Source organism: Elephas maximus, chromosome 26 (assembly GCF_024166365.1).
Source record: "Elephas maximus indicus isolate mEleMax1 chromosome 26, mEleMax1 primary haplotype, whole genome shotgun sequence".
In the NCBI taxonomy this organism is placed as follows: domain Eukaryota; kingdom Metazoa; phylum Chordata; class Mammalia; order Proboscidea; family Elephantidae; genus Elephas; species Elephas maximus.
In genome coordinates this window covers 25,576,508-25,720,686 of record NC_064844.1, presented here as the reverse complement: position 1 = coordinate 25,720,686, position 144,179 = coordinate 25,576,508, and the positions used below count along the sequence as shown (strand labels likewise).

Genomic DNA, 144,179 nt, shown 5'->3' with positions numbered 1-144,179 from the left:
TTGTGTGTTGTCCTTCCCTCCACCTAAAATAATTCTTGTCTACTATCTTGTTAGTGAATAACCCTCGCCCTCCCTCTCCACCCTTGTAACCATCAAAGAATGTTTTCTTCTGTGTTTAAACCTTTTCTTGAGTTCTTACAATAATGGTCTCATACGATATTTGCCCTTTTGCAACTGACTAATTTCACTCAGCATAATGTCTTCCAAATTCGTCTATGTTTTGAGATGTTTCGAGAATTCATCATTGTTCTTTATACTTTCTTAGTATTCCGTTGTGTGAATATATCATAATTTGTTTATCCATCATCTGTTGATGGGTGCCTAGGTTGTTTCCATCTTTTTGCTATCGTGAACAGTGCTGCAATGAACATGGGTGTGCATATATCTATTTGTGTGAAGGCTCTTATTTCTCTAGGATATATTCCAAGGGATGACTGCTAGATTGTATAGCACTTCTATTTCTAGGTTTTTAAGGCAGTGCCAAATTGATTTCCAAAGTGGTTGTACCATTTTATATTCCCACCAGCAGTGTATGTGTCCCAGTTTCTCCACAACATCTCCAACATTTATTTTTGTGTATTTATTTTGTATTAAAGGTAGCCTCATTGGGATGAGATGGCATCTCATTGTAGTTTTGATTTGCATTTCTGTAATGGCTAATGATGGTGAGCATTTCCTCATGAATCTGTTAGCTGCCTGAATGTCTTTTTTGGTGAAGTGCCTGTTCATACCCTTTGCCTATTTTTAATTGGGTTATTTGTCTTTTCGTTGTTGAGGTTTTGCAGTATCTTGTCGATTTTAGAGATTAGCCACTGATAGGATTTGTCATAGCCAAAAATTTTTTCCCAGTCTGTAGATTGTCTTTTCACTCTTTTGGTGAAGTCTTTGGATGCACATAAAGTGTTTGATTTTTAAGAGCTCCCAGTTATCTAGTTTCTCTTGTGTTTGTGCAACCAATGGTTAGCAATGTTTTTTATTCTGTTTTTCCCATGTATTAGGGCTCCTAGCATTGTCCCTATTTTTCTTCCATGACCTTTATTGTTTTGGATTTTATATTTAGGCCTTTGATCCATTCCCAGTTAGTTTTTGTGCATGGTGTGAGGTATGGATCTTCTTTCGTTTTTTTTGCAGATGGATATCCAGTTATGCCAGCACCATTTGTTAAAGAGACTGTCTTTTTTCTATTTAACTGACTTTGGGCCTTTGTAAAATATCAGCTGCTCTTAGGTGGATGAATTTATGTCTGGATTCTCCATTCTGTTCCATTGGTCTATGTATCTGTTGTCGGACCAGTACCAGGCTGTTTTGACTACTGTGTCAGTAAAATAGGTTCTAAAGTCAGGTAGTGTGAGGCCTCCACTTTGTTATTCTTCTTCAGTAATGCTTTACTCATCCAGGGCCTCTTCCCTTTGTATACGAAGTTGGTGATTTATTTTTCCATCTCATTAAAAAATGCCATTGGAATTTGGATTGAGATTGCATTTTATCTATAGACTGCTTTAAGTAGAATAGACATTTTCACAATGTTGAGTCTTCCTATTCATGACCAAGGCATATTTTTCTACTTATGTAGGTCTCTTTCTGGCAGTAATGTCTTGTACTTTCTTTGTATAGGTCTTTTACATCTCTGATTAGATTTATTCCTAAGTATTTTACCTTCTTGTAAATGGTATTGATTTGGTGATTTCTCCTACAATGTTCTGTTTGTTGGTGTAGAGGAATCCAACTGATTTTTATATGTTTACCTGTATCCTAATACTTTGCTGAAATCTTCTATTAGTTTCAGTAGTTTTGTTGTGGATTCTTTAGGGTTTTTTGTGTATAAGATCATATCATCTGCAAGATATTTTTACTTCTTCTTTAGCAATTTGGATGCCCATTATTTCTTTTTCTAGCCTAATTGCTCTAGCTAGGACCTCCAGCACAATGTTGAATAAGAGTGATGATAAAGGACATCCTTGTCTGATTCTCTTTCTCAAGGAGAATGCTTTCAGACTCCATTTAGGATGATGTTGGCTGTTGGCTATGTATAAGTACCCTTTATATGTTGAGAAATTTCCTTTCTATTTTTTTTTTTAATTCCTATTCTGCTGACAGTTTTTATCATGAACGGTTGTTGGACTTTGTCAAATGTCTTTTCAGCATCAGTTGATAAGATCGTGTGGTTCTTATCTTTTGTTTTATTTATATGATGGATTACATTGATTGTTTTTCTAATGTTAAACCATCCCCGCATACCTGGTATGAATCCCACTTGGTCATGGTGAATTTTTTTTTTTTTTTTATTGTTGAATTCTATTGGCTAGGATTTTGTTGAGGATTTCTGAGTCTAAGTTCATGAGGGATACAGGTCTGTAATTTTCTTTTTTTGTGGTGTCTTTACCTGGTTTTGGTATCAGGGTTATGCTGGCTTCATAAAATGAGTTTGGGAGTATTCCATCCTTTTCTATGCTCTGAAATACCTTTAGTAGTAGTGGCGTTTACTCTTCTCTGAAAGTTTGGTAGAACTCTCTAGTGAAGCTGTCAGGGCCAGGGCTTTTTTTTGTTGGGAGTTTTTAAATTACCTTTTCAATCTCTTCTTTTGTTATAGGTTTATTTATTTTGTTAGTTTAGGTAGGTGGTGTGTCTCTAGAAATTTCTCCATTTCCTCTAGGTTTTCAAATTTGTTACAGTACAGTTTTTCACAGTATTCTTTCATGGGTCTTTTAATTTCAGTTGTGTCTATTATGATATTGCCCATCTCATTTCTTATTTGGGTTATTTGCTTTCTCTCCTGTTTTTCTTTTGACAGTTTGGCCAAAGGTTTATCAGTTTTGTCGACCTTTTCAAAGAACCAGCTTTTGGTCTTGTTAACTCTTTCAATTGTTTTTCTGTTCTCTATTTCATTTAATTCTGCTCTAATTTTTATTATTGGCTTTCTTCTGGTGCCTGAGGGTTTCTTTTGCTGCTCTCTTTTTATTTGTTTGAGTTGTAGAGTCAGTGCTTTGATTTTGGCCCTTTCTTCTTTTTGGATGTGTGCTGTCATGGATTGGATTATGTCCCCCAAAAAATGTGTGTATCAACTTGTTTAGGTCATGACTCCCAGTATTCTGTGGTTTTCCTCCATTTTGTGATTGTAATTTTATAATAAAGAGGATTAGGGTGGGATTGTAACACCACCCTTACCTAGGTTACATCCCTTATCCAATGTAAAGGGAGTTTCCCTGGGGTGTGGCCTGCAGCACCTTTATCTCTCAAGAGGTAAAAAGGAAAGGGAAGCAAGCAGAGAGGGGAACCTCATACCACTAAGAAAGCAGCTTAGGGAGGAAAGCTCGTCCTTTGGACCTAGGTTCCTGTGCTGAGATGCTTCCAGGCCAAGGGAAGACTGATAACAGAGACCTTCCTCCAGAGTTGACAGAGAGAGAAAGCCTTCCCTCCTTGAGCCGATGCCCTGAATTTGGACTTGTAGCCTACTAGACAGTGAGAGAATAAATTTCTCTTTGTTAAATCCATCCACTTGTGATATTTCTGTTATAGCAGCACTAGATGACTAAGGCATGTACATTTACTGCTATAAACTGATCCCTGAGCACTGCTTTTGCTACGTCCCACAGGTTCTGATAGGATGTGTTTTCATTCTCATTTGATTCTGTGAATTTCTTTATTCTGTCCTTAATTTCTTCTATAACCCAGTAGTTTTTTGAGCAAGGTGTTCAGTTTTCATGTAAATATAACACCATTTATAGTCACTCAAAAATCAAATACTCAAGTGTTAATCTAACAAAACATATACAAGATTTATATGCTGAAAACTGTGCAAAACTGATGAAAGAAAAAAAAGAGATCTAAGTAAATGAAGAGACACACTGTTTTCATTGATTGGAAGACCACATAGTAAAAATGCCAATTCTCCACAAATTGATATGGAGGTTTACTACAATTCTTATCAAAATTCCAGCAAGACCTTTTTTAGATATAGCCAAGATTAATCTAAGAAGCCCTGGTGGTGGGACGTTTAAGTGTTCAGGGGCTGACTAAAAGGAGAAAGACCCGGTGATCTGCTCCCATAAAGATTACTGCCTAGAAAACCCTATGGAGTAGTTCTACTCTGTCATATGCGTCTCTATGAGTCGAAATTGATTCCAGGGCACCTAACAACAAGATTGATCTAAAATTTATATAGAAAGGCAAATGATCAAGAATAGATAAAAACAATTTTGAAAAAGTAAAATAAAGTGGGAGGAATCAGTCCACCCAATTTTAAAGCTTATTATGTAGCTACAGTATTAAGAAGGTGTGGTATTGGCAGAGAGAGAGGCACATAGATTGATGGACTAGAACAGCAATCTCAGAAATAGACCTATAAAATATACCCAAGTGATTTTTGAAAAAGTACAAAAGCAATTCAATGGAGGAATAACAGCCTTTTCAATAAATAGTGTGAGAGCAATTGTACATCCACAGGCAAAAAAAAAAAAGTGAACCTTGGCATAAGTCTCACACTTGGTACAAAAGTTAAGTCGCATGACTTATGAACTTAAACGTGAACTATGAAACTCCTAGAAAAAAGAAAAAAAAAAATCTTTAGAGTCTAGAGGTAGGGAGAGCATTCGTAGACTTGACACCAAAAGTGCAACCCATAAAAGGAAAATCTGATTAATTAGACATCATAAAATTTTTGAACTTTTGCTTGTAAAAGACCCTAAAAACATGAAAAGGCAAGCCACAAAGTGGGAGGAAGTATTTACAAAACACATATTCAGCAAAGGACTTGTATCTAGAATACCAAAAGAACTCTCTAAACTCAACAGTAAAAAAAAAAAAAAAAAAAAACCCAATTCAATTTAAAAATGGGCAAAAGACAGGAAGAAACATTTCATTGAAGAGGATATATAAATGGTGAATAGACACATGAAAAAATGTTCAACATCATCAGCCATTATGATATCAAATTAACACCACGAAGAGATACATATATATCAGAATAGCTAAAATAAATTTTAAAAAAGTGACAACATTAAATGCTGCACAGATGTGGAGAAGCTGAATCGTTCATGCATTGCTGGTGGGAATGTAAAATGCTACAGCTACTCTGGAAAAGTTTAACAGTTTCTTTAAAAACTAAACTTGTAGCAACCATATGGCCCAGCAATTTTGTACTTTTGGGCATTTATTCCAGAGAAATGAAGACTTCTGCTCACACAAAAGCTTATACATGAAGGTAATAGCCCCAAACTGGAAAGAACCTTGAGGTTTAACAAATTATGGTTCATCTATACCATGGAATACTCATCAGGAATAAAAAGGAACAAACTATTAATTCATGCAACAACCTGGATGAAAATCCGGAGTATTACGCTGAGTAAAAAATCCAAACCCAAAAGCTTACATACTGTACGATTCCTCTTATCTAGCATTCTTGAAATGACAAAATTATAGAATAGAAACTAGGTTAGTGGTTGCCAGGAGTTAAGGAAGGGATGGGGGTGAGGGAAGGCTGGGTGTGCTTATACGAGTGCAATGTGAGGAATTCTGGTGATGATGAAAATGTTGTATACCTTGACAGCATCGATAGCAATGTTCAGGTTGTGACATAGTATTGTAGTTCTGCAAAATGTTACCACCGGGAAAACTGGGTAAAGGGCACGTAGGATTTCTCTCAATTACTCATTGCACATGCGTGTGAATCTACGATTATCTCAAAATAAGAAGTTTTTAATTTTTTTTTTAATATGGCACATTCTTGTTAATAGAAGGCATTTGTCATTTGAGAACAATACCTCCAAACCTTCCGGAATCCTCGAATACCAGAGAAAGCACACACTTGTTCAGGCCTGGGGCTTTTCCCCATATCACACTTCCTCTGGAATCACACATTGCCAGGACACATCTCACTCGGCCTCACCACATTTTCCTTGTTTACCGGAGTTTTATTCTTGTTAAGTGCCCTGGAATCAGCCCCCAACTCATAATGACTCCCGGCTTATGAGGGCTCCATGCATAATGGGATCAGACCTTTGTGATCTGTAGGGTTTTCATTGGCTGATTTTCTGAAATTGATGCCCAGGCCTTTCTTCCTAGTCTGTCTTAGTCTGAAAGTTCTGAAACCTGTTCAGCCTCCACTGACAGATGGGTAGTGGCTGTTACATGAGGTGCATTGACCAGGAATCAAACCTGGGTCTCCCCCATGAAAGGTGAGAATTCTACCACTGAACCACCATTGCCCTAGACTGGAGGGCCTGGAGGTTCAGCCTCCCTTTATGTCCATTTTCCACAATGCCATCCTCATTTTACCAGTCACTGCACCCAAGGACCAGCCTCTCACCACAGCTGCTTTAGGAGGCAGATGTCAAGCACTGGGCTAGACCCCTCACTAGCCAGTGTGGAATTACCCAGGCTGCCCAAGCTCATGCCCCAGAAAAATGCCCATGACTGCAAAGCATGAGCTTTCCAGGAGGTTCCTGATTAGTGGGAGCCATGGTGCTTAAAAAAAAAAAAAAAAAAAACTTTTTTTTTTTTTTTATGGTGCTAAAAATCCAGAGCTGAGAAGGGCACCCATAGGACTTTTTTGATGATTATTTTTATAAAAGGAAATCCAGAAATGGTGCTTGCCTCCATCAGAACCTCACCACAGCATCAGGAGAAGTGAGACGTGCTGGTGGTGATAGGAGTAGTTGGGGGCAGATTGACCAGTAAGCATGGTGCACACAAGCTTTCATTAAAGAGGATAGGCACAGGCTTACTAGTGTGTGCTTACTAATCTGTAGTGCACAATTTCACCTGTTTTTCACCACATCTAAGTCCATGTGTACCTTGCTTATTGGATAATCCAGCCCTGTGGCTAAAAGTGAATGAATCTTCTGCAGACTCAGCTGCCTTGGAGCGGGGGTAGCAGCAGGCTCAGAACAACAGCGTAGCAGGGGCCTGGGGCAGCTGTGCCTGTGCCCAGGTGGCTGTCACTGAAAACCCTCTGAGCGCCTCTCCAGATGGAGTCCCAGCTGGATGCCAGAGCTGTTTTTTTAACCCTAACAAGATCTGTCATTAAACGTTACTGGAGCCTGACTTTGCCTGTCTCCCTGCAGGCCTGGTTGGTGGAGGTCAAAGGTCATGTCATCCTCCACCCAGGCTCCTGGGCCTCCGCTTTTGTTCCCCGTACCTCATAGCGATGATGGAAGAAACACAAGGAATCAGCGAACCATGCTCCTTAACGAGCAGGTCCCTCCGAGGCCGGGCAGCAACAGCCACTTAGGATATTTACAAGTTCTGTCCACACAGATTAAACAAAGAGAACAAAAAATGAAACTCCTTCATCTGGTAAACTTACGTCATTCCTTGTTAAGACAAATTGAGAACAAACCTAGATTTTGTAAGGAAACAACTTCTTCTAAAGAGAGTCTTGGATGACAATGGGAGCATTTCTGGGGACAAGGACATCTTGTGCAATATTAGTATTGACAGTGCTTTCTGATAATTTCATAAACACTTTAGCTGTATTGTTCTCTAGCAACAGAATATATTTTGGCCGACAGTAAATTTTCTCACTTGTTCATTGGCAGTTAGTGTTGTAAACAGATACCTTGTGAATGCATTCCTCAGCAAAGAATCAACACCAATGCAATGAGATCTTGGCAGCCTAAGTTACCAATTTTTTGTTTGGAATGTGGGCATTTTTCTAAAGATACAGCCGTACTGAAGCCAAGGGAAGTGTTCTATTCATTATCTTTGCAATCTGAGAAACTGAGTGTAAGGGCAGTGAATTTTGGCAGGGAAACTTTTTTTAAAAAAAGAAGGTGCACGCATGAGCCCAACGTGTTGATTTAAATCCAGAACTGCCTTTACCTAAGCTAAATAGGAGCCCAGAGCTCAGCCTGATCAGCAACTCCACTTCTCCATGCCCACCTCAGCCCCACTGCCCCTTCCTGTGGGTGTCTCCTGAAGAGGCTCTGTAGAAGATGACGAAAACCCCAGGTCTGTCAGAATCCCTAGTGCCTAGCGGCCTTCTGGAAACCCTGGTACCATAGTGGTTAAGAGCTACGTCTGCTAACCAAAAGGTCGGCAGTTCGAATCTACCAGTTGCTCCTTGGAAACTCCATGGAGCAGTTCTACTCTGTCCTATAGGGTTGCTATGAGTCGGAATCAACTCAGTAGCAATGGGCTTTTAGTGACCTTCTGCTAGTTCTGTGAGCTTAGAGAAGCCCACATAGTCTCATGTGCCTCGTCTAGTAAACATGACTCCCTTATTCTGCCTGCCCCATGGGGTTATGGTGAGGAGCAATGTAAGTAAAGAAGGAAGTATGCTGACAAGCCCAATGCACTCCACAACAGATGTATGGGGTTACTAATCATAATGGGTCTTTTAAAAAAAAAAAAACTTTATTAAGATATTCACATTCCATAAAATTTGTCCATTTAAAGTGTACAGTTCAATATTCATAAGGAGTCCTGGTGGCGCAACAGTTAAGCACGTGGCAATTCAAACCCACCTGGTAGTTCTGTGGAAAAAAGACCTGGCGATCTGCTCCTGTAAAGACTACAACTCTACTCTGTCACATGGGGTCTAATGAGTCAAAAAGCAACTCAACAGCACCTAACAACACCAATAGTATATTCATACAGTTATGCAACCATCACCCCAATCAATTTTAGAACATTTTAATCACCCCAAAAAGAAATCCCATATTCATTAGAAGTCATTCCCCATTTTTTCACATCCCCATCTCTAACCAATCCCAGGCAACCACTAATCTAATGTCTGTCTCCTTAGATTTTCCTATTCTAGACATTTCATATAAATAGAACCATATAATATGCTATCCTTTGTGACTGGGTTCTTCCACTTAACATAACGTTTTCAAGTGTGATCCATGTTGTGGCATATATCAGAACTTCATTTATTTTTAATGCCAAATAATGTTCCATTATATGGATAAATAACCCAAGAAGCTGGACTATATGAAGATTGGAAGAAGACCCATTAATATCCTGCAATATGCAGATGACACAACCTTGCTTGTGGAAAGTGAAGAGGACTTGAAGCACTTACTGATGAAAATCAAAGACTACAGCCTCCAGCATGGATTACACCTCAACATAAAGAAAACAAAAATCCTCACACCTAGACCAAAAAGCAACATCATGATAAAGAGATAAATACAGAAGTTGTCAAGGACTCCATTTTACTCGATCCATAACCAACACTCATGGAAGTAGCAGTGAAGAAGTCAAATGACACATCACAATGAGCAAATCTGCTGCAAAAGACCTCTTTAAAGTGTTAAAAAGCAAAGGTGTCACTTTGAGGACTAAGATGTGCCTGACCCAAGCCATGGTGTTTTCACTTGCATCATATGCCTGCGAAAGCTGTACAATAAATAAGGAAGACTGAAGAATTGACGCCTTTGAATTATGGTGTTGGTGAAGAATATTGAATATACAAAGATGAACAAACCTGTCTTGGAAGAAGTACAGCCAGAATGCTCCTCAGAAGTGAGGATGGTGAGACTTACTGTCTTAGTTATCTAGTGCTGCTATAACAAAAATAACCACAAGTGGATGGCTTTAACAAAGAGAAATTTATTCTCTCACAGTTTAGGAGGCTAGAAGTCCGAATTCAGGGCGCCAGCTCTAGGGGAAGGCTTTCTTTCTCTGTTGGCTCTGGAGGAAGGTCCTTGTCATCGATCTTCCCCTAGTTTAGGAGCTTCTCAGTGCAAGTATCTGGGGTTCAAAGGACATGCTCTGCTCCTGGCTCTTCTTGCTTAGTGATAAAGAGGTCCCTCTCTCTATTCAATTCTCTCTTATATGTCAAAGACTGACTCAAAACGCAACCTAATGCTGTAGATTCAGTCCTGCCTCATTAACATAACTGCCTCTAATCTTGCCTTATTACCATCAGAGGTTAGGATTTACAATACATAGAATAATCACATCAGCTCACAAGATGGTGGACAACCACACAATACTGGGAATCGTGGCCTAACCAAGTTGATACACATTTTGGGAGGACACAATTCAATCCATAATACTTCATCTCACGTACTTTGGACCTGTTATCAGGAGGAACCAGTCCCTGAAGAAAGACATTGTCTTTGTCATCTAATGCTGCCATAATAGAAATACCACAAGTGGATGGCTTTAACAAAGAAATTTATTTTCTCACAGTAAAGTAGGCTAAAAGTCCAAATTCAGGGTGTCAGCTCCAGGGGAAGACTTTCTCTCCCTGTTGGCTTTCTCATCAATCTTCCCCCAGACTAGGAGCTTCTCTGCACAGAGACCCTGGGTCCAAATGACGTGCTATGCTCCCAGCACTGTTTTCTTGGTGGTATGAGATCCCCCTCTCTGCTCACTTCCCTTTCCCTTCTATCTCTTGAGAGATAAAAGGTGGTGCAGGCTATGCCCCAGGGGAACTCCCTTTATATTGGATCAGGGGTATAACCTGGGTAAGAGTGTTACAATCCCATCCTAATCTTCTTTAATGTAAAATTACAATCACAAAATGGAGGACAACCACACAATACTGGGAATCACGGCCTAAACAAGTTGACACATATTTTGAGGGAACACAATTCAATCCATGACAGACATCATGCTTGGTAAAGTAGAGGGTCAATGAAAGAAAGGAAGACTCTCAACGAGATGCATTGACATAATGGCTGCAACAATGGGCTCAAGCATAGCAATGATTGTGAGGATGGTGCAGGACTGGGCAATGTTTCATTCTGTCACACATTGGGTCACTGAGTTGGAACCAACTCGATGGCACCTAACAACATAAGGATATACCACATTTTTTAATCCATTCATCAATTGATAGACATGTGGGCTGTTTCTACCTTTTGGCTCTTATAAGTAATGCTGCTGTAAACATCAGCTTACAAGTTTTTCTGTGGACATGTATGTCATTTCTCTTAGGTATATACGTAGGAGTGGAATTGATGGGTCACGTAGCAACTGTATGTTTAACCTTTTGAGGTACTGACAGGCTGTTTTCCAAAGTAGCTGCACCATTTTACATTTCCACCGTCAATGTACGAGGGTTCCAACTTCCACACATCCTTCCAGTACTTGTTATAATCTGTCTTTTTCATTATAGCCATCTAACTGGTGATGAAGTGGTATCTCGTTGTGTGTTTGTATTTGTATTTCCTTAATGGCTAATGCTGTTGAGCATCTTTTCTTGTTTTCATAATGGGTCTTTTTTTTTTTTTAAGATAATGGCAGGGAGTTTAACAGAGAAAGGTGACGAGATAGATGAAATTCTGCAAGCATCATATTGTTTTCCATATCTATATCAAGTATTACTCTCGTTTGATGACCTGAAAATATTTTTACTTAACGTATCTCTCCTTTCCCAGAATCCCCCAAATTCATTTAAATCCATTATTATGCTGCACGTTGAGCCCAAATTGTTGCAAGAAATATATTTTCTACAAAAATCTCTGAAAAGCAGATGAGCTGCAAGACCCAGCCAATGACACTTTTCTCGATATTCTCAGCACACTAGGTCATCTGAATCTCACCAGGCTTCTGCTGTTCAGAGTCCTGGAGAGCACCATTCATATGATAATCTCCTTGCTTGGCACCCCTGGAGCTGTGTGGTGCTTACCCAATAAGGCAGACCTCTCTTAGCATACCATTATTGGAAAATGTCCTTGTGTGTTGCTGTTTAGTCAGTCGTGGAAGTGGATTTGTACTGACTCAAGGGGCATCTTCAAGGTGGGCAAGTAAGGTAAAGGTCAGGTTAAAGTGTGGGCATAGATCTGTTCACCTGTACCAGGGTTTCCAATGGGTTTGTTCCAGTTCCGGCCCTTGCCGAGAATTTGCATTTCTAACAAGTTCCCAGGGAGTTATACATAAGAATCATCTGGGGATCTTGTTAAAAGGTAGATTCTGGTTCAGTATATCTGGGGTGGAAATGCAAATTTTCAGCACTTGTTAGAAATGCAAATGCTCAGCAGAGGTTGGAACTGGAAGGAACCAGTTCAAAGCCCTGATCTAAATTTTGACTTAACAGGCTTACCTAGAGCAATGACCACACCAGCAGCTACAGAAAACTTGTCCAATCACAGTCAATTACTAAAGGTAGCTCCATCCTGTCGTTAGGAGCCAGCTCTGGCTCTGGTACCTGATGTGAAATCCATCCCCACCACCTGTCAACTCTCTACTCTTACAAAAATGTTCCTTTATCTTTCTGAGTCTGGGTGTCCTCATCTGCAGAAAAGGGTGAATAATAATACATTGCTAGAAGAGTTGGTGTGAAAATTAATGAAACAGTGTGTATAAAGCATTTAGCATAGTGCTAATAGTAGGTTCACAGCCAATGTTGCTATTACTGTTATTTTTATTATCAACAGTCCATTAATGTACAAGGATTTCTTGCTTTATATCTACTGTTCTATCTGTTGAAAAAAAAAAAAAAATCTGTTGAAAATGCTGCCCCCTACCCTTTTCCCAGGTAATTCCTATTAACCTTTCTGGCCTAGGTTTATTAGAAACTCCCTCCAGGAACCTTCCCTGCCCCCACCTCCGCCCCCAAGAGTAGGTGGCCCACCACGAGTTCCCAAGACCTTCATCAACTCATGACGATCTCATGTGTGTCCGAGTAGAACTGTGCTCCGCAGGGTTTTCAGTGGTTGATTTTTCAGAAGTAGATCACCAGGCATTTCTCCCAAGGCACCTCTGGATAAACTTGAACCTCCAACCCTTCAGCTGCTCCAACCAGCGCATTAACTGCCCGTACCACCCAGGGACATGGTACCTATTACCCAGTCCATAATTGTCAGTGTGCTTATCTGTATCCTCCACCAGACCCTGGGCTTCTGCATTGGGTGACAAAACCATAATATTTGTCTTCATTTCTGCCTGTCGCTAAATCTGAGTTACGGTCTCTTTGCCATCTTTAATATCTTCATGAAAGGAAAAGAAACTAACTTTCTGAGTGTTTACCATGTGCCAGTGTTTTACATGTTAGTTCACATAATCCTAATACGAGGTTGGGTGAGTATAGCCCAGTGGCTCAGGAGGTTAATTGACTTGATCGGTCAACCTTAACTTGTCTAAGGTCACACAGGCATGGGCTAGGGTTGGTGCCCAGGGTCTGTGCTTTTTGCCCCACCCCACAGGGCTTCCCTGTGCCTTTCTTAGGATCTGCCTTCCAGTAATCCACCACCAAGACCCACATGAGCTCACCTCAGCTACTTTTTGTTTGGTAGGTGAGGAAGACAGGAGCCAGGAAGCATGTTCTCAGTTGGCTCAGAGGAAGAATACACATTTTTCCCTCATTCTTTATTAGAAAAACACTCCATCATTTATTAAAATCTGTTCCATTTGTTTAATCAGTTTTGAATATATGGAAAAATCCAGACAGGTGAGCTCAGGTAGAGTCACAATGGGCCTCTGGGCCCTGAGGTCTGGTAGTTGGGGACAGGTGCCCAGGGAACCAGAGAGAGGGAATGAACTGGCCAGAGGAAAAGGCAGGATCTGGCAGGAGACCGAAGGTAAAGGCCATGGTTGTGCCTCTGGCTAACCCTGCAAAATCCCACACGCATTTCTGGGGAGGCTTCGAGGTTTGAGCTGACTGCATGCACATCTGGAGTGTTTCTGCCGTGCCACAGCGTCCTCTGACATTCTCTGTGCTGTCCCTGCCCAGGGCCAAGGCACGGCTGCTGCAGCTCCCCTACTAGCTGGCTCCTGCAGCCACTCAGCAGCCTGCTTACACAGCCTCGCACGAGATTGTAAATCACTGGGGTTCGGTGGCACCCTTCCCTCTGGGTCTGGAGACTCTTAGAAAGATTGCGGATGTGAATGAAGGCTCATTCTTCTGTCAACACGAAGAACTCCAGAAGCCACTCATGCATAGGAAGTACATTTGCCATTTGCCAGCATCTACTCTAAGCAGCATGGTTGTCAATGGACTAAAAAGGATCCTGAGGACACAGGAAGCAAAGTGACGAATTCATTTGCTCCTTGTTGTTTTCTGTTTGTTTTGTTTTCATTTGACAAATCTGTAGTGAGCATCTCCTCTGTGCAAAGAAGAGAAGAGGGAAAAAATGGAATAAAATTATACTGTGTGCATTTTAGACAAATGTGGGGAGGACCGTGCATATGAAGAAGTATAACATTAATGTATCTTGTGCACGTGGACAGTTCAGCAGGGCAAGGAACTCAGAGACCATCAAATAAGTCTTCATGGAGTAGGTGGCACTTGCAGGAAGGGTAGAATGACCACAGGCTAATAAGAACCACGAAGGCATTTCAGAATAGAATCTCTATCTAATAAGAGAATGGAGTCTAGAATATATAAAGAAATCTTACTACTCAATAATAAAAAGAGAAAGAACCCAATTTTAAGAAGCGTTTGCAAAGGTTTTGAATAAACGTTTCTCCGAGGAATGTACACAAATGACCAATAAGTACATGACGAGCTTGCTTAACATCATCATGCAACTGCAAACCAACACCACTTCACGTCCACTGGGGTGAATGTAATCAAACAGTCAAATAATAGGAAGTATTGACGAAGATTTAGAGAAACTGGAAACTTCCTACACTGCTCGTGGAAGCATGAAATGGTACAGGCACTTCAAAAAGCAGTCTGGCAGTTACTCAAAAAGTTGCACGTAGACTCACCATTTACCCAGCAATTCCACTCCTAGGTATTTACTCAAGAAAATTGAGAAACCAAAACCTGTACATGAGGGTTCATAATAGCACATTCATAGTAGCCAAAATGTGGAAACAGCCCAAATGTCCATCAACTGATTAATGGACTAACAAAATATGGAGCATTACATTATTCGTCAATAAATAGGACACATATTCCCCAATAAATGAAACATTATTCGATAAGTAACAAAGAATGAAGTGCTGATGTGTACTGTAACATAGCCCAAGACCAAGCTCACTGCCCTCGAGTCGATTCTGACTCATAGCGACCCTATAGGACAGAGTAGAACTGCCCCATAGAGTTTCCAAGGAGCACATGGCAGATTCAAACTGCCGACCTCTTGGTTAGCAGCCATAGCACTTAACCACTACACAACCAGGGTTTCCCTGTAACATAGATGTACATTTAAATCATTATGCTAAGTCAGAGACAACACTTACGAAAGACTACATATCTCATGATTCTATTTACATGATATGCCAGAATAAAAAAAAAAAAAATCCGTTGTCGTCGAGTAGATTCCAACTAATAGTGACCCTATAGGACAGAGTAGGACTGTTCCATGCAGTTTCCAAGGAGTGCCTGTTGGATTTGAATTGCCAACCTTTTGGTTAGCAGCTATAGCTTTTAACCACTATACCGCCAGAGCTTCCAATATCAGAACAGGCAAATATGTATAGACAGAAAGTAGATTAATGGTTGCCTAGGAGTGATGGTCAGGGTGTGGGGAGGTTGAGGGGTGAGAGCTGAAGTATAAAACCAAACCAAACCCGTTGCTGTCGAGTCGATTCAACTAACAGCAACCCTCTATGACAGAGTAGAGCTGCCCCATAGGCTTCTTTACAGAAGCAGATCACCACATCTTTCTCCCACAGAGTGGCTGGTGGCTTGACAGCAAAACATACCAAACCTCTGATCATCCTGTAGAACAATGTGTGTCTGCAAGGCGGAATATGCAGTGTTTCCCAAATTTGTTTAAGAAAAAAAAAATCCTACTTTCTTCTCTTTTTCTTCCTTCCTTCTTTGTTTCCTCCCTTCCTCACCTTATTTATTTTTGGTGGGGAGGGGAGATAATTTCATGGAATTGGCGTCACCATTTGCCGCACACTGTGAGAAATGCTGCTCTGCCATATGTAGGATCAATGGGACATGTGCAGTTACGTACCTTGTTTGCCAATACATCCCCATATCCCCCACACCACACACAGCAGCTGGCACATAGAAGGCTCTCAGTAAATATTTTCAAGTAAGTGAGAAAAGAAAAATAGATTTATCACAAAACTCTATACTTCCTATATCTCTCCTTAGTTTTACTTTTACTTTCCAATGGAAAAAATAATTCACTCAGGGTAGTGGTGAACAGCCCAGTTTGGGCAGTCCACCCAAGCATGAAAGAATTCAGAATCTACTTGTTCTTACCAGTGCTTCTCTCCCGGAAGTTCTACTACTTGAGATGAAACTCTCTTCCCAGCCAAGAGTTAGGGACAACCCGAAGACAATACATCTGTCGTTCATCTTGTAACTCCCCTTTCAATAAATTTGATTTGGTTCACAAGAGTCAAGCATCAATTAGGAATGGCCTCCAAAGAAAACAACCACTTGGACTATATTAAGTGAATTCCTTGACATTCACAGCAATAAAGCCTTGCCCTCGCCCCTTCTCCAGCAAAAGTGTAGCCAGGACATCCTTTCCCCAAGGGAAAAAATAGGAACACATCCTAATAACAGCTGTGCCTTGAGGATGGATTACAACATACTGGAGGCAGCAAGAGATTGTCTACAGTCTTGTAAAGGAGGGTGCATCTTGGGCTGAGAGAGGGCGTGTTCCCTCAGGTATTTTCTTTCCGTCACCCAGAAGCAGAGAAGCTATTCACTTCATTTCTTCCAGAAGCTGAGGGAGTCCTTTAAAAAAACAAACAAACAAACAAACAAACCTGCTGCCATCGCATCTGTTCCGACTCACGGTGACCGCATGTGTTACAAAATAAAACTGCTCCAAAAGGTTTTCTTGGCTGTAAACTTTACAGAAGCAGATCATTAGGGCTCCCCGCTGGGTGGGTTGGAATCGCCAACCTTTGATCGCAAACTACTTTTACCACCCAGGTTCCTTAAGCCCTTCAACAAACAATAAGGGGAAATATGTCCAGACAAAATTCAAGCCTAAATCTGAAATCCAGTTATTTGAATTGGTCATGACATCCATGTGCTACAAAAATATAACTTTCTTTAAAATAAAAACGATGTGTGAATATTTATAAAAATTGTATTTTATTCAGAACGATTTTAAGTCTAGAGGCATTTTAAACTCTCAAACCTCTATACACCCAAGGAAAGCAAACTGAAAGTGAAAGCCACCAAGTTCACTCCTATTTCTAAGATGAACTTCAATCCTCACATTTTTCGCTGTTCCTGCCATTGTCCAGACTGCTAGATGCATTCTGCAGCCACAGTGAGGGATTCCGTAAGTCACACAGGAAACCTGGACTGAATTACTCTGGAGGGATATGTGTCATTTCTCAAATTGTGGTTTGCTTCACTACATTTAAAGCCAAGGTTATTAGACACCCACACAATGGCACAGATGTTCTATATTCAGTGTCATTGATGGCAGAGCCAGATGTGGACCACATCAGGAAAGACATGTTTGGCAGCATTGTTCTAAATGCCAGCGGTGAATTATTTGCGAAGGGGAAAATTGCTGTTATATGGAGCCAGAATAATTTCCTCCAAAAACCACTCCCATTGAGTCATTTTCTCCTCAGGGGGAGTCATGGCTCCCTTTTGTGTGAAATCTAAATTCTTATATTAAAGGCCTCGGTTGCCTGCCCCACCTCAAGCCTATTCAACAGGATCCCTGCACCCCAGGACAACTTCTTTGCTCTCCTCCTGCATATTTTGCCTGGGTGGCTCCCTGGGTCTCAAATAGCTCTTACATCCTTCCAAACCTCATTGTTCTCCAGGAGCTGTCCCTAACCAGCCCCTCTCCGAGCTGGTCACCCTCCCTTATTTGGCATTCCTTTATAGTGGGACATTGATGATGCAGTGGTACAATTCTCCTCTTCAATGTGGGAGACCTGGGTTCGATTCCTGGGCAGTGTGCCACAGGTGCAGCCACCACCCATCTGTCAGTGGAAGTGCTAATCAGGTTTCAGAGGAGCTTCCAAACCAAGTCAGACTAGAAAGAAAGGCCTGGTGAAGTACTTCCAAAAATCAACCAATAAAACCCGTCTAATCCGAAATCAGTTATGGAGATAGTGCAGGACTGGGCAGAGTTTCAGTCCATTGTGATGGGGTGGCCATGAGTTGAGGGCCCACGTGACAGCAGCAACAAGAGTTACCTGGAGCTGTCATTATGACTATTGGCAGTGACTGCTAGAAAGCTTGGAATCCAAACTGTGGCTCCTTGAAGCAAATGTGTGGCTGGACTCTGGGGCTGGACTGCAGGACCTCCTTCCCACTTCACTCTGTGGTCCTCCCTTGCTCTTCCTTTTGCTTTCTCACCCACTTCTAATGGGTTACCTTGTTCTAATTTGTTTTTACACAATATCTTAAGTCCTCTCTGGACCAAAATGGACTGTAAACGTGATTCTTTGTATTATATAACATGCATTTTTCTCTCAGCACGTGTCCTCTGTGTGTCTTAGCTCCCCCTACTTCTTATGCTCCTCAAAGGGAAAGCACACCTCAGAAGCAAGGTATCTTCTGTTCAAATTTTTGATACTAGCATTTATTTAGTTCCTCCTTTGAGTTCCTCCTGTGAGTATAATATATATAAAGACTCTTGCACCATTGTGTGCAAGCCCTTTATATATATTATCCATAGCCCGGATCATCTTCCCCATTTTATAAATGAAAACCCTTGTGATCAGAGAGATTAAATGGCTGGGTTGATGTCACCCAGTTAATAAGACAGAGCTGAGGCTTGGGCTCAGAGCTACCTGACTCCAAATCCCTTCACTCGGTATCCCCTAAAAGTGCCTGGCGCCATAACTGGCACTCAGTGATGTTTATTAATTGATTGTTGAAGTATGGCCAAGAAATAGCTAGCACAGAATTACTAAAACCCTGGAGGCAATGCTATTGAAAATTGAACTTGTAAAATTGATGCAAACTAGCTTCATAAAATAGGTTCAACAATAGACCCCATGAATAAAGTGATCAGAAAAGCCACGAACCAGGAGAAAATATTTGCAAAATATATAACTGATGAAACACAGTAAAGGGAATAAATTTTCAAACATCCCTTCAAAGTCCAAAAATAAAGTAATAAATACAAAGCTAAATAGCCCAGTAGAAAAAGAAAGAGCAGGCATTTCACAGAGCAGGAAACATGAATGGCCCATAAACACTTGAAAGGATACTCAATCACATCAGTAATCAGAGAAACACTAAGATAGCAATGAAATACCAATTTTTACCCACTGAATTGGTAAATACTAACAAGTCTGACGTTGTCACAGGGTTGGTGAAGGTGTGAGTCAATTTTTATACACTGATGATAGAAGTGTAAATTGATAAAAACCACTTCAGGGAAAAAAATAAGTTAAACATTTATAACCTAGTAACTCTGCCCTAAGGAGCCCTGGTGACCCAGTGCTAACTGAAAGGTCAACAGTTCAAATTCATGAGCCACTGGGCAGCAGAAAGATGTGGCAGTCTGCTTCCGTAGAGATTACAGCCTTGGAAACCCTATGGAATGGTTATACTCTGTCCTATAGGGTCACTATGAGTCGAAATTGACTTGACAGCAATGGGTTTTGTTTTGTTTTGTTTTAATTCTCCCCTAAAGAAATCCTTGGACACATGCACCAAGATTTATGCAATTCTACTTCTAAGTCCCGGGGGGCACAAATGGTTAAGAACTCAGCTACTAACCAAAAAATTGGCAGTTCTAACCCACCCAGGGGTGCCTCAGAAGAAAGGCCTGGAGATCTATTTCCAAAAGAGTACACCAATTGAAAATCTTATGGAGCACATTTCTACTCTGAAACACATGGGGTCTCCATGAGTCAGAATCAACTCCATGGGAACTAGTACTGATACCCGTTAAGTATAAACCCTAGAGAAACTCTTGCATAGGATTTATGTATAATAACATCCACAGCCACATTGTAATAGCAACCAGAAACAACCCAAGCATCCAAAGTGACCAAAGAATTCATCAACAATATTCGTATTCACACAATAAAATGTTACACAACAGAGAAAATAATGAACTACGCGCAGCATGGGTGAATCTTAGAAACATAACATGGAGTGAAACAAGCAAGTGGTAGAAGACTGCATATAGTGTAATACCATTTTTATAAAGCAAGAAAAATGAAATAGTATAATATTTGACGTTGTTCAGATATGTGCTAAATTATTTTTAAAAACCAGGAGGTTATAAAAACAAAATTCAGAATGCTGGTTACCTCAAGGGAAATGCAGGGGATGGTATAGGAAAGAAGCCAGCCAGTGAGAGCAATGTTACTGGTGACGTTCTTCTTCTTTAAGTCAGGCTCATGGGTGGTCCTCTCATTATTATGCGTCATCACGTAACCGCATATTACATTCTCTTGCATATATCAACTATTGCATAATTATAATAAAAGGAAAAACCAGGTGGCCAGACTTTTCTGAGAACACGGAAACAAGATTCTTGCAGTTACTCATGATTCTGCCTGAGCTCACAGACTTCCTAACACAGAATATTAGAGGTGGTACTGCCAGGAACCAAACCCAGGTCTTCTGACCTCTCTTTGCCCCCAGGCCACACCCTCTGTCTGGTGAATAATGAAAAGAAAAAGCCAACCTTTTCTTCTTCTCTTTGCTCTTCCAATAACTGGCATCAAAAAAAAAAAAAAAAAGGAGTTGCAGTCAAGTTCATTCCAACTCATGGCGACCCCTTTTGTGCAGAACAGAACTGCTCCATAGGGTTTTTGAGGCTCTGACTTTTTAGAAGCAGATTCCCAGGCCTTTCTTCCAAGGCACCTCTAGGTGCTTCAAACCACCAACCTTTCAGTTAGTAGTCAAACACTTAACGGTTTGTGCCACAGGGCCTGACAATTACAGGCCCTCAAAATGTGTCTATTAACTGAATATTATGGAATTCTTGTTGGACAGGCATCAAGGCATCTCTGAAGTAGTAAAAAGCACTCCTTGTCCTGGTTCAGTGGCTTGAAACCAAAAAATGGTTCCCAGAAGCAGGATGAGAAGACGACCAGCTGTATCATTCACGGGCATTCCCAGAACTCATGTGTGGACATGTGTGAGGAGATATCTGTGGGAAGGGGTACAGGGACCCCTGCATGGGTACAGTTCTCAGCCGTCCCAGCAGGCCAGCCTCGCGTGACTGACTTCTTTAGCTTTAAGGTGTAGAATTCAAGGGAGAGGAGCCAAACCCTGTGAATATATCTGTTGTCTCTGAGGTGAATAGTTGCCAGGATCTGTGGTTTGGCTGTGGACTAAGCAGTGGAAGCACTTTCTCTTCCATTATATCTGCATAAAAGGCTGGCTGCTCCCAAATCATGTTTATAAGTTCCTGGCCAGGGAAGCGGTTTCCATCTCACTTCATTGGCCGTGATACAAGATGCTTCCCTGAACCTCAGATTTCCTCAGGCCCTAGTCCTATGAGGTAAAAGGCCCCTCAGGGATGATTATTCTTGCACTATGCCACCAGAGTTTCCTTGCTTTTTCCAGACCTTCAGTATCACCAAGAGGCTGAGCAGGGGTCCTCGCTTGTGGGGAATTTACAGCCTTTCTCCTTCGTCAGCTCCTGTGTAGAAGAACACTCAGCAAAGGCTCATAAAGCCTAGCTGTGGAATTGCTGGGGCCGAGGTGTTAGCACCTTGCCCTGGCTTTCCTGGCTACAATTAGCAGTGGCCAAGATCTCTGATTTCACCTCAGCATTTTCTAGAGTCACAGCCTCTTAGAGCATTGTGACAGACCAAGAATTTTGAGTCTTCCCATCCAGGAACATGACCTATCTCACCCTTTACTCATGTCTTCTTTTATATCCCTCAATAAAATGTCTTTTCTTCTTCATCAGGTCCTACACATTTCTCAATAATGATATTTCCACTTATGTTCTATTTTGGGTGACTCGGGACAACAATCTGATGAGGCAAGATAACCAACTACAACTGCACTGAGGTGACTGATGGCTGGTGTTCTACTGAGGGAACAAGCCAAGACAGCTGCCATTTGTTTACTAAAGACAAATCACTTCTTTACCACTCCCTTCCTGCAGGTTATGCTAAGATTTGGCTGCTTATTTATAATGTCTGGTTGTACAGGTCTTCCGCAGGTATCAGTAGAGAGGGTGCTGCTCCCTACAGGGGAAGCTTCAGCGTGATTCCCAACACCATGTGTCATGGATTGAACTGTGTCCCCAAAAAATATCTGTTAACTTAGCTAGGTCATGATTCCCTTGTATGATTGTCCACTATTTTATCATCTGATGTAATTTCCCTATATGTTGTAAATCCTATCACTATGATGCAATGAGATGGATAAGCGGCAGTTATACTGATGAGGTCTACAAGATTTGTGTCTTAAGCCAATCTCTTTTGAGATATAAAAGAGAGAAGCAAGCAGAGAAACATGAGAACCTCATACCAAGAAAGCAGTGCCAGGAGCAGAGCACATCCTTTGGACCTGAGGTCCCTGCACTGAGATGCTCCCAGACCAAGGGAAGACTGATGACAAGGACCTTCCTCCAGAGCCAACAGAGAGAGATAACCTTCCTCTGGAGCTGGCGCCCTGAATTCAGACTTCTAGGCTGCTGGACTGTGAGAGAATAAACTTCTTGTTAAAGCCATCCACTTGTGGTATTTCTGTTATAGCAGCACCAGATTATTAAGACAGAATTTGGTACCGAGAGTGGGGTGCTGCTCTAACAGATACCTAAAATATGGAAGCAGTTTTGAAACTGTGAATTGATAGAGGACTGGCAGCAGCAGAGAAGCAGCAGCAGCAGAGAAGTGGCAGCAGAAGCAGCAGAATGAGGAGATAAACACCAGATGACTAAGACACTGTGGTAACATCAAGAAAAGGTGTCGGCCACCTCAGCTGGCCACCATACTGTGGCGCAGGCTGCCTTACCTAATACATGCACAAGGGACAGTGGGTAGATGAACAAAAATACTTTTTTCTAAGCTGAGGCTCCCTGGGTGCCTGCTCTGAGGAGCTTCAGCTTCAGACGCAGTTCTTAGCTTGGCTGATACTTTCTCCCCTTCGCAGACTAGCACGCCTTTATAACTAATGTACACTCTCTTTCACTGGACGTTTGGGATGTATGGGCCCATTAGCACTGAAGCTAGTTTTACTTGAGTGTGTAAGACCTGATTTATAAGCTTTGCAGATGTTTGTGTCTTTTATTTAACTTAGCTTTAATTCCTAGCAAGTTTGGACTCCAACTTCTGCACTGGTTTTTTCAAGTCACCGACTTGGAAGATCCACCTTGAAGACTGGTTTCACAGGAAATGTAATCCAAACATCTACAGAACACCTGTTCTGTGGAAGAGGAAGTTGTGCTTTGGTAGACCCAACAGCATAACTGGCAAGCCAAAACAGGACAGAGTTCCTGAGGCCTGGGTGACTTCAGAAGCTTGTCCAGTGTCTCACCCCACTCCCATCCAGGTTGGGCTCTATCCATCATGTCTCTTTTAAAGAACACAAAGCAGTGGACTCCCCTGAAGCTGCTTCAATCTCTTTCCTTTGTAATTATGTAGAAAAGTTCCCTTACATTTTCCATTTACATTTCATAAAACCTTCACAAATGTAACTTTTGTAGTGTTTTATTTTTTTCAAAAGTACCAGACACCAGGGTATAAAGTAGAAAGAGCACTGGACATGGATCTCAAGGAGCTGAGCATGAGGCTGACCTTACTGAGATCACCTACATCACCTTGGCCAAGTCACTTGACCTCCCTATGCTTCACCCCATCTGAAAATGGGAAATACCTAGTTCAAAAGATTGTGATGAGGCAAAAATGACCTTGTAGGAGCTGTGCAAGTGTTAGGCATTATTATAATTTTTCCCTAAGATCAATAACAGATGAATTTGAATGATTTCAAGACAACAGTTATTTAGTGGACAGAATATAAGAGATTCTTGTAATAATAATATGATAGCTATAATATAATTACAGTTCATTTGTATGGAGCACTTATGTGCCAGGTACTGTGCTAAGACCTTCATATGAAGTATCTCATTTTTTTCTTGTTGTTAGGTGCCGTCCAGTCAGTTCTGACTCATAGCAGCCCTATGTACAACAAAACAAAACACTGCCCAGTCCTGCACCATCCTCACAATCATTGCTATGTTTAAGACCATTGTAGCAGTCACTGTATCAATACATCTCTTTGAGGGCCTTCCTCTTTTTCACTGACCCTCTACTTTACCAAGCATGATCCCTTTCTCCAGGGACTGATCCCTCCTGATAACATGTCCAAATTACATGAGACAAAGTCTCCCCATCCTTGCTTCTAAGGAGCATTCTGGCTGTATTTCCTCCAAGACAGACTTGTTTGTTCTTCTGGCAGTCCATGGTATATTCCATATTCTTTGCCAACACCACAATTCAAAGGCATCAATTCTTTGGTCTTCCTTATTCATTGTCCAGCTTTCACATGCATATGAGGCCATTGAAAATACCATGGCTTGGGTTGGGCGGTGCTTAAAGTGAAGTCTTGCTTTTTAACATTTTAAAGAGGTCTTTAGCAACAGATTAAATTTTTTTTTTTTAGCAGCAGATTTGCTCAATGCAATGTGTCATTTGAATTCTTGACTGCTGCTTCCATGGGCATTGACTGTGGATCCAAGTAAAATGAAATCCTTGACAACTTCAATATTTTGATAGTGCTTACTGGTTGTGAGGATTTTTTTTTTTTTTTTTTTTTTATGTTGAGGTGTAATCCGTACTGAAGGCTGTAGTCTTTGGTCTTCAACAGTAAGTACTTCAAGTCCTCTTCACTTTTAACAAGCAAGGTTGTGTCATCCGCATATTGCTGGTTGTTAATAAGTTTTCTTCCAATTCTGATGCCCTGCTCTTCTCCATATAACCTAGCTTCTCAGATTATTAGCTCGGCATACAGACTGAATAAGTATGGTGAAAGGATACAACCCTGACACATACCTTCCCTGACTTTAAACCATGCAGTATTCCCTTGTTCTATTCGAACGACTGTATTTTGACCTATGCCCAGGTTCCTCGTGAGCACAACTAAGTGTCCTGGAATTCCCATTCTTCACAATGGTATCCATAATTTGTTATTATCCACACAGTCAAATGCCTTTGCATAGTCATAAAACACAAGTGAACATCTATCTGGTGTTCTCTGCTTTCAGCCAAGATCCATCTGAGATCAGCAATGATATCCCTCATTTTACCTCCTCTTCTGAATCTAGCTTGAACTGGCAGTTTCCTGTTGATGTACAGCTACACCTGCTTTTGAATGATCTTCAGCAAAATTTTACTTGCGTGTGATATTAATGATATTGTTCAATAATTTTCACGCTCTGTTGGATCACCTTTCTTTGGAATGGGCACAAATACGGATCTCTTCCAGTCAGTTGGTCAGGAATCTGTCTTCCAAATTTCTTGACATAGATGAGTAAGTACCTCCAGCACTATATCCTTTTGTTAAAATATCTCAATTGGTATTCCATCAATTCCTGGAGCCTTGTTTTTTGCTAATGCCTTCAGTGCAGCTTGGACTTCTTCCTTCAGTACTATCAGTTCTTGATCATATGCTACCTTCTGAAATGGTTGAAAATCAAACAATTCTTTTTGATATAGTGACTCTATGTATTCATTCCATCTTCTTTTGATGCTTCTTACGTAGTTCAATATTTTCCCCATAGAGTTCTTCAATATTGCAACTCGAGGCTTGAATATTTTCTTCAGTTCTTTCAGCTTGAGATATGCTGAGCAAGTTCTTCCCTTTTGGTTTTCTGTATCATCAGTCAGAACAAGGTCAGGGGCTGATTGCAGAACAGACCATCAATTGCTCATACATATTCAAGTTCAGCTGAAGCTGAAGAAAATTAGAGCAAGTCCACAAGAGCCAAAATACAACTTTCAGGATTTCCCACCTGAATTTAGAGACCATCTGAAGAATTGATTTGACTCACTGAACACTAATGACAAAGGCCAGAGGAGTTGTGGAATGATATCAAGGACATCATACATGGAGAAAGCAAAAGGTCACTAAAAAGGAAAGAAAGAAAAAGACCAAAATGGATGTCAGAAGAGACTCTGAAACTCGCTCTTGAACATAGAGTTCCTAAAGTAAATGGAAGAAATGATGAAGTAAAAGAGCTGAACAGAAGATTTCAAAGGATAGCTCAAGAAGACAAAGTATTATAATAAAATTTATTCCCTATGCACTTACATTATTTGCCCATTTTTTACCCAAGAAAAAAAACTAAGCTTAGCAAGTTTTAGTAACTTGGCCAAGGTCACATAGCTCCTAAGTAGCAGAGCTGGGACTTAAACTCAAAATATCAAATCCTGGAACCTTTCTCCAGAAGCTTCCAAACTATCATGAAAAATAAGACATTCACAAATAAATGTAATATAAGGTATACCATGGATAATGCTATTGATTGTTTTTATTGTCATTAGGTGCCATCGAGTCGGTTCCAACTCATAGGAACCGTATGTATAAATAGAATGTAACATTGCCTGGTCCTGAGCCATTCACACAACTGTCGCTAGGTTTGAGCCCATTATTGCAGCCTTACTGTGTCAGTCCAACTCATTGAGGGTCTCCTTCTTTTTCACTGACCCTCTACTTTTCCAAGCATTGATTAGTCCAGTGTAAACAAAGAGCCAGAGGGAAAGAGGAGAAGAAAGATGAAGGGATAATTTGGGAAGACTTCATGGAAGAGGTGGCATGTCATCTGTGTTTTGAAGGATGAAGAGATTTTTGAAAAATAGAGGGAAAAAGTGTCCCAGACAAAGGAAGGTGTGAACACAAGGAGCCAAAACCAAGTAACAAAGCACATATTTGGGTAACATACTTGCCGTGGCTGGAATGCAGGAAAAGTAAAGGGAGACATGGGAAAAGTAGGGACTGTTTTTTGTCCCCTGGTATTCATTTGTCCTTTCTTCCTTTTAGTAAGAAAAGCTCTTATTTTATTGTAGCACGTTACAAGCCAGCCAGAGATTTCATTTCTCAGCCTCTCCTGCAGCTATGTGTCGTTATATAACTCCGTTCGAGCCAATAGTGCATGAGATGAAGTGGTGTGCTATTTCTAGGCCATCTCCTAAAGACTAAGCCTTATTATGCTCGAGGCTTCTCTTTTTCCCTTTCTCCTGGGTGGAAATGGTGACTGCTAGAGCAGAAGCCTTAGACCTAGATATGAAATTCACATGTGGAAGATGGCAAATCTGCCACCAAACCTGGCTGCCCACCTCTAGATACATGACAAAGGAAAACATTTTTTATCTTTTTTAAGTCATGGTACTTTGGGTTCCTGGGCAAATCCCAGAAGCACAAATTTTTGTGGTCTATACCCTAACTTATACAGGGCTCATTCATATAGAGCCTTGAATTTGATGGTAAAAAAAAAAAAAAAAAAAAAAGGGCTCCCATTGGCAGACTTTGTTTAGTTTGAAGCATCTTGAGTTCAAACTGTGATCTAGTGGTACAGTTTCTCTTTCTTAAAAAGCATTAATGCATTAATGGTATGCCAATCTAGCAGGTGAGTTTCAAATTATGTTAGGTAGAGCTTGAGGTCAGCAAAGCATGTTTGCTTGGGTCTCAGAGCAGAGGGGTGTATTGCTGAGAAAAAGCTTTGTTGAGAGAGCTTTGTTTTCAAATCAACAGAAAGGGAAGAGGAAATATACACAGAGGTGAAGGACATGTGTCTGAGCACAATTCCACTAAGGAACTGCTTGTCCTTGGGCTTCAGAAAGTACTGTTGCCAGTTATTCTGGAATAGGGTTACTCTAAGATGAACAGAGTCCCTGGGTGGTGCAAATGGTTAACACACTTAGCTGCCAACTGAAAGGTCCATGGTTCAAGTCCACCCAGAGGCACCTTGGATAAAAGGCCTTGTGATCTACCTCCAAACAATCGGCCATTGGAAACCCGATAAAGCCCAGGTCTGCCCTGACACACATGGGGTCACCGTGCTTCAGAACCAACTCATAGCAACTGGTTTAAGGTGGGCAAAGTCTAAACTGATGGTCCCGAACTAACATCTACCATCTGACTTCTTCCCTGTTAGAAAACATCAGGCGATTAAGGAGACCTAGAGTAACTTCTCATTAATTGTTCTGGTTGGTTCCAAAATGATGATAAAACTGCAAACACAGGCACGAAATTGTGTGTAGCAGCAGGCATCAGAAGGTGTTTGCCTAATTTTTTTCTTAGATTGCCATCATAATAAAAAAAAAAATCATAATAGAAACATAAAATTAAAGCATTTTCCTAGAGATTTTGGGATCAATCTGTAGTTCTCCTGTTTGGAAGATTCAGGTGTGAGCAGCCAACATTTTCACACATGCAGTCTGTTAACTAATCATTGGTCTTTTATAAATCTTGCCTTATAAACATATATTCAAGGTATTAGTGTGTGTCATAATGAAAACCCATTGCGGTCCAGTCAATTCCGACTCATAGCGACCCTGTAGGACAAAGTAGACCTGCCCCACAGGGTATCCAAGGAGCACTTGGTGGTTCAAACTACCAACCTTTTGGTTAGCAGCCATAGCTTTTAAACACTATGCCACCGGGCTTCCACGTGTGTTGTATGTTAAATATTTCTATTACACAGATTTATTCCTCAAGGATTTGTTGCTGAGAAAGAAAAAATTTAAAAATGAAAAGCAACAACTTGTAGCTCTCAAATAAGCAGAAAATCAGGATACTATTACTTGAAGATAAAACAGTCCACTGATTTATAACGTACTTACATTCCTGGAAAATTCAATGTATTTTAACGCCATGCAAAAAAAAATTATATTTGTATGTAAAGTGAAGTTTGAATTTAGGTTCAAACTATTATAAAGAGGTTTTCTACCTAGATGGATTTGTGGTGGGGCCTTAGAAAGCTCTGTGGGATGTGTGGCAGTTTTTTGATGTGAGGACCATGCTGGGCACAGGAGGATGACTGGCATCCTTGACCCCCCCCACAAAATGCAAATGGCACCCCCAATCTTTGTGAAAGTAAAAAAAAAAAAAAACTCCTGTAATCCCTTTACAGGCAAATTGATTCTGGGCCCTAAGGGGCAGTCTCACTCCCACTGAATATCGCTGTCAGAGTACCCACCAAGTTGTTTTCTTAATTGGCTTCCTTGGACACGTCCCCAATGCACCTGCAACGCCTCAGCATGGGCGTGTGCGTCAGAAAGCTGGCACCTAGGATGTGTTTAGACAAATCGTTGGGCTTGCTGCTGGCTTCAGATCAAAGAAGGCTCTGAGCCTGAGCATTTCACCCTCCCAAGGAAAGGATTCTTGGCATCACTGAACTGAGACAGAAAAAGGGGTGGGGAGGTGTTCTCACTGTTTGGGCCTCGTGGTAAACCTTACCTCCTCAGGGCCCACAGCACTGGGTGGAGGAGGCAACTCCCAAGTAGATCTTAGCACTGTTGATAGTGAGCACATGCTAAGAGAGTAGAGAACCGAGGGAAGACAGACAATGAGGACACAAGTTGCTGAATCATTAGTGTGAGGGCACCAGCTATTTGCCTTGCCCTCCCGTTTTAGGGACAGGTAAGCGTGGCCTGGGGACAGGGAATTTTTGTGAACAGGAAATCAAAAGAAGAAGGAGAATCCTGCAATCCTGCATTCTCACAAAGAATTAACTCTCCAGTTAACTAAAACCAAAAAAACCAAACCCAGTGTGGTCAAGTCAATTCCGACTCTTAGGGACACTATAGGACAGAGTAGAACTGCCCCATGGAGTTCCCAGGGAGCGCCTGGCAGATTCGAACTGCTGACCATTTGGTTAGCAGCAGTAGCACTTAATCACTACACCACCAGGGTTTCCCCAGTTAACTAGGAACTCTAAAAATAGTCTAGTTGAACTGGTTAACATGTCAAAGACTCAAACAGGGCCTTCAGAGCTAAACTTACAGGTGTCCACGTCCTCAGAAAGGAGGGGACACAGACCTGGACTCTTAATAATAAAAACAAGAGTAACAGTGGCAAGGTGCCTCTGATGTCTACATTTTGCTTCCTGGAGTCAACCTAGCAGTTCTTTCACCACCAGGAGCAGAACATCAGTGAAACAGTACTCCCAGCCTGGGTATGGCTTTCCCCTTGCTTCTTAACATTCGCTCACTCTTTCTGTCTCTGCCTCTGTCTCTCTGTCTGTCTCGCTGTCTCTCCTTTTTTAAATTCATGAAACCAGGAGCCAAAATTTGTTGAATGAATTTGTTTCTAAAGCGATAGAAACTGCGTGCTTTGCTGTGCATTGTGTTTGTTTTTTCATTCATTTTTGGGGATCTGTGCTCAAATTGGAAATTCCATAAATTGGTGCCTTTAAATTCTGTCCGCTAATGCTGTGAGGCACTGCCCAGATCCCCCCTTTAGGAACAAAGTACTCACCTACTACCTCCCAAGAGTGTTGCCTACTGATGGCTAACTGCTGAATCTCCCTGCACCACCCCAGGAATTGCCCTCAGCCAAAGGGAACAGCCAAACACAAAGTTACAGGGCCTCCATGGAGGCAGCCTGCACGCAATGAGCAGCTGACGCAGGAGCACAAAGGCCCCAGCCCTGTCTTAATTCAAAACATCTCTGAAGGGCCATTCCAACCTCAAGGCACCATGTGACCGGTTGAAAATCCTGTTGCAATTCTATCGCAGTTCAACTCCTCTTTATGCCATTCTGTTTTGCTCATGCCCTCACAGGTATTGTTCCTGAGAACACTCCCCAGTAAAAATTACTTGCACACAAATCTTTCCCAGAGCCTATTCCCTAGGGAACCCAACCTACAACTGCAGGTGCCAGGAGTTGTCCTAGATAGCAGATTTGGGGGCTAGATCAGCCTCTGGCTGGCTGGCAATGAGGATGTCATTACTAGTGTTGGGTGGAGTGTTGTAGCCCCTGGCATGAAGTAGCAATGCAATTTTTAAAAACGTTACCGATTGTGATCTGGAATGAGATACAGATGCAAGGGAATACGCTGGTGGGTGCAATATTTCAGGCATCTGAGAAGCTCAGAGGAAGTGGTAGTTGCAAGAATTATGAAACTCGATGATTGTTTCTGGGGGGATATTGATTAATCATCAATTTAAGGTGAAGTAAGAAAGCCAGAGGACTTCCTTGACAACGTATAAAAAGACTCTTCCCTCCTGTACCCAGAGGGCAGAAAAAGCTGAGGATCCTTCCCAGAACCCAATTATAAGAGTTGAGGATCTCCAATGAAGGTTGAATTCTCAACCCTGACACTTCAGCTGCAGCAGCGAAGGATGTAGTTTAAGGATGTAGTTTTTCCCATTTACCTTCTTATCCTAAGTTTTCTCAGGGAAAGAAACCAAACAGAGTCCTGGAAGAACTATTGCCAAATGGAGTCGAATTGACTCGACCGCAGTGGTTTTTTTTTTTTTATCAAGCAATTGAATCCAAGGTACCAAAAGATGGACTGTGGTGGATCATTTCCTTGTCAAGACCGAAACACACATTCTACCTCAACCTCCAGGAATGCTGCCTACTGATGGTTTACCCTTGGCCAGTGATATCCACCCCAGGATTTGTCCTTGGTTACGTCTGGTACCTTGTCCAGGATTATGCCTGTTCCCCAGGGAAGCTCACATACAGTGACTGAGCCAGGGGTATGAATTCTTGTTCAGGATGTGTTTAAGAGGTATGCCAGCTTCAGAGCTCTTGTGAACTGGCTGAAGTCTCTGTCACTACTGTGTTGTAGTTCATTTTCTCATTCTGCCCAACTTTGTATTCCTCACCACTCACAGGTGGTTTTTTTGAGAACTTTTTGTTGTTCTTGTGCTCCATCGAGTTGATTCTGACTCATAGCCACCCTACAGGACAGAGTGAAGCTGCCCCATAGAGTTCCCAAGGCTATAATCTTTATGGAAGACCGGTTTTTACACCAAAAATATTCAAAACTGATATATCTTCATTGTGAATTTCACCCTTTAACATCATAAAGTATTTCTTTGTCTCATTTAGTTCTTTTTTGGCCTGAATTCAACCTTGTCTGAAGTTAATAATTATAACCTCTAATTTCTTTCTGTCTGGTATCTCGTCATCTTTCTGTTCTTTATTTTAGTTATGTTCTCGTATATGATATAGAATTGAGATTTGCTTCATGAGAAATGTATATTATATTGTATGCTATGTTTTTGTTTTTATTGCTTTTGTAAGTATTTTACTATATAGACTCTGCTATGTTTGTATGTGTGTGCTGCTTTTGATAATTAAGAACATTCGTATTTTTTTAGTGGCTACTTTTTTGTAAATTTAACTTTTTATAATGCCTTAGTACTCTGTATCTGTAGATTCTACCTATCAATACCCTACAGAGATCAATGATAAAATTATTCTATTTCCTCCTTCTCTTCCACCCCTCCCTTTCTTTCAGTCTTGATCATTTTTTTGTTTACCTTAGAATTGTTAAATACGCTTTTATCTTTATTACTTGATTTGCCAGCTATGAATGGTATCTTTTAACCCAGGAGTCAGCAAAATTTCTTTGTAAAGAGCTAGATTGTAAATACTTTAGGCTTTGCAGTTCGGATGGTTTTCACTGCAACTACTCAACTCTGCCATCATAGCATGAAGCAGTTATAGACAATTTGTAAACAAATGGGTGTGGCTGGGTGCCAATAAAATTTTAATTAAAAAGAAGGCCGTAATCAATTGGTCTCAACCCACCTGGATCAAAGGAGAATGAAGAACACCAGGGTCACACTATAACTATGAGCCCAAGAGACAGAAAGGGCCACATGAACCAGAGACTTACATCATCCTGAGACCAGAAGAACTAGATGGTGCCCGGCCACAACCGATGACTGCCCTGACAGGGAGCACAACAGAGAACCCCTGAGGGAGCAGGAGATCAGTGGGATGCAGACACCAAAATCTCATAAAAAGACCAGACTTAATGGTCTGACTGAGACTAGAGGAATCCCAACGGTCATGGTCCCCAAACCTTCTGTTGGCCCAGGACAGGAACCATTCCCGAAGACAACTCATCAGACATGGAAGGGACTGGACAATGGGTATGAAAGAGATGCAGATGAAGAGTGAGCTACTTGTATCATGTGGACACTTGAGACTGTGTTGTCATCTCCTGTCTGGAGGGGAGATAGGAAGGTAGAGAGGGTTAGAAACTGGCAAAATTGTCACGAAAGGAGAGACTGGAAGGAGGGAGCGGGCTGACTCATTAGGGGGAGAGTAAGTGGGAGTATGGAGTAAGGTGTATATAAGCTTATATGTGACAGACTGACTTGATTTGTAAACGTTCACTTAAAGCTCAATAAAAATTATTAAAAAAAAAAAAAAAGAAGGCCGTGGTTTTCTGATCTCTCTTTTAATTCACTAATTAAGAAGAAATAAACATTTATATAACTTCTTGCCTCCTTTATTTCTGCACCTTCCCACTTTTGCTAGTTATATCAAGTTCAGGTCGTCAGTGCAAATAGTATTTATATTCTATCACTCCAATCTCCACATTTGCTTAGGTCTAGATTTTACAGTTTAATAGATTCAGTGCTCACCATTAATGTTTTTATCATCATTTTTCCATTAATGTTACAGCTGGATATAGTTTTTCCTCTAATAAATTCCTCAAGAAGGGTTTATGGAATTCCAAAACCAAAACTCAGTGCCGTCAAGTAGATTCTGACTCATAGCGACCCTATAGAAGAGAGTAGAACTGTCCCATAGAGTTTCCAAGGAGCGCCTGGTGGATTCGAACTGCCGACCTCTTGGTTAGCAGCCATAGTACTTAACCACTAAGCCACCAGGGTTTCCCTAAATTCTTGCCTTTATGACTAAATAAAAGACTGTGGAGTATAAAATCCTTAGTCCACACTTTCTTTCTAGGAAGACTGGGATTCATGGGCCCCACAGGGTGGTTTTGGAATGCAGGGACAGCTCGTCATCCTCCAGGACTCAGAAATCTGATCACCCAAAGTCAAGGATCAGAACAAGATACAGACTCAGAGAAGCCGAGCTGGCTGGCTTCACACGTGTGCAGCCCGTGTAGTCGCACGGAGTCCCATACTCAGAAGGGTCCTCACTTGGTTTAATGCTCTGCTGTTGCTGTCTTGAAATTCTTAATAATTTTCTTTGAACTTGTGTTTTGTAAGAAAGCTTAATGGGACAATGGTGCACGTGTGTGAGCAGAGGAAACGTGCATACAATGCATGTTCTCCACCACCCCTTGCTGCCCCATTTGTACACCCCGTTTGTACACCTGAGTAAACAGGGGCGCTGACAGCCCCAGGAGGCCATGCTTTCCATTCCAACTAGAGCTTGCTTTGAACACAAAAAGAAAGCGATGGTATTTGAAGAAACACAATCATATCCTTTCTTACTCATCTGTTACTTCCTATTATTAGCCATCCACTTATGCTGAAAATGATGACACAGAAGGAAAGGGAAAGATAAAACCACCCATAGTCTCCTTCTCTCTCAGCCCTTCCTTACTCATCAGTGAGCCAAAAGTATCTCTATCTCGGGTAGAATGTGCACATATGGAGAAGTGAAATAAAAACAGCTGAGTTAGTTTTGTGCAACTTTCTATTGTTCTGGTAACAACAAACCTTTAGAAAATGAATGGTTAGAGGTTCAGGGGAGAATCGGAGTCCTGGCGCAACGTCTAAACCTTCCTCCCTTAGATACAGATGCTAAGAATATGTTACGAAGACAATATGGAAGGGAAAGAAGAGAACACTACGACTGAACTGAGGAAGATTTCGTGTCTTTTCCTGTTGCTCTGGTAAAATTCTTGTTGTGAGGGTTGGGAATGTTGATTTTGAAAGATTCTAACAATTTTCTTCCAAGGCAGCTGATTAAATAACATGCACAAGTGTCTTTATCAGATTTCATGTCATCTGATGTTCCAACATATACACACACACATTTTATTTTTGCTTCTACAGGGAGATGAGAAGAAACCGGACACTTTTCCTCAAGTTACAGTGGGGAAATTTTAACCTCCCCAACATCCCAAAGCAGTCCCCAAACACAGTACTGCAGTGTTTGCAGCTGTAAAAGGACACCATGCACCATTTAATTTCTTCAAGTGGAAACAATTTTTACTTCCATCCTGCCTTCCCTCCACCTACATTAAAGCTGTTAGAGGACATTTTCATCATGTGAAATGTCTTCTGGAACTTCTTTGTGTTGCCTGAAAAGTATTTCTTTTCTAACCAAAATGTTTGGCACAGGTTATGGCTAACCGTGGAGCGGTAATTCAGCTGGGACTGTGGTTTGGGGGGTGAGAGGTAGTGGAGAAGGACCTCCCACCCTGGGACCACCACGCCCCCTCCCTGCTTTCAGCTTGTTAGGCTTCTCAGGAACTTCCTTCCAGGCCACCACCAGCCACAGGCTCAATAAAAATGACCCCCCTCTCTGGCTTTAATGCTGAGGGCTGGGGGGAGACGTACCTAAATTAAAATGAGCTCTGGAGTTGAGAGCCAAATGGAGTGAACTCCATTTGGGGTGGGAGCATGGGGGGTGGGGTGCAGCTTCAGACTCCATTTCCTGACCCTCGAGCCCTTACAGGCTTCACTACCTCACACACAGCCCTCCCAACAGATGCTTTGCTTTGATCGGGTTCTTCTTTTCCACCCACTCCTACGTGCTGGATTTTTGGATTCGCCTTTGCTCCCTGAACTCTCTTGCCCAGGGCTCAGCACTCAGTCCTGCTTCTCCTGCTCCTCTTGCAAGAACCAGCTGAAGTGTGATTGCCCCTCCTTGCTCTGAAGCCATCCTAGAGCATTTGGCACTGCCTGCATTCTAGCACATTGCGTTGCTGTCGTGTTTGCTTCCCCCACTAAACTGTAATGCAGGAATAATGCCTTATTTATCTCTGCCTCCCCTCCCACCCAAATGCCTAGGGTAGGACGGGATTATTAAAAAAACAAAACAAAAACCAAACCCATTGCCATCGAGTCGATTCCGACTCATAGCGACCCTACAGGACAGAGTAGAACTGCCCTATAGGGCTTCCAAGGACTGCCTGGTAGATTCGAACTGCCGACATTTTGGTAAGCAGCCATAGCTCTTAACCACCACGTCACCAGGGTTGCCAGACTGGCCTATAGGCACATATTTTAAAAAAGAAAACCGGTTACCTTCAAGTCAATTCCAACTCGTGGCGACCCCATGTGTGTCAGAGCAGAACTGTGTTAGTAGGGTTTTCAGCGGCTGATTTTTCGGAAGTATATCGCCAGAGCTCTCTTCCAACGGGAGCCCTGGTGGCACAGTGGTTAAGAGCTATGGCTGCTAACTAAAAGGTTGGCAGTTTGAATTCACCAGCTGCTCCTTGGAAACCCTACGGGGCAGTTCTACTCTGTCCTATAGGGTCACTATGAGTCAGATTCAATTTGACGGCAATGGGTTTCTTCGAAGGTGCCTCTGGGTGGACTTGAACCCTCAACCTTTCAGTTAGCAGTCAAGCACATTAATTTTTATTTCTGTTTGATAATTGTCTTTCCGTCGTGTTTTTGGGATTCCTCCCCCACCACTGCAAAGCCTATAACAGAGGTGGTCACACTTGTGAGATCTAAAAAGTCACATGGGCTGCTCTGCTCAGCTGTAGGGTACTAGGGGCTATTGCTCAGCTTTGAACAAATCTGGGGATTACTTATAATTGAAAATCAGGCTCCAAGAGCCTGGAGAGCCATGAGGGAGTTTATTATCCTCCACCCCCACGTGCTTCCCCTTTGTCCCTCTCGCCAGGGCAGTCCCAGCAGGATCTCAGGCCTCACAAGCACCTGCGCTTGGCAAACAGCCGCTTTCCTGCTGGGGTTGTTCTGGGACTCAAGAATCATAGCCCACCCTGCACGCCCACACACGCACTCCTGACTGGGGTGGAACATCACAGACTGAGACGTAGGGCTGGGTAGCCAGCTGAGGCGGAAACTCCAAAAGGACTCACTTATTCTCAGGGTCATCTCAGCAGAGGCCTGCAGATGTGGGGGCCCAGGACCTGAGGTCACTGCGAGTTCCCTGGTGTGAACTTAGCCCCATTTCCCACCCCCATGGCCACCTCCCTCCCCCTTCATGGCCTGAGCCTGCCCCTCCCACGAAAACAGTAGGATCTCAGGCTGCTAATGGGGTACATGCCCCGGCCAGGTGATAAAGAAAATGGAATAACACAATAAAGATTGCCAGAACTGGAGAGGCAGTTAAAGATCTTCTAATCCAAAGAACGTAAAACTCTTTTAGCTGCAGAGCCCTTTCTTCAAAAGAACCGTACTGGAAAGCCCAATAAGTAAAGCCAATAAAAACTCAAAAAAAAAAAAAAAAAACTGGCCATGCTTCTCTTTGAATTCTATTCTCCTGGGCCAAGGGGTTTTTATTTTACTCTCCTTTCTTAGCTCCTTTCCCTTTCTGACATGCAGAGGCACCCGACATCTCTGTCCCCAAAGATGGGGTGCAGTTAGGGCCTCTACACCCAGCAAAGGCAGGGTACCTGTCCAGGAGTGGTGCTCATAGAATGCCTTAGGCGAAAAGCACATTGATCGGTGCGCTAGTCAAAATGCTGTTTCTTTCGAGTAGTGGTGGAAGCCCAGCACAAACGAGCCTAGTTAAAATTGGGCTTTTTGGAAAGATACTGGAGCATCCATGTATCTGGGGTTCCCAGGGCCTAGAGTAGAGCCTCCATACCATGAGGAGCACTCTCTCCCGTATCTTAGCTCTCCTTATCTCTGCTTGGTTTTATCTCTTCAATAGAGGGTTTTCTTCTGTGACTGCAAACACAGCCTCCAACAGCTCGAGTCTCATCCCTCCAGCCACCCTAAGTTAAGATGACTTTACCACTAGCTCTTAGAACCATCCTAGAAAGGCCTCTGATTGGTCCAGATTCTGTCACATGCCCACCCCTGAGACAATCACTATAGTCGGAGGGATGGGGTACCAAGTGGCACACCCATCTAAACAGGACATAGTCTACCCCATGGCCAAGAGCACAGAGTTCTGGAACTGGCAGGCTCCCCAAGGACTGCGTCTTGCCCCAAGGAAGAGGGACTGGGGAGAAAGCCCAAAGAAAGAGGGGTTCCTGTTAGGTTGTTGCTGGTGAATGGCAGAGGTTCTTAACATTTTGACAGACCCCTCTTGGAAACAGAGCCCTAACCAAAAGGAATGGTCTTAGTGAGCCCAGTGTTAAGTATTGTTGTTGTGTGCCATCAAACCAATACTAACTCACAGCAACACCATGGGACAGAGTAGTACGGCTCCATATGGTTTTCTGGACTGTAATCCTTATGGGAGCAACTGGCCAGGTCTTTTCACCCACAGAGTTGCTGGTGGGTTTAAACCACCAGCCTAGTGCTTAGCCATTGTGCTATCAGGGCTACACCAAGCTTTAGAGACTAAAATTAGAGACTAGAGGTTGGGGGCGAGGGAGAGCCAGCCCAGCCCCTCAGACCACCTGCAGAGGGAGCCTTCTCCACTGGCCCCCTACACAATCATCCTGCCATCAGGAGTACTTCAGAGAACGGAAAGACTTTGCTTTACCACCTAAAGCTATAAACCAAGCATTGGCTGGGAACATGTTTGTTGCTTTTCCTCTTAAACCTAATTCAACTTGAAAAGACTCTGTATCTTATCTTGTGCAAATGAGCAAAGGAAAGTGTGTTGGTTCAGTGGTGCAATAAATAACCCCTCATTATGAGAAATATGATTCCGCAGCCTACTAAGCTGTTTGGTAACCGTAACCTGGCATTGCAGGAGCCTTTCTTCGGAGACCGGAGCTATCGGAACCACTTCCCTTTTCAAACAACTTCAGCTAATGGCTCTCCATGCTATTAGTGGAAAGAGTCCAAGCTATCTTTGATTTGTGGTAACTTGATTGAGTCCTGAAAGGAGAGGCCAGCTTTTCGGGGAGGAATAATTGCAGAGTGATATGATTCCTGCGGAGTCTGAGGGACCACAAATTTGGAGAAACTTAACTCCTCCGAAGAGATGAAAAGATATGTCAAGTTTTCTCACTCCCATGCTGGCCCCTTTCTTTCCTCTGTCAGCTGATTGCAGCTTTTTTTTTTTTTTTTTGTGTGTGCCTCTCTGATTTTCTGACACTGGGAATGTTTGCCGAGGAGAGGGGCCTTCCCGGGTCCTTGAGAGCCTGCAAGCCAGAAACCCTTTAGAAAATGATGTAGCAGAACAGCGTGGCAACAGGTCAAACCGCCATTTATCTCCTTGGGCAAAATTCAGTCCTCAGAACACACTTAAAACCCGCCCATGAATTTCAAACACTGGCTCCAGCCACCACTGGACAGTCAGAGTGGGGAAGGTTGTGATCTGTGAGGCCATTAAGTTGACCAGCCTTACTAATAGGAAGAGAGACACCATTTTGTAAAGTCACATGACCACCTACATGCTTCTGCAGGCCCATTTCAGGAGCCTTTGAAGCCACTCAATCTAAAATGAAATTTCCATAGAGCTCAACAGAAGACAGAATGGGACACCATTTGTTTTGACATCTGAATTTATTTTCAGAACAATAATAGCTGAAGGTTATCTCAGGCTTGGGAGGGTCCTTTTTTTAATAAAATTCTATTTTGCAAGAATTTTAGATTTACAGAAGATTTGCAATGATAGTACAGAGCGTCCCCATATACCCTTCACTCAGTTTCCTCTAATATTACGTTAACATCTTATATAACTATGGTACCTTTGTCAGAACTAAAATCATAATGCTAGTACAAGTTCATCAAACTCTAGACTTTATTCAGATTTCACCAGTTTTTCCACTAATGTCCTTTTTACTGTTCTAGGATTCCACCCGGGGTCCCACAGTGCGTTAATTATCGTGTCTCCTTACCCTTCCCCAGTCTGTGACAGCTTCTCAGCCTTTCCTTGTTTTTCATGACCTTGAGGCTTTTGAGGAGCACTGGTCAGCTATTTTGTAGAAAGTCCCTCAATTTGGATTTGTCTGACTGATGTTTTCTCACGATTAGGCTATGGTTATGCATTTTGAGGAAGAATACCTAGAGGTGAAATGTCTAGAAGGGATTTTTTAAAGAACAAGTAGCTCAGAAGTCATAAACTGACTTCAAGCCAAATTATATTTTGTTTTTCATAGTCTGTATTTTCAAGAAATTCTGCCAATATTTTAAAATCACAAATTTTTCCAATTCAGATTCCCAGCTTCTCCTTAAAATTAGAAAGAGCTAGTGACTCCAACACTCCATGGCAAACAGAGGCCGGTGCTGAGGAGCTGGTGGCCTCTCCATGGGACATCTTCTCCCCCCACTCCTCCCCTGGTTCTGTTGTCATTAATCACCGTGTCCACAGTGTTGATTTTCTTAAAGACATATTTTCTGTATTTTTACCATATTTCTGTTGTAACAGAAATGGACCAAGGGGGTCCCATGCTTCAAGAAAAACAAGGCAAGACCAAGAAATGTGGTGAATTGAATCTCAAGGAAATGGTACATCTCTTTATAGCAAGAGATGGCATGAATGCACACTCAAACTGTGTGTGATTCTACATCACTGTTGTCCACCTGACATGGTCCTCACCTCTTATTTGGCAATAGAAGGAAAGGAGAGGTGTGGGTCAAGAGGGAAAGCCAATAATAAGGAAAGTAGATGATGAAGGAAAAGGATGGGTGAAACCTCCACCTGCCCTGACTTCCTCCCAACATCTTTCCCCCAACCAATTTCATGTCCCTTACCTGGGGATAGTCCTGTCACCTACCTGAAGACAGCCATTCAATGGAGCCTACATATCTGGGCCTATTCTGGGCAGGAATTTCAAGTACTTCAAATTCCACCTCAGAAGAGGACCTGCAGTGAGCAGGGAAAGGATCTTCCATGCCTTTTGTACCTTCTATAACATAGGGTGTGTGAGAAGTACAGTGAGAGTCTGAATGATTTCTCCTCTACCCCCATTTCCTCTTCCCGACAACCTATGAGTCAGACATCCCTATCACATGAGCTAGCATTTTGAGCTCCAGCCTCCCCCTCCCCAGGCAAAATGATAGCCAAACCAAAAAAAAAAAACAAACCCAGTGCCATCAAGTCGATTCCGACTCATAGCGATCCTATAGGACAGAGTAGAACTGCCTCATAGCGTTTCCAAGGAGCGCCTGGCGGACTTGAACTGCCAACACTTTAGTTAGCAGATGTAGCATTTAACCACTATGCCACCAGGGCTTCCAAAAAATGATGGCATTAGGTGGGACTCATCAAATGCATTAGGTGGCAGATTCCCCAAATTCTCCTCCTGACCTTCCTCCTTCTCTCTTTCCATCAGGTCACCCTAGCCTTGAAGGATATAGATCTGCTTACAATGTGACCACACCAGATGTTGAGGTGGCAACACTCATTTTGATGAGTCCCACCTAATGCATCTATTATAGATCAAATTGTGTCCCCCAAAAATAAGTATCAACTTGACTAGGCCATGATTTCCAGTATTGTGTGGCTGTTCACCATTTTGTGATCTGACGTGATTATCCTATACGGTGTTAATCCTAATCTCTGCCTGTGGATAATGAGGCAAGATTAGGTTATGTTAAAGAGGATTTGTGTGGGATGCAATACCCTTACTCAGGTCACAGCCCAGATCCAATGTAAGAGGGTTTTCCCTGGGGTGTGGCCTGCATTGCCTTTTATCTTACAAGAGATGAAAGGAGAGAGAAGTGAGCAGAACAAAAGGGACAACATACCACCATGAAAGAAGCACAGGGAGCATAGCACATCCTTTGGACCCTGGGTCCCTGTGCTGAGAAGCACCTAGACCAGGGAAAGGTTGATGACAAGGACCTTCCCCCAGAACCAACAGAGCGAGAGAAAGCCTTCTCTGGGAGCTGGTGCCATGAATTCGAACTTCTAGCTTCCTAGACTGTGAGAGAATAAATTTCTGTTTGTTAAAGCCATCCTCTTGAGGTATTTCTGTTATATCAGCACTAAATAACTAAGACAGAATAACAAGCACAGACTGGGTGGGGAGAGGATATCACCAGCTAAAAGGAGTGAGTACTGGACCAGGGGCCAGAGGAGCTGGGCTTTGGTCCCGGTATCAGGCCCATGCAGTATCAGGCAAGTCACCTAACCCCTCTGAGCCTGAGTTACTTCAGCTATCAAGTCAGGTGACATTTGCACCTGACTTGCCAACTTCCTGATTTCTGTGATGTGTAAAGGTGACATTATAAGCTTCCTGACTTGTCTTCTTCACCCCCAAACTTGAGTTATATCCTTCTCTGTACGTCCATAGCAGCCCATCTTTCTGCATCTTACATCTCCACTTATATCACATTCCCTGCATATTTGTTCTTCTGGAGCACCCTGACTTCTAATAGAGTTGCCTTGAGGACAAGATATTCATATTGAACATATCACAGGGCTTGGTACAGGGCATGCTCATAAATGTTTGTTGAATGAACAAATGAATCAAACAACCAGGAAAATATGACAGTATATGTAAAAGTGCTTTGTAAACTATTAGATTTTAGCTAGAGGTAAGGGGATGGGGTGGTACCTGGCTAGTTCCTGGCATGGATAACCTGACTCTGGACCTTCCCTCTTCTAAGAGAACCTGTTCTGGTCCACAGCTAGTGGTTATTTTCTAACTCTGCCCTCTGGCCAAAGTTGATTGGAACAGGCATAGACACCTGACTCACGTCTGTTAATCTATTGACCAATGAGACATCATCTAGACTTTTGCAGCATTTGAACTGTCTCAGAAGTAACAACTCATTAGATGAAGATGGGTAATAGAACTGAAATGCTATGTAGGGTCATGCCTGGGGTAGTCACGTTGGTCCATTACAAGCAAAAGAAGCTGCCACAGTAAAAGGATACAGAGAACCTGAGATGAAAGAGATCATCTAACCCTAAGAATTGAACAGGGCAATCTCAACTTCCAACATTCCAGTTTCATTTCCAGTGTGGCAGCACTTTGCACCTTGTCCTTGAATGGCTGAGAGATTGCCCCTTGACATCATGTAATAAAACTGCCTTTGCTTAAGCTGGAGGTGGGATATCTGTTCCTTGCACCCACATAATTTTTTGTGAAGAAACTGGGCAATACAAGACAAAGTCACTTATTAAGAGGTATAAACTTACCTACAGGGAGAAGGAAAAGACACCAATAAGTGCAGAGGCACAGTCACTTAAACTGAGGCAGGAGTAGATCTGAGGGCTCTCCTTTGGACTGAATCTCAAAGTCAGTGGTGGAATGGTCACTCCCTAAGAAGATTCAAAACATTTCTCTTGGATCAGCACAGGAAGCTGTAAAAATGACTTGGGGGCAGCTTCTGACCTCTATTTTCACAAGGGGGAAGGAGAATCAAGATCAACAGCCCAAGGCTGACATCTTTACCAGCTCTGACACTAACCGTCCCACGCATGGCACTCTCTACTTTTCTGTTTGGTTTGATAATTTATTGCTATGGCCACACAGAACTCACAGACCATACTCACAATTATGGGGTTTATTAGGGAAGTAACAGGTTACAACTCAAGTTCAGGAATGCTCAGGATACAGTTCTTCCATCAGGATACCCTCTTCTCACCTGAGCCTACATGCACAACTGTCTCTGGTCCCTCGGCCTCTGCCCTGCTCTGGCAAGTGTTAGAAAGCTCTTTTAGCTCCACCAATAAGTGCCCTGAGGCATCCCCTCCACCAGTAAGCCTTGACCCAGCATCACTCACCTGTATCTCCGTAGGCCAGGAAGTCTACAACACTGTCTCCTGCTGGTCCGTTCTGCCACATTTCCCCACCGCTTCTCCACCATCTTCAGTGTTATACCTCTTCTTTCTCTCTCTCTCTCTTTCTCTCTCTCTCTCTCTCTCCCTACCCCTCTTGGTCTTCTGGTTCAGGAGCTTCTTAGTTCAGGGATCCTGGGTCCAGAGGACCACTGTGCTCTTGGCTTTTCTTCCTTTGTGGTGGTGAGATACTCTCCTCTGTTCTGGAATTAGCTCTCTGTTAAGCCTACCAGGATGGCAAAACTGACCAATTCCTTCTTTAGGTTTCCCTAGACCTTATTTGCATAGTCCCACCCAATCACTCCGGTGAAAGTTACAAGGACCATGGTTAGAAGGGCCGTATTAAGTAATTCACTGCACCCAGAGGCTGAATCAGAAACAAGGAAAAAATATCAAAGAAATAAAACTTCAGCTTAGCATGCTATTGACAGAGCTAAGGGCTAACAGTGGCCAGACCAGGAGGCCTCCCAGAACTCTCTTAGGAGATTGGCTCTGGAGGGTTGGGAAACTCACCAAACCAGGAGAAGACAAATCCACAAGAGTCCACATTGCAAAAAATCACGTGAGTGAAGCAACAAAACAGGAAAATAAGGCATAGCTGACTTTGTGGTCACGGCCAAAGGGATCCTGGTAAGAAAAGATTCCTTATCCAGGATCTATAAGTCACTCTGGGTGGTGCTTGTTGTGTGATTATGAAACACTATGGAATTTGTGGTTCCTGTCATTTGCCTGCTGTTATAGATTGAATTTTTTACCCCAAAAATATGTGTTGCAAATCCTAACCTCTGTGCAGATTGTCCTTGTTATGTTAATGAGGCAGGATTAGCATATGGTGTATTTTGAGTCAATCTCTTTTGAGATATAAGAGACTAAATGCATGCTAGCAAGCAGACATGGGAGAAGATAGATGCGAAGACCCACGGAGATCTCCAAGGAACCAGGAAGCAGAAGCTGAAGATACAAGGACTATCCTCCAGAATAAAAAAAAAAAAATTAAAAAAAAAAATCCTCCAGAGCCAATAGAAAAAGAAAGTCTTTCCCTAGAGCCAGTGCTCTGAATTCAGATTTCTAGCCTCCTAAACCATGAGAAAATAAATTTGTTTGAAAAAGCCACCTGTTTGTGGTATTTCTGTTATAGCAGCACGAGATAACTAAGAAGGAGCCCTGGTGGCGCAGTGGTCAAGTGCTCAGCTACTAACAGAATGGTTGGCAATTTGAATCCACCAGCCGCTTCATGAGAAAAAAATGTGGCAATCTATTTCTGTAAAGATTTACAGCCTTGAAAACTCTGTGGGGCAGTTCTACTCTGTCCTACAGGGTCACTAGGAGTCAGAATTGACTCAACGGCAGTGGATAGATAACTAAGACACCTGCCTCAGAGGAACTAATGTTTATTGACGTTTCTTTTGTAAGAGGCAGAACCATCAATTTGACTTTCCAGTGTCAAAATTTCTCAGGTTTCTGGAAGAAGCTGGGCCCAAAATAATTGAAATGGACATCTCCATATTGGCTTTATTCTTAACCATAGACAGTATGGATATTGTTATAATGACAGCATTTACAAACATCCAGATTTGATTCTTATCACAATTTCACTGAAGAAAAAACCGAAGCTTAAAGAAACTAAATAGCTTGCCCACACGGCACATGGTCTGGCCTAGCCTGCATTCCCTCTAAGGCTGCTTCTTCTCCTTGTCTTGCCAAACCTCCAGCAAGCAGGGAAGCTTCTGTCTCAGGGCCTTTGCACATACACTTGAATTGTTCCCTCCACTTTTTCCCCTTCTGTATGCCTCACTCCCTCACCACTTGTAAGCCTTTACTCAAATGTCATTTCCTCAGTGAGGCCTTCACTGAACCCTCTCTCACCCCGTATTTAAAATTGTACCTTCCCTCTCCATACCCAGGATTTCCTGCCCTCCCTCCCACTTTATTTTTCTCCATTGTCACCCTTTAATGTAGTATCTGATTTAGTTATTTATTTGTCTATCTCCTCTCAGCCACTAGGAAGAAATTTTTTTTTTTTTGGTTTTCTCTGCCACTAGCAAGAAATTTCCACAAGGATATTTGTCTGTTTTGTTTATTTTGTAACTACTGTTGCCTGAGCATCTCTGGCACATAATTCAATAAATAATAACAACCTTAACCTTCTCAGATGATGCTGGCAATTCACTTCCTAAGACCAAAACAGCAAAATCTCAACCCAGCTTTCGTTCATTTCCTAACAGGTATGTATGTATTATTGCGTTGTTGTTAGGTGTCATTGATTCTAACACACAGTGACCCTATAGGACAGAGTAGAACTGCTCCATAGGGTTTTCTAGGCTGTAATCTTTATGGGAGCAGATTGCCATAAAGATTTATGGGTTCAAACTAAATCCTTTCCTCCCATGGAGCCACTGGTGGGTTTGAACAAATCCTTATTATTTCCCTTTTTTACAGGTAAGGATACAGAGGCTCAGAGAGTTAAATAATATGCTACAATTGACAGCTCTGTACTTTGAACCCAAGTCGATCTGGTATAAAACCTCTATTAGCAAGAGCTTACAGTCTAGTGAGGGATGATTAAACAAATATTTGTGAGACTGTGTGGTAAGTGCTAGGAAAAGGCAATGTCTGGGGTGCTAAGAGAAAGCAGAGAAGAAAAAGTATTTTTTTCTATAAAGTAGCTAAGTTAATAGATTAGAGGAAAGTCATAAATACAAAAGCATAATTCCACAATTATAGAAACCGAGTACCTGCAGTGTGTTGGGCACTATGCTAGACCCTTTTACAAGACAGTCGCTAATTTAAAGCCTAAATGACTGGTCCAAAGATGTGCAGGTAGTAAAGGCAAAGCAAGAAACTACAGCCCAAATCTCAAGACTCACTCTCCTTTGCTTCTTCTCTGGGACCAAACTCCATTATCTTCTCCGTGCGCCTTAATGACGAAGCAACAGAGCTTGATGACTCTCCAAAGTACCCTCGCGAATGAAACAATTGACTGAGTGCAAGACAATAGTGCTGTTAGGTGAGAGTGAAGATCATTAAATAATCTCACCTGAAGAATGTTCATCTAACACTTTTTGCAGCATGGAAGGTGAGTCTCTGGGGTAATGTCACAGGGTTCTGTCTCTGGCCCTCTCCTTTTCATATGTACCACCTCATACTGTAGAAAGCATGAACAGTGGAAAATGCTGGGCTATGAATTTCAACTGCACAGTCAACTCAGTGTGTGACCTGGGTAGAGCCACTTAGCATGTTTGAAACCTTAACTCCTCTTCTGAAAAAAAAGAAACTCCAAATTTCTAAAGTTTTATAACCTTTTGTCGAATAAAATTTTCAAATGACTCAAAGCTGAGAAGGATAGGGAGGGGACAATAAATACAAAAATATCACAAATTATCTTGATGAGCTAGAATGCTGGACTTAAATCGGTAAGGTTAAATTTCATCAGAAAAAAAATCAAGTACTAAATCTCAGCTCAGAAACTCAGCAGCAACTCACGTAGCCCCAAGCTTATCATGATGATGAGTCTGCTAAAAATCCTACTATCATCCTGGGCTGAATGAAGAGAGTCCAGATTATGGGGACTGAAAATCACAGTATCCAGTGTTATTAGAAGTACGATGTACTTTATTCTGGACGAGGTATTTTAAATACAGATAAACTAAAAAAGAGTAACCATTGCCCCGCGTGATGCAAGTGGTTAAGTGCTGTACTATTAACCGTAAGGTTGGCAGTTCACCCTACCCAGAGGCACCTTAGAATACAGGCCTGGTGATCTGCTTGAAAACCCTGACCTGCCTTGAAAACCCTATGGAGCAGTTCTACTCTGTACACATAGGGTAGCCATGAGTCAGAATAGATGCGACAGCCACCAACAGCAATGTACAAAGCATGACCAGGATCTAGAAACCATGTTAATTGAGGACTGATTTTTCACTTTTGAAAGGAGTCACGAGCATTTTGCCCAAATATTTGGAGAACTTTCATGAACAGCCTTATTCTGAATTGCTCCAGATAGCAGAGCCATCCTGGTGTGAGAAGTTCACAGAAAGGTCATTGTGACAGGGTGAATGTGTTTTACACGTGGGAAGGACATGAATTTTGACGGGATAAATAGTAGGATGTTATGAATTGTGTCCCCCCAAAAATATGTGTTGGAATCTTAACCCCTGTACTTGTGGATCTAATGTAATGTAATCACCCACAATGTTGTTGTTGTTGTTAGGTGCCATCATGTCAGTTCCGACTCAGCGACCCTATGTACAATAGAAAGAAACTCTGCCCAGTTCTGTGCCATGCTCACAATCATTGCTATGTCTGAACCCATTGTTGCAACCACGGTATCAATCCACCTCACTGAATGTCGTCTTCTTTTTTGCTGGCCCTCTACTTTACCAAGACTGGTACCCTCCTGGTAACACGTTCAAAGCATGTGAGACGAAATCTCACCACCCTTGCTTCTAAGGAGCATTCTGGCTATACTTCCTCCAAGACAGACTTGTTCATTCTTCTGGCAGTCCATCGTGTATTCAATATTGTTTGCCAACACCATAATTCAAAGGCATCAATTCTTCTTCAGTCTTCCTTATTCATTGTCCAGGTTTCTCGTGCACATGAGGCAATTAAAAATATCATGGCTTGGGCCAGGTGCACCTTAGTCCTCAAAGTGACATCTTCGCTTTTGGACACTTTAAAGAGGTCTTTTGCAGCAGATTTGCCCAATGCAATACTTCACTTGATTTCCCAACTGCTGCTTCCATGGGCGTTGATTGTAGATCCAAGTAAAATAAAATTCTTGACAACTTCAGCCTTGTCTCCATTTATCAGGGTATTTCTTATTGGTCCAGTTGTGAGGATTTTGGTTTTCTTTATGTTGACGAGTAATTCATACTGAAGGCTATAGTCTTTGATCTTCATCCCTAAGTGCTTCAAATCCTCTTCACTTTCAGCAAGCAAGGAATCACCCATTACATTGCAATCTAACACAACGTGATCAGTCGATCAGTTGAGTCCATGCCAGTGTAGAGTCCATCCTAAACCTCATCACTTCTGAGTTATATAAAGAGCAGCATAGACACAGACACAACACACTCACAGACAAAGGAGGAAGACAGAAGCTATCTGACCACAGAAGCAGGTGAATCTACGAGCCCAGGGACTCCAAGAATTGCTGGCTACTCGAAGCTGAAATGTAGTCCTGGGTCCGAGCCCACCCGGAGGTGCTCAGAAGAAGGGCCTGGTGATCTACTTCCTAAAAATCAGCTTTTGCAAACCCCATGGAGCACAGTTTTACTCTGACGCATATGGGGTTGCCATTAATCAAGACCAACTCGACAGCAACTTGTTAGAAGCTAAACAAAGAAGGACCTCCCCCTAGAGGCACACCCTGAACTCAGACTTCTAGCTTGCTGAACTGTAAGAAAACAAATTTATGTTCTTTAAAGCCACCTACATATGGTATTGCTATTGTAACAACACTAGGAAACTAAGACAGCTGGTTTCTGTCAAAGTGAGAAAATGCTTTCTAAAAAGCAGAAGAAAGCTTTCTCCCATCTAAGGACTAACCAGGTCCAACACAACTTAACTTCTGAGATCAGATAAGATGGGCTGTATTGAAAACTGTCTAAACTACTGCCCAGCTATTCCTCTTTTTAAATATATATCTTATAAAGACTCCTACACATGGGCACCAGGAGACATGTACAAGGATGTTAATTGCAACACTATTTGAAATAGTGAAAATTGAATGCAACCACAAAGTCCATCACCAGAAATAGACCAATAAGATGTTGCATAGTCGTACAATTGGATAGTACAAAATGGTTTAAATTGATAAACCATATTCTGCAATTCTAGATTCCAAAAAGTAATGTTGATGAAAAAAACAAAGCAGCAACATGATAGAATCTATGTAATATTTTGAATTTACAACTAAATCCAAATGTACTAATGTATAACTAATAAAATATAAAACATGAAGTGGAGTATATCAAATTCCAGATAATGACTATCACTGAAGACAGAGGAATGGGAATGGGAAGGAAAACAAAGGTCTTCAAATTTGTCAGGAATATGGTCTTTTGTGTAAAATCATATGTCAAGAACTGTGAACAGTCTGAGTTTTTACTATATGTTCAGGGTTAACAAGTTAGCCTACCGCAGTCTCCTGGATGATGGTACATGACTTCTGGATGGGAGACCAAAGACAGTGTGTTTACTCAAAGCAATAGCTATAGTCGGGCATCAGCATTTTTGCACCACTTCCCTGAGTACCAGTTCCCACAGGGCAATGTGAAGGAGGCCAGATGATGACTACAACTGCAGTAGGCTGTATAACAGGAGAGGAGCCCTGCTTAGGAAACCTCATTATTTATAGTGGTCATTTATCATGCCTATTCTTTGCACCAGGAAACCCCAGTGGCATAGTGGTTAAGTGCTACGGCTGCTAACCAAAGGGTCAGCAGTTCAAATCCACCAGGTGCTCCTTGGAAATTCTATGGGACAGTTCTACTCTGTCCTATTGGGTCGCTACGAGTCGGAACCGACTCAACAGCACTGAGTTTGGTTTTTGGTTTTGGTATTCTTTGCACTAGAGGGAGACAACTATATTGTATCAGTCATGGCTCTCCAGAGAAACAGAACCACGTGTGTGTGTGTGTGTGTACATATACATATAAGGAGATTTATTTTAAGGAATTGACTCACACAATTGTGGGGGATAGCATGTTTAAAATCCATAGGGCAGGCCAGAAACTCAGGCAAGAGTTGATATTACATTTTGAGGCAGGATTCCTTCTTCTCTGGGAAACCTGTTTTTGCTCTTAAGGCCTTCAACTGATTGGGTGAAGCCCACATTATCGAGGGTGATTTCTCTATTAAAAGAAAAAAACAATTATAAATGTCAATCACATCTAAAAATACCTTCATGGCACCGTCTAGACTCCTCTTTGACCAAACAACTAGGCATCATAGCCTAGCCAAGTTGACACATTTAACCATCACGTGTTCCAAGTGTCTGTCTGCTCAGGTGACCTCTTTCTCTCTGACTCAGATTTTCTTTTTCAAAAGAAACCCCTATACCTAGCTTCTTACCTCAAAGGAATGCTGATTCCATTAAACCCAGTTGCCACTGAGTCAATTTCGACTCATGGGAACACCATGTGTGTCAGAGTAGAAATATGCTTCGTAGGGTTTTTTGTTTGTTAAGAAATGTATAACACAATGGCTGATTTTCAGAATGTAGATAACCAGATCTTTCTTCCAAGGTGTCTCTTGGTAGACTAAATCTCTAACCTTTCAGTTAGTAGCCAAGCACTGTAACTGTACCTTCTAGAGACTCTGATCCCATTAAAGCATTCACTGTATTGGACATAACATTTAAAAAGTCCACAATTAGAATATTCTCTGTGCATAATGAAAGATCCCACATCCTTGGTCCTTTCCTTCAAATATCATGCTGACAACATTCTTATCACCATAATATGCAATATACACACACATATACATATACACTTATGGGCTCTACATTTCTGAAATTGTCCTCTTATTCATTCTCAAAGGCTAAAAACATAGGAAGGGCTACTAATTGCTGAAAGAGAGACAAGATTTGGTAATGAGAAATGATGATCTTTTTACTCATCCTCTCAGCAACAATAAAAATGAATATTCATCTAGTAAATACCTAAAAGAAAATTCATATGTGTGGAAATTTTAAATTAAGTGAGAGTATATTCATTTAACAGTATTTTTCAAAAGATTCAGAAAATTCCTTTATTTAGCAAGCTCCCCTAGTAATTATGCCAGAAAAATACTCTGAAAGACTAAATGTCCCTGTAGTTTGGCTTTGCTCATACTTGATACCAGGGATACCCAAGTCAGATAAGCAATGAATTTCCTCCACAAGCCGAACAAATCTGAAGTAAGCTACAGTTGTAATCAACTAAATCAAAAATGCATGGCTGGCACAAATGCTTTTGAAAGATGGACTTAAACTGCCCCCTGCTGTATTCTAGGTAAATGACAAGGCTTCCCAATTTAACAGCAGGAAATAGAGCCAAATTTGGCATATGCTGGCAACCCTACCTAGAATGTAAAGGCCATGGCAAAAGAGACTGTACATGAGGTTCACCACTGTGTCCCCAGCATGGAGTACAGTACCTGGAATACAGCAGACACAACGACATGTGTGGCATGGATGAATATAGAGGTAAGAAAGATGTGCTTACATACTCTGAGTATGTATAATACCAAGAGAGTACACAAGCCCACTGAAGAAATCAATGTAAATGTTTTGCAATGCTCCAATCATACATGCTCGAAAAGAAATTGGTGCCAACTGGGCGTGTGTTTTCAACAAGCCAAACTCCAGGGTCCTCTAATTATTCCAGTGTGCTGGAAGAGTCAGACTTAAGGATAAGCAAAATGGACAGATTTTCTGAATGCTATAGCCAAGAAATAACTCTTTGAGAGTTTAGAGAGGATCAAGAACCCATGAGATTAAAAAAACAAAACAAAAAAACAGGTATTTCCAAAATGGCAGAACTTAGTGAGAGATCGGAGAGTTCTTTCAGCCCTTTCTCCAGGCAATTTCTGATGCTATCAGCACTCCAGTGATTATTTTTATGTTTCTCAAGAACTAGTGAAGGCAAGGAGGGAATGATAGATATCTTTAGTCAGGGATAGATTTATTGAATATGAAAAGAATTCAGTTAGAGCTATGATTTCAACACTGATATACGTACATACCTGCCCTGGAGAAATTTTGGCTTCGCTAAGGAGTCAGCACAACCTGCATATGTAGAACAATTCTAAAGGAAATGTAATTAAGGCCAACGGATGTGATATAGATACTGTAGGATCCCACTCTAGGGGTACATCAATATGGGTCTGACTTCTTTAAGCCATGGGAGAAATAGATATGGACCGGATAAGCAGAAAAAGAGGAAAAGGCATTTCACACTGGGGGAAGATAATGAGTAAAGATACAGCTGGAGGACTGAGCGTGCTCTGGCATAGGATGGTACCTCAAGGCAAACACTGTTGTTGTCAGGTGCCACCAAGTTGGTTCTGACTCATAGCAAGCCCATGCACAACAGAACAAAACACTGCCCAGTCCTGCACCATCCTCACAATTGTTGCTATGTTTGGCAGATATTATGTAATCATCCTCCATTTTGTGATTTGATGTGAGCAGCCAATCAGTCAAAGAGGAACTTCCTTGGGCATGTGACCTGTATCCAATATATGTGGATGTTCTGGTAAAGCTCACCCTCTCTTGATCCTGCATTCAACTTGTCATCCTCTGACCTCTGGTTCTTGGGACGTGAGCCAGCAGCCTGCCATCTGACCTGCAGATTTTGGGGATTTGCCAGCTCCTGCAACTCCATGAACCAGCAGTCTTCTGCCTGACCTGCCTATTTTGGTTTCATTGGCCCCAGGAACCACATGAGTGAGGAGAAGCCTCCAACCTGATATCTGACCCACAGATTTGGGATTGCAAGCCTCCACAACTGTGTGCGTCATGTCCTTGAAATAAACCTCTCTATATAGGCTAAGACAGACTAGGAAGAAGGACCCAGCAGTCTACTTCTGAAACAAGTTAGCCAGTGAAAACCTTATGAATAGCAGAAGAACACTGTTTGATATAGTGCCAGAAGATATGCCCTTCAGGTTGGAAGTCACTCAAAAGATGACTGGGAAGAGCTGCCTCCTCAAAGTAGAGACGACCTAATGTGTGGATAGAGTCAAGCTTTTGGGACCTTCATTTGCTGATGTGGCACAATTCAAAATGAGAAGAAACAGCTGCAAACATCCATTAATAATTGGAATGCAGAATGTGTGAAGTATGAATCTAGGAAAATTGGGAGTCTTCAAAAATGAAATGGAATGCATGAACATTGATATCCTAGGCGTTAGTGAGCTGAAATGGACTGGTATTGGCCATTTTGAATTGAACAATCACATGGCCTACTATGCCGGGAATGACAACTTGAAGAGGAATGGTATTGCTTTCATTGTCAAAAAGAACATTTCGAGATCTATCTTAAAGTACAACACTGTCAGTGATAGGATAATATCCATACACCTACAAGGAAGACCGGTTAATACGGCTATTATTCAAATTTACATACCAACCACTAAGACCAAAGGTGAAGAATTAAAGATTTTTGCCAACTTTTGCAGTCTGAAATTGATCGAACATGCAATCAGGATGCATTGATAATTACTGAAGATTGCAATGTGAAAGCTGGAAACAAAGACAAAGGATCGATAGTTGGAAAATGTGGCCTTGGTAATAAGAATGATGCCAGAGATTGCATGACAGAATTTTGCAAGACCAATGACTTCTTCACAGCAAATACCTTTTCTCATCAAAATAAATGGCGACTATACAAGTGGACCTCACCAAATGTAATACACAGGAGTCAAATCAACTACATCTGTGGGAAGAGACCATGGAAAAGCTCAATATCATCGGCTAGAACAAGGCCAGAGGCTGACTGCAGAACAGACCATCAATGGCTCATATGCAATTTCAAGTTGAAACTGAAGAAAGTTAAAACAAGTGGACGAGAGTCAAAGTGCGATCTTGAGTATATCCCACCTGAATTTAGAGACCATCTCAAGAATAGACTTGACACGTTGAACAGTAATGACTGAAGACCAGACAAGTTGTGGAATGACATCAAGGACATCATACTTGAAGAAAACAAGAGGTCATTAAAAATACAAGAAAGAAAGAAAAGACCCCAAATTGAGGTCAGAAGAGACTCTGAAACTTGCTCTTGAACATTGAGTAGCTAAAGCGAAAGGAAGAAATGACGCAGTAAAAGTTGAACGGAAGATTTCAAAGGGCAGCTCAAGAAAACAAAACAAAATACTATAATGACATGTGCAAAAGGGAAGAACACTCTCTGCATTTCTCAGGCTCAAAGAACTGAAAAAAACTTCAAGCCTCAAGTCGCAATGTTGAAGGATTCTATGGGGAAAAATTAAACGACTCAGGAAGCATCAAAAGAAGATGGAAGGAATACACAGAGTCACTATACCAGAAAGGATTGGCTGAAGTTCAACCATTTCAGGAGGTACCATATGAGGAGAAATCAATGGATCTGAAGGAAGAAGTCCAAGCTACACTGAAAGCATTGGCGAAAAACAAGGCTCCAGGAATTGACAGAATATCAAATGAAATATTACAACAAATGGATGCAGCACTGGAAGTACTCACTCGTCTATGCCAAGAAATTTGGACACAGCTACCTGGTCAACTGACTGGAAGAGATCCATATTTATGCCTATTCCCAAGAAAGGTGATCCCACTGAACGCAGAAATTATAGAACAATATCATTGAAATCTCATGCAAGTAAATTTCTGCTGAAGATCCTTCAAAAGTGGCTGCAGCAGTATATCAACAAGGAACTGCCAGAAATTCAAGCCCAATTCAGAAGAGGACGCAGAACCAAGGATATCATTGCTGATTTCATATGGATCCTGGCTGAAAGCAGAAAATACTAGGAAGATGTTAACCTGTGTTTTATTGACTATGCAAAGGCATTCAACTGTGTGGATCATAACAAATTAAGGGTAATATTGCAAAGAACAGGAATTCCAGAACACTTCATTGTGCTCGTGAGGAAACTGTACATAGGTCAAGAGGCAGTCGTTCAAACAGAAGGAGGGGATGCTCCGTGGTTTAAAGTCAGGAAAGGTGTGCATCGGGGTTGTATCCTTTCACCACACCTATTCAATCTCTATGCTGAACAAGTAATCCAAGAATCTGGAGTATATGAACAATGGTGCATCAGGATTAGAGAAAGATGCATTAACAACCTGCGTTATGCAGATGATACAACCTTGCTTGCTAAAAAAGGACTTGAAGCACTTACTGAGAAAGATCAAAGACCATAGCCTTCATTATAGATTACGCCTCAACATAAAGAAAACAAAAACCCTTACAACTGGACCAATAAGCAACATCATGATAAAAGGGGAAAAGATTGAAGTTGTCAAGGGTTACATTTTACTTGGATCCATAAACAACACTCATGGAAGCAGCAGTCAAGAAATCAAACGACCCATTGCATTGGACAAATCTGCTGCCAAAGACCTCTTTAAAGTGTTGGAAAGCAAAGATGCCACCTTGAAGACTAAGGCGAGCCTGACCCAAGCCTGGTGTTTTCATTCACCTCCTATGCATGTGAAAGCTGGATGATGAATAAAGAAGACCAAAGAAGAATTGACGCCTTTGAACTGTGGTGTTGGAGAAGAATATTAAATACACTATGGGCTGCCAAAAAATGAACAAATCTGTCTTGGAAGAAGTACAACCAGAATGCTCCTTTGAGGCAAGGATGACAAAACTACACGTCACATACTTTGGATATGTTGTCAGGAGGGATCAGTCCCTGGAGAAGGACATCATACTTGGTAAAATAGAAGGTCAGCGAAAAAGAGTAAGACCCACAATGAGATGGACTGACACAGTGGCTGCAACAATGGGCTTAAGCATAACAATTGTGAGGATGGTGCAGGCCCGGGCAGTGTTTTGTTCTGTTGTACGCAGGGTTGCTATGAGTCAGAACAGACTCAATGGCATGTATCAACAACATTATCCCACAGACCACTATGCTGCCCCACTACATTGAATGCTATAGATCCTGGCAAGTGTAAAGCATCTGGCACTCCAGCTGGCCTGGCGAGATACATGTTTCCAACAGAGTGGGCATTAAACTTCATAAAATTAAGTAGACTGCCCTCTCACAGTGAAGTTTCTGGAAATCTAATGGTCTGGAGAACGGAATACCCCTCTGTTGTGGATTGAATTATGTTCCCCAAAAATATGTGTTGTAAATCCTAACCTCTATGCCTGTGGTTATAATCCCATTTAGGAATGGATTGTCTTTGTATATTAATGAGGCAGGATTAGTGTAGGATGCATCCTGTGTCAATCTCTCTTGAGATATAAAAGAGATCAAATGCCCGCTAGCAAGCAGGGATGGGGTAAGATAGATGCCAAGACACATGGAGATCTCCAGGGAACCAGGAAGCAGAAGCTGAAGCTGAAGAGATAAGGACCTTCCTCCAGAGCTGACAGAAAGAGAAAGGCTCCCTCTAGAGCTGGCACTCTGAATTCAGACTTCTAGCCTTCTAAACTGTGAGAAAATAAATTTCTGTTTGTTAAAGCCACCCGTTTGTGATATTTCTGCTATAGCAGCGCTAGATAACTAAGACACCCTCTAAAATAAAAGAAAAGTTGCTGCTCTTTGTGACCTTTACCACTAAAATGAGGTACAATGCTTGATAGGTCTCACTGAATTTGGGAGGCAATATACACCATGTTTTGGAGCCCTGGTGGCATAGTGGTTAAGTGTTCAGCTGCTAACCAAAAGGTCAGCAGTTCAAACCTACCAGCCTTTCCACAAAAGATGTGGCAGACTGCTTCTGTAAAGATTTATGCCTTGGAAACCTTGTGGGGCAGTTCTACTCTGTTCTGTAGGGCCACTATGAATTGAAATTGACTCGATGGCAGTGGGTTTGGCTTTTTTTCTTTTTTTGTATACCATGTTTGAGTGTATGCTACCCCTTTCACCGAGTAACCCATAAGGCTTCCAGATTTGAGTGGAACTCAGGGAAAGAAAAAGCTCTGTAGCTGGTCCAGAGTACAGTGCAATCCAGCACTGACACTTGGCCCTTATAATACACTGGTTCCAATGGCTTGGAGTATCTGTGGATGATTGGGATGTTTATGGATCCTGTGAAAAACCCTAATAGGATAATGACAAAGAGAAAGCTCCTAGGACTTAGGAGAAAAACTAACCACACGCTTTTAAAAACCCAAACCAAATCCATTGCTGTCAAGTCAATCCTGCCTCATAGCAACCCAATAGGACAGAGTAGAACTGCTTAATAGAGTTTCTAGGGAGCAGCTGGTGGATTCGAACCGCCAACCTTTTGGTTAGAAGCCGTAGCTCATCGTACCTCTTAACCACTGTGCCACCAGGGCTCCAAGCACACACTTTAGCAATAACTAATTGCCTAGCTTGCCATTGGGTCTTGGTAGAAATTAAATACCTTACTGTGGTACTCTAGGTGAACATGCAACCTGAGCTACCTTCATGAATCGGGTAGTGTTTTTTTTTTTTCCCCAGAAAGCCGTCAAATTTGGACGTTATCATCAAGAGAAAGTACATTTAGCTCAAGTAATACTGAAGGCACAAATGAATCGCACAACCAGATTATTCACATTACCAGTATACTTACTCTGACCACACGGCCAACCTTTCTTCAGTCAACTCATGACAATTCCAATGACAGCTTGACTGAGGAAGAAAATTTTGACACTGGTGTACAGATAGTTGGCACTTACAAACAGTACCAGCCAGAAAGTCTGCTAAGGCTCTACAGCTCCATCTGGTGGCTCCAAAACATGGTGGAAAAGAACATCCTCTCAATGGACAAAAATTTGAGCTGTATATCTGAAGGCCAGCCTTGCCCCATATGGTTCCCAAGAAGCACCTGGTAGATTTGAACCACCAATCTGTTGGTTAGCAGCTGCAGCTCTTAACCACTACACCACCAGGGTTTCCAACCTTGCCTAGAAGTTGAGATGATCTGATGTATGTATTTTACTGATCTGTGGGCAATAGAAAATAGTTTGCCTGACCAGGGACTTGGAAAGGACAAGAATGGAGGATTAGTAACCAGGATATTGGGCTGATATATGAGGACGGACCTTTCAGAATAGGCTCAGGGTATACACATACTTAGATCTTTTATGGTTGCTCACAAAAGGGCATCTGATACAGAGGGGAAAATCAACAATCTGGTGAAAAAGATAACCCTTTTGTGGATGCCAGTCAGACTGCTTCCCTCGTCACTCCAGTGCTTGTTCAATAACTTCATGGACCCACTGGCCACAGAAGCAGGAATGGAGCTTATACCTGGATTGACCAAATAGACATCTTACCAAAGCTGATCTAGCTGCCACTGTGATTGACAGCCCAATCTGTCATCTACGGTGACCAACTCTGAGCCTCCAAAACAGTGCTAGAACCCAGGGAGGCCAGGTTAGCCACCTGGTGGAAGGTTTATTATGTATGACCCCTTTCATCACAGAAAGGGCTACAATTTGCCTTCACTGGAATGCACACTTATTCTGCTATTGATTTTTCTTCCCTGCATTCTATTTTTCATGGACATACCAAGTGCCTTAATCATCATAATAGTATCTCACCCAAAGGTGCTTTTTATTGTTATTGTTGTTGTGTGGCATTGAGTTGATTTTGACTCATAGCAACCCTACAGGACAGGGTAGAACTGTTCCAAAGGGCCTCCTAGGCTGTAATCTTTATGGGAACAGATCACCAGGTCTTTTCTACCATGGGGCAGCTTGTGAGTTCAAATCACTGGCCTTTCGGTTGGCAGGTGAGTGCTTAACCATTGTACCACCATGGCTCCTTTCTATTAAGGAACTCATTTTACAACAAAAGTAGTAATGCAGTAAGCCAGTGCTCACAAGATATGATAATTCTTTCAGTGTGTAACAGATAACCTTATAGAATGGTGGAATGGCTTTCTGAAATCTCCATTACTAGACAAGAGACATTTTGTGGAACTAGGATGTCGTCCTACCAGATGCAGCATATGTCCTTAATCAGTAACTGATAAAAACCAAACCAAACCAAACCTATTGCCGTCAAGTTGATTCTAACTCACAGCGACCCTATAGGACAGGGTAGCAAGGGAAAACCACTGGAGAATTTTAAGCAGCAAAGACTTGTGAACTGATTTACTCCTTATAGTGAGAGAGGGGTGTGTGAGAGTAGAGTAACAGTGGAGCTAGTGAGGAGCCAAGTTCAGAATATGTTCTGAAATAGAACCAGTGGGCTTGGTGATGGATTGAACGTGGGGTATGAGAGAAAGAGAAGAAGCAAGGAAAAGTACTCGATATTTTAACTGAGACAGGAAAATGTTGTGAGTGTAGTAAATTAGGGCTGGGCAAGAATCAGTAGTTCTCTTCTGGCCATGCTAAGGCTGAAATGGACATCCAAATGGAGATAGCAAGTCGTTAAACACAGAAGTCTGGGTAGAAGAAAGACATTTGAGAGTCATCATTGTAAATAAAGATGGTGTTTATAGGATGGAACTTCATATAATCATCTAGGGGAAGAATAATAAGGGCATAGTCTTGAGATGCTCCAACGCTGAGAGGTCTGATAGAGTAAGATGACCCAGCAAAGGACACTGCATAGGAGAGACAAGTGAGATGAAAAAAAAAGGAAAAAAAGAGACTAAGTAAGATATCAGACTGATTTTAGCTCTGAAGATTTCTCTTGTGACTGTAATAAGAACTGTTTCCAAGAAGTGATGGGAACAATCCAGACTGAAATAGGCTGAGGTAAGAAAGTAGACAATGTGCATAAACAAAACTTCAAGGAAATTTTGCTGTGACAGGAAGCAAAGAAATAGGACTCTAACGAGAAGGGAAAAGGCAGGTCAAGAGCAACAACCATGTGTGCTCTGGAACCCATCTTCTAAATCTTCTGGAGGGCTTTTAATTCTTTAATACTTTTTCTCTTCTGCTGGATCTTTTGGCTTGCAAACATTCTTTAAACTTACATTTAAAGCAAAACAAAACAATAAGACTTCCTTTGGCCTGCCCGTTGGTGAGGGGATCTGACTGTTATGATATATGGGGTTTTTACTGGTTTTCAACTGATTAGCTGCTCACAACAGATTGCATCGTGGATGGTGTCATGAATTGTGTGTCCCCAAAATATGTGTCAACTTGGTTACGCCATGATTCCCAGTATTGTGTAGTTGTCCTCCACTTTGTGGTTGTAATTTTCCTATGTGTTATAAATCCCAACCTCTGCCTGTGATTAATGAGGCAAGATTATATTATGTTAAAGAGGATTAGGGTGGGATTGTAACACCCTTACTAAAGTCACATCCCTGATCCAATGTAAAGGGAGTTTCCCTGGGGTGTGGTCTGCACCACCTTTTATCTTAAAAGAGGTAAAAGAAAAGGCAAGCGAGCAGCAAGAAAGCAGTGCCAGGAGCAGAGCATGTCCTTTGGATCTGGGGTTCCTGCAAGGAGAAGCTCCTAGTCCAGGGGAAGATTGATGACAAGGACCTTCCTCCAGAGCCGACAGAGAAAGCCTTCCCCTGGAGCTGATGCCCTGAATTTGGACTTCTAGCCTAGTAGGCTGTGAGAGAGCAAATTTCTGTTTGTTAAAGCCATCCACTTGTGGTAGCAGCATTAGATAATTAAGACAGATGGTGATTGCATCACATCTGCCAAACCACTGAGAATCACGGCCTAACCAAGTTGGCATATAACCTTAAACATCACAGAAAGGGATAGACCATTTAGGTGGAGTTAAGGTTGACCAGAATGACCACAGAAGAAACAAGGAGGAAGACTGTAAGCCAGGTGCCAAAGCTATTAAGGAAGGAGGGGTGAATGGTAGGGAAGTCGGTAGATTGCCAACAATAAATTGGGGTGTTGAGTGGAAAAGTCTAATGACTTTAAAGAAGTTACTTTGTTTTCTGTTGTTTTTTAATAGAAAAGAAAAAATTTTTGAAATCAGCAATAGAGAACAAGAATATCTAAGCCTCCTTTAGGACATGAAGTACACAGAACGTTGGAGAAAACCAGCCTTGAGAAGGCTGTGGGGAAATTTTTACTGGGGGAGTGAAGGAGGAAGCCAGATTTCATTTAAGTGAGGCATGAAGAGAAAGCACAGAGAGATAAAGCTTTTGGGCAAATCTGCTAATAACAGACACTGAATTATAGAGAGCACAGAGGAAAGGTTTGTAAGGACAAGAAAGAGTTAAATGTTTGGTTAGATTCTGCTATGGTTCTTAATCCTAGCTGCATAATAGAATCACCCAGGAAATTTTTTAAGGCCAAGTGAATGAGAATCTCTGCAGGGTGGGACTAGTGTACTGTGATCCTGATACACAGACAGAATTGAGAACCACTGGCTTAGGTGATTATGAAGCAATATGGAGACAAATGGCTTAGTTTTCTCATGGAGAATGTGTGAAAGAAGTTGTGAGACATGATGGGGTTGGTCCTGGAATTCCAGAAGCATTGGCAGGGCTGGGGGAGACAGTGTTCTCAAACACTGTTGTAGAAGGTGTAAGTTGGTACAAGATTTCTAGAGGGCTATGATTTCTCTTCTATGACTTTATCCTAATCTCCCGATTATTACCAGATGCCCACAAAAATGTAAGTACAAGGTTGGTTGCTGCATTATTAGCGTACCAAAAATGGAAATACCAAATATGCAACATTATAAAATTGGATAAGTTGTAACAAAATAAAATGCAGCCATTAAAAAAATTTTTAATGATTTACCGTCATGATATATTAAATAAACATTGCAGGTTTAAAAGAAATTATTTATGGCATGGTACCAAAATTTCAAATAGATACTTACCCTTAATATCTACAGATTAAACACCCAACCTCTCTACATGGCACATAAGGCCCTCACAATCTGGCCTGTCCATCTTTATAACTTGGTTTTCTGCAGCTACATCATGATAAACAAAGAAAAGATTGAAGTTGTCAAGGATTTCATTTTACTTGCATCCACAATCAACAGCCATGAAATCAAAAGACACGTTGCATTGGGCAAATCTGCTGCAAAGGACCTCTTCAAAGTGTTGAAGAGCAAAGATGTCACCCTGAAGACTAAGGTGCACCTGACCCAAGCCATGGTATTTCCAATCGCCTCATATGCATGTGAAAGCTGGACAATGAATAAGGAAGACCGAAGAAGAATTGATGCCTTTGAATTGTGCTGCTGGCAAAGAATATTGAATATACCATGGACTGCCAAAAAGAACGAACAAATCTGTCTTAGAAGAAGTACAACCAGAATGCTCCTTAGAAGCAAAGATGGCGAGACTGTGTCTTACATACTTTGGACATGTTGTCAGGAGGAATCAGTCCCTGGAGAAGGACATCATGTTTGGCAGAGTACAGGGTCAGAGGAAAAGAGGAAGACCCTCATGGAGGTGGATCGACACAGTGGCTGCAACAATGAACTCAAGCATAACAACGATTGTAGGGATGGTGCAGGATCGGGCAGTGTTTCGTTCTGTTGTGCATAGGGTCGCTATGAGTCGGAACTGACTCGACGGCACCTAACAACAACACATCCACCACTGCTCTTCTAACACCCTACACCGGAAGCACACTAGGTCAGTGCTGCTTCCACAGCACACTGTGTTCTTCCGTGATGTTGTGCTTTCATTCCCTTTTCCTCTTCTCTGCCTGTTTAGGACTGTTTGTCCTTCACAGTGGTGGTGTACAGTGAGAACTACACTGCTATCTGGCTGCTAAAGCCAGCAGATCTGGTTTCCAATCCCAGAGCTACACTTCCTTTGGTAAAAGTGGGGAACCTCTGAGCCTCAGATAACTCATCTATAACGTGGAGATAAAAAACAAAAAACCCACCCCAGGATTATTGCACTGCACCAGCAGTATTTCGTTTAGATGCTGAATATGTCACTTTGTTTTTTCCTTCTCAGTCCTTTTGTTTGTTCGTTTTGGCCTCCAATTAAACCCTCAATCTTCCCAGGAAGAGCTAACTGCCCTCTCCTCTCTCTTGCATGTGGACTTCTTAGATATTCATGATGAATGTAAGAGCTCTATCTCCTGACTGGACAGGACTTTATATACAACTCTGGAAAGCAAGAGGCTGCGTCAGGTCAAATTGGTACACTATAGCTCCAAAGATAATACAAATCTGTAAGGATAGACTATCCTTGGCCTTCCCGAAGTTACTTTGCCAGAAAATTTTCAATTAATGATCATGTTCCTCAGCATTTTGAGACCAAAGGGGAAAATACAACCACTATTTATGAGCCCACAGTTGCCAAATCATCACCTAAGTCATCTATAGTAGATGGTTTATGTGTAAGAATGGAAAGTGGGTGGGGGGATTAACGTTTACTAGTCCGGCCCATTTGTTAAAATGTTCTGAAGATTTACGATACAACAAAAATATTACATAATGCCAAAGTTTTTAAATGCATAAAGTATGAGTTTTTTCTTGTTGTTGTTTCCTTCTAAGGAGCTTAACTCAGTTGAAGAAAAGAACTCATATTGCTTTTTTTCCATTGCCAAAATAGCAATGACCACCACCTTCCAAAATTCATGTTTATTCTCTTCAGGAAGCGGCGATGATTTTTCACAAATATCATCACCCCCATGAAAGAGATTTAGAAGACTGTCTATCATTCCTTTATACAACGATAAGCATTCTCATCTACTCCTAACATCCTGAGAGGTAGATATTACCCCCATTTAACAGATGACAGGCCTGTGGCTCAATTGTTATCTGGCTCCTAGGATCAAAGCTCAGTTTTAACTCCAAGGTCCATCTGTTTTTCTTGGAAGTGAAATTCATCTTCCAGTTCTAAGCCGCACACGTTTTTAGGCAGTCTGCGTGTTTTGTGACTGGGAATTCTAAACTGCCATTTTAGATGACCTCTTTTTCTTGCTCACATACCCGTTTGTCTCCAGAATGACTATGTTGTTTGCTAATTACCGTAAAGCTTCTTCATAACAAGGTTAAAAACCTTTCTTACATAACCGTCCAGGTAATGGGGGGGAGGGGGAGTAAGTTATGGACAAGTATCAGGAACTACAATTATCAGCACACTGGCCAAATGAACCAGCAGATAAGGCTCCAGAACCTGCAGGCTTAAGACAAGTAAAATCTGAGAGCGCAATTTTCTGTTCCTGTAAGTACTATTGCTTCCCAATGACCTTCACATTTTATACTTTGATTTTCTTACCAATCCTGTAATATGGGGAAAATTGTCAAAAAAAAGGAAAAAAAAATACTCTTATTAGTGATCCAAGGTTTAACATTCTCTCTTCAAAACCCCATCCACCCAATTCTGGGACGATGGCAGGGTAAACAGACCATGGTTCCAACCCTCCCCCACAAATACAAGGAAATGGCACTTAGTTTTGAGGGCCTCTGAATTGGGCAGCAGAGGAAGGCAGCAGCAGGAAACTGTAGACAGGCAAGAAATCAACGAATCAAGGACTCACACAGTAGGAAAACTGTTTCTCCCACTGTCCCTGCCCCTCCCCCAAGCCAGTGGGCTGCTGTGAACTGGGGAAGTGGTCCCAGAAAAAACAGCCTGTTTCCCTACCTACCACACCTCCTGCCTATACAAAGAGACAGGACCCCAGGCTTTTGCTCTAAAATCAACAAGGCAGACGTTCCCAGGGGTTTGTTTGGAGTGTGCCAGCGCTTCCCCAGCCAGACACTGTCAGCTGCAAGCCTACTGGGAACTGCTACAGAATGCCCATGCAGTGGGGCCCATTCTCATAGTCAACACTCTATCTGCCTCTCCTGCCACCCCATAGCCCGGGCCTCTGAAACCAGCTGGGCAAACCTCCTTTCTGCTGGTACTAAGGACTGCTCTCAGAGGCTGCTGCATGCTAGAAGGCAGGAATCTTGAGAGGAGGCTACATTCACAGCCAACAATACTGGGGAGTGGGGTACTGATAACAAGGCGGGCCTCCATGGGGATCTAAGTGGAGTATGGCACACCCTCCCCCACCTGGCAACTGTTTATTGCCGGGTGTTGCACACTGCTACAGAAGGCCACTGCAGTGGAATCTGCTCCCGTATCCAGCACTGTACCTGCCTCCCTGGGCACCCCATAGTTCAAGCCTCTGAAGCCAACAAGACAGACCTCCCCGGGGATCAACTTAGATATGTCTCCTTCTCCTTCCAGTCAACACTGAAGACTGCTAAGGCTGCTGTATGCTAGGAAGCAGGCATCTTGTGTGAGGCTATGCCCACATCAATATACTGTAGAGCGGGCTCTGATAGCAACAAGACAGACCTTCCTGGGGACCCCTTCAGAGCATGACAATCCTCCCCTACTCAGAAATGGTCAGCCACTAGACTGAAACAAACTACTACAGAAGGTCACCTACCCTGGAGCCAGGAGAAGTGTCACCTAAGAGGAGATTGCCCCCCAACCCCCAACCACCACAGGGCCACTGAGGCTCTGAAGCCAATGAGACAGATCTCTTGGAGGTCCTTGGAGGTCCTTCTGGGGAGTGCCAGCCCCTCCTTCTGAAACAGAGGAAAGTCTGCTTGTTTCCCGTGAAATCCAACTCAGAAGCAGCCCCCACAAAACAGGGAATGAAGCCTCAGGCAAAACCAGAGGTAACACCCAGCCTGGAAGGGGGCTCTCTGGGTCTGGGTTCTCTGACTGAAATTATGGATACAGCAACAGAGAAGGGAAGGGAGTAATGACCACAGAGAGAGGACTGTGCCCCCTGGGGGACAGATTGATTAGTATATGTCTCGTGAGTGCTGGTGCTGGCCAGTGAATAGATGGATCAGTGTGATTTCTGGTGTGTTTGGGAGAGACTGAAAGTTGAAAACTGAAATCTGGAACTTTCAAATCATAATTAAACCAGGGAGAGAAAAGGAGCTATCACAGAGAGGGACAGGAAACAGTAATTAAAGTCTGAAGGTGCTGCCTGCCTAAAAGCTTTTTGCAGAAAGTAGTGCAGTCAAAACCACCAAATACTGGGGAGAACTGAGAAAGTTAACACCCTTGAAAATGTCAATAAAATTTCAATGTCCCAACAAAAAAAACACAAGACACACAAAGAACTGAGAAACAATGGCCCACCCAAATAAACATGACAAAGGGAGTGAAAGTGCATCTAGAGATCACCAAATAATGACAAGATGGAAAAATATAATACAACAACATTAAAAATAATTAAAACCTAAGGGAAAACATGGACAAATAGCTAAAAAGAAATATGAAAAACGACAGAGAACAAAATGAGGATCTAAAAAAGAGGTATTGCCACTGAAAGAGGCAATAACCGAAATGAGAAACACAATCGGACTTAAGAACAGATTTAATCCGGCAGAAGAATCAGTGAATTAGAGGGTAAGATAGTTAAAATTACAGATGCTGAAGAGCAACAAGAACAGCGGCTCAAGGAGGCTAGGCAGTTTAATGGAATTGTGGGACAACAGGCCTAGTATATGCATCATGGGAATTCCAGAAGGAAGAAAAAGGGACAGAAAGAATATCTGAAGAAATAATGACAGAAAATATTCCTAAACTAACAAAGGAAATGAATCTACAACTCCAAGAAGCTCAAAGAACTCCAAGCAGGATAAACCCAAAGAGATCTACACCAACACACACCATAGCGAGGCTCTCAAAAATTAAAGGTAGAGAATCCTGAAAGCAGTGAGAGAGAAGCAAACAGTCACATACAAAGGATCCCCAGTAAGATTAAATGCTGATTTTTCCTCAGAAACGTTAGAGGCCAAAGGTAATGGAATGATATATTTAAAGTGCTAAAAGAAAAAACTGTCAACCAATAATATTATACCCAGTGAAACTATCCTTCAAGAATGAGGGTGAAATTACAACATTCTCAGACAAACAGAAGCTGAGAGTTCATATTCACCAGACCAGACCAGGCCTACAAAAATACTAATGGAATTTTTACATATAGAAAAGATGCTAGAATTCAGAACTATACATAAAAAGAAAGACCCATAAGGGGAAGATATATAAAGGGAAATTCATGGACAAGTATAAGGGCTAGTAATAAGGTATTCATGCTTGAAAATTCTAAATGTTTTGTCCTTCATGGTTTTTAATAACAAATACATAAAAGGCAAGGATAAAATTATGTTACAGGGCACATGAAATATAAACATGTAATAAGTGATAACAACAAAAGGGGAGGGGAATGGTATAGATATAGAATATCTTTTATGTTACTGAAGTTAAGGTGGTACCAACTTACCCCAGGATGTTATAAATACAAGTTCTTAAATGTAATATGCATGGTAAACACTAAGAAAATATATGTATTTTAAAAAATACCCAAAAGGAAAGGAGAAAGGAACCAAAAATGTTCACTAGAATAAACCAACAAAACAATAACAAGCAGTACTAAAGGACAAAGACAAAGAAGGCTTAAGACACATAAAATGACGAAATGGCAGAAGTCACTTCTTATCAGTAACTACAGTGAACATAAATGGACTAAATTCTCTAATCAAAAGGCAGAGAGTGGCAGAATGAACTTAAAAAAAAAAAAAAAACATGATCCAATTATATGCTGTTTACAAGAGACACTTTAAACTCAAGGGCACAAATAAGTTGAAAGGATGGAAAAAATATTCCATTAAAATAACCAATGGATGCAGAAAAAGCATTTGATAAAATCCAACACCCTTTAGATTGGAATAGAAAGGAAATTCCTCACATGATTCAGGGCATATATGAATAGCCTACAGCTGACATTATACTTAGTGGAGAAAGGCTGCCCCTTGAAATTAGGAACAAGAGTGTCCACTCTCACCACTTCTATTCAATACTGTATTAGAAGTCCTAGCCAGAGCAATAAGACAAGAAAAATAAATAAAATGTGTCCAGACTGGAAATGCAGGAAGAATCAAAAGAAGATGGAAGGAATACACAGAGTCACTGTACCAAAACAATTGGTCGACGTTCAAGCATATGAGGAGGTAGCACAGGATCAAAAACTGACGGTACTGAACGAAGAAGTCTAAACTGCCCTGAAGACACTGTCAAAAATCAAGGCTCCAGGGATCAATGGAATATCAATTGAGATGTTTCAACAAATAGATGCAGTGCTGGAAATGCTCACTCATCTATGCCAAGAAGTTCAGAAGACAGCTACCTGGCCAACCAACCGGAAGAAATACAGATTTATGCCTATTCCAGAGAAAGGTGATCCAACCGAACGTGGAAATTATCAAATAATATCATTAATATCACATGCAAGTAAAATTTTGCTGAAGGTCATTCAAAAGAAGCTGCAGCCGTACATCGATAGGGAACTTCCAGGTATTCAAACCAGATTCTGAAGAGGATGTGGAACCAGGGATGTCATTGCTGATGTCAGATGGATCCTGGCTGAAAGCAGAGAATACCAGAAAGATATTTACCTGTGTTTTATTGGCTATGCAAAGGCATTCGACTGTGTGGGTCATAACAAATTATGGACAACATTATGAAGAACGGGAATTCCAGAACACTCATGCTCATGAGGAACCTGTACATAGATCAAGAGGAAGTCATTTGAACAGAACAAGGGGATGCTGATTGATTTCAAGTCAGGAAAGGCGTGTGTCAGGGTTGTATCCTTTCACCATACTTATTAAATCTGTACACTGAGCAAATAATCCAAGAAGCTGTACTACCTGAAGAAGAATGTGGTATCAGAATTGAAGGAAGACCAACAACCTGTGATATGCAGATGACACAACTTTGCGAAAGTGAAGAGGACTTGAAGCACTTAACTGATGAAGATCAAAGACCACAGCCTTCAATATGGATTACATATTAGCATAAAGAAAACAAAAATCCTCACAACTGGACCAATAAGCAACATCAATGATAAACAGAGAAAAGATTGAAGTTGTCAAGGATTTCATTTTACTTAGATCCATGATCAACACCCATGAAAGCAGCAGTCAAGAAATCAAACAACACATTGCGTTGAGAAAATCTGCTGCAAAAGACTTCTTTAAAATGTTAAAAAGCAAAGATGTCACTTTAAGGACTAAGGTGTGCCTGACCCAAGCCGTGGTGTTTTCAATTGCCTCATATACATGCGAAAGCTGGACAATAAGGAAAACCGAAGAAAAATTGATGGCTTTGAATGGTGTTGGCAAAGAACGTTGAACATATCATGGGCTGCCAAAAGAACAAACGAATCTGTCTTTGAAGAAGTACAGCCAGAATGCTCCTTAGAAGCAAGAACGGCCAGACTTTGTGGAGAAGGACATCATGCTTGGTAAAGCAGAGGGTCAGGAAAAAAGAGGAAGACCATCGATGAAATGAAATGACACAGTGGCTGCAACAGTGGGCTCAAGCATAGCAATGATCATGAAGATGGCGCAGGACCAGACAGGGTTTCGTTCTGTTGTAGCTAGGGTCACTATGAGTTGGAACCAACCTGACAGCACCTAACAACAACGATAGATTGGAAAGGAAGTAAAATGATCTCCATTCAAGGACAGTATGTCCTATATATAGAAAATCTCAAAAAGCCCATAAGAAAACTTTCAGGGCTAATGAAGTAATGTAGCAAAGTTGCAGGGTACAAAGTCAACAAACAGAAATCAATTGGGTTTCTATATACCAGCAATGAGAAAGCTGAAATGGAAATTAGGGAAACAATTCCATTTACAACAGCAACTAAGAGAATAAAGTACCTAGGAATAAATCTAACTAAGGACGTAATGCAAATGGGCTTATACAAAGAAAACTATAAAACTCTGCTCAAAGAGATAAAAAGAAAACTTAAGTAAATAGAAAGATGTTCCATGTTCATGGAAAGACAATATTATTAAGATGTCACTATTACCCAAAGCAATCTATAGATTCAATGCAATCCCGATCAAAATTCCAACAGCCTTCTTTACAGAAATAGAAAAAAAAAAAATCTTCAATTTTATATGGAATGGCAAGAGGCTGTAAATAGTTTTAAAATGATGTTGAAAGATAAGAACCAAGTAGGACTCACATTTCCTGATTTTAAAATATACTACCAAAAAAAAAAAAAAAAAACCCCAAAGATGTTGCGGTGGAGTTGATTCTGATTCATAGTGACCCTATAGGGCAGGGTAGAACTGCCCCACAGGGTTTCCAAGGAGTGGCTGGTAGATTCAAACTGTCGACATTTTGGTTAGCAGCCGTGCTTTTAAGCACTACGCCAGCAGCTACAGTAATCAAAACAGCCTGGTACTGGTAAAACAATGGACACACAGACCAATGGAATAGAATTGAAAGCCCAGAAATAAACCCACATCTATGGTCAACTGATACTTGACGGGTGCTAAGTCCATTCAATGGGGAAAGAAGAGTCTCTTCAATAAATGGTGTTAGGAAAATTGGATTTCTACACGCAGAAAATTGAAACAGGATCCATGTCTCACACCATACATGAAAACAAATTCAATATAGATTAAGAACCTAAACGTGCAAACCAAAACTATAAAATTCTTAGAAGAACAAGCAGGGGCAAAGCTGTCAGACCTAGCTTTCAACAATGGATTATCTAATATAATAACAAAAGCAAAAGACAAAATAAATTAAAATTAAAACCTTTGTTCATCAAAAGTCTTTACAACAAAAAAAGCAAAAAGACAAGCTACCCACTGGGAGAATATCTTCAGAAACCATATATCCAACAAGAATCTAATAATCAAAATACATATAAAACTTCAAAAACTTAACAACAAAAAGACAACTCAATCATAAAGTAGGCAGAGGAACTGAACAGACATTTCACCAAAGACAACCTACAAATGGCCACCAAACACACGAAAAGATGCTCAGCATGATTAGCCACGAGGAGATGCCCTCTCACTCCCACTAGGATGGCTAAGATAAAAAAAAAAAAAAACTGATAACAAATGTTGGTGAGGATGTGGGGAAACTGGAGCCCTTATCCACTGCTAGTGGGAATGTAAAGTGATAGAAATGTTGTGGGAAAGTGTGGCAGTTCCTCAAAAAACTAAAAATACTACTACCACTTGACCCAGCAATTCCACTCTTAGGTATATGCCCAAAAGACTTGAAAGCAGAAAAAAAAGAGGCTTGTATACCAGGTTCACTGCAGCACTATTCACAATAGCTGAAAGGTGGAAACAACCCAAACGCCCATCAACAGATGAGTGGATAAAAATTTGGTACATATATGTAATGGAATACTACTCAGCCAATAGGAGAAATGAAGTCTTGATACTTGATACAGTACGCACGGAGCTTGAAGACATCATGTGGAGCAAAATAAGCCAATCACAAAAGGATGAACATTATACAACCTCATTTATATAAAAAGAAAAGGGAAATGTATAGAGACCAAAGTTTATTAGTGGTTAGAATGGGCCAGAGGAAGGGGGATAAAGGGGGGTTAACAGTGACAGAAAAATTGCATTAAAGGTATTAACAGTCGATTATTGTAATTGCTGTCACTAAGCTGTACACCTATAAAAAGTTGAATTGGCGAAGTTCTGTGATAGGTATGTTTACAACAATGACAAAAAAAAAAAAAAAGTAGCTGCTGAGGTTCCCTATGCACAAACACCTCACAGAATTTGGTTCCTTGCTTTGGGGATTAGAGTCATGGTTTCATGGGACATCCCAGTTAATTGACCTAATAACGTGTTTTGTGTTTCTGTTCTACCTTGTAGGTCGTTGTACAGGGCCTGGGGTGTTAAAAACTTAGAAGCCGCCTTTCAAGGCACAACAACTGGACGCTTATTTACCTGCAGCAACACAAGGAGAGTCAGGAATAGGAGGATATGGAATGTGTGGCTAATTGCCTCCATCAACAATTGCCTCCTTTGCTATGAGCCCAGAACTGGATGGTGTCTGGCTACCATTACTGAACATTTTGATCAGAGATTCCACAGAAGAATCTTCATGAAAAGGTGGAAAATGCAGAACAGAATTTCAAATTCTCATGGACTCTGGACTTTCTGGAGCCATGGAAGGTGGATGAAGCCTTGAAACTATTGGCCGGAGACAAATCTTTAAATCCTGAACAAAAAATACCCCCTGAAATCATCTTAAAATCAAACAATAGCTTAGCTAATAAAAAAGGCCTGCCTTGAGCATTATGCTCTTTTAAGATCTATATGTGATCAAATTGGAAACAGCAAATTCATATAGGAACCTTACAGGGCAATGAGTTTATGTTAATAAGGAACTCAGAAAAGGATGGTGAGACTGGTTGCACAACTTGAAGAATGTAATCAATGTCACTAAACTGTACATGTAGAAACTGTTTAATTGGTGTCTTTTGCTGTGTATATTCTCAACCAAAACAAAGTAAATTTTAGGAAAAAAAAAAAAAAAACATCCACACTCAAGACTTAAGATAATTACATGTACATTAAAGAATTAATGCCCCCTCCAGATTGGTAAGGAAGAAGTAAAAGAATATTTATTTGCAGGTGACATAGTCTTATACACAGAAAACCTAAAGAATCCTCAAAAAAAACTACTGAAACTAATAGAAGAGTTCAGCAGAGTATCAGGATACAAGACAAACATACAAAAATCAGTTGGATTCCTCTACACTAACAAAAAGAACATCAAAGGGGAAATCACCAAATCAATACCATTTACAGTAGCCCCTAAGAAGATAAAATACTTAGGAATAAATCTTACCAGAGACGTAAAAGACCTATACAAGGGAAACTACAAGACACTACTGCAGAAAACCAGAGAAGACCTACATAAGTGGAAAAACATACCTTGCTTATGGATAGGAAGACTTAACATTGTAAAAACGTCTATTCTACCAAAAACCATCTATAGGTACAATGCAATTCTGATCCAAATTCCAACGACATTTTTTTAATGAGATGGAGAAACAAATTGCCAACTTCATATGGAAGGGCAAGAGACCCTAGGTAAGTAAAGCATTACTGAAAAACAAGAAGAAAGTGGGAGGTCTCATTCTACCTGATTTTAGAACCTATTATACTGCCACAGTAGTCAAAACAGCCTGGTACTGGTACAACAACAGATACATAGACCAATAGAACAGAATTGAGAATCCAGACATAAATCCATCCACATATGAGCAGCTGATATTTGACAAAGGCCCAAAGTCAGTTAACTGGGGAAAAGACAGTCTTTTTAACAAATGGTGCTGGCAAAACTGGATATCCACCTGCAAAAAAGTGAAACAAGACCCATACCTCACACCATGCATGAAAACTAACTCAAAATGGATCAAGGACCTAAACATAAAATCTAAAATGATAAAGATCATGGAAGAAAAAATAGGGACATTACGAGCCCTAATACATGGCATGAACAGTATACAAAACATTTACTATAAATGCAGAAGAGAAACCAGATAACTGGGAGCTCCTAAAAATCAAACACCCATGCTCATCCAAAGACTTCACCAAAAGAGTGAAAAGGCTACCTACAGACTGGGAAAAAATTTTTAGCTATGTCGTTTCCAGTCAGCACCTGATCTCTAAAACCTACATGATCCTACTAAAATTCAACTACAAAAAGACAAATAACCCAATTAAAAAATGGGCAAAGGGTATGAACAGGTACTTCACTAAAGAAGACATTCAGGCTGCTAAGATATATGAGGAAATGTTCACGATCGTTAGCCATTAAAAAAAAAAAAAACCAGTGCCGTCGAGTCGATTCCGACTCATAGTGACCCTATAAGACAGAGTAGAACTGCCATTAGAGAAATGCAAATCAAAACGACAATGAGATTCCATCTCACTCCAAAAAGGCTGGCATTAATCTAAAAAACACAAAATGATAAATGTTGGAGAGGTTGTAGAGAGACTGGAACACTTATATACTGGTGGTGGGAATGTCAAATGGTACGACCACTTTGGAAATCAATTTGGTGCTTCCTTTTTTTTAAAAAAAAAAAAAACTAGACATAGACCTACCATACGATCCAGCAATCCCACTCCTTGGAATATATCCTAGAGAAATAAGAGCCTTTACATGAACAGATATATGCACACCCATGTTCCTTGCAGCACTGTTTACAATAGCAAAAAGTTGGAAGGAACCAAGGTGCGCATGAACGGATGAACGGATAAATTATGGTATATTCACTCAATGGGAATACTATGCATCGATAAAGAACAATGATGAATCCATGAAACATTTCATAACATGGAGAAATCTGGAAGACATTATGCTGAGTGAAATTAGTTGCAAAAGGTCAAATATTGTGTAAGACCACCATTCTAAGAACTCAAGAAATTGTTTAAATAGAGAAGAAAATATTCTTTGATGGTTACAAGAGGGGGGAGGGAGGGAGAAAGAGGGGTACTCACTAACTAGATAGTAGATAAGTTTTATTTTAGGTGAAGGGAAAGACAATACACAATACGGGAGAGGTCAACACAACTGGACTAAACCAAAAGCAAATCAGTTTCCTGAATAAACTGAACGCTTCAAAGGCCAGCGTAGCAGGGGCGGGGGTTTGGGGACCATGGTTTCAGGGGACATCTAAGTCAATTGGTATAATAAAATCTATTAAGAAAACATGCTGCATCCCACGTTGGAGAGTGGCGTCTGGGGTCTTAAATGCTAGAAGTGGCCATCTAAGATACATCACTTGGTCTCAACCCACCTGGACCAAAGGAGAATGAAGAACACCAAGGACACAAGGTAATTATGAGCCTAAGAGACAGAAAGGACCACATAAACCAGAGACTACATCAGCCTGAGACCAGAAGAACTAGATGGTGCTCAGCCACAACTGGTGACTGCCCTGACAGGGAACACAACAGAGAACCCCTGAGGGAGCAAGACAGCAGAGGGATGCAGGCCTCGAATTCTCATAAAAAGACCAGACTTAATGGTCAGACCAGTACTAGGACCCCAGAGGCCATGGTCCCCAGACCTTCTGTTAGCCCAAGACAGGAACCATTCCCAAAGCCAACTCTTCAGATAGGGATTGGTCTGGAATATGGCATGGAAAATGATACCGGTGAGAAACAAGCTTCTTGGGTCAAGTAGACACATGAGACTATGTTGGCATCTCCTGTCTGGAGGGGAGATGAGAAGGCAGAGCGGGTCAGAGGCTACCCAAAAGGACACAAGGAGAGAGAGTGAAGAACTGTGCTATCTCAACAAAGGGAGAGCAATTAGGAGTGCATAGCAAGATGTAAACTTTTGTATGAGACTGACCTGATTCGTAAACTTTCACTTAAAGCAAAATAAAAATTAATTAAAAAAAAAAGAAGCAAGGATAATGAAATTTTGTCCTGTTTACTTTGGACGAGTCATCAGGAAAGACTCATTGTTAGAAAAGGACATCTTGTTTGGTAAAGTAGAGGACCAGCGAACATGAGGGAAACCCTCAGTGAGGCGGGACGACACAACAGCCACAACAGTGGACACAGACACACCAATGCTGACGAATTGTACAGGGCCAGACGAGGCTTTGTTTCTTTCCACAAGGCTGCAATGAGTTGGAGCCAACTTGACAACTAACAACGATGAGCGCTGAAAGAGGCCTTCGAGGTCATCAAATCTCCTTACTGCCATCTTACAAATGAGGAATCTGAAATCCAGACAGAAATGCTTTGCTGAAGGCAAACTTGCTTCAAAGTAAGGCTTGAGGGAATAATATAGCAAGTACGTATAACCTGAGGATTACAGCACACATTTCCCATGTCAGCTCTCCTGCCATTTCTATGGTGTTGGAAGTATTTTTCCCATTTGATAGATGAGAAAACAATAAATAGCACAAATAAAATTTAAAAAAAAAAGCCCTTCAAAAAAATCCACATAAAAAAAAAAAACTCCACATACAGGATAGTCCCATTTTTGTGTAAAATACAAGCCAAGAGTATTTTTATGTATACATAGTGTTTCAATAGTACACTCATCAAACAGTTACCTCCAGGGTGTACAATCAAAAGCACATGAAAATTTTCACCTCTTGCTTCATGATTTAAGTGATAGTATGTTATGATTTTCACCTTGTCTCAGTATGAACAAAATCTTTGCTCTGCCTTTTAGTGCCTCAGAATGTAGCCAGGTCAGAGCTTGCTCCCCGAGTTAGGCGCAGCACTCATCCTGTAAGTGAAACGTCACACTGATTCAAACCTGTGGAGGATGTGGCACAGCCCTGCGTTTGTAAGTCTGAAATAGCTGAGACGGAGTCTTCCACCTATTTTGCAGGGCTGTTTTGAGGATAAAAAACATCAACGTATGTAGAAGTGCTCTACTGAACTAAACAAAGGCTGTGGCCCCCTCCCCTAAGCCTTTTTACACATACCTTTCGTCAACTCCTATCTTTGGCTCTGAAGAACCCACAAAGTCACAAATCTAAAAGAATGCAGGCGTTGTATTGCACTGAGGTATGTATGTCGGGGTAACTCAATCCCTCAGCCTCAATTCCAGGAAACTGCAAATTCTAGAGGAGAGGAGAAATTCCTGGGATCCAACATAAGACTTGAGAAGGTGGCATTTCTTTGTTCTGTTTGGGAATGCCCCAGTTTAGCTTTGGAGGATTTCCCAAAGTTCTGTTCTATGACAGGAGCTCCAGAGAGAACCCAGTAACACTGTCATTTGATTGGTAAGACCTGGCCAAATGAGAAGATGGCTGATAGAAGCATAGCTGCCAGCTCTCCAGACTGATTTTTGTCATCACTCCACAACTACGGTACAAGTAGAAAAACACTTACATGGAGAGATCAATTCTGGTCAAGGTAGAGTGTGGGAACTCACGCCATGAAGGAAACTAATGAAGCCAAAAAGGTGTGTACAACAGATCCAGGCAACCCACAGTAGCAGATAAGCAGCTAAACAAAAAGCCTCTTCCCTAGTTAAAAGGTTAAGCAACTACTTAAAAAAAAACTTTCTGAAAGCCATTTTGAATATTTATATAGTAAACCACTAACAAACATGTTACAGTGCTTCCTGGAATCCTATGGTATATTTTAATAGGTCTTCACCAGGTTAAGATCAAAACTACTTTTTTTTTAATCTATAATAAAGTAATATAACTAAGACCAGCAGCATTCATGCCTAAAGCCCAGGGTGAAGTCCCTAGCCTGCCTGGCTCAATTCTGAAAGTAGCTAAAGCAAGCCCAGGTCAGAGCTCTCTGGAAGTATAACCCTCAGATGTGAAATACTGCTATTTCATTCTAGAAAATATTTCAGTGAACCAAGGATGGCTCGGTATCCTCATGAGAAATACACAGGTCATGCTCAATAGCAGGGTCACAATTAATTGTCCCTTCAACAAAAGTAAATTATTTGTCTTGGACTTCGTATCTTAATTAGGAAATCATCTGTCATTGAGAAAATCAACTTTTTAAAAACCTAATTTGCAATATAGATTACTTAAAAAAAATTATACCGCACAGGCAGCAGTTCAATAAATAATTAATGCTTGTTAAAAAAAAAAAAAAATTATACCACAGGAAAATGTACTAATGCCAAATTATCTGGGTCAACAGTTTTGAGGTGGTCTTTAATCCTTTTTATTTCTTCTTGCTTAACAAACTTCAGGGTCTTCCAGCTGAAACTCAAAATGCTTTCTTGATAACCTTTATAGAATTATATCTTCTTTGGGACAAACATTCTTTCCAACATTAAATACTAAGAAATCCAGTGGTCTAGATTTCACCAACTTTGTTTTCAAATAAAAAGTATGCTACATAAGCCTTTAATTTCACAAGAACTGTTATTATACGACAAACTTTTTATTTCTTCCCTCATAAACAGTCCACAGCATTCATTAAACAGGGTGGTAGACGAAATAAAGAGAGACACTTTTCAGGTGAATTCTTTATGTTTAAGAACAGATAAGTTGGAAGCAATTTAATACAGATGGAAACAATACAATCCATATAAAAACAGGATTTGAAGGGAAAAAGATATACCAACCAAAGTAAATTTAGAGCTTTCATGCATACAACCCAACATCTGAATTTTCACTTAAAAACCAAACTAGGTGCTTTAACAGGTGTTCATAAAGAAGGCCACAAAAGTATTGCAAAAAAGGCTAGCCTTACATATACCACATTTTAAAAAGAAAAAAAAAAAAGAATAAATCCCCCAGCTACACCTAGGCTAATCACATTTTCCCTACCAGAGAGACACGGAAAATTAACTTTTCACAAGCTTAGCTTCAAGGTCTAACACCTTGGAGCTCTCACCTGACTGTTTCCTGCTCATGCTCTTCTTCAGTATAAACAAATATGGTTTATGAAGTGGAATACATACTTGAAGGATTCCTTAAAAAATAATCACGAGTTTCATTTTATATATACAACAAATTTTTAATTATATGCTGAAAATAAATTACAGGAAATAACTTTCAAATGCAACAGAGGACAAAATTTCACCAACAAACATTCCCAGTGAATTCCCTTGGGGGGGGGGGGGTGAGACTGCAGTGCTTAGGGAACATAAATATCACAAATTTATCAAAAACTTTAAATTGTCTATGCATTCACACACTGACATGAGCCACAAACATTCCTTCACAGGGACTGTACTTATTAGCCTACCACAGAACCAGATTTTGTCATAAACTACAAAACTTTTAATACAAAATTGTATTTATATATTTATAATTCATATACATGCCCTATCTGTGATTTTAGAAAATAAAAGCTACACACTGTACAGACACTCTTAACTCATAGCTGTAGGCAACATTTTTGGATGGAATTTCTCCCCCAATAAAATTAATGGCATATTTTATGTACATGAAGGCTAAACTGCAAAAAAGACAGTTCAGTTTCCCAGATATGCATCTCCTTTTAGGGCAGGTTTATAAATTTAAAAAGGCAAGACAAACGTACACCTCAGAATCACTTTCTTAGCTACAAGAGCTGTCATGTAATGTCTGTGAAGTTTCTGATACATGCATTTACATAATACTGGTATTGAAGACAGTAAAGCAATATGTAATTTTAATGTAGTGGCTCAATAAAGGCTTCATTGTCATTCCAATCTGATTCTTGATACAGTGATTCATAACTTCTCTAAAAATTAAGATTTCAGTGGGATATGGTGTTAAACAGATGCTAAATATATTTCTTAAAATATTTCCCTGAAATATCCTTTTACATAAGACAAGTTTCACTAACATTAGATTAATAAAAAGAAGAAAGAAAAAAAACATGGCACAAATGTGCATGATAAACTAATGCTCCTCAGCCAAGCTCATGTCTTCGGAGCCGATGAAAGAATGCTTACAACCAGCAAACAATTTTCACACTCTGTGGCAGCTATCTGTGAAGCCAGTTACACTAAACTACTTCTACAGTTGATTGTAAACTTTGGTTTATTTTTATTTGAGTTCTCATTGTACAGCAAGCATGAAAAAAAGGGAGAGTGGAGTCCATGAGGAGATGAAGTGTCAGTCTGTCTTTAATCTGGCATGATGAGACACCTGGTCAGTCAGGCCTGCTTTGATAGAGTTTGTTACAGACTGCCTTATGTTTTCCTCCATCAAATTATCACCCAGGGGCTTCAACACCTGTGGCATGAGACATGTGCAAAACAAACAAAAACGTGAGGTAAAAAAGGAGTCACATACAAAAATAGATATAAAAATTCAATTCAAAGCAATGACGAAAATAACCAGGAAGGCGGAAAATAAAAGGATGCTTCTCCCAAAAAAAGTTACGGTGCTACAAATAATGCAATTAGACATTTTATAATGCAACAAAAATTACTCTCCTCCTATTCAAACCATTTACAATTCCTATGAGATGGATGTGCAATTCCATACCCTATATGCAGCATCAAATCTGGTATGTATACAGCATTTATGCAGACCGGCCCAGACGGTCCTGCTTATTGTCCTACATGTATAGTGTGAACACTTCAGAGAGAGAAAAAAGTTAAAAATACTGTCTAATTTTTCTTCTTGTTATTGTTGGATGACAGTCTCTGTCGCTGTGCTGACGAAAGAGCACGATGAATCATTCGACGTCTAGTAACTTCAAACAGTTTGGAAAACACCTAGAACACGGAGTGACTCGTTAGGAGAATGGCTTAAGAGTGCCTTGAAGTTAAAAGAGTTTAAGACTACAAGAATTTGAGACTTTGTAGGTTTTCTCACCTTCCTGGGACTCCTCTGAAGCAATAGAAAAGAGAAATGCAAAGAAATTTAGACGCGGTTTGTTGACACAGCACAGATCCTCTCTGACTAGTGATCACCGTACCTCAACTATACTGAAAATCAGTATACACACTTTAGATTCTTCCATTTAATTGGTTTTTGTAATAATGGCACCTCTAAAATCCTAGAATAAATGCTGTACAGGAGATGAGTATTTTTCAAAAGAACCCATTGTATAATTATTGAAATTCATGTCGAAGAGAATGATAGTCCAAAATTTTAAAGTAGGTAATATTAGAAAAGAAAAAAGTGAGATTGTGATAGTTTTTCATCCATCTTCTACTAAAAGATAGCAAAGAACGCAAAGTAATGAGTTTTTTCAAGAGATTAAAATTTAAATTAAACAAATATCCGACCCAAGTCCACACAAGTGAACTTCCAAATCAGATCTGAACAGACAGCATTTCTCTAACAGGAAATACAAAAACCAAATTAATGTAGTGGATCACTTTATAAAATAATGATATTCTTACAACAGAAGTCAACATCTAAAAAACTTTCTTCAAAAGATGATTTACTTCTCCAGTCTTTGAATTTAAAGTGAAAGAAACACGGACTTTGATATCCTAAATCTTGGAATAAGCCCAATACTTCGTTGGCTCAGAAGTGGCATCTGAAAATGCTATTATACTGTCCATCAGTAATAACTGCAGCTTTCACTCTGGTCTCTGATGTGACGCCCAAGTATTTCACAATGATCATTTTAATGACAATCTCCGTGGAATTTTCTGCACATGGGCAATTCCGGGACACAGCTGGCAGATACAGACATGGCTTTCCTTAGTAGACCCTTGCTGGGGAAGAATTCACAGCCTGACTTTAAATTCTGGTTTGAGGTAAAAGATTATTATTGAAGTTGATTCTTTGCTTGTGGAGCTTTGCTTGTTCATTAGCATTTCCAAAGTACAGAAGCCAAACTTTTTTGGTTTAAGAAATCCCTATAGGACTCTTCCTTGCAGTATATTAACACTGTCTTTATGGAAGGCAATGAAGACCTGTCTACCATCAATATTTTTCCTGGAATAAAAGAGTGCATTGCTTCTTGCCAGTATTAGTAAGACACTTCTTTTGCTTTCCTAAAGCACTGAATTTCCAAAGCCTCTTTTCCTTACCTTCACACATCTCTCCCTGAGCTTTACAGAGTCTGGCCCTGCTCATTGTCAGGGATGATCAGACCTACAAGTAGGAATCTATCCAGATGATAGTAAAGATTCAGGCTAACAAAAATACATTAAAATTATGACTTTAAAGAAAAAAATTCAATTCATACTTTACATTCAGATCATGCATCCAAACAAAACAGAAAATACCCTTTTGATATTCCTCATATAAAGGAAAAGGTAGGTGTGCAGATACTGAAGGAAAAAAAATCATAGGGATAATGAGATTAGTCACTGAAAAACTAAAAGACAGATACCAACCTGTTCCCATAGTGTTTCAGCAATTTGATCAATCACTGTTCCAATTTCTCTGAACTCCCCAGAGTATTTAACATATGCCCAAGTACACAGAGATGTCAGTGCTAACCCCATGACAAGGTTACACAAGACGGCTATAGAGTTCAGGCCAATGAAGCCAGTCAGTCCTGAGATTATATACATAGCAAACATGACGGCAAACAGTGTGGCTGGAGTACGAGCAGCATAGAAGATGTTTTTGCCATCATTGTGCTTTATAAAATTTGCATAGGTTTCTTCAATGTCAGCCTCAAGCTGGTCCTGATAGCGACGGCAGAATTCGTCTCCACCCATTTTTTTGACAGAACGAAACTGTTTAATGGCCACTTCTTTGAGATCCAAGTGCTTCCGCTCCAGATCTGAAGGCGCAATGTAAGGCTTGTCCCCTCCGCACACCTGTACAGACAGGGTTCCAGCAGGACAAATGACATGTTGGAACTGACCCTCGAAACCAGCCCCCTGTTCCCAGTTGTTAGCTTCATAAAGTTAATTAAACTGCTTACAGTATCTCACATGAAATCGCAACCTGTTTATTTCTTGTATGATTAACTGAATAAGATAAAATAATTTTTCAGATATGACTAATACCAGTAAAAGGGAAGACAAAGAAAGTTACACTACACTCTGTACCTCGCTTTACTTGATCCACCAAATAACAAAATAGTGCTAGAAGACCGCTGAGAAGAGAGCAGGTAAAATATAAAAAGGTATTTTAATGTTTGAGTTAGCAAGCACAGCACAGGAACTGTTATTGGCCTTAAGATAATATGACTTACATCAGAGGCTACAAATAGCAGCACTCTGAATCATATGTCAGAAAGGATTGCAGTAGCTTATATAATAACTTGCCACCTGTACTCTGCACTCTAACCACGTGAATTATATTGAAATAGCTTATTTCCAGTGAAGATGATAAAGGGGAATTAGGGCATGCTATAATGTGACAATAAGGAGTCCTGGTGGTGCCGCAGCAATTAAAGCACTGGGCTGCTAGACCAGAAGGCCGGCGGTCTGAACCCCCCAGCTCCTTTTCGGGAGAGAGCTATGGCAGTCGGCCTCCGTGAAGATTACAGCCTCAGAAACCCTGGGGGCAGTCTACTGTGTCCTATAGGGCCACTACGAGTGGGAATCGACTCTATCGCGATGGGTTATAATACGACAATACATTAAAGAACAAACAAAAAACCACTGCCCTTGAGTCAATTCTGACTGAGAGCGGCCCTACAGGACACAGCAGAGCTGCCCCACAGAGCTGACGAGGCTGTAATCTTCACAGAAGCAGGGTGCCACTGCCACATCTCTCCCCCTCGAAGCGGCTGGTGGGTTCGAGCTGCGAACCTTTCATTGGCAGCTGAGCGCTTAACCACTGCACCACCAGGGCTCTCTGTGACAATACATAAGGAGCACAAATTAGTTTAATTATTTTAAATATAAAAACATGCTATCCTACTCTAACGTCAAATTTAAATTTCAGTTACAAACCTGTTCCATACTTTTGCTATAGGTATCTCTTGCTCCTGCTACTGCAGCAAGATTATTAGCTTCAGCTGTGGCCTAAAAAATAAGACAAAATGTACCAATTATCACACAAAAATATCCAATGTGTCTATAATTGATTAACATAATACGTTATGGACAAGTACGAAAATAAACCAAAGAAAAATATTACCAACTCCCAGTTTTCCTTCCCTAAGTAAGAAAACACTGACATAAAAGATACGATAATTCTAAGAAGACTGCCTCTCCATGTTAAAACGGGTTTGTAGAAAATAATCTGCTCAGGAAAATCGATAAAGAATTAATGTGTTTAATCTCCGGATACAAAGAATCAAGAATTATCATATGGTTATCTCACAATATTACACAATATTACACAATAGACACTTTCAAATCCACAAAAAGGCTTAGCTGTGTGAGTTTTACTAAGAAAAAACCAGCTTAATCCACTATAAAACTGGGAAATTATTCAGAGTGGAAAATCTTAAAAAAGAATGAGCTGAGTTAAAATAACATAGTCCCAAAAGAACACCGCTTTTTAAAAAACAAAAACAAAACAAAAAACTATCTTCACTAGAAGCAGCCATAGATCATTAACACCAAGAGAAAATAAGCCTTATTCCAAACACCACTCCTTGTCAAAGACTCAGAGAACGAAAGCAGCTTAGTCAGAGATGCCCACATGCAGCTACCTTATGCCAACAGGCATTTCTCTAAACTCTGCGCATCTGAAGAGAAGGCACCAAACCTGCTCATGTGCAAGGTCTACAATCTACAGTTGCAAAATATCATATAAAAACTCCAGAACCTGTGACACGTATTGCCTTAAGTATCTAAAATGTATCTGTATGTAAAGCAGCACTGGAAAAAAATTTAAAGGTCCTCCCACCTCCCATCCATTTTCAACTATTTATTTCTAAAGCCAGTAGTAAAAATAGGTACAGGAATAAATAAATGTATGTATGCAACACACACATACACACTACCTGAAGCATGGACTTCGGGTGTGGAAGTTCCTCTCCTTGGTAAATTTTAATGTACGCCTAAAAAAGACACAAATTTTATTATGTTGGCAGGCTGTGCAAATTGGCTCTACATCTCCAAAGAAAGAAAACCATTAAATATAGGAATAATTTGTACCATTAAAAGGAAATCCCAGGCATTAAAAGTTATACATTATTCTCATATTCCTATTAAATTAGCCCTATTCTTAACATTATTAAACACATACATTGTTAAATAATATCCTAGAAAAATGCTTCTAGATATAGTTCCAACTTGAATAAAAGTTATATCTCATATTTAAGTTATATATAAAATGCCATCCACTTTATGAAAAGAAAGCCACAATTCCCCTCTATTGCAATATCTCAAATAAAAACCTCAGAAGATATTTTTAATTCTGTATTACTCCAGCTTCAATTATTATGTTTCAGCTCGAGAAAAAAAAAGGTCATCTCATTTGTGGTTTAAGAATAAGAAGGAGAAGATGGGAGTTTATAAGTAAGCCCATACAGGAATCGTCCATGTAAGTTTTCTACTGGCTGAAAATTAATTCATAGTTTAACCAAGACTGGACGAGAGTGGTCGAGTGTCCACTAAGTGAGCAAAAGTACACTCTTTAGTTAACTGTATTTCCCTTCCACCAATCTGTAACTATTATGAATAAATACAACCCTGTACAGTGGTCACGCTCTGGCAAGCAAGAGTAGCCCGAAGCTATAAAGACTAGAGAAGAGTAAACAGAAAACAACACAAACTCTGAATCATTTACTTAACTCATTAACAAATATTGAATTATGTTGCTAGAGTGATATTGTGATAAATGGTTCTTCTCTCCCACACCAAAGCCGGTGAAAAGGGAGAAAAATTACACAAACAAAATCACTGTCTAGAAGATGCAAATAGTCTGCTACAATCTTTTATTTTCATTTATTTATTTTTGTTTTGGTTTTATGCTACAATCTCTTAAACAGCTTTAAAATTGTTTCACCTATAACTAATTCAAGGCAGAAAAATAAATTTTAAATTATTTTTTGCTTTTAAATAAAGAAGTTTCTTGTACATACAGTTGAAACAGTCATAAGTGAGCTACACTTCTAACTTAGACAAAGGCATTTAAGTTAAGAGTTTGCCTACCTTAAAGTATTCTACAAGATCTCTACAAGTGACTTTAGATCCACTTATCTCTTTTTCTACCAAATTTTCAGGGGCAAGCAGTAATGGAACCAGATTTCGAAGCTCTCGTTTAAAGTCTTCATCAATATCTAGTGGACATAAAATTAGCCAATATATTAGTCAAAAAAAAAAAGTAAAGAAGTAAAATTCTATTTCCTAAAATAATAGTGCACAGTATCTATTACGGTACTTAAGTAGGTTTGTTAAAAAAAACAAAAACAACATATCCAAACACTCCATATCTCCCAGGAAAAAATAAAATAGTCTCCCCCTTAACTCTAGCCCATCTCCCTAATACCCAATAATTCTGCCAGCTCAAAAAATATGTAAAATGAACTGTGGATTACCAAAACAAATTCTACATTAAATGCTAACTAAAATATTATTTTCAAAAGAGGCAAACAATTCATGAGGTTAAATTTTAACACTGGATATTGTTTTCCACCCATACTGTAAGTTTCATCAATCCTCAAGCCTTCTGCCATCACGTTCAAAGTAATCTGAAAAAAAAATGATACTACACTATGACTGAAATCTGACTGTATCAACATATTAAATTGCTATATGTTTTTTAGTAGACTGCAATCAGATGAAATATTGAAAAGAACTGTTCTCAGCCTTCAAAATAACTTTCAGGATACCAGTGCTGAATAGGTTAACCACTAAGCTAGGCGGCTGCAAACCAATCAACAGAAAGCTAGAAAGACAGACAGCACTACAACCGCCTCATTAATGAATCTCAAAATGTCCTCCAGCTTAAGACGGAAAATATCAATCATCAAATATTTTTAAAATAAAACCTTTCAGCCACTAAAATATAAGTTCTGACTTTAGCAAGAATGGGAATTCCCACCTTTTAGTCTCCCATCAAAACTAGGGTTAGTTGCAACTTTAAGACCAGGATGTGGTAAAAGGAAGCAACCAAGATTTGAGAAGCAATTGTGAATGTGCTTCCTTACGTTCTGTAGCTCTTCATGTTGATTTTGTTTTACCTGAGGGCAGAAGAGAACAGGGTAAAGACGCAAAGAGAAGACAAGAAAAATGTCTCTCAGGTACACATGCATGTACACACACACGTGTGCACACATACTTAACTCAGATGCTACTCCAGATGAGTGTTTTCTTACAACAAAAAATATTACTAAAGGCTCATTTCTGAACATGATTTCTGATCTTAAACAAGATGTTCTTCTTAAGTAAACTACTTGGGATACCAAAAAACACAAATAACAATTAATCATAGTATCATCTAACATTTGAATAACAAGTTGTAGCGGTGGCTTACAAACCAGTAAGTACATTAAGAATTTGCACTGGAAAAGAAAACAAAACAAAGTAGTAATATGCCTACAAACAAAAGGTCAGCTCCTAGGCCAAAGATAAAAGCTAAGGTGAAAAGCTCCAGTGTGGTCCAAAGAACCTTAGAAATTTATTAGGATTTAAGGGCTCTTTCCACACAACTATGATTTAAGTTATTTAGCAGAGAGTTTTGGGAAGAGAGACTGCTATGTATTTCCTAGAAGAAAATCCTAAACTGAGAAACATTTTGAATAATCACTCACTTATCCCTAAATAATTCACATACTCTCCCAAAGGCTCTTCTCAAAAATCATTCTAAAGAGACTTATTTAAATGCTCAAAGCCAGCACCAATCATATAGAAAAAATCTGGAAACGACCCAAATTTCCATCAACTAACAGTAGAATGGAAAAAACCGTTGTCCATTCACAGAATGGAAAAAAACACACAGCAATGAGAATAGATGAACTAAACTATATGCAACAATAGGGATTAATCTCAGAAACATAACGTTGGGCAACCAAAGCTTGACACAGACTGCATACTCTATGTGATTCCATTCATATGAAGTACAAAGTCTATTAGAAATCAGGATAGTGATAGGACTAAAAAGGGTGGTAGTATATAAAGGTGGGTGCCTCTGCAGGCTATAAGCGTATATAAGGTTATGTTGTAAGTGTATGTTCCATTTGTACAAATTCATAAAGCTGTACGCTTATGATCTGAGCAGTTTTATGTATATACGTATTGCTTCAGTAAGAAGTTAAAAAACCTTCTTGTCTCGTAATTCCAAGTGACAAGAGAAAACCCTGATGACTGAAATCACCTCCAGTAATAGGGTCTAGAAATACCTTTCACATAATCCAAGAAAGAACTGGTTTTAATCTCATTTTAGGAAAAACAAAATTATACTGTACTCCAAGTCTCTTAGTACTGATATTTGTGCCATCCCACAGGCAAGGCATCTTATTAATCAGGCACGAACTCTCTTCCTTATAAATAAAGGGAGCATCATTTATCTTCGAGTATGTGAGTAGCTGATAGTCTGTAAGCATCTGGCCTGTGAGTTCCCTAAGTATTCCCACAGGAAGGCATCTTCAGGAATGAAAGATCATGTTGGTGAGGTTATTTTTCAGGAATGCTTTGGTGTGGCATATTGTGTGGGCCAGGAGTCTAGATATTTGAGTCCTAGTGCCAGTTATCAATAATTAGTTTTATTAGTTTAAGACAGCCCTCTAAGCTGCCCTTCCATGAGAGACAGCATTCCTCTGAGAGAGGGTCTCACGTCATCTGTGCACATTACCCAGCCTGTCCCAAATGTCCAGCTCAGCTGGGCCTGAAGGAGACGTATACGCAATCTAGGTAGGGCACATGGCTAGTCTTCTTCACGTGTATCATTCCAGTATTTATTCATATTGATTTGCTGAGGGGCAGTTGGCTCTGGAGAGAAATACTTGTTACTTAATTTTAATTCGAGGACTCTGTCCACTTTGGAAGGAGTAGAAACAATTTACTTTTCACCAGTTATGTATACAGTCACCTGTGATAATTTGGGATAATTTATTCCAATGAAATATAGAGATTAGTAGCCTAAGCAGCAGTTCAGACACCCACCCCTTCGCCTGGCTTGGGGCTTCTGATCTCCTCTGTAAGAATTGAGGACTTACCTGCAGTCTCTTTTCAAGGAACTGTTTTCCACCTTCCAAACCATATGAATGTTCATAAGGATAACTCCAATCTCGAATCAAAAACATCAATGTCTACCCACACAAAAAAAAGTATAAATCATTTCTTACATACATGAAAAATTGCTACTCTAGTAACTGAAGCCTCCCTTACTGCCTAAACAATCATTATCAAAAGTTGTAGTAGACCATGTGGTTAGTACTGCTGGCAGTCATCCACACCAAGAGTCTACCTAAATCAACATTCCCAGCCCCCACACCAAGTAAACACCTCCCATTCAAGAACTTCACTAGGTGTAAGGAACGAGTCACCACAAAGAATAATACAGGCTATTTTTAAATGACTAAAAGGCATAGAATCAAGATGGTATTAAAGAAGACAACTAATTCTAGATGGCTAACTTTAGCCTGATTACAGATTTGGTGTCAATGAGGCCATTTCCACATGATTTTTTATTCATATAGGCTCAGGTTTCTCAGCCTTGGCACTATTCACATTTTGGGCCAGATAATTTTTGTGAGTGGCTGTCCTGTGCGTTGCAGGATGTTTAACGGCATTCCCGGTCTTTATGCACTAGATGCCATAGCAAGCCCACTCCCTCAGCTGTGACAATGAAAAAGGTCTCCAGACATAGCAAAATCACCCCTAACTGAGAAATACTGATATAGTCTAAACAGTATTATTTCATTCATATACACAGTGGAAAGTATTTCATAAAAGTGATTGCTTGAGCCAGACCAGCCAGACAAGAATGGGGCAGAATCAATGTAAACCCACTAACACTAATAATCACCAGCAATGCTGTCATATAGGAAGGACTTCACACACTGATAAGCAAAAAGGATAGTCACTCACCACTACTGTCACTGCAAGTGATCAAATACTACTAATGCTAACTTATAACTTGCACCTACTTCAAAAAATAAACTATCAGAAATGAGGTGTCAGTGTCTTCATCTCTGTAATGACAGGACTCCACAGAAGCAAGCTGAGCATACGCTTCTCAAATACCAAAGTCATTTCTGACTTCATATTCTGGCTTTTAAGTAAAAAAACACAAGGAGATAGTGGGAGACATGGAGAAGATATGATAAATTCTGGGACCTTCCTATATAAAACCAAAATAAGAAATAACAGGACTAACTTCAACTTATAATACACCACAAAAAAGAAACTCATAATATTTTGGTGTAGTTTTTAGCATGTGTAAAACAAACTTTACATGGCTGTGTTAAATTCCCTGTCTTCAGTCCTAGAATTAAATGATATCTAAGAAAAACAACACCCTCTTAATCCTAATAAAACTATTCAGAATCAATCTAGATTCATTTGTTTCATTTCCTATACTGTTAGCCTACTACTGGTAAGTAAGCTAGTGATGACACTATCATAGGTTAGTTTCAACTCCACTAAATTTGTCACTAGAAATGGCTTTGTTGTAATATCCTAGGGTCTTCAAAGTTATAACCTGAGGTAGGCTAAAAAAAAAAAAAAACTTATTTACCTGAAAAGGTTTCTGATAGATTTCTTCCATTGCAAGCCTGCCGTACTCTGTAAATAACTATTAAATCAAGTTATTTAAAATACTGTCCCAAAGAGATTGAAAAAAGACATTTGTAAAACTATTTTATATACAACTAGATATCAAAGCCTTAACTTAAAACCATTTGAAAGCCATGCACTTGATTTTCTAACACTGAGTACATACTGGAAACCCGAGTGGCATGGTGGTTAAGCTTTGGGCTGGTAACCAAAAGGTCGGCAGTTTGAATCCACCAGGCGCTCCTTGGAAACCATATGGGGCAGTTCTACTCTGCCTTATAGGGTCGCTATGAATCGGAATTGACCTGATGGCAACGGATTTGTTTTTTTTTTTTTTTTGGGTATATACTGAAATTTATTTTATTTAGAAGTTGTAAATCAGTTTAAAACCATGTAACATTTAGTCCTAGATGTAAATTCACAATAAAGTGGAAGTCAAATTTTGACTATTTTGGCATGTATTATCTGAAACATACGTACTTGCAAGTGCTGAAGATCATCTTCTTGAATATTCTGAGACAAATTATATACCTGTTAAAACACAATTTATTTTGCTTTTATTATAGTGTTTTATTTTAAATACCCAGCTTGTGTATAATTTTACTTGTGGAAATGAGGGCTGTTTTATACCTGAGCACAAATAAACTACTTAAGCAGCATTTTAACCAGCGGCTCATGAGAAGGATTTTCTCTTTTACCTTATCAGCACTGAGGATAAAACATTAAGGGAGGAGAGGTGTGGTAAACTATGTAAAAATCAGGAATACATGCATACAAGGCCTAGAAAATAGCAGACATAAAAATCATGTGTATGGTGAATGACCCAGTAAGTCTCTTTTCAAAATTTCTTTAATGTTATGACATAATTTCCCCCCCCAAAAAGGCAAGATTGTTTCTACAGCCATCTTTCTAAGTCAGTGACTGTGAAGGGCAATAGGTCTACAAAGATAACTTCAAAGATACAGAGATAAATTCCTCCCTGATACAATCAGATGGTTATGCCTTGACAACCACCAACTCTAATGTCATTCTCTTCTCACTTAAATAAACCCATCAGCCTAAAACACTAACCAGAAAATTTCAAGTCTGCCTGTGATAAGTGAAAGGCTAACAGTAGGTGGCGTTCTTGCCATATTTTAGGAGGTTTTCCAAGGCACATAGACAATGGAGGTCTAAGTATTCTCAATGGAGGTCTGACAATGGACATCTAAGTATTCTCAAGGAAGGGAAATTGGAGAAAGATTCACTAGGTCCAGTTCTTCTGAGCCATGTCTTTAGAAGGTGACCCAGGGATGCCAGAGAAGAAAAGTCTGGACATCTACCTAAGTTACCTCTGCTAAGAAATAATTTACACCTAAGTAAACAGGATTACTCCAAAGATAGAACAATTAGTTCTAATGGCAAATAAGTAATAATCTAGCTGAACTACTTGGAGGTCAAGAAAAGAGAAATCCAGATCCTTTCATTGTTAGGGCCAGGTTACAAACAGCAAACAGAGAAGGGGATTTGTTCATTTCAGATCATTAGGATTTAGCATGCTGTCTTATACTTAATAGGTGCTTAATAAATATTTCTTGAAAGAATAAATGTCAAGAAGATCAATTTGTCACTGATTTATCAGCCAGATATCTTTAGTAAGGAGAGAAACCTAGCCTCAAAGGTCAGGAAGAAAGCAATAATAACTTTTATCTTCTTGGTCAATTATCATTTACAAAGCCATTTCTTATGTATTATCTCATTTAAATCTCACTTCTGACTGCCCACAGCAACCACATGTGAGATAGGCAAGACAGGTAACATCCTATTTTACAGATAAGCAAGTGGCTGAGTTACTTAAGTGGCTGTCCAAAGCCAGGCCTCTTTCTACTATCAAAAAGCTGAATAAATAAACAAGAGGAAGCCAAGGGATGAGTATTAGGACTCTCATAATTTAAGGCAAGTCCAACGACCCTAGAGCCAACTAACTTGAAAGGCCACGATATGACAACAGTGATGTGGCTTCTACTAGTCTCATGGGAATAGCAGCTGTGCCCGCTTACAAGATCAGAGAAAGAAAAAAAAAATCACTGCTGTCGAGTTGATTGTGACTCATAGAGACCCTATAGGACAGAGTAGAACTGCCCCATAATGTCTCCAAGGAGCACATGGCAGATTCAAACTGCTGAACTTTTGGTTAGCAGCCAAAAGAAAGGCACAACAACAACAAAAAGGGCTCTGAGGGTCTCCAATAGCATCATTTAGTGGGTGGCGACTAGAGTTCAGGGCTTAAAGAAAGAGCAAATAGTTGCCTCCCCAACCCTGAAAAAGATTCTTTAGCTCAAATTAATACTCAAACCTTCTTTCCACACCAACAGCTAGAGACTTCAAGTTGAGGAAGGAGGGAAATGGGAGCTTATAGATTGGTCTTATATTCTAGATATTTTTTTAAAAAAGCATTACAAAACTCCAAGACACTGTGATATTACCCATGATCTGCAGTCAACAATTTCTTATCTTGGGAGGATTACACATACCTTTTTTTTTTTTTTCCCCCCAGTATTTGCAATTATACTCCTTGATAACACTGAAGGTTAACCTTCTGTGTCAACTTGACAAAGCTATGGCGCCCAGTTGTTTGGTCAAACGCTAGTCTAGATGTTGCTATGGAGGTACTCACATGTGATGAACATTTAAATCAGGTGACTTTAAGTAAAGCAGGCTAACCTCCACAATGTGGGTGGACCTCGTGCAATCTAGCTGAAGGCGTTAAGAGCAAAAACTGGAGTTTCCAAGGGAGAAGGATTCTGCCTTAAGACTGTATAAGACTGCCAGAATTTCTAGCCTTGCACCTGACCTGCAGATTTTGGACCTGCCAGCTGCCACAACTGTGTGAGCCAATTCCTTAAAAATCAATCAACCCCTCTTCTCCCTCATCCCCATCACATATGCGTGTTTAATTGGTTTTATTTCTCTGGAGAAACCTAATTAATACATTTACCATCACCAGCACTATGCTTAGTAATTCATTTTCAGCCAGAGAAATATCAACCACAGATGACCTCAGAAAAGAGAAAGCAAAGAAATATAATGACGTGGTAATTTAATTCAATCGAATTAGTCTAAAGTATACAGAAAAGAGATAGCCTAGCTTGAAGAGACCAGAACTTGATAGAACAATTAAGGCATAAAATACAATTAAGACTGATGACTGCCCTGACAGGGAACACAACAGAGAACCCCTGAGGGAGCAGAAGAGCAGTAGGATGCAGACCCTAAATTCTCATAAAAAGACCAGACTTAATGGCCTGACTGAGACTAGCAGGACCCCAGTCATCATGGCCCCCAGACCTTCTGTTAGCCCAAGACAGGAACCATTCCCAAAGCCAACTCTTCAGAGAGGGATTGGACTGGACAATGGGACAGAAAAAGATGCTGCTGAAGAATGAGCTCCTTGGATCAAGTAGACACTTGAGACTATGTTGGCATCTCCTATTTGGAAGGGAGATGAGAGGGCGGTGGGGGGGGGGGGTTAGAAGCTGGCAGAATGGACACAAAAAGCGAGAGTGGAGGGAAGGAGCAGATTGTCTCATTAAGGGGATAGAAATAGAAATTAGGAGTATATAGCAAGGTGTATATAAATTTTTGTATGAGAGGCTAACTTGATTTGTAAACTTTCACTTAAAGCACAATAAAAATGTTTTTAAAAATACAATTAAGACATAAAATAAGTGAAAAAGTAAATGAATCAGGTGTGGTAAATCCTTAGTATATCATAAAAGCATCACTTAGGTTTACTAAGTTAAATAGGAATTAATTCTTGTATCTCTACCTCCATTAGTTTAATTAAGCACCGGCTGTCATAGATATCAAGTAGAAAACTAGACTTTCAAGTTTAATTACTTGAGGTTTTTGTTTGTTTGTTTAACCAGAAAGTAAAAATGTACCTCACACCTTACTGCATCTGGCAATCATATAATTACACTCAATTAAGGATAACATGCAGTAATATTCTTTTCTTAAAAGGAAAAAAAAAAAGATTCTGTGGTGAAAGAACACACAGCTTGGCTATTGGTTTATCACTTTCTTGGTAACTACTCAAAGTATAAAATTTTACGTTGTGAGCCAAAGCAGCAAGCACAGAAATGTAAACAACCAATGGGAAATGTAAATAACTCTTTGATTTTATTCCTTTTTTTCCTTCAATCCAAAGGCATTTGAGGAAAGGGAAAGATATTGGGATTATCTGAACTGAACATACCGTGTAATCTTGTGTCTCACCTGGACAGAGCTAGTCATAGTGCTCAGAGCAAACACTGTTGCACAGTCTTTGATAGTTGATTGGCTATCAAAGGCACCCTGGGTATCCATTAGCAGCACAGCCACCTAGAAATTTAGAAGTTTAAAATACTAAGCAAAATATTAACCGAAAATGACAGTAAAAATCAAATACAAAACTATCAATGTCAAATTCAGGAAATTAAGTCAAGAATAGGACACTAATATCTCACTCTTACATAATAATCAATATACATTAAAGTTATCAAATATTAACACTTTTGTGTTATTTTGATTTTTAATACCAGAAAATAGGTGAAGAGGGGTAAAGGATAAAAAAAAAATAGTAAAAAATAATAAACAGGATTTTACCTTTGTTCCATCCGGTCGGTCGATTACAAATACTTCATTCCAGACTTGTATGCCAGTTGTTTCTCTCTCGCAACCACCTCGCCATGTAAAGCCAGTCAATGGTTCATTGTGTCCACCAATCCAACTTTGGGAATCCTGTTAATGTCAGGCATAAATGTAAAAATAAAACACAAAAAATTTAAGAACTAAAAAAACTTAAGAAATCAGCCTTTATTTTACAGATGAAAAGCTAAAGTCCCCAGAGATAAAATGGACTGTGTAACGTTACATAAGTAGTATACAAAAGTGGTCCCAAATTCCGTCTAGGGCTCTATGCCTGACAGACCTACCATCTCCTCCAAACCTGAGCCTTCTGGGATCTGCTCACATTCTCACTCTCTAAGGCTTCTAGATAAGTAAGGTCACGCAAGCTTTTTCTCCTTTATGGAGAGACTTCCTATAAATTGTAAAACCATAAAACACAGACACCAGGTATTTTTATATCTCCTTGTACAGATAAGCGAAGCTTAATTCTGAACACAGTGGCTGTCAAAATAGCATTGCTCTTTTAAAACAGATTATACTAAAATGTATAAAAAAAAAATGTTTTCACACTGCCTTAATTTTCTCTTTAAAAAGCATCAACTTTAAAAATAACCACAAGACTTGTTTGGAACCTGATTCAAACAACCCATGTGTGAAAAAAAGGCTTTTTCAAAATCAACAAGGAAATCTGAACCCAGACTGGGTATTATATGAAGATAGTGTTCAATCTGGGTAAAGATGATTGTTTGGTGTTATAACGGCCTCTGCGTGGACTCAAACCTCCAACCATCTAGGCCTCAGAAGAAAGGCCTGGAGGTATACTTCTGAAAAAATCAGTCACTGAAAACCCCGTGGAGCATAGTTCTACTCTGACATTCATGGAGTTGCCATGAGTCCGAACTGACTCAATGGCAACTGGGATACTACAGCTGTGTTGAAATAATGACAACAGAGTCCTCATCTGTGTCTTAACAGTTACTTATGGTGAAAGAATATCCCTGGGATTTGCCTTAAAATATTCTAGCCCCCAACTCCCCTCCAAAAAAACCTAAGGAAGAAAAGAGATGAAACAAGACCAGCAAAATATTGATAGGTACACAGGGGGTTCATTATACTATTCTGTTTAAAGTGTGTTTAAAATTTTCCATGTATTTTATTTATAAACACGTGTTTCATTTTCGTAAGTATTCCCAGCACACAGAATGGTGCCTGGCTTGCAACAGGTACTCAAAATATTTGTTCAATGAATGAATATATAAATAAGTTTAATTATAAGCTTCACTGTGTTCTCTTTTGAGCATGGGTTAAGATATATCCTTAGAAACAATACAATTACATGGACAAGACATTAAATTTTAATTTTTTTTAATTTTAAAAAGCACAGATGACTGTAATCATAGGCTAACATGTTTGTTGACCTCTTCTTCATAAGAAACTTTAAAAGAATTGGTATTGCATAAAAATCTATTGACTATATATCATCTCTTCTTAGTTTACCTTGTAATGAATATGGTAAAGAATACTAAGCTGATTAATCAATAAAAGGATAAAAGAAAAAGTAAATCACAGAACCTAGATAATATAATTTTGTAAAACTTAAGAATCATTTCTCTTCTAACACACTAAACACTGAGAGTTTTCATAAAATACATTCATTCATTCAACAAATATTTATTGAACTCCTACTACATGCCAGCCAGTGTTCTAGGTGCTCGGGATAAAGCAAGAAACAAGAACAAATATCCCCTGCTCTTAAAGAACATTCTAAAAAAAAAAAAAAAAGAACATTCTAGTGGGTTCTAAAAGGCAGCCTCGCTGATAACAGCAAACTGTCTCCTCCCTAGTAGCTGTCGTAAGTTACTAAAGGCAAACGTAAGAACTCAAAAAACACTAAACTGGCACCATTTACTACTATGGGGACAAAAAAGCCTCAAAATTCAGAATTTTCAAAAGTAATCTTACTCCTTCACTGAAATAAAGTAAAAACGAAAAGGGACTAGATCTTACAGAATAAATCTCAACTGCAAAAGGAAATCTGAAATCACCTGAAATATAAGTATAGTCAAATATTACAGTGAATAAACATAAACTCTTGCCAAAAAGACTTACCTATGCAATATAATCATCAATAATAAAGATCCTCTACCTACTCTAAATGGTAAGAAACAAATTCATATTACACCAAAAGAAATTAGTTGGAATAAAGACATTACATAATGGTAAAGGGGTCAATTCTGCAAAAAGATTTAACAATCCTCAACCTCTCTGCACCTAAAAACAGAGTGTGAAAATACGTGAGGCAAACTTTTGGAAACAGATAGCAGTGCCAGTTGCGCAATATGGTGAATGTTATTCACGTCAGTAAATTATACACTTAAAATGGCAAGTGTTGTGTTATATTTAAAAAAAAAAAAAAAAAGTGTTATATTTTACCACAGTAAAATTAAAAAAAAAAAAAGCTGGAGTAGCTATAATTAACTTCAGACAAAACAGACTTCATTCAGAACAAGGGAAATTATCAGGAATAAAAAGAGGCATTACATAATGATAACAAGGTCAGTTCTCCAAAAGACATTAACAATCCCTAACCTCTCTGCACCTAAAAACAGAGTGTCAAAATACGTGATGCAAACTGATGGAATTACAAGGAGAAATTGACAAGTCCATCCTCATAGTTGGGGGCTTCAACACCCCTCTACCAGTATTTAAACAGATCCAGCAGGTCCAAAATCTGTAAGGATATTAGTCGAACTGAACAGCATCATCGATTACCTGGATTGATGTTTATAGAACACTTAATTCAACAACAGCAGAACACACAGTCTTCTCAAGCTTACACAGAACATTCACCAAGACAGACCACATTCTGGACCATAAAACACACCTTAACAGATTTATAAGAACAGGAATGATACAAAGTATGCTCTTAGACCATAATGGACTTAAATTAGAAATCAATGACAGAAAGATAGCTGGAAAATACCCAAACGCTTAGAAATTAAACAACACACTTCTAAATAACACATGGGTTAAAGAAGTCTCAAGGGAAACTAAAAAATACTTTGAACTAAATGAAAATACAACTTAAAAAAAATTGTGGGATGCACAGAAAGCAGTGCTTAGAGGGAATTTTATTGCATTTAATGTGTATATTAGAAAAGAATGATCTAGAATCAATAATCTACCACCTTAGGAAACTAGAGAAAGAACAGCAATGTAAACCTAAAGCAAGCAAAAGAAAAGATCTAATAAAGTTGGAGCAAAAATAAATGAAACTACAAAGATAAAAACAACAGAGAAAAATCAACAAAACCAAAAGCTGGTTCTTTGAAAAGATCAATAAAACTGATAAAACTCTAGCCAGACTAAGCAAGAAAAAAAAGGGGGGGGGGCACAAATTACTAATATATGATAAAAGAGGAGTCATCGTTACTAATTCCATGGACATTAAGAAGATAATGAGGGAATATTACAAACTTTATGCCCACGAAAAGTTTTTTCATTATAAAAATTGATATTATTTTTCATTCTAATTGAAATTACACTAAACTTAAGCCTGCAAATGGAAGAACAAAAAATTAGTCTCAATCGAAACCAAAACCCAGCGCCATCGAGTCGATTCTGACTCATAGCTACCCTATAGGACAGAGTAGAACTGCCCCATAGAGTTTCCAAGGAGCTTCTGGCAGATTCGAACTGCCGACCCTTTGGTTAGCAGCCATAACCCTTAGCCACTACGCCACCAGCGTCAATCCAGAAACCAAGATCTCAATAGGAAAAGAAATTCAACATGCTACCAGAAAGAAAGTAGTCCACATAACCTCCATACCAAATCCCCCTAGCTTTTATTGGGGGGGGGGGCACAAATTCTTACTTTCTTTACTGACTCCTTTAAAATCCCGATCAAATAATAATACAAAATTTAAGATTTCAGCAGCTTATTACATAATAGTTACATACAATGTTTCATCTGTAATAAATGAAATATTCAAAGGCAAATTCAGTTAAAGTAACAATTAAATGAATAAAACAAACTTCTACATTAAATCTGGCAAACAGTTTTTTAAGAGCAAAGGAACTCGTATAGAGGAGTATAATGATGATTATAAACGAACAAAACGCACATCTATCAAAACAGCTAAAATTAAAAAGATAATACTGTTTACAAGATGTAACTACAAATCTCTTACATTGCTAGTAGACGTGCATAATGATGAAACCACCCTGGAAAGAACGTTTGGCAGTACCTATTAAAATTAAATAGGTATTTGTTTTCCCTGTGACCCCGCAGTTCTACACCTGGTAGAAACCCAACAGAAATAAGTACTACGTCACAAAGAATTGGACAAGGTGAACAGCAACTTTATTCATAACAGACAAGAACTAGAAACAACCCCCCTATCTATTAAAATAGAAGAATGAGTAAATAAACTGTGATATATTCGTTCACAAAATACCATTCAGCAATAAAAGGTAACAACTATTGATACATGCAATAACATGGATAAATCTTAGACTTAAGACAAAAAGAAAAAAAAAGCCAGACACAAGAGTACATACTTTATAAATACATTTAGGTGAAGCTCAAAGGCAAGCGAAACCATTCTACAGTGATACAAGTCAGAACAGTGGCGGCCCTTGAGAGCTGGAGATAATGATGACTGATCGGAGATTGAAAGGCCTTCAAAAAAGGTGGAAATGATCTCATTTCTTGATCTCGGTGGCAGTGGTTACAAATGTGGACGTATGTAAAAATTCACTGGCTGTACTAAGGTTTATGCACTTTACTGTACATTAAACTATACCACAATAAAGGTAATAAAATTAGAAAGAAACGTTTTAAAATGTAGTTCTTCCTCCAAATATATTTCTTTCTTAGAAAAGAACATGAAACAAACCAAATTTTCTTCATGGATTCACACATTTTCCATGGTCTTGTGTCTTAGATACTGTTAGCCTAGGAGGGGAAGGTAAAATCCAGTTCAACATCCCATAGGACCATATTCTGAGATATTCTGAGATATGTGTGCTTTTGGCAAGTTGTATGTAAAGGCACATAAAATCCCAACTTCTGGTGGCAGTTCTGGGAGCAGCTCTTTAAAGAGTAAAGAATAAAAACTACATAAAGGATAGTTTCCCTTACAATGACTTTATCAGTTTGCTACAAATGAAGTCAAAACTCTTGAGTACCAACACAGAGCATCGACGCTTTCTCCATTAAGCAAAGACACAAGTACCAGTGGGCAGCATAAACAGTTAGCCATGCTTGCACTAACACATAAACATGGAGTATCCTCCTGTCAGTCTATTTCAACTTCTGAAGGACATATTGAAAAGAAAAACCACTTTTACAAAAGAATAATTCAGTAAGTACTTGTACTTTATATACTACAAATATATAGGAAAATTATCAAAGAGCATTTTACACAGTAGTTTTTAGAAAAAAAAAAAGCTTTGGAATCAAACCACCTGGTCTGTAACTTCAGCCTTGCCACTTACTTTGAGCCTCATTCCTTCAACTTTTAAGTGAAAAGACTAATATTACTGTATAGGGTAACTGTGAATAGTAAGTGAGATAATACCTGTCAAATGCTTAGTCAACAGAGTACACAGAATTCAGTAAAGATTCAAAATCTGTTACCTTAAAAGACAATATGCCCCCTAATGGAAGAATATTCACTTCATCCATGAAATACTCTTGCCAAAAAAAAAAAGTCAAATCTGAGTTTGGTAAAGCCTCTAAAAGCCCCTCGATTCAACTACCAATTTACAGGAAATTTACAGGAGAAGGGAACGTGTAAAACTACAGTGATGGAATGCAACCAGTAAATCCGGATGGGGAGACTCTATAAGACCAACAATCAGTGTCTTCAACAAGCTAGACACAAAAAACTGTTTATCTTTAAGAAATACATACCAAAGTTGTAAATACAATTTATTTCTGCAAATGAAGAAGTGACATGATGACCAGGATCTACTTCAACACAATACAAAAGGTGGGGAGTGAATTAGGTTATAGATGAAATGAAACTGAGTTGATAATTGCTAAAAATAGGTGTACACGGGTGTTCATTAGTGTCTACATTTATATATGTTTAAAATTCTTCATAATGGCGTTCGTAACAGGAAAATTAAGAAATATAAAAGTAGAAGCAACTTTGTACAGAATTTAGAATCCTTGTCTAGAACAGTTCAATAGTAACAACGCTCATCGTTTCTTAGTGTTCAATATAACGCAAACATTGTGCTAAGCTTTACATTATATAATTTAAATTCTACTAAATTAGGTTTTGACTTTCCTAAGCTGATTCTTGGAAACGCTGGTGGTGTAGTGGTTAAGAACTACAGCCGCTAACAAAAAGGTCAGCTGTTCAAATCCACCAGGCACTCCTTGGAAACTGTATGGTGCAGCTCTACTGTGTCCTATAGAGTCGAATTGACTCAACGGCAACGGGTTTGGTTTGTTTTTGTTTTTGTTTTTTTTTTTGAAGCTGTTTCTTGGAATTAAAAGTATTCAAAATAGCCAGATGTAACAATTTGGATCAACATTTTTCAAAAATTTCTACTGACAATGGAGTAACCTACTTTACTTTGAAAGCATGGAATTCACAAAAATCAGCTGACTGAAAATTACAAAATCAAAGCCAAAGTCCGAAGATGGATAAATAAAGTGCAGTATAGTAATACAATGGAATACTAAACTAACAAAAACAGTAACTACTGTAACATGCAAAAACATGGGTATTCTCACAGATACAGTGAAATAAGCCAAACCCAGAATACCTACGGTATGATTCCACATTCATGTGAAGTTCTAAAGCTTGCCCTTGGAAGTACAGTAGCTACAGCGAAAAAAAGAAATGATGAAGTCAAAGAGCTGAACAAATTCCAAAGAGCAACTGGAGAAGACAAAGTAAAGTACTATAATGAAACGTGCAGAGACCTGGAGTTAGAAAACCAAAAGGGAAGAACACATTCGGCATTTCTCAAGCTGAAAGAACTGAAGAAAAAAGTCAAGCCTCAAGTTGCAATAATGGAGGATTCTATGCGCAAAATACTGAACAACGCAGGAAGCATTCAAAGAAGATGGAAGGAATACACAGTCACTGTACCAAAAAGAACTGGCCAACATTCAACCATTTCGTGACATAGCAGATGATCATGAACTAATGGCACTGAAAGAAGAAGTTCAAGCTGTCCTGAAGGCATCGGCAAACACAAGGCTCCAGGAATCGGCGGAATACAAACTGAGATGTTTCAACAAATGGATGCAACCCTAAAAGCACTCACTCATTTGTGACAAGAAATTTGGAAGACAGCTACCTGGCCAACCAATGGGAAGAAATCCATATTCATACCCAATCCAAAGAAAGGTGATCCAACAGCATGTGGAAATTATCAAACAATATCATTAATATCACATCCAAGTAAAATTATGCTGAAGATAATTAAAAATGGCTGTAGCAGTGCACTGACAGGGAGCTGCCAGAAATTTAAGCCGGATTCAGATGGACATGGAACAGGGCTATCATTGCTGATATCAGATGGATCCTGGCTGAAAGCAGAGAACACCAGAAAGGTGCTTACCTGTGTTTTACTGACTATGCAAAGGTATACACTGTATGGATCATAACAAATTATGGACAACACTGTGAAGAATGCGAATCCCAGAATACTTAACCGTGCTCATGAGGAACCTACACATAGACCAAGAGGCAGTCATTTGAACAGAACAAGGGCACCTACATGGTTTAAAATCAGGAAAGGTGTGTGTCGGGTTTGATCCTTTCACCATACTCATCCAATCTGTATGCTGAACAAATAAACTATTTGAAGAAGAATGGGGCATCAGGATTGGAGGAAGACTTATGAACAACCTGCGATATGCAGATGACACAACCTTGCTTAGTGGAAGTGAAGAGGACTTGAAGCACTTACTGTTGGAGATGAAAGACCGTAACCTTCAGTATGGATTACACCTTAACATTTAGAAAACAAAAATCCTCACAGCTGGACCAATAAGCAACATCATGATAAATGGAGAAAATATTGAAGTTGCCAAGGATTTCATTTTACTTGGACCCACAATTAACACCCATGGAAACAGCAGTCAAGAAATCAAACAACATATTGCATTGAACAAAAATGCTACACAAGATCCCTTTAAACAGTTACAAAGCAAAGATGCCACCTTGAGAACTAAGGTGCACCTGAAACAAATCATGGTGTTTTCAAACACCTCACATGCATGCAAAAGGTGGACAATAAATAAGGAAGACCGAAGAAGAACTGATGCTTTGCATTATGGTATTGGCAAAGAATATTGAATATACCATGGACTGCCAAAAAATGAACGTATCTGTCATAAAAGTACAGCCAGAATGCTCCTTGGAAGCTAGGATAGTGAGATTTTGACTCATGTACTTTCACAGACCCACTACTGCATCAAGCGTGATGTTCTTCTCCATTCCCTGGAGAAGAACATCACGCTTGATGCAGTAGTGGGTCTGTGAAAGACGAAGACCCTCAATGAGATGGACTGACACAGTGGATGCAACGATGGGCTCAAACATAGCAATGACTGTGAGGACGGTGCAGGACCAGGCAGTGTTCTGATCTATTGTATATAGGGTCGCTAAGAGTCAGAAGTGACTCAACAGCACCTACTAACAACAACAAAGTTCAAAAACTAGACTGTAGTGAGAGATGTCAGTATAGTGGTCATCTTTTGGAGGTAGATATTAAGTGGGAGAGAGCACAAAAAGGGTTTGTATACCTTATATGGCCAGTGGTTATATGGTTGCATTCATGTATAAAATTTCATCAGACTGTACACTTAAGATTAGTGCACCTTTTTGTATGTAAATTATACCAGAAGAACATTTACCTGAACTAAACCCCTGAACAACTGAATCAGAATTAGAAGCGGGGGGGGGGGGGGCACAGAATACTTGAAAGTATATACAGTCATGCACCACACATCTGTCTGGGCAACGTCTGACCACATGTATGTCTATAGTTCCATAAGGTTATAACAGAGCTCAGAAATCCTGATTGGAAAAGGGGACGTAGTGGACTTAGGTATGTCACACTTGACAATCACAACGATCATTAAGAACAAACGAAAAACTCCCCAAGGCATTAAAGGACTGGCTCCACTGAAAGCTACAAGGTTAACAAAAATGCAAGAGGGACATATGTCAGATATGCAGAAATTGCTAATGATGTGGATTGTGGGTCAAACACAAAAGTGATCCCCCTTCACATTGTGATGATCGCTGCTAAGGAACAAAGCTTGTTCAAGATGTTAAAGAAAAAGCAGGACCAGACCACCAATTTTAGTGCTAGCTCTGGGTGGTTCAAACACTTCAAACATTTTTCCGTGCGTAACGTGAAAGTGAACGCTTATGCAAAGTCAGCAGAAGAATTTGGTGAAACCTTAGATAAACTGTAGAGAGAGGTTATTTGCCCCGCAAATTTTTATTATGGACAAAACCTCCTTATTCTGGAGTAAATGCCTGAAAAAACCTTACAGCGTTCGCGCAACATCCAAATCACAAAACTTCCTATCTCATAGACTACGTCGTGGACCTTAAGCGACGCGTGACTCTGTGTGTGTGTATATGCATTCACACATGTATCTCAGAGGGTAAAGTCAGTCTCCTTCCCAACTCCACCGCTAAATGTCTCTCATTACTAATTTTAATGCCCCCTGTATGTATAATTTGTAATTTTTTTGTTTTTGTACAATTCACTACTTTACACATTAATAAGGTGATTTTTTTTAAATATAGGCATAATAGACCTGATAGTTCCCACATAACTCTTTACAATTATTTCATAATTTTTCAAGAATGACTTATAAGGTAATATTCCACTTAAAAATTATTGGGTATACCAATAAACCTGAATTTCTGTTGTATATAAAAAAAAAAATTTTTTTTTGTTGTTGTATATAGGTCATACATAATTGGCATTCATGATGAATGTCATAAGTTATGAGTTCAAATGCTTCTTATTGTCATGAATTCAATAAATCGGCAATTCCAGTGACACCCTCATGTCCTACTTTTCATATTAAAAGTCTTGTTATAATAATTGCTTAATTCTGAAATGACACGAAGAGATTTTATCCTAGAAAAACCTTTAGTTCATTTCTCAAGTTTACAAGAGAAGACTAATTTCTTCCCTCCCATATAGTAAGCAAAAACCACCTAACAATTTTCTCGGTAAAAGTACCAAAAAAAACCAAACCCACTGCCGTCGAGTCGATTCTGACTCATAGCAACCCTATAGGACAAAGTAGAACTGCCCCAAAGAGCTTCCAAGGAGCGCCTGCTAGATTTGAACTGCTGAGCCCTTGGTTAGCAGCCGTAGTACTTAACCACTGGGCCACCAGGGTTTCCCAAAAGAAGTAGCCGCTCAAAAAATAAACTATACAAAAAGCTATTTACTTTACAAGAAAATGAGACCTAAAAATCAGGATTTCCTCTATAATTTGGAAATGTTTGGTTAAAATATCAGAATATTCTTAGTTTTAAGAACTTAGCTACTGATGTTTTTGTTTTTATTCAACAGAGAAGAGCTCACATTCAGCCTTATGATATTATTCCTTTAATAACTACTCAAAATGAAAATACTCATCTATTTTTATGTCATATAGTAAAATGTTTGTTTACATGACTAGCTCCTTTATTTAGTAAACCGCATATTTACACAGACTGACTCCGGTCAATACAGAAGACACACACAGTCAATATGAGCCACTGCTGGCTTCTCTCCTACTTCTTTCAGGAGCATCCCACCAAGGCTTACCTTGTTGTTAGCTGCCACGGAATCAATTCCAACTCATGGCGACCCCATGTGTGCAGAGTAGAACTGCCCCACGGGGTTTTCAAGGCTGTGACCTTTGAGAAACAGATCACCAGGCCTGTCTTCTGAGGCACTTCTGAGTAGGTCTGAAGCGCCAACCTTTCAGCTAGTAAATCTGTTGCCATGGAGTTGATTCTGACTCACAGCAACCCTACAGGATAGAGGAGAACTGCCCCAAAGGGTTTCCAAGGAGTGGCTGGTAGATTCAAACTGCCGACCTTTTGGTTGGCAACTGTAGCACTTAACCACTGGGCCACCAGGGCTCCTTTCAACTAGTAGTCAATGCTTAACACCACCCAGGGACTCCTTGCAGGCACACAGTAAGATACATCTGAAACTATTCCACTGTTATTACTCTTTCCTTATTTTATCTCCTAGGAAAAACATGAACGACCACTAAACCAGTATAAGTAGAGGCATGTTATTCCAAAAATCAAATGCTGCTTTAATGCAATTTTTGATTTGACAGAGTAAGATGATTTATAAAGACCTCTATTCGAACACCTTATGAATAAAGATTAATAAGGATATTATTTTACAAGTTTAGAACCCACCTAACTATGTGTAAACTCAGGCCATCTGCCATTATACCCTTTCCATGGCTTCAGTATCTCTCCCAGGAAAGGAAGAGTTCTATTAGTTCAGGAATTATAAATACATGACACATATGGGCTGCTACCCCATTCTAAGCAGCCACTACTAACTGATCAGAGCTGGAATCAGAAATGGCGAATGAGGTGAAAACTTACACGTCATTACTAGACAAGAGATCTACGCTTCCTTTCTCTTCCAACATTTGACTATCTGTGACCTACTTGGAAGCTAATACATTTGCAGTGAACAGCTAAGACGCAGACATACATAATATAAACAAGCTAACCTAAGGAAGTTAGAGGACCTCAAAATAGAGGAATTCTTTGATTGTCTTTAAATATGCAGATTTTTTTTAAAGAATATGCCACTATTTACACGTCTCTATTACAGTTGTAAAACTCAGGGAGATAAGTCTAAGCTTAAAAACCTTAAAGTACTATATCTTTCTCAATTGCCTAAACATGTAAAAAAAAAAAAAAAAACTGTTATTTAATATGATCTATATTCTTGATACTCAGGCATACTTGAGCATGCCTAAAGAGATCCCTATGTAAAGAATTTACCAAAGAGCTTCCTGTAAAATCTACTGAGAATGTTGACATTACTGCTTATCTCAAGACAAGCATACTCAGTTACACATTTATCAGAACTTTTAAAGGTGAGCACCCTAACAGGTGTTTAAACAATTCTGTAATTCCGTCCAAGTGCTATTTTCAGCGTCTTCACGTGGCTTCTGAATGTCAAATGCCCCACCTAAACGATCCACTCCAAAATTTCCAATTCCTTCTTCTTGGTCATTATCAAAACTCTCATTCTCTCAACCCAACTTTCAACTATTAGAAAAACATTACGACTCAAGTGATAAAATTCTTTGCGTTTTTTTTAGGGAAAAAGTCAAAGTCAGGAAGGAGGAAGGAAATTATAATTAACCATCTGACACCATCAAAAGGTGAAAATGAATAAAGGAATGGAGATTCATTGCTCAAAATAGATAATAAACACCTAAGTATCAATTATTGCACTAGGTAATGGAGATATGTCTCATATATATACATATAAAAAACAAAGCCCATACCCATATTCAAACTCGTCTAGATTGGTTTACTGGGTTAAAGGCTTAGGGCCATAGTCTCCTGGAACAACTTAGTCAACAACTGCATAACATAATTCGTAAAGATAATGTTCTACACCCTAGTTTGGTGAGTAGCATCTGGGGCCTTAAAAGCTTGCAAGTAGCCATCTAAGATACAATTATTGCTCTCTGCTCATATGGTGCAAAAGAAAATGAAGGAAACCAAAGACTCAAAAAAGAAACTGGTCCACAGGACTAAACAGCCCACACAAACCACAGCCTCTTCTAGCCTGAGGCCAGAAGAACTAGATGGTGCCCAGCTACCACTACCAACTGTTCGGACCAGAGACAGGATAGAAAGTCCTGGAAAAAAATGAAGAAAAATGTAGAACAATATTAAAAGTCCTAAGAAAAGCCAGACTTACTGAACCAACAGAGACTAGAGGAACCCTCAAGACTATCACCCTAAAATACCCTTTGAACTTGGAACTGAAGCTACTCCTAAAGGTCACCTTTCAGCCAAATAATTGTTTAGCTTATAAAATAAACAGTATCACCAGTAAGTAATGTGCTCCCTTAAACAATCAGCTATATGAGACCAAACGGTCGACATTTATCCAAAAGCAAAGATGAGATGGCAAGGACAGAAAGGGAAGCTAGATCAAGAGAATCAGAACAAACAGAAGGGAAATAATGAGAATGCTGATACATTGTAAAAATTGTAACCAATGTCACAGAATAATCTGTACAAAAATTATTAAATGGGAATCTAATTTACTGTGTAAACTTTCACCTATAACACAATAAAATACTAAAAAAAGAAAAGCCCAGTCCTGACAGAGCCAGGAAAAATAGGCAACAAAAGTAACATCAATGTAACATATGACCTGAGCCATGAGAATCTGTAGGACATAACATAGTCTTATTAAGTCAGGAAATACCTCTTGTGAAAAGATCAGTCAGGAGTACAGCAAGGACTGACTTAAGAAACATTGTTATACACTCAAGGAAATGAAAGAATTATAGTATACCCGATGTACAGAGGCAAGAGATGAAACTCAGAGGTCATGCAAGGCCATGGAAGCCACTCTAAGGAACTGGATGTTAACTCAGAGGGTAATAGTAAACCACAGAAAGTAACTTATTTGAGGAACAGAGGTATGCTTTTACAAAGGTCTCAATCAGCCTACTTTCACTCACTGTAAAGATGAACAAGAAGGGGAAGGTGTGAGGGAATAACAAAAAGTGAGAGAAGATGAACAGCAGTACTTCAGAGACTTTCAGGGTATACTCAGATACCTTGGGTTAGAGCCACAATGCCTGGAACACAGATGCTCAATCGTACGCATCAGTATGTAGTGTGTACATAAAGGAATTATGGAGATGAGAAAGAGTCAAGGGCCCAAATAAACTTATATTTTTGTTTTATCTGTAAAGTCATAAAGAACTGTATTTCTATAAAATTAAAGATACAGCTCTTCCTGCTTTTCGTCTTTTATTTTTTTAAACAGAGTTGGTTGGTTGGTAGTTTTCTGTTTTAAATTGGGTTCAACTTATAAAAGACTCTATTCACCTTGTTATACATATATCTAAGCATGAAGTCCAGCAGAAATGATTTCCCTTTACGAAAAGCTCCTGCCACAGATACCACTACTATGTTAAGATCTCGTATATGTTCCTGCAGCAATATCTGCTCCAAGGCTTCTTCATCAAGCTCAAAGTTATGGTCATCTTCATGAGCAAGAACAATCTGCACTGGACATGGTTTCTTCATAACCTCATCAGAATTTACTAGGTCATCATCTTCATAATTCTCACCTACAATTAAAAAAAGAGAGAGAGAAACAGATTAATTCTTTTTCTGAAGGATTACAACTAAAGCAGAATCTCAAATAACTTCACCCCTATCTCTAGACCATTTGAGGATAGTTACAAAAAGTCAAGCTCAAGTACATATTAAATTTCTCACTCCCTCTGTAACTGGACCAAGAATGCCACTAAGATTTCCCACTATTATACAGATAAGTAGCAGTATCAAGTAATGCCTCTATCTCAATTAAGTCTTAAAAAACTAAACGTGACTACTACCTGTTCTTGAGCATTACTTTATTGTGTAAACAAATTTTGCTACTATGCACATGGAAACTAAATTCAGAAGGGAAAAAAAAAAAAATCACCTTCACCTAATAGTTCAGATCTCAATTTTCCCTGTAGGTATCATCTGGAAAATTACTCAAAGTTGCAAAGATTAAAACATATATATGATTGTGAATGTTGCTTAACTTCATGATAGAACTTTAAGGGCAAAGTTAAGACCCTACGAAGTTTCTAAAAAGAACTTTCTAAAAAGTTCCTAATTTAATAAACGTAACATAGAATTAAAGCAAAGCACAGAACACAAGAATGGTCAATACGAATTATATCCTCAATCATCCTAAATGGAGAAAATCTGAAAGCATTCCGCTTGAGAACGGGAACCAGACAAGGATGCCCTTTATCACCACTCTTATTCAACACTGTGCTGGAGGTCCTCGCCAGAGCAATCAGGCTAGATAAAGAAATAAAGGGAATCCAAATTGGTAAGGAAGAAGTAAAAGTATATCTATTTGCAGCACAGAAAATCCTCAAGAAAACTACTGAAACTAATAGAAGACTTCAGCAGAGTATCAGGATACAAGATAAACACACATAAATCAGTTGGATTCCTCTACACCAACAAAGGGGACGTCAAGGAGGAAATCACCAAATCAACACCATTTACAGCAGCCCCCAAGAAGATAAAATACTTACGAATAAATCTAAACAGAGGCGTAAAAGACCTACACAAAGAAAACTACAAGACACTACTGCAAGAAACCAAGAGAGACCTACATCAGTAGAAAAATATACCATGCTCATGTCTATTCCACCCAAAGCAATCTATAGATACCATGCAATTTCAATCCAAATTCCAATGACATTTTTTAATGAGATGGAGAAACAAATTACCAACTTCATATAGAAAGGAAAGAGGTCCCAGATAAGTAAACCATTACTGAAAAAGAAGAACAAAGTGGGAGGCCTCACACTACCTGATTTTTGAACACGTTACACCGCCACAGTGGTCAAAATAGCTGGTACTACAGGTACAACAACAGATACAGAGACCAGTGGAACAGAATTGGGAATCCAGACATAAATCCATCCACATATGAGCAGTTGATATTTGACAAAGTCTAAAGTCTGTTAAATGAGGAAAAGAGAGTCTCTTTAACAAATGGTGTTGGCATAACTGGATATCCATCTGCAAAAAAAAATGAAACAAGACCCATACCACACACCATGCACAAAAATCAACTCAAAATAGATCAAAGACCTAAATATAAAATCTAACACGATAAAGTCAGGGAAGAAAAAATAGGGACAATGTTAGGAGCCCTAATATATGGTATGAACAGTATACAAAACATTACTAACAATGTACAAACACCAGAAGAGAAACTAGTTAACTGGGAGCTCCTAAAAATCAAACACTTATGCTCATCCAAAGACTTCACCAAAACAGTAAAAAGATTTCCTACAGACTGGGAAAAAATTCTTGGCTAGGACAAATCCCATCAGATTCTAATCTTTAAAATCTACATGATGCTGCAAAAACTCAACAACAAAAAGACAAATAACCCAATTAATAAATGGGCAAAGGATATGAACAGGTACTTCACCAAAGAAGACATTCAGGCAGCTAACAGATACATGAGGAGATACTCACGATCATTAGCCATTAGAGAAATGCAAATCAAAACTACAATGAGATACCTTCTCACTCCAACACCTAAAACCAAACCAAACCCACTGCCATTGAGTCGGTTCCAACTCATAGCGACCCTATAGGACAGAGAAGAACTGCCCGATAGAATTTCCAAGGAATGCCTGGCGGATCTGAACTGTCAACCTCTTGGTTAGCAGCCGGAGCACTTAACCACTACGCCATCAAGGCTTTCTCACTCCAACAAGGCTGGCATTAATCCAAAAAACACAAAATAATAAATGCTGGAGAGGTTGTGGAGAGACTGGAACACTTATACACTGCTGGTGGGAATGTAAAATGATACAACCACTTTGGAAATCGATTTGGCATTTCCTTGAAAAGCTAGAAATAGAACTACCATACAATCCAGCAATCCCACTCCTTGGAATATATCCTAGAGAAATAAGAGCCTTCACACGAACAGATATATGCACACCCATGTTCACTGCAGCTCTGTTTACAATAGCAAAAAGATGGAAGCAACCAAGGTGCCCATCAACGGATGAATGGATAAATAAATTATGGTATATTCACACAATGGAATACTAAACATCGATAAAGAACAATGAATCCATGAAACAGCATGGAGGAATCTGGAAGACATTACGCTGAATGGAATTAGTCAGTTGCAAAAGGACAAATATTGTATGAGACCACTGTTATAAGAACTCAAGAAATAGTTTAAACACAGAAGAAAATATTCTTTGATAGTTACGAGGGTAGGGAGGGAGAGAGAGGGGTATTCACTAATTAGATAGTAGGCAAGAACTATTTTAGGTGAAGGGAAAGACAATACACATTACAGGAGAAGTCAGCACAACTGCACTAAACCAAAAGCAAAGAAGTTTCCTGAATACAACCGAACACTTTGAAGGCTAGAGTAGCAGTGGCAGAGGTCTGGGGACGGACCATGGTTTCAAGGGACACCTAGGTCAACCGCCAAAACAAAATGTATTAAGAAAATACTCTGCATTCCACTTTGGTGAATGGCATCTGCGGTCTTAAACACTAGCAAGCAGCCATCTGAGACGCATCAGTTGGTCTCAACCCATCTGGAGCAAAGGACAATGAAGAACACAAGGAAAATATGAGCCCAAGAGACAGAAAGGGCCACATAAACCTGAGACTACATCAGCCTGAGACCAGAAGAACTAGATGGTGCCTGGCTACAACAGATGACTGCCCTGACAGGGAACACAACAGAGAATCCCTGATGGAGCAGGAAAACAGTGGGATGGAGAACTCAAATTCTCATAAAAAGACCAGACTTAATGGTCTGACTGAGACTGGAAGGACCCCTGAGGTCATGGTCCCCAGACCTTCTGTTAGCGCAAGATTGATTGGAACCATTCCCAAAGGCAACTCTTCAGTCAGGGGTTGGACTGGACTATAAGACAGAAAATGACACCAGTGAGGAGTGAGCTTCTTGACTCAAGTAAACACATGAGACTATGTGGGCAGCTCCTGTGCTGAGGTGAGATGAGAAGGCAGAGGGGGACAGGAGCTGGCTGAATGGACACAGGGGTGGAGAGGAGCAATGTGCTTCCTCATTAGGGGGAGAGCAACTAGGAATAGTAGCAAGGTGTAAATAAGTTTTTGTATGAGAGACTGACTTGATTTGTAAACTTTCACTTAAAGGAAAAAAAAAAAGTTTTATCCTCTTTTCATCTTCCTCTGGGGCTCTTTCTCACCAAACACCATAGCTGCCATCTCAAGATTCTATAGTTTCCCAAAACAACCATACAACCCCTTCCTTTGTTTACCACAGCACACCAAAATAAGGCAACCTTTGCTGAAAGAACTTTACAGAATAACTACAGAAAATGTAAATAACAGAAGCAAATTTCCAACATTTAGATATCTGCCCTTTTAAAAACACACCTGCTAGCTAGCTTCAGAGGACATGTTCTTTGTCTTGGCTTCCTCTCCTGCCAACTGCTTGATCAATGTAGCCAACAAGTTACTCCTAGGGACCTTATTCTCTCCCACATCAAAATCACATTATTTGCATAATTATCTTTTATTACTTATTCTAATTATATATTAATTTAGAATTTAACTGTTATACCTTTCCTGGAAAGTTTACTTTTCATGCATTCAAATATCATACCCAGCTCTACTGATATACCACTGATATGGTCAGTGATAACAGTCTCTTTCATTAAACACTGTTTTTATTTTCAAGACCCTCCTTAAGCCTATCTACTCATTGCCAGTTTCCAGTCTAGGAGACATTCAGTTTCCACTGTGGTTAATGCAATGACTGTCCCTCCTCTCCCAAGTGAGAGACTGTCAGTCAACAGTACAATACCTTACCCACATTATTGCCATTCACAGAGCAAAGATTATATACCTACATTAATGGATTTTTAATCTCTTTACAGAGAGAAACATCTAGCTCATTCTAACTTGTGAAGAGTATTAGAGCCTTTACTTCCTCATCACAAGGCATCTTCAACTGTGCAGAGCAAAATCAACAATATTTAAAATGTGCTACAAATAGTGACAATGCAGTACAATGAACAAACGACTTCAAAGGAGAATCTTGAAAATGAAAGCAATATTTAATATAAGAGACTATTATCACTGACTGTTTCAATGGTATATCAACATAGCTAGGTATGCTATTTGAATGCATGAAAAGTAAACTTCCCAGGAAACATAACAATTAAATTTTACATTAATATATCATTAGAATAAATAATAAAACAGAATGATGCAGTGTGATTAAAAGCTGCCAAGCTCAACATGATGACCATAATCAGTGTCACTGAATTGTATATATAAAAAATGTTGAAATGGCAAATGTTATGTTACATTTACCACAATTAAAATAAATGAAATACTGATATATGCTAGAGCATGAACGAACCCTGAAAACACGATAAATGAAAGAAGCCAGCCACAAAAGCCTTCTTGTCCAGAAAAGGCAAATCCATAGAAACAGGAAGTAGATTACTGGTTGCCAGGGGCTGTGGGGTCAGAAGGAGAGGGAAGTGACTGCTAATGAGTATAGCATTCCTTCTGGGGGTGATGAAAACGTTGTAATGGTGATGGCTGCACAACTCTGAATATACTTAAAGCACTGAATTGGACACTTCAAAAGTGTAAAATTTTACTATTCCAATAAAGCTGTTATTTAAAAAAAAAAAAAAAAGTTTCCAAGGTTAATTAGTAGTTAAGACAATGAACCATGGGGTCAAAGTGCCTGGATGGCTTTAAGCATGTCACTCAACTTCTTTGTGCTTTGGTTTTCTCATCTGTAAAATGGAGAGATAACAGTGTCTACCTCATAGGATTGGTATCAGGATTAAATGAGTTGAAATATGTATGCCGTGTAGTAAATAACAAAGGTATTTGCTATTGACAGTAATTGAAAAATCATCAATCCCACAAGAGAACCTTCTATTCACACCGTGCATTATGCCAAAGCTCTGCAGTGAATTTCAATTAGCCAGTGTAGCTCTGTAAGGACATCACTATCCACCCATTTATTTGCTCAGGTAGAAGACTGAGCGCTATCACTGGCACCATCTCTTCTTTTTCTTATCATCTTAATCTAATCAATTCCAAGTTCTTAAATCTGTGCTTATCTCAGAATCTTCATTAATACCTGTTTCCACTACCACCATCCTATCACAGCCTGGACTCTGGTACTAGTTTCATAACCGGTTTGCCTTCATAAATACTCACCCTCCCTCCTCTAATCTAATCTCAGCAGAGCACCACCAAAAAACACATTTAAATGCAAATTTGATCAAGTTACTCTCCTTAAAATCATTGTTAAGGAGGATTAGTGATTAAAAGCCTACACATATCTTATAGGATCTTGTACTCACTGCCGACCTGTCTTGCCTCATTTGATGCTACTCCCATCTCCTTAAACTACAAATAGCCAAGCTACCCTTCCTTCAGATCCTTATGCTAAATTCTTTCTAGACTCTGATTTCTTGCTATTCCTCTACCTGGAATACTCCTTCCCATGTTGCTCCCCTAATCAATTCATACGTATTCCTGCGTCTCAGCTTAAATGTCACTGCTTCAGGAAATTAACTAATCCATCATTTAAACATCTGTGTAAGTACTTATTTGTTGTATGTATCCCCTCCTAGATTGCCGTTCCTCTACATAAAGCCTTCATTTCACTGCAAGAAGAAAAAAAGAAAAATCTAAGTTGCTCCAGTGTTCCGTGATCTGGCTCCTACTTCCCCTTTGGCTTCGTCTTATAACACTCTTCAGTTCATTCCCAGAGCTCCAGGCATTCTGGCTTTCTTACTGTTCACTGAACAGCTCAAGCTTGTCGCTCACCTTAGAATCTTTGTCCTCTGTTGTCTCCTCTGGCTGGAATGTTCTATTCCTAGAAATTCATGTGGCTCACTTATCCATCATCCAGGTCTCAGCTCAGATGTTACTGCCTCAGTGTGGCCTTCCCCAACCGCTCACTCCATCACTCTAATGAAACAGTCTTTTCTGTAGCCCTTATCAATATCTGGAATAACCTTTTTTCATTTGTTTACATGGGTATCTTATACCTCCCCCCAACAGACTATGTGCTCCACAAGAATAAGGATCTCAATCCTCCTGTTAACCACTATATCTCCCAGCACCTAAAACATTCTTGGCACCTAGCAAGTGTTTAATAAATATTTGTTGAATGAATGAAATTTAAACATTTCACTCAAGAGCCTTATGTCTGTCCTGACCAACTTTACAAGTAAATTTGATAATCATGTAATTAGAAGGGACACAATCTGGGGAAATACCTCTTAACAACTCAGTTAGTATATTCCTCACAAAGTAACAATAAAAAGTATGAAGTTCTACGAAGCAAAACACTTAAATAAGAACTTGAAGTTAGTAAGTGCTACAAGTACATCACAATAGCCAAATTTGGCGATTGGTGATTTTGTTAAAAACCAACAAACAGTTTTGTTCTTTTTGTAAAGTAACTGTAGAAAGCTTTAGTAGATTAGATAGGCAGACAGACAGACAGATAAAAACAAGACACACATCCACCCAAAAACACTGAACAAGGAATCTTTATTAACTTGAAATTTCATCTAAATTAGCTGGCTATAGTTATCATCTGGCCAGTTTCTTTTTGTTAGCATGGATAACGGCAGTTCACCTCAGAGAAAAAGGCAGCACACGTCTACACACTTGGCACCATCTTTAGTCTACAGGCTCTTAAAGCGAAGTGTGCTGAATGTATTTCAGTTATAACGGTGCTCAGCAATGACGTGATCACCTACGTTTATGCCTCATCATGATTATTTACCAAGTTTGGATTAAATACAAGGTGCTTCACTTATCAAAAGCTGAAATAGGCACTTGAATAAAAAAAAAATTATATGTAAATTTCATTAATACTTGCAAACCTTAACATTCAGTAATTAGGAATGACTGGAAGTTTTTTGTTTTTTTTGTTTTTTGAAACTTAGCATTACTGTAAGATTTTAAACTGAAATTAAATCCTATATACAAAAAACAATAGTGATTTTATTTCCATTCTTCAGGTCCAAAAAAAATTACTGAGACAAGTAGATCTCATCCTTCCGTTAGAGTTTCCGGATTCACTATTCCAAGTTCATTCTTCCTACCTTCAGTCCCCCATGAGTCTTTCAAGTCCAAAGCTGAAAGACACCTTAAATACCCCTCCATACCTTATCGCTAAGTACACCTAACAATCAATTTGCCACAAGCCCTACCAAAAAAAAGTCTTTTTTTTATTGCTGTCTAATCATAATATTAAACTTGCCAAATTCATAAATTCAGCATATATTATAATAGCAAAATTTATACTTCAGGACTGACCTAGATCCGGCAGCAAACCTGAAGCTTAATTATAAGCAGACAATAAAAAAGTGCACCAAATCTGCATTACAATGTTACTAGCTTTACATTACATCAACCCAAAACTAAACTTACAGAAAAAGAACCAAGTAAAGAGCAATTTGCTTTTCACAATCAATGAAAGTATATTTTAAATTATTATTCATATTCCAAATAAAAGCTAGGAACAAATTTTTACAGAAAGTAACTCGGATTCAGTCTACTTTGTCATATACAAAATTTAGTTATGTGAAAAAAAGCAATCTTTTAGTGACTTGTACTTGTTCCTCAACATTTACATTCTACAGTCAAATAATAACAGCATCTAAGTGTTCAAAAGTTTATTCTGGCACATATTTTTAAAAGCCATTTTTAAAGATTATATTCTTTTGCAACGGGCAAACCTACTTCTCAGAACTTATAAGGAAATAACCAAAGATGCTAACAAAGATGTGTAAGTTTGTTTACTTGCGTTACTTATGATGGTGAAAATTAATGTTGAGTGTCTCAAAACTGAAAAGTGGCCCAACAATTATTTTAGCCATATACTGACATATTATGCAGCTTAAGGAAAAGAACACTTAAGAACCTAAGGATTTTTTTTTTTAATCCGTATAAAATAAGTAGGAAAAAAACGGATTACAAAATAGTACAAACAATCCCCAATTCTGTTTGGTTTGTTTTTAAAACTATAGTCAGACTTTGAAGGAGGAAAAAAAAGAACACTTTGGGCCTTCTTCTTCAGGCCATTAGAGTAACTGGTACCCGGCCAGCCCTCTAACACAAACAGCTATAAAATTAGACAAAATACATACGGCATCTTGCTGTTTTTCAAGCATTGGACAACAGGCAGTGCAAGACCATATAACCCCTGAGAAAAGGAAATTCATGAGGTCAGCTCTATCATCACCTCCAGCTCTCTGCCTGGGAACAATATTCTACCCACAGCTAGGGCACAAGCAAAGATGAGAGATCAGGATGGCTAAATCAGTGCAGAGGTAAAGCCAAGAAGACTTTGGCCAAGGGCAAGCTAGGCATGTGCAGGAGAACACAATGCTTTGTATGCAAGGGTTACACAGAGAACAGCTGCTACACGTTTGAAAAAGGAATAGAGATTTCAGAACTCAACAAGAACTTCGGAGTTCTGGCCCAGCCAGAGTGGAGCAATCTCATGAACACCTCGGACATCACGATGAGACATCAGAAAAGCTCCATCTTAGAATTAAGGACCACACTGTAAGTAAGTCCTACTGAAGTTCACTTCAACAAAGCCTAAAACCAAGACTTTACAAGATCTCCAAAGAAGACAATTTAGAATTAGTCCCATCAAGTTAGATGGTCTTCTCTCTGAGCTTTCCACAGATCCACACTAAAAACAAAACACAAAGTCTACATAAGGTCAATATCAACCAGTAATTAAACAGCTTTCCACAACAACAGATAACAGAATCCAGGATCTTTGCAATGCATAACCCACAATATCCAGTATACAATAAAAAATTACTAAATATGCAAAGAAACAGGAATAAGCGGTACACAATCCAGGGGGAAAAAAAAGAAGTTAACAGAAACCTGCAAAGGCCCAGATGTTGGATTTAGCAGACAAAAGTTTTTAAGCAGATTGTTCTATGTTCCCAGGCTTAAAAGAAAAAAATGATCCTATTAAGTGAATAGGCAGGGATTCTCAAGTGTGAAATAAGAACTATTAAAAGACAAATGGAAATTTCAAGCTGAAAAATGAAATAATTAGAATGAAAATATTCACTGGATAGACTTAACAGAAGATTGGTGATGGCAGAAGAAAGGGCCAGTGAACTTGAAGACAGAACAAAAGAAATGTTCTAATCTGAAAAACAGATTGACGAAAAACTAAATAAGAGTCTTAGGGATCTGTCAGGCAATATTAACCATGCATAGTTAAGAGTTCCAGAAGAAGAAAATGAAAATAGGCCCAAAAAGTAATGGTCATAATGTTCCCAATTTGGGTGACAGAGATTACAGACCCAGGAAGCTCAGAGAACCTCAAGAAGGATAAAAACAAAGAAAACCAAACATAGGCACATCACTGTCAGACTGCTAAAAACAAAAGATAAAGAGAAAATCTTTAAAGCAACTGGGGGTGGGGGAGTAGGGAGGACGATACACATTACATAGGGGAATAATTCAAACAACTGCTTCTCATCAATATATCCTTAGAGAGCTTAAAGAAAAAGTTTCAACCCAGACTTCTATACCAAGTGAAACTATCATTCAAAATGAAAGCAAAATAAAGACAATGGGTGTAAGATACGAGAATTCATCCCCAGCAGAGGTACACTACAAGAAATGCTGAAAACAATACCAAATGCAAACTCTTTTCATTCCTTCCTACAGATCTGAACCTGAAATAGAAAATAAGTGGTATAAAGGTAAAAGGTTGCTCCCCCCTCCAACTAATTTCCTTAAAAGATAATTGATTATTTAGAACAAAAGTAATAAACTACAATGTGGGGCTTATATACAAAGAGAAAAAAAAAAACTTAAATGTTGTAGGGATGAGTAAGTTAAATTATACTGTAAAGCTATTATAATTTTGAAGTGGAAGGTGGTAAAACACAGGTTCTAACAGACTCTGATACATTAAGGATGCATATTGTTAACCCTAGTGCAGTGACGAAAATATAAAATGAGTCATAACTAAAAAAGGCAATAGAAGAACCAAGTTTCATTATAACCTCACTGATACCAGTTTTCATTTTTTTACTAAGCAAAAGGTAAGGCCTTAATTGCTTTAATATGCATTTCCTTGACTGTGGTTGGCCATTTTCTATGAATATTATTTGTTTCTTTTTGTATGAATTGCCTATTCATAATTTAGATAGCTATAAGAAAACTTAAACAGTTTAAAATTACCACCCAGAAGTTCCTTTAATTCTGCAGTAGCAATTGTTAAATGCTTCAAGTGTTTTATAGATAGTAGATAGTATTTTGAGGCCAAAAAAGTTAATGTTCTACCTGCATGTTTTAGAGTAGGGTAATCTGCATGTAGTACATAATTTAATACTGAAAACTGATCAAAAAGGCTTATAGTTGCTATATATATTTGCCTAAAATAAAATATCTATAATTTACTTCCTATAGAACCTTCAGTTAAAAATGCAACTTCCAATTTTAACATTATAAAGCAAATTGTGTTCTTCCCATAGGAATAATGTGGTTCTCTCACCTGCATGGTGGTGAAAAGCTGGAACAGGCTATAAACAGACCACAGACAACAAAACTTATGAGCCCCCACTAAGTGCAAACAGACAAAGCCTCAAAGCGAAACAGCTTTACTTTCAATACTCCAATCCTGCTTTTATGACCTTTACCATAATTAAGATCCCCAGACTGAAGATTGAAATTTGAGTTTATAACTGTCTAAAAACTACGACCAACTGTTAACTAAAGATCACTGACTGGCTAATTAACTGAGGGTGATAGCCCAGCTAACAATTAGGAGTTGTGCACAGCAAAAACTTGTACTCTGCTCTTCACTTTTTGTAAATTTTCTTCAAACTTTGTAACTTTTTTGCTTTAATTCTGATCTCAAAAAAAAAAGGCAATTCACCAAATGTCAAATTAGAAACTACTACCCTGGAAATAAAGCGTGGCATTTTAAGTCCACAGAAGCCAGGAATAAAACACCATGAGTTATTTCCCAGGTATAAACAAAGCACAGTTGCGGAGGATAAGGAAATATGACCGATCTCTAGGTCAGTACATTTGCAAGTATAAGTTTTGTTAAATATGACAGGTTGATTAATGGTGTGGGAAAACGTGATAAAATGGACTATTAGTAAATGCAGGAAATCCATTAAAACTCTAAACCAAAGCAATAATTTCCTCAGAAGCACTTTCTACAGTCTTCAAAATGCTTAAACACTGGATAGGTGAGATGGGCAAGGAGGAAGTTTTTAGCTCAAAAGACAGTCTAAGGTTTAGGATAAGAATTGACTGGCACTGAAATTCAGTGGGAAATGTAAAGTTAACTGGAAGGAATTACTATTTGAGTTCACCAACAACAAAACAGTTTTTCTGGAAAGTGTATGTATTAGCAAAGCTACAGTAACAAGAACGAAAGAACAATGCCTGGTCTCAAGGCAAATGGGACTCCATTGTTAGAATCTCACCCAAAGGAGAGCAGCAGCAAAGCACTTCAAAGTAGAAGGGCAAGGGGTCACTGAAGACAAACACGTCTCCAGCATTTACTATCGAAAGTTCTAGAGAATCAACAGGAAAAATATGAAACAGATGATAAGAATTTTGAGAATAATTATAAGGTCTTTGGACTGAGGTGGCCCTCCTAGCTTACTAAAGTGAAATCTATCAAAAAAAGAAGGTATCTTGATTTCCATGTGTTACTTTTTTCTTTTTTTAAGAAGCTTCAATTCAGCCAATCTAGTTCACAGACAAAAATTCTTTGAAAAAAGTACTGATATTAAAAACAAAATCATTATTAAAAATAACATATTTATATTAAATATCTGGTTTATGTCCTTAATGTCTATAAAATATTCATCCAATTTTCTTTTCATTTATTTTCAAGATTAAGAATGATACTATGGAATGAAATAGATTTCCTTAAACAGAAACCAAATTAATAATTACAGGCATTAAAGATCTGTCTTAAGACTGTTACCCAGGAACCAATTAATGTCTAAGGTCCTCTATAAATAGAACCCAGGTAGTCTTTACTCATTAGAAATGGGGACTTCAAGAAGGCAGCAATGCCCAATGGCTATTAAAACTAATGGGCGAAAAATCAACGGGCTAGATTGTAATGGGCAGATCAGCCCCTAGCCCTAACACCCCTACCTCATCAATCTTAACATCACAAAGAGGTCATCACACATTTTGTGGCTTATGATGCAATATATCAGGAAGCATAATCTGATCCTCTATACCTGACTCCAAAAAACCAAACCAGCTGCTATCAATTCCAACTCATGGCAACCCCATGCGTGTCAGAGTAGAACTGTGCTCCACGGGGTGTTCAATAACTGTGATTTTTCAAAGTAGGTCACCAGGCCTTTCTTCCGAGATGCCTCTGGGCAAATTCTAACTGCCAACCTTTCAGTTAGTACCCAAGCTCTTAACTGTTTACACCACCCAGGGACTCTTTATCTAACTGAACCCTGTTGCTGTCGAGTCAATTTTGACTCATAGTGACCCTACAAAATAGAACTTCCTCATACGGTTTCCAAGGAGCAGCTGGTGGATTTAAACTGCCAACCTTTGGGTCAGCAGTCAAGCTCTCAATCACTGGGCCACCAGGGCTCCATTTCTAACTACAGGGGAGGAAATACAGGAGACAGAGAAACATATTAAACACCACCACAGAAATGCAATCAGCAAAATCCAGAACACAGAAAATTCTACTGGACAAACCAACCAGTTATTAGAAAAATAAATTGTAAAGAGAGAGGGGAAGGGAGGAGAACCTACAAAAAAGAGAATTAAGAGATACACCAACCAAATGCCTTGTCCAAGCAAATTAACTATTAAAATGTATGAAACAATCAGGGAAATTTAAACTCTGGATATTTGCTATTATGACATTTCTAGCGGTGTTGTGGCTATGTTTTAAAGTTTCTAATCTTTTAAAGACACAAGTAAAACATTCACATAAAAGATCTATTATTTGCTTCAAAATAATCTGGCAGGAAACTAAGTGGCCGTACATTAATAATTGTTTGATCTGGGTGATGTGTATACAGGGGTTCCTTATATTGCTCACTTCTGTACATATTTGAAACTTTCTAGAATAAAAAGTTTTTTAAAAGGGAGGTGATACACAATAGCAAAGAGATGGAAACAACCTAAGTGCCAATCAACAGACAAATGGATAACCAATCTGTGGTAGATGCCTACGTGGAATACTATGCAACTACAAAGAATAATGGGTCCATGACTCAATCCACGCATGAATCTGGAGGACACCGTGGTGACTGAAATAAGTCAACCACAAAAAGACAAATATTGTACGGTCCCACTACTATAAAAAGTCAAGGACAGACATACACACAGAAAGCAAAGTTCGTTGATGGTTACCAGGGATGGGAAGAAGAAAGAGGAAGAATCACTTTCCAGATAGAAGACACTTATTACTTTTGGTGATGGGAAAGGCAAATAAAGACACTGAGAAGTACACAAGAAAAAGGGGTAATTTCGGTAAATGCTGTAATATATAGAATTTTGCAAAAACAACCAAAACAATATGTGTGTGCTTACACAGGTAGATATGGATGCATATCTGTGTACAGGAAGGCATGTGTGAGTAAATGCACGTGCATGTGTAGGCGTATATCACATCTGTGTGCGCTGCATATATGTCCACATGTATAACAAACCACATAGGGGGCATGGCTATGGAGGCTTCCAGACATATCCAAACAACATGCACGATTGGTTTACTGGGTCAAAAGGCTTGGGACCCTAGTCTTGGGGGACAACTTAGTTAATTGGCATAACATGGTTCACAAAGATAATGTTCTATATCCTAGTTTGATAAGCAGCATCTGGGGTCTTAAAATCTTGTGAGTGGTCATCTAAGACACAACTATTGATCTCTACTTGTATGAAGCAAAAGAAAATGAAGGAAATCAAACACTCAAAAAAGAAACCAGTCCACAGGACTAACAGCCCACACCAACCACCAGCTCTTCAAACCTGAGACCAGAAGAACTAGATGGTGCCTAGCTACCACTGCCAACCATTCTGGCCAGGGAAACAACAGAAGGTTCCAGACAGCATGGGAAAAAAAATGTAGAACAAATCTCAAATTCCTAAAAAAGGCCACACCTACTGGACCAATAGAGAGTAGAGGAAATCCTGAGACTATCCCCTCAGGTACCCTTTGAACTTGGAATTGAAGCTATTTCTGCAGGTCACGATTCAGCCAAATAACAGTGCAGCTTATAAAACAAACAATAAATGGCACCCATGAGGAATGTACTGCTTTAAACAATTAACTATATGAGACCAAATGGTCAACATTTACCCAAAAAAAGCAAAGATGAGACAGCAATGAAGGGAAGGAAAGCTAGATCAATGGAAGCAGAACAAACAAAACTGAAAAAATGAGAATGCTGACACATTGTAAAAACTGTAACCAATGTCATGGAACAATTTATATAAAAATTGTTAAAGGGGAACTTAATTTGCTGTGTAAACTTTCACCTAAAATGCAATAAAACATTAATTTAAAGGGGGGGGTGATGCAAATAAAAGGTTTATTAGGTGATGAAGTAGATCTAAGTACAAAAGAGATACATATATGCCAGTGCTACCAGAGGCAAGAAAAATTCTCTGAAATATTCTAAAACACAGCTTCTCAAACTTTTTTCTATTTCCACAGCATTTCAGTGATTGGGAGGGGCAAAAGGGTACCATGGAGGGCCCAAAATATATGTTTTCAAAACACACGAAGTCAGGTGATTCTAAAATCCTGTGCCCACCCATCCCACTATTTCCCTCAATCCACTCGGCAGAAACCCAGTTCTAAAACACACTAACACTTGCCTCCTACACTCTAGAAGCCAGAGTTGCCCAAATTTGACTAACTAAAAGAAGGAACGTGCTCTTTAATACGGGAAAGTTAAAAAGAATGAGATTTTAAATCAAATCCATTAAAAATCCTATTAAAAAAGAACTCTAGGTTTGCTGATGAATTCTAACAAACATTTAAGGAAGAAATGATACCAATTCTACACAAACTCTTCCACAAAACAAGAGACAGGAACAGGAACCAGCTTGCTTTATGAAGCCAGTATTACAACCCTGATTACTAAACCCAAAGATATTACAAGAAAACAAAGTATACACCAGTATCCCTCATGAACAGCCATAAAAATTCTTAAACAAAATCCAGTATCCAGAATATAAAGAACTCTCACAAGTCAATAAGAACATAAGCAACTCCATTTTAAAATGGGTAAAAGATTTTAACAGACACATCAAGGAAGATCTACGAATGGCCAATAAACACATGACAAGATACTCAACATCATTACTACTATACTATTACTACCCATTTCCGCTGAGTCGATTCTAACTCATAGCGACCCTACAGAACACAGTAGAACTGACCCATAGGGTTTCCAAGGCTGTAAACCTTTCTAGAAGCAGACTGCCACATCTTTCTCTCACACAGTGGTTGCTGGGTTTGAACTGCCAACCTTTCAGTTCGCAGTTGAGCGCTTAACCACTGCGCACCAGGGCTCCGTCCTCAATATCATTTGCAAAAAAAAAAAAAAAAAAATCCATTGCCGTCAAGTCAATTCCGACTCAATAGCAACCCTACAGGACAGGGTGGAACTGTCCCACTGAGTTTCCAGGAAGCGCCTGGTGGATTTGAACTGCCGACCTTTTGGTTACCAGCCATAGCACTTAACCACTACACCACCAGGGTTTCCCATTAAATGTCAGGGAAATACAAATTTATACCACAATGAGAAACCACTACACAGTCACCAGAAGAGCTAAAATTAGAAAGACTGACAAGACTGGGTGAGCAGCACCACTCTCATTATTTCTGGTAAGCGTGTAAAATGACATAAACACTATTGTAAAAATGGCTTGGGGGCAGTGTCTGACCTTCTCTAACTTCACAAGGAGGAAGCAGAATCAAGATCAACAGCCCAAGGCTGATGATTCCTATCAGGCAGGTGTCAGACATGCCTCCTCTCTCTACCATCTTTACTAATTCTGACACCAACCATCCCTCCACAGAACTCTCTACTGGGTTCAGTAATTCACTGCAGTGGCCACACAGAACTGACAGACCATACTCACAATTACAGAGTTTATTAGGGAATAACAGTTACAATTCAGGCTCAGAACACTCAGGATACAGTTCTTCAGTGAGGTCAGCCTCTTCCCAGCCATGCTCACAGGCATGCCTCTCCCAGGCCCTAGGACTCTCCCGCCAAAGGCACTCAGCTTTCTCTCTCAGTGGGATGGGGAGCCCCCCGTGCCATCTCCTGCTGCCAGGTCTCTGCTGCTGGGTCTCTCCTGCCACCACTTCTCACCATCCTCAGGGATACAGCTTTCTCTCTCTCTCTCTGTCTCCTGCTTCCAGGAGCTTTTCAGTGCAGGGATCCTGGGTCCAAAGAATGGGATCTCCATTCCTGGCTGTTCTTCCTTGGTGGTGGTAGGATCCTCCTCTCTGCTCTGAAATTTGCTCTCTTTTAAGGCAAAACTGACCAATCCCCTTGGTGGGCCACAACTACCCTACCACACAGTCCTGCCCAGTCACCTGGGTGGGAGTTATAAGACCATGGCTAGAAAGGCCACACAAAAGTAATCAAACCACCACTATGAAAAACTTTTGGACAATAACTTATAAAGTTAAACATACATTTATAAAAAGAACCCAGCAATCACACTCTTAGGTATTTGAAAGAGAAATTAAAACATGACAACAAAAAGATCTGAATATGTTCTTGCAGTTTTGTTCACAGCATCCAAAAGTTAGAAACAACCCAAATGTCCGTTAACTAGCGAATGAATGTATGGACTACTACTCGGCAATGAAAATAAACAATTACATACACAACTCAGATGAATGTAAAAAACATTATGGTAAGTGAAAAAAGCCACACACAAAATACTATACTGTATGATTCCATTTACATGAAATTCTAAAGCAGATCACAGCCATCAGAAGCTGGGGGTAAAGGAAGACAACTGACTACAAGGGGAAATTTTGGAAGTGATGGAAATGTTCTACATCATGATTGTGGTTACAAAACTATACATTTATCAAAACTCAAACTGTATTCTTAAAAATCAGTGAATTTCATTTTATGTAAATTATCTCTCAACAAAGCATATTTACAAAAAATCAAATCCACCTATTTCCCTTAGCACTTTAATTTATTAAAAGAGAGATTAAAGCAATACAGCCAAGATATTAAACATTTTCCAGGACAAACTTCTAATTAAGGATAACTGCCCACAAAGATTATGCTCCACTGTGATGAAAAGCAGTGATTGTCCATCAATTCTGACACTGCTGAAGTTCAAGTTAAAATATTTTCTCTTGATCTGAATTCAAGACCCTGAAAACATAATTCTGAGTGTCTGCAATGGTGACAAATTTACTCCCTTATGGATGAATTCCCATAAATACAGAACTTGATCATAACAAGATATTTTGGTGAAAAAAAAGAAAAAGTTATTATGAAGTTACCAATTTTCTTAAAGAACTTTAGATGTTTGGGGGTGGGCATTTTTTAAGTCCTAAAAATGTTTTAATCATCAACAGAATATATATATATTTCCCCCTAGAAAATCATATCTCGTCAAGATGTATGAACACATCTAAGTTTCCATACATATGCTTAAAAATTAGGCCCAATACTTAAAATTAAACCTAATATAGTCCTCACAGGGACTGAGAGATTATGTAGCCCAATTCCTTTATCTTAAAGATAAAGAAAACAGATAACTAGACAGCTGTCTGGAGGGAGAAATGGGCCAGTCTTACCACCTGAGTGCTATTTCCTCTACAGCAGTGCTTCTCAAACTTTAACATGCACATGAATTACCTGGGAACCTTGTTAAACGGCAAATTTCTGATTCAGCGCATCTGGGGTGGGGCCTGACACTTTGCACATAACTCACCCCGAGGTGATGCCAACACTGCTGATCACAGGGAGTAACACGGGTCAGAACATTTTACAGGTGTACATGCCATTCATTTAACTTTATTTCATGTAGTTTCCAGTGATGTTAAAGTAAAAGATGCCCACGCCACCTTCGCCTACCACTCGATCTCTCAGGATTTCTATCATTTCTCTGTTGAGGAGTACACTCACAGAAAAGTATAAAATGAATGGTTTTTGCAACTGAAAAAAAAAAAATCACTGCTGAACATACTATACGTATGAAATTATTTCTATAGACAAGTTCTACAACCCTGATCAGGCTTTGTAAAGGTATAGTGACTTCTAGTCTTCCATCAAAGCTTTGCTCCTAATCCCTAAAGAGACATTTCAACCTTATCTGTTAGTAAGACATAAACCTAGGAGCCCATGAGAACCAAAATAAGGAAAACAGGTGAGGGCAGAGGGAAAGATAAAGTACAAGAAAAAGGGGGTAAAAATCAGTGATTTTTCCACTTTGAATGTGTCCCAGAAATCATGCCTAGTGAGATAATATTTAACGTAACAATTTCATTAAGAAAAGAATTTACAATCTCTTAAAAATCACCTCTATCACCCAGCCAACCAACACTCCCACCTATGTACAACCATGCCTCATTAAACTGGACTCAAAGTTTAGAAACTGATCTAAAATACGGATTAAACTGTTGGGCAAGCATACTACTTAGAAGTACACACTTCTCAAAGTATTTAAGACTGAGCACATAAAGACGATATCAATTTCCTAATAACTAAGAAACTTAACCTCCCACCACACATACCCACCAAAATTATACCTTGAAAACATTAGCTCTGATTTTCTCTAAGACACTGTAAATAATTACATTTCTTTTAAAAGTCCATTATTCAGATTTTCCTCTGATTTATATAACTAGAATCAGTGAAATTTTACCGTCCTTTCTTTTTGCTTTTACTTGGTCAAGAACCTAATTATTATAAAATCTGTATACTAACAATAACACTAGTTTCTGTGCCTAGATTGCTTGTAATAGGCTACTTTTAAATGTGTCAGAATTCTAAAGTAGCAAAACAAAAATCTGTACCATGCTTATTTATGTAATTTTAGGCAGATAAATATTCATACACTTAGAAGCCAAATCCAAGCTCCAGCCTTGAAAACCTTTAAAACTTTTATACATTCTCACTGTGAACATTCCTAGTTTCCTAAAACCATATTACTTACCTTCTAAGAGCTAACAAACGGTGCCCAGAAACTTGTTTGAGGTAAAAACAAATAAATAAATAATCAATGTTCAGAATATTGCTATTATATACAGAAATGATTATGTTACCCCAACGGAGTCTGGTATCTCAAAAGCTGGAAGGCACTCAAGCAAAATCAGGTAGCAGCTAACACCTCAAGCTCTGAGTCATAAAAACCTAGGTTTGAACCTAAGCTCCACCACTCACTGGTTGAGATCTCACCTCTCTGTGCCTTAAGTTTCCTCATCTGTAAAATGGGGATAAGAACAGTAGCTACCTCATAGGGTTATTCCAAGGATAAAATTACTTAATTCATGCCAAATGCTTAATACAGTACCTGACATATAGCAAACTCTTACTAATTATTAGCCAATACTACCATCACCATGATGTCTAACTCCATCATTTTACAGGTAAGAAATCCGAAGCCTGGAGAAGTTAAGGACTATCCCAAACTCGCACGTTGCCAAACCTAGAATCCAAGTTTCCCAGTCCACCACTTTAGCTCTATATGCATTTCGGAAACCTGTTGTTGTTATAAGTTTCGACTCACGGCTACCTCATGTATAACAGAAAAAAATGTTGCCTAATCCTGCACCATCTTCATGATTATTGGTATGCGTGAGACCACTGTTGCAGCCATTACGTCAACCCAACTCACTGAGGATTTCTCTTGCCTTCACTAGCCCTCTACCAAAAATGATGTCCTTCTCCAGCCATCCGTCCCGTCTGATGACAAGTCCAAAGTAAATGTCTTTGGACAATATTCTGTGATCTAGGGTTTTCAATAGAACCCTGGAGGCGCAGTGGTTAAGTGCTCAGCTGCTAACCAAAAGATCAGCAGTTTGAGCCCACGAGCTACTCCATGGGAGAAAGATGTGGCAATCTGTTTCCTTAAACGTTACAGCCTTGGAAATCCTATGGGGCAGTTCTGTTCTGCCCTACAGGGCCGCTTTAAGTCAAAATCGACTCGAGAGCAATGGCTTTTGCTTTTGGTGATAGGTTTTTCATGGGCTAATTTTCATAAATAGATTGCCAGATTTTCCTCCTAGTCTTAGTCTGGAAGCTCTGCTAAGCCTTACCCATCATGAGTTATCCGGCTGGTATTTGAAATGCCAGTGGCACAGCCTCCAGCAACACACGAGGTGACAGCATGACAAGCTGACAGACTGCTGGTGGTTCACAGGCCTAGGTGGTATTAATACAAGATGAGACTCTCTTTCACCTTTGTCCCTTAATGGGAGGACTATGGCATAAACTATCCGTGGGACTGAGGGCACAAGAACCGAAAACAATCGAGCCTATTTTAAATTGCGTATTTAAAACAGATTCAAATTGCCTTTTGGCCAGATTTTTGTTGTTGGTTCTTTTCTACCAGAAACAAACAAGTGTTGGCTACCACAGCATATTTCCATTACTGTACTTCATACTTTAGCAGACGTTTAGTAAATTCTCTCCGAACACAGAAGTAAGCTACCTCTGAAAACAAGAGCAGCAATGTGGGTTACAAGGTCAAACGGTTACGTTTTACCTCCATGAGAGTGCCACAGGAATTATCACAAGTAGATGAAGCAAGATAATTTCAAACCATTAGGGAACTTAGCCCATTTTATTTTTTGACCTATATATTAAAATAATAACACTAAGCATATCAGCTACCTTTTTCTCCCCTTCCTCTCTCATTTCAATGCTAAATAATATATTTATCTTTCCATCAACCTTTAAATCTCAGACACTAACAGCAGTTTTGAGAAAATCACTGTATCTAAAAAATTATCATAATGTGATGAAAATTTCTATCTACCAGGGCAAGTACCAACTTGGTTATTGTCAAGGTACACCAATTTCAATGAATTTCACCCTCCTTTCTCACACTTGTAAGAGTAAAGGGGGGAAGTTTTTAAGCAAAACTATAATCCTCCATCCTTCCTAGGAGACGCTTAATGCTCTGATATAACCAACCATTCCAGCATAACTACTGAGGATTCTGATTAAAGTCTCAGGCAGGGTACATAAGACAATCCTACTTACCGAAAAAAAAAAAAAACAGATATAGAAGATGTCTTAAAATGTTAACGTGATATACAGTTAGGATTGAAAACAGGAGTCACCATCAGTCACCTGGGTGAGCTTTTATATCAGTGCTGGGCCTTGTCCCCCGGACTGATACATTCAGGAATAAGAACGCTCACAAAGACACCAAAATCTGAATTTCAATACCGTCTATTTTTGAAGGAGAGAAGAACCTATTAGATACTACAAGATTGTAATTCAACAATTTGCTCTTAGAAAATAATGTTATTAAGAACTTAGAAAGTTAAAGTTCTCTCATACAAAACTCGAACTACAATGCAAATTACAAAAATAAAAAATTTAAAGACCCCAGAAAAGGACCTATTAACAATGTCAGTTATCAAATATTACCCCTCAGCTCCACCCCTTTAGCCAACAGATGACCATCCTAAATTATCCAGGGTGTTAAGAAATGTTTTAACAAGTATATGATATAGGTGGCGTCCTCCCTTCATTACTATCAAATTAGGAGACAAAGAGTTGTTTTTTCCTATAAGATTCACATATCTTCTTCCATTGGAAATTTACTCTGTTCCCATGGTAACCAGTGCTGATGTCACAGAATTTTCAGGGTTCCCACTTAAAGAACACTGAGGCATAAAAATGCTTTCATACATTTATTTAAATAGATGAAGAAAAAAAATAAAATAGATTATGAATGTATAAATTCAAGGTATTTTTCCCAAAGCATATCATCAAATATTACCAAAAAAAAAAACCCATTGCCGTCGAGTCGATTCTGACTCATAGTGATCCTATAGGACAGAACACTGTCCCATAGGGTTTCCAAGGAGCGCGTGGTGGATTTGAACCACCAACCTTTAGGTTGGCAGCTGTAGCACTTAACCACTATGCCACCAGGGTTTCCCATCAAATATTAGCCAGTTCTAATTAAAGTATAAAGAGCCCTGGTGGACAATCATTAAGAGCTCAGCTGCTAACCAAAAGGTCAGCGGTTTGAGCCCACCAGCTGAACCACAGGAGAAAAGATATGGTGACCTGCTCCCATAAAGATTCCAACCTTGTGGGGCAGTTCTGCCCTGTCACGTTGGGGCACCACGAGTCGAAACTGACTCAACAGCAACTAACAACACAATTTTTATGAGTAAAAAATAATAAGGATAGAATGTAGGGTGGGCTTAAGGGGTTTTGTTTGTTTATACGAGGTGATTGACTAATACCTGGTATTTGAGGTTTTTAGGTTCTTAAAGTTCCAGATTAAGGTAAATTTTTGGATGGCAACTACGATAACCAAAATAATCATAACTACTACAGACATACAGAACTCTTCCTGGACAGACAACGGCGGGGGGGGGGCGGGGGGGGACTACTTGCTACAGAGTGGTTAAGCCATCTGTAAGTTACCTGTACACGGGTCTACAACAGAGTTAGTGTCAGTATTTAATTACCCAACTGTAAACACTGAGTTCCATACACACTAAAGTTTAAGAACCACCTGAGTAACTTGCTTAGAATACAGATTCTTGGACTCCACCTCCAGAGTTTGATTTGGGTAATCAGGCTTAAAAAAACCAAACCAAACCCATTGCCGTCAAGTTAATTCCAACTCATACAACCCTATACGACGGAGTAGAACTGCTCCAAGGAGCTCCTGGTGGATTCAAACTGCTGACATTTTGGTTGGAAGCCACAGCACTTAACCACTACGCCACCAGGGTTTCCATAAAAACCCATGGCTGTCGAGTCAATTCTGACTCACAGCAGCCCTATAAAACAGAGGAGAGCTGCCCCATAAGTTTTCCAAGGAGCGGCTGGTGGATTCAAACTGCCAACCGTTTGGTTAGCAGCCTGAGCTATTAACCATTTCACCACCAGGACTTAGTCAAACTAAACCCATTGCCTCTGTAGTGATCCTGTAAGACAGAGCAGAACTGCTTCATAGGATTTCCAAGGAACAGCTGGTGGATTCGAACTGCTGACCTTTTGGTTAGCAGCCAAGCTCTATGCCATCAGGGCTCCAGGGCCCAAGAATCTACATTTTTCACACGCGCTGCATCAATGACCACCAAGCTAATTCTGATGCAGTGGTGGAAGGACTACCCTTTGGAATCATTGCCCTTCAAACAAGAAGACACTCCTAGAAGTCAGAATGCATAAACCTTTCTTCAATAAATATCCACTGAACATCTAAAATGTAGTTCTAAGAACTACAGATTGAGTAGTGAACAAAAAAACAACATCGTGTCCTTAGGAGCACACATTCTAAAGGTGGGGAGACAAGAAAACAATCATAGGACCATCAGCTGGTGTTAAGTGTAACACAGAAAAATAAAGCAGGTTAAAGGAAATAAAAGTAGAAGTTGCCATTAAAAAAAACAATGATCAGGGAAGGCTTCCTAATAAAGAGACACTTAAGCAGAGAATTGAAAGAAGTAGTTATCTGGGAGAAGGGTAAAAACATTTTTAGTAACTTTCTCATCCTTTCTAAATAATTTACGAAATAATTTCAGGTGTTGTACCTTCCCTTTTATTATAGAAGTATTATGCGCTAATAGCTATATATTATCGCTTTAATATTCAAAATCACCTTGTGGGATAGCTACGAATATCCTTGTTTATAAAGGAGGACAGCGAAGCTCAGATACACCAACCTGCAAGGACATACAATTCCTAAGTATTCAAGTCGGGATGCACATTCAGGTCTGCGATTCTTAAATTCATGCTCTTCCAACCATGGCAGTCTACCTTTTTATTATCAAATAAGCTTGTTTGTTGAATAAACTCAGAGCCGAATTCTTATGTGCTCAAGATTTCTAGAAAGCTAAAAATACAATTTGTTTTTCAAAAAAAAGGGCGGGAGGTATTTTTCATCTTTGTAACAAATCTTGGCATACAGATTTGTTTTCCATTTAAATTTTCCAAAAATTTGCTTGTCAAAACTCAACCATTTATAGTCAGCAAATAACAGTATGCCAAATCACATGTGTAGAGAAGGAAATTTTTTTCTTCATAAACCTTCCACAAGGCCGTATGTAAATGGCAAACTCTTAAAACATAAGATGCAATAAAATCATATCTGGTAAGATTATATATTTCTGTGTGTGTGTAAATAAATGGGCAATTCAATGTTTCATATCCACCGACCCCAACAATGCTCAGTACACCTACACAGTGTGTCACGAGTAACTGAGGAAGGCTCCACCCTACCTACTTCAAGCTAATAATCAAAGAGAAGGGACTATGCTAGATACTATAGAAGTACAATTCACTAATAATCGTCCTTGCTCTCAAGGTTCTTACAAGCAAGTATAAAAGGACAGTATAAAGCAAATGCTACATCAGTAATACAAAAAAAGGGCTATATTGGATTATTTAAACTAGGGTTATCACTGAAGAAATCTGGGAGAAGCCTGCATCTCTCTGGGCCCTGAAGGTCAAACGGAGGGTAAACATCACCCTTAAATGTTCAGGTAAGGATGGCTGAGATTATACCTGTGGGAAGCCACTAAAAATTTCGGGGCAAGAGGAGTGATAGGCTCAAAGCTGTATTACAGAGATAAACGGAAAGTGATGAGTGAGTAAGAACTATAATGAGAGTCTAAAAATAGGGAAATCAGAGCCTAGGAATAAGGTGAAAGGTCCAAAGTCAGGACGTGAGAAAAATGCAAACGGGGGCATGCAAGAGCTAGTTCTTAAACCTGTCCTTCTTTGGACCAGGCAACAGTTTATACAAAATTATTCCACATTTTTTACAGGAAGCATTTTCTTTTCTTACGTCTTTTTAAAATGACAGTGTACTACATTTCTGTTTCAAATGTATTTTTGGTACAGTGGCTCCAAGGTTTTACAACACAGGGATCGGGAAGCCATCACAACCACGGCAGGTTCCTAAACTCAGACAAATTCCTTTTTGGTCTAAAAATTAACTCTGGGAAAGTTAGAAGACATTAAACCCATAGAAGAGCAATGAAATTTGGGATAACCAATTAGCTGACTTCAAGGAGTCATAAGCAAAAAAACAAGGACCCAAGTTTAAACTGAGAATAGGGTTTTCATGACAAATCTCAAAAAGATATCTACCAAGACTCTGGAAATGAGATGCTAAATTTCATTCTGCCACATTTCCCTACCTCAGATGACAGTTACGGCAGCAGTTTAAAAAAGGGAAGCAGAGGCAGAGGAGAGAGAAAAGAGAAGAAAAGAAATACACTCAAATCCCAGACTTGGCTCCATACAGGCAAAACTCCTACTAGGAGAGCAGCTATAAAAAAAATAAATAAATGAAGGGAATGGTGCCAAAAACAGACAATAAAACATCCTTTCTGCTACATAAAAATGTGACTACAAAAAAACAAAAGGGATAAGAAGTGGAGCTTCTCACCGTACCTTCCCTTTGTCCCTTCTCTATTTGGTGATTTTAGAGTGCGTGTCAGGATTCCTGTGTAAATAAATACATATGCTCAAAACAGGGGGAAGGGGTAGCACTTCTCCAGTTTTTAAGAGGTCATATTAGGCTTCAGACAGTTTCCCCAGGAATTATCCAGTTATTTAACTCAACTCTTGGCTCTACCTGGCTACAGAAAAACAGTCCATGTTCCTTTTTTTTTTAAAAAAACATATACTCTAGCACCATCTGATTTTTCAGGGCCCTCTAATTCCTTTTAAGTACTTCTTCAGCATCCTTTTTAGAATGAAAATTCTTAGAAAGCAGAGGCAACTGCTTAAATTATTTCATAAAAAGCTCTTTGTTGTGACCCCAAGTACTATTTTTATCTTCAAACAAGTGATGAGTCCTACACTCTGCTAAGAGCCACCTATTCAAGGCCTGACAAAGGCCACAATTCTTAAACAAACAAACACACTGCTGCCATCATGACAGCACCATGTGCGTCAGGGTAGAACTGTGCTCCATAGGGTTTCCCATGGCTCATTTTTCAGAAGTAGATCGCCAGGCCTTTCTTCCAAGGTACTGTGGGCAGACTCAAACCTTCAGCCTTTCTCTTAGCAGCTGAGACTGTTGCACACAGTAATTTCTACTTCTGAACTTAATAAACTTTACTCAGAAATATGCAAAAGGTCTATCTGACCTCCCATTTGTATGAAAGCTGAGAATAGAGGTCTGTTCTACACTTTTCTGTACAGGTATTCACTCCAACAACCAGTATTCATTACAAGCAACTAAAAAGCCCTTTTATAAAAGCAAAAAAAAACCCATTGCCACTGAGTCAATTCCAACTCAGTGACCCTGTAGGACAGAGTAAAACTGCCCCATAGGGGTTCTAAAGAGTGCCAGATGGATTTGAACTGCTGACCTTTTTGGTTAGCAGCCGTAGCTCTTAACCACCATGGTCAATTGAAAACATCAAGGGAAAAAGCTAGTTCCTCTGTCAAAATACAGTTCTCTGCCTGCTCTACACCTTTCTATCCCAAAAGAAAACAAGTCCCAGCCTCTTCATATGCTCTCTTACCCTCAAGAGAAGGGCTGATAACTTTCTTTGCACACTAAATTCATCCCAAGTGTTTTTAAGACATTATCTTTCCATATTTAACTTTGAAGGTAGGTGTTCTGAGTTAAAGAAACGGAAGCTTAGTGGTGGTGCAGATTTGAACCCAGTCTATCGAACTCTTGAGCCTGCTGTTCTCCTACCACACTACTGGGCACTGAAGTATGCCCACTCTTGACTCTACTCTGGCAATAAAAAGACAAGAGTAAACAACCAATTTCTCAAAAAAAATGTAAACAGCAGAAAAAAAATACTTCAATAGCTCACCTAAGGAACCAGAAGTGACTGGTACAAAATCCGTAAGTTGAAAAGCTGCCAATTTATCATAAAAAGAAACTCATATAAAATCACTCTTAGTTAAAAAAGACACTATTCTCACAAAAAAAAATACAAAAATAAAAAACAAGTAGGAAAAAATGTTTCGTGTATGCAAAAGGACTTTTACAAAACAATAAGAGAACCACTAAATGAGAAATGGTCAAGAATATAAAAAAGCAGTTAATAAAAAGATTGCATTTTCAATTACCGTTTTAAAATTTCAACATTAACTGCAATCAGGAAAGGCAAACTAAAACAGCAAGGTGCCCATTTTTACCTATTAACTGGCATTTACATTTAAACGACAACACCCACTATGAACCAGAGTTATTTTTAGGGGAGAGAGAGGAGGAAAATAGGTAGGACCTTTCTGAACGGATCTGGCGATGCGCATATTCAGTCTTAGAAATGTACAAGCCATTTGACCCAGCAATCTGTTTTTAAGAACTTATCCTAAAGGTCAAGATGAATCTACAAAGATATTCATCTAGTGTTATTCGCAAGAAAAAAACAATATACAAAGGGTTGATTAGGTAAATAATACTATGCTGCCATTAAAAAATCATGCCACAACTATTTAATCACATGGGAAAATGCTCGCAATATAAAATTAAAAAGTAGCTTACAAAAATTATAGTAAGATCCCAATTTAGAAAAAATGAAATTACGAATTTTAAAAAGGATATATACTAAAACGTTAGCAGCAGTTACCACTTGCTGGTGGTATGATTTTTCTTCTTTTTATTTATTTGTTTTTATCTTCCAAGGGGAAACCCTGGTGGCGTAGCGGTTAAATGCTACAGCTGCTAACCAAAGGGTTGGCAGTTTGAATCCACCAGGCGCTCCTTGGACACTCTATGGGGAAGTTCTACTCTGTCCTATAGGGTCGCTATGAGTCAGAATCGACTAGATGGCACTGAGTTTGGTTTTTTTTTTTTTTTTTTTGTATCTTCCAAGGTGTCTATCAAGATTTATTTGCTTTTGAAATTTAAAAAAATTTAAACTTTTAGAACAAAGTATGAACTATCACATTACATGTATTAGGTTAAGAGCTGTGATTGAAAGCCCTGTTTCATGAGAAGTTTAGCTACAACTTAAAGGCAATAAGTTTCTCTTAATATGTAGTTGTAGCAAGATATTTGGCAGCTGCTACACGATGACACGGTTGAGCCTTTTTGAGAACTTCCAGCCTACTTAAAAATTTAGCTATTTTTTGAGAAACAACATCCAAGTGCACTGCCATTTTCCTCTCAACTATAAACAAAAATTCTATACAGCCAGTTCATGTTGGCATATCTATTTAAAAACTAAAGTGCTGATGAAAACAGTGATGTCTGAAACTTCAAAAAAATTTAAGAACAAGGTACATTTCCTGTCAAAATTTCTCTCCAACTTGTCATTCAAAAATCAGCTCCCCCCCATTATGACACAGGTGAACTTAATCCAGTTTCTAATCTCTCATAAACCCCTTCATTCAAATAGGAAAAGAACACCACACCTACTAAGCCAATTCTCTCAGCTTTAGAAGTTTCTTCATAGATGGTTTTTAAAGTGCCTTCAGAGATACTGGAAACCCTGGTGGCGCAGTGGTTAAGTGCTACGGCTGTTAACCAAGAGGCTGAGAGTTCAAATCCGCCAGGTGCTCCTTGGAAACTCTATGGCGCAGTTCTACTCTGTCCTATAGGGTAGCTATGAGTTGGAATAGACTCAACAGCAGTGGGTTTTCAGAGATACTATGTCTTCAGTACTCAAAAAAAATAAGGTCCTATATTTGTTATAACCATATTTCCACACAAGGAATGGAAAACCAGGAAGGGATTAATGTTACAAATAAAAGTTACAAAGCTCCTACTAGAATCCAAGTCTCCATTTCAAATCCATACAGAAGGTCATAGGAAGTTTACAGTAATTTCTACTTTTGAACTTACAAACTTAATAAACTTTACTCAGAAATATGTAAAAGGTCTATCCCATTTGCATGAAAGCTTAGAACAGAGGTCTAAGTAGGTTTTTAGTTAAAATGTTATATAGTTCTAATCATTACCTATAAACCTACTATAAATGATCACATGAAAAATTAAAAAAGAAAAAAAAATTTATGGAATTCCCTGCCAGTATGGTTTCATGTGACTCATTTCTTAGGCATTCCTGTGCATATAACAGACCCAAGTTAGGTTTTGTGGTTTGCTATAGGAAAGACAGTGAACTATACTTGGAAACTGCTATGCCTTAAGCTAATGAACCCTGTAACCGAAAATAAACAATTTAGAGGACTATACCGGCTCAGAATTAAGTGACTCTCTAAAATGCGTATTTATTAAAATTAAGATAGCCGAGAAACATGAAAGCATATTTAAATCGTATTTTGAAAACAGAACAAAGGCGTCTCAAGTTGCCCGTTTTAAAAATTAATTTTTAGTTCAAACTCTCATCTTAAAATAACCACATATCATAGTAATAACTACCACCAACAGAATGTTTGGTGCTACATTAAGCACTTTTATTAAATTTAACACTCATGATAACCCTACCATGAACATATTATCGGCAGTTTACAGATAAAGTTAAAAACTTGACAGCCACCTCTCTCAAACTAAACCTCCCTCCATATCACAAGAGGAGAAAAAAAAAGAAAAACTTTGTTGGCAAATACACACATATAATAGCAAAGTAGTAAAACTGGCACACTCTTCCGTATATGTTACAATGTCTTACACAGAGGCAGCTTTAGAGTTTACAAAACACTTGCACCCTACTGTCTCATTTGTTTCCCACTACAGCCTTATTATGGGGTTATCATCGCCACTTTACCGAGGGCTTCCTGGCACAGAGAGCTTAAGTGCAGTCACTCATGTTTGATTCTTTGTTCTTTTTCCACTACACTGTCTTGCTTCTGGAAACCCCGGTAGAGCAGTGGTTAAGCGCTACGGCTACTTATCAAAAGCCTGGGCAGTTCGAATCCACCAGGTGCTCCTTAGAAACTCTATGGGCAGCTCCACTCTGTCCTATAAGGTCGCTATGAATCGGAATCAACTCAACAGCAAGGGGTTTGGCTTGTTTTTTGTTTTGTTTTGTTTAGCTTGCCTCTAAGGGCTCCTGGACAGTAAAAATGGTTTGCACTGGCATTTCGAATCACTCGGCAGCACTGTGGAAGAAAGGCCTGGCAATCTGCTTCCATAAAAATTAAAAACCAAAACCAAACCCACTGCCGTCAAGTTGATTCTAACACAGGGCAACTCCGTAAGTCACATAGTAGAACTGCTCTATAGAGTTTCCTTGGCTGTAATCTTTACAGAAGCAGACTGCCAGGACTTTCTCCTGCAGTGCCGCCAGATGGGCTCAAATGGGCAACCTTTAGGTTACTGGCCAAGTGCAAATTATAGCCCAGAAAATTCTAAGGAGCAGTTCTACTCTGTAACCCACTGGTCACCGTGAGTTGGAATCAACTCGACAGCAGCAGGTTTGGTTTTTTGGTTTTTAATGTGCCTCTATTATTAAAGAAACATTGTTCCCACAATAACAGCATGATGCAAGGAAAGATGAATGACTATATTCTAAATAAATACCCTTCATCAGTTCCATATTTCATCAATAAGTTATTAGAATCACCTGGCTGGCTAGCAGGACACCCAGCTAGCCAGTAACTGGTTATTTCAGTGTGAATCATAGAAACATATTTTATCTGAATAATTTTTATCAAACTGGTAGGTTAGCAAGGGAATCCCCAAGATCCTACTTGTACTGGCCTGAAGACCAAACCCGAAGTCAATCCGAAGTACAAACCTCTTTGGGAAAATAGAGAATGTATAAATGACCTTCTGTGACTCAAAATTTGTTTTAGTAAATATTATCTGCCCATTTACTCCAGAGCAAAAGGTGAGAGTAGCTACTCAAACACATTTTCACAAAACTCCATTCAAGTTTAGCAATACAGGTGCACAAACACAGAGATATGTTAACAAATAACTTGGAAAATCATTTGTAAAATAAGTACCTTGGCTGTGCCCTTCAGAAGACTCCATACTTCTCGATGTCCATAACAAGCAGAACTGTTCTACTTTCTTCAGTAATTATCCTTCCCATTCCTACTTTAAAATTTTCTATTCCGTTTAGTGACTTGCCCTGTCTTTCCTTAACTGCCCCATATTCTTTCCTTCATTAGTATGATTTCAGATTTCATTCAATAAAGTTTTACCCAGTCGTCTATAATCATATGTGAGAATTCTAAATAAAGGTCTCTACCTTCCAAGTCTGGTGAGGAACAGTAAGAGTGCCTCTGAGTAATTCTGCAACTGTGGGCAAGTCACATTCACTCCCTCCAATGTGAATAAAAATATCTTAATTCCCTCATGGGAAGGTTTTAAGAAATAAAATCAAAATGAGATGTTCAAAATGCTTTACAAAGTACCAAGTATTGTAAGTATTGCTGTCATATTTGTGGTCTGGTACTTTCTTCTAGCAATCCATTTTTAAGTCTGTAAAGAAAGCCAACTCTTTCAGGTGAGGAAGAGTAAAGGAGAGGAAGAAAGTAACTTGGGTAACATCTCCATTGTGGGATCAAGTTCTGTTATTCTATACTCACATCTACCTTCCTGAGTTAAACAATGCCCAAATTTTCTAGAAAGTAAAAAACACACCTGGGCTTTGACAACCCAAAATGGCTACATAATCAGAATATCACTAAACTTTAAAAAAAAAAAAAGCTGTTTTATAAAATAAAATTAAAAAGTTTAACTTCTACTCCAGTTCCTTAGATTTTTGGCTCTTAACTTTGAGAGCCTGCCAAATGGCTTTGCTTTCAATTGTGTGCATCAAACAGTTCTTGCAACTGAGCATAAACAATTTTTTTAAGTGCATCTTGCTACTACTAAGTCCTGCAATTTAAAAATGTCCTGAACTCCAAAATTATTAAAGTTGCAAACTAATTGGTAATTTTTCCAGTTACTCTTAGCAGCTGCCTAAGTTTAAAACTACCTATACCAAACAGGTAGAAAAAGCATTATTTTGGAAAGGGTCTAATATTTTCACTTGTGAATGACCAAAAACTTTATTCTAAAGTTACAATACAATTGCAAACTAAAAACAAATTTCTAAATACACCTAGGTGCACTTGATTTAAGGCCAGACTCATTTTCACTCATGGTTTATTTTCCCTGTAACAGATTTTTTTTTTTCACTGTAAGGCAGCCCTTTTTCCTTCAAATAAAGAATTCTGAACAGCTTCAAAAACATTTTACTAAATAGATTTAAACACATCCACAGATTCCTCGAGACACAAAGCATCTTCCTATGACTAAATTACCAGAGTAACAGGCGTTACTGTTACTGAATTCAGTTCTTCAACTTCACTTCTCCAGAGAGCAGAGGGAGACAAAGAGTTTTTATTCAGTCAAAATTAAAGGAGTCCCTATTCATTCACAGCCTGTTTGCTCTTACTAGAGACACAAACCCTAACAAGTTTATTTGGTTTTTAATGCAGTAATAGATGACTCAGAGCAAATTAGCAGGGAGACGACTGTTCTAGGCAGGCATTAGATAGGAACGGCTATTAAGTGAAGGTCAAATGCCAAAAAAAAAAAGACAAAAACCTATGGGCAATAGAGCGTCTAATAAATAGTGGACCCTACATATCAAGTCTCAAGCGCTTCATCTCTTCTCACTGTACTATTGCATAAAAACAATGTGCATAACCATGACTGTGTCATAGTTATGGTATTCCTAAGAAGGCAACACATGAAACATTTTGGAATGACAACTAAAATGGTTACCTGGGGCGGGGGGGGGGGGGCCGGGGGAGCACAAGTCCCTTCCCTAGGACCCAAAAGAGCTAGACTAAGCTACTTGAGAATTCCAACCGGCAGAGGTCTAAAGTAAGAGTCCCTGGTAGTCTTTTTCAGTGGAGTGCTACCACTGCAAACAGTTCTGCGAAGTGCTTCAGTTGGCAAGCAATAAAATCAGCTTTATCTCGTTTTCTTTTTCCGTTAGCAAACTACAGTTTGTCATCTCCTCTGACATATGTCCAACATCTTCAAGCGCTACCAATGATGATTAAGTATAATTTCACATAAACTTTTCTATTAAAGTGAGTCCTCACGTTACTATTTAATCAAAATGTTTTAAATCTCATCGCACGAAACCTTATCAGATACGAGGAGATAAATCTGAAAACAAGATCGTATTTGGTGTATTTAATAAACTCTTATCTAAGCCATGGTCGTACTTCCCCTACTTAAGCGTCTACTATTTATAAACCTCTGTAAAACTTTACGCCTCTCAACACCATCAAAATTCTCATTCAGGAGTTCATGCGTTCAGTTCACACCACAGTGAAAGATCAAATGCTAAACTCCTAAAAATAGTGGTGTTATGAGTGAGAGGGACACATAACACTCTGCTGCCAAAGCAAACGCGTCTTCGAGGGGGCAGGGGCGCTCCTTGTACACGTACAGTAGGAGCTCACATTCAGCAAAGCCAGGGAACGATGGATCAGGTGACTTCACACCACCGACACCTTGGGCCAGGTCGGGCCCTACCACCGTCTCAGTAACTAGTAAACGACTCAGACCCCAGTTTGGCAACTAAACGTCAACTCGCAAACCTAGGCACGCGCAGTCCACGGGAATGGGTTTGGGGACCGAGGAGCCCCGGATCCCGAGCGCCCAGGCACAGCTCTGGCCTGCGTGCCGCGGCTCCCTCTGGAAGAGTGTTTGAAGAGCTTTCGACCTGGCCGCCAGGTACCTGCTCTGCCCGCGCGCTCCGCGTCCTCCGCCGTGGACCCCCGTCTCGTCCCGGCCACCTTTCCTCCTTCTCCGCGAGGAGAAGGGCAGCGAGTGCCCGCCAGGTGACAGACCGTCCCGCCGTGTCCAGGGCTCCCCGGACCAGGCGGCCCCGCCAACGACCTCCCCGCGCCCTGGCCTGCGGCCCCGGCTCAAGGCCGCCCCCGCAGGTCGGGGCGGACACGGAGACAGCCACGCGGCCGGCGAGCGGGCAGGGGCCGGGCGCGGACGCAAGGGCCGCCGGTTCACCCGACAGCTGCGGGAGGTGCGGCCACGGGCCGCCCTCTCTGGCCGCGCGCGGCCGGAGCACGGGGCGCGGCAGGGGCTAGGCCCAGCGGCCGGACGCGGCTGCAGGAGGAGGGCTCAGCCGGCCGAGGACGACGAGCCCGCCGCTTGCAGCCGGTGCCCGCGAGCCCGAGCAGCCCGCGCCCTCTCGCCCGACCGGGGCCCTGCGGCCTCCGCCCTGTCAGCCCGTACCTAGAGGAGTCGTGGACGAGACGTGGTTAACCCCGACGCTTGGGTCGCTACTCCGCCGCCGGCGCCGCAGCCCCTGGTGCGGCTGCTGGCTCCGCGCTACCTCGTCCCCCTCCGCCATCTTGTACCGATTTAAAATTAACTCCCCACTGACGTCAAACGCCGCCGCCGCTTTATCAACCTCCCGGGAACCGGTGGGGCGGCCGGCAGGTCCTAGCGCCGCCCAGGTTTCGCACCACCTCTTTCGGCTCCCCGCCCCTGCCCCGCCCCTCGGGGCTTCGCTCCGCCCCCGCCCTGCTGCTGCGCGCTTCTCCGGGCCTCCCACTTCTGGGAGGAATTGAGGGGCGCCTCAACCGTCACCGGTTCACGCCCAACTTCCCTGAGCCCATTATCACGTTCTCCTAGAGCTGAGCTGGTCTGCGTAAACACAGAAGGGATCTCCAGGGTGCGAAGTACCCCCTTCTCAATTCAGTAACCCAGTTCTCTTTACATCTTTTCTCTGCAAACTCAT

General features: G+C 39.7%; 1 protein-coding gene across 3 annotated transcripts; it reads right to left on the bottom strand.

The window, feature by feature from the left end:
* Nucleotides 1-77,840: 77,840 nt before the first annotated feature.
* On the bottom strand, nucleotides 77,841-143,830 carry ATL2 (atlastin GTPase 2). 3 transcript variants are annotated; one of them, XM_049870307.1, is made up of 14 exons: nucleotides 143,672-143,830; nucleotides 108,626-108,870; nucleotides 94,491-94,625; nucleotides 94,122-94,226; nucleotides 90,345-90,395; nucleotides 89,827-89,883; nucleotides 88,304-88,396; nucleotides 86,191-86,329; nucleotides 85,299-85,426; nucleotides 84,146-84,202; nucleotides 83,145-83,216; nucleotides 81,627-82,058; nucleotides 80,146-80,160; nucleotides 79,463-80,045 (listed from the first exon to the last, which is right to left on the bottom strand). In XM_049870307.1, the coding sequence occupies exons 1-14, from the start codon at nucleotides 143,787-143,789 to the stop codon at nucleotides 79,938-79,940; spliced, it is 1,755 nt and encodes a 584-aa protein (XP_049726264.1). In that variant the 5' UTR covers nucleotides 143,790-143,830; the 3' UTR covers nucleotides 79,463-79,937. The 3 variants fall into 3 exon arrangements, with proteins under 3 accessions (XP_049726262.1, XP_049726263.1, XP_049726264.1); XM_049870305.1 differs by lacking the exon at nucleotides 80,146-80,160 and having other exon boundaries at nucleotides 77,841-79,557; nucleotides 143,672-143,829; XM_049870306.1 differs by lacking the exons at nucleotides 80,146-80,160; nucleotides 108,626-108,870 and having other exon boundaries at nucleotides 77,841-79,557; nucleotides 143,672-143,758.
* Nucleotides 143,831-144,179: the final 349 nt, after the last annotated feature.

Excerpts from the sequence above, each read along its gene's own strand:
- ATL2 (XM_049870307.1), bottom strand. The coding sequence starts at position 143,789 with ATGGCGGAGGGGGACGAGGTAGCGCGGAGCCAGCAGCCGCACCAGGGG. Across the intron at positions 108,871-143,671 it reads CTCGTCCACGACTCCTCTAG|GTGAGAATTATGAAGATGAT; the intron begins GTACGGGCTGAC and ends TTTTAATTGTAG. Across the intron at positions 88,397-89,826 it reads TCTATCAGAAACCTTTTCAG|ACATTGATGTTTTTGATTCG; the intron begins GTAAATAAGTTT and ends TTGTGTGGGTAG.